The sequence below is a fragment of the Notamacropus eugenii genome, chromosome X (genome assembly GCF_028372415.1).
Source record: "Notamacropus eugenii isolate mMacEug1 chromosome X, mMacEug1.pri_v2, whole genome shotgun sequence".
NCBI classification, from domain to species: domain Eukaryota; kingdom Metazoa; phylum Chordata; class Mammalia; order Diprotodontia; family Macropodidae; genus Notamacropus; species Notamacropus eugenii.
Genome location: NC_092879.1, coordinates 69,125,985 through 69,256,594, shown reverse-complemented (window position 1 = coordinate 69,256,594; position 130,610 = coordinate 69,125,985). Strand labels below are relative to the sequence as shown.

Below are 130,610 nucleotides of genomic sequence, written 5' to 3'. Positions count from 1 at the left end.
CCTCTACTTGTTTCCTTTTCATCAGTTGGTCTCTTGTATGGATATCATTTAATAGATTATGGTTGTTGGAGTACAACATTCCTTTTTTGAAGCACAAGAGAAGATAGATACTCTTCTATGAAGAAGGTTTCCCATATCCTGCTCCACAACCACCCTAAGGATTGATTGTTGAAACTTTACTTCAAGAAATCCAGTGAAGAGAAGGCTGTATCTTTAATCAACCTCTTCTTCTTCTGAATAGCTTTAAAGATAAGGAAGTATTGTTAATGCTTAAAGTTTATACTAGTAATTGAACATTTGAAGTAATATAGTATGTCATTCCCTGAGATCCTAACTGGTATAGTTGCATTTTGTAAATAAACTCATGCAGATGTGACTACCTTCTTCTATAGCTGATTGACTCAGAAGGAATAGCACAACCAGCATATTCTCCTGAGCTCTCTGGTGCGTTCCTCCACTAGCCATCTTTTGCATCAGAAGCTCTGTTGTCTGGATATCATCAGATAGATCATCTGGTACAAAGGAGCTTGTTGGGGTACAACACTCCATTCTTGGAGTGCAAGAGAAGAGAGAGACTTTTGTATGAAGAAAGTTATGCCCGTAAGGATTGACTGTTGTTACTTCAAGGCATCTAGTGAAGAGAAGGCTGTTTCCCTAAACAGCCTGTTCTACTTCTGAATGGATTTAAAAATAAGGAATATTTTTGAATACTTAAAGTTTGTACTCCTGAAAGTATAGATGAGGTCTTAGAATATCTTATTCCCTGAGGTCCTATGTAGTATAAATCGTTTGTTTTTTTTTTTTTTTATTTTAGATGATTTTTTTTATGGCTATTTCATTTTTTTTTTTTAACATTTATTTTCACAAAATTTTGGGTTACAAATTTTCTCCCCTTTTATCCCCTCCCCCCCCAATCCCAAGCATTCTAATTGCCCCTGTGACCAATCTGCTCTCCCCTCTATCCTCCCTCCCTGCCCTTGTCTCCGTCTTCTCTTTTGTCCTGTAGGGCCGGATAGCTTTCTTGACCCCTTAACCTGTATTTCTTATTTCCCCAGTGGTAAGAACATTACATTTGATCCTAACACTTTGAGTTCCAACATCTTTAGCTCCCTCCCTCTCCACCCCTTCCCCTTGGAAGACAAGCAATTCAATATAGGCCAAATCTGTGTAGTTTTGCAAATGATTTCCATACTAGTTGTATTGTATAGGAACTAACTATATTTCCCTCCATCCTATCCTGTCCCCCATTACTTCTATTCTCTTATGATCCTTTCCTTCCTCATGAGTGTCGACCTCGTATTGCATTCTCCTCCCCATGCCCCTCCCCTCCATCCTCCCCCCCCACCCTGCTTGTGCCCCTGTCCCCCCACTCTCCTGTATTATGAGATAGGTTTTCCTATCAAAATGAGTGTGCATTTTATTCTTTCCTTTGGTGGAATGTGATGAGAGTAGACCTCATGTTTTTCTCTTTCCTCCCCTCTTTATCCCTCAACTAATAAGTCTTTTGCTTGCCTCTTTTATGAGAGATAATTTGCCCCATTCAACTTCTTCCTTTCTCCTCCCAATATTTCTCTCTCACTGCTTGATTTCATTTTTTTTTTTGAGATATGATCCCATCCTCTTCAGTTCCCTCTGTGCACTCTGTCTCTATGTATGTGTGTGTGTGTGCATGTGTGTGTGTGTGTACTCCCACCCAGTGCCCAGATACTGAAATGTTTCAAGAGTTACAAATATTGTCTTTCCATGTAGGAATGTAAACAGTTCAACTTTAGTAAGTCCCTTATGACTTCTCTTTGCTGTTCACCTTTTCATGGTTCTCTTCATTCTTGTGTTAGAAAGTCAAATTTTCTTTTCAGCTCTGGTCTTTTCATCAAGAAAATTTGAAAATCCTCTATTTCATTGAAAGACCATTTTTTCTCCTGAAGTACTATACTCAGTTTTGCTGGATAGGTGATTCTTGGTTTTAGTCCTAGTTCCTTTGACTTCTGGAATATCCTATTGCATTCCCTTCGATCCCTTAATGTAGAGGGTGCTAGATCTTGTGTTATCCTGATTGTATTTCCACAATACTTGAATTGTTTCTTTCTAGCTGCTTGCAATATTTTCTCTTTCACCTGGGAATTCTGGAATTTGGCCACAATGCTCCTAGGAGTTTCTCTTTTTGGATCTCTTTCAGGTGGTGTTCTGTGGATTCCTTGAATATTTATTTTGCCCTCTGGTTCTAGAATCTCAGGGCAGTTTTCCTTGATAATTTCATGGAAGATGATGTCTAGGCTCTTCTTTTGATCATGGTTTTCAGGTAGTCCCAGAATTTTTACATTGTCTCTCCTGATTCTATTTTCCAGGTCAGTTGTTTTTCCAATAAGATATTTCACATTATCTTCCATTTTTCGAATCTTCACGCTATGTTCTGTGATATCTGTCTTTCTCATAAAGTCCTTAGCGTCCATCTGTGCCATTCCAGTTTTGAAAGATCTATTTTCTTCAGTGAGCTTTTGCATCTCCTTTTCCATTTGGTTGATTCTGCTTTTGAAAGCATTCTTCTCCTCATTGGCCTTTTGAACCTCTTTTGCCAACTGAGTTAGGCTAGTTTTCAAGGTGTTAATTTCTTCAACATTTTTTTGGTTCTCCTTTAGCAGGGAGCTCATCTGCGTTTCATGCTTCTCTTTCATCCCTCTCATTTCTCTTCCTAGTTTTTCCTCCACCTCTCTAACTTGATTTTCAAAATTCTTTTTGAGCTCTTCCATGGCCTGAGCCCATTGGGTGGGCTGGGACACAGAATCCTTGATTTCTGTGTCTTTGCCTGATGGTAAGCATTGTTCTTCCTCGTCAGAAAGGAAGGGAGGAAGTGTCTTTTCTTCGAGAAAGTACCCTTCAATAGTTTTATTTCTTTTGCCTTTTCTGGGCATTCTCTCCAGCCCGTGGCTTGACCTCTGAATATTCTCCTCACACCCACCTCGCCTCCTGGTCCTCCCAGCCAGCATTTGGGGACTGAGATTCAAATGCTGCTTCCCACCTTAGGGCTTTTGGAGGGGGCAGGGCTGCTATTCAGTGTGAGAATTAAGTTCAGATGGTCAGGTTGGGGCAGGGCCGCCTCTCAGGCTCTGTTCCCTCAGGGGGTTTATGCACAGACCTTCCACAATGGATCCAGGCTCCCGCCCGCTTGGGGAGCCCCTGTCTGCAGCCGCCTCTCAGCTTCTATCTCCCGGGGGGCCCGAGCCATGGGGGCACCCCACTCCCCTCTCGACCCGCCAAAGAGACTCTCTCACCTACCCTTGTCACCTGTGAGTGGGGGGGGCTTGTGCCGCTGCTGGAGATCCTGTCTCTGAAGCCTGCTCGAATCTGTACCTCTCGGAGCCGTGGCTGCCCCAGGTCCGGGCTGGGCTCCGCGTCCGTAGCGCGAGGGACCTTTTGCGAGAGGCTTGCAGGGCCCTCTGTGGGTGGAGGGACCTGCGTGGCCGCTGGAGGTCCCGTCCCCGAAGCCCGCTTGGATCTTTTCCTCACGGTATTGTGGCCACTGCAGGGCTGCACTCAGCTCCCAGTCCCGGCGCCCAGTCCGCAGCGCGAAGGACCCCCCGCGAGAGGTTTGCAGGTCTCTCCGGAACAGAAATCTCCCTCGCTCCAATATTCCGTGGCCTCTGGGTGCAGAATTCATGGTGGGTTGGTCCCCTCTCGCCGTTCTGTGAGTTGTGGGTTCGGAGCTATGTGTATGTGCGTCCTTCTACTCTGCCATCTTGGCTCCGCCCCCTTAGATCGTTTTTATAATTAAATTCATGCAGACATTCATGGTGACATGAATACATTTTTTTCTGTAGCTTACTCTTTCTTGCTGTATCCTCTACTTGTCCCCTTTTCCTCCAATGGTCTCTTGTGTGGATATCATCAAATAGTTCATCGGGTACAGGGGAGCTTTTTGGGGTATGACATTCCCTTCTAGAAGCACAAGAGAATATAGAAACTCTATTATGAAGAAGGTTTTCCATAGCTGACTCCACAACCACCCTAGGGATTGATCCTTGAGACTACTTCAAAACATCAAGTGAAGAGAAGGGCGCATCTGTAAGCAACATGTTCTTCTTCTGAATAGCCTTAAAGGTAAGGAAGTTTTGTTGTTAATCTTAAAGTTTATGCTCTTAATTGAATAGATGAGGTGATATAATATCTCATTTCCTGTGATCCTAAATGGTATAGGTGATTTTAGTAAATGAATTCATGCAGATGTGAATACATTCTTCTGTAGCCGATTGACTGAGAAGGAATAGGAGAACGAGCATATATTCCTCCACTCTTAGGCTCATTCTTCCACCAGCTACCTTTGCACCAGAAGTTTTCTTGTCTGGATTTCATTAAATAGATCATCTGGTACAAAAGAGGTTTTTGGAGTGTAACACTCCCCCTTCTTGAAGTACAAGAGAAAATAGAGACTCTACTGTGAAGGTTTGCCATGGGCTGCTCTCCAGCCACCCTAAGGTTCGATTGTTCAGACTTTATTTCAAGCCATCTTCTGATGAGACTACATTCCTAAGCAGTCTGTTTTTCTTCTGAATAGCTTTAATTGTAATGAAGCATTGTTAATGCTTAAAGTTTATACTCTTAATCGAGTAGATGAGGTAATATAATGTCTCATTCCCTGAGATCCTAAATAGTTTTGATGATTTTTATAATTACATTCATGTAGACATTCATGCAGATGTGAATACATTCGTCTATATCTGATACTCTCTGCCTCTCTTCTCCACTTGTATCTTTTGCATCACATATTCTTTTGTGTAGGTATCATAAAATAGAGCATCTGGTGCAAAGGAGGTTGTTGGGGTACAACACTCCTTTCTTGAAGTGCAAGGGAAGGTGGAGACTCTGCTATGAAGAAGGTTTCCCATAGCCTGCTCCACAACCACCCTAAGGATTGATCGTTGAGATTTCAAGATATCCAGTGAAGAAAAGTTTACATCCTTGAGCAGCCTATTTTTCTGAATAGTTCGAAAGTTATTAAATTTTTTTAGTGCTTAACTCCTGAAAGTCTAGAGGAGGTATTAGAATATCTCATTCCATGAGCTCCTATATGGTATACATGATTTTTATACCTAAATTCATGCAGGCATGAATGGAGACGTGAGTACATTCTTCTATGGGTGATTGACTCAGAAGGAATAGCACAACTGCCATATATTCTTCTACTCTCTAGCTCTGTCCTTCACTTGACCCCTTTGCATCAGATGATCTCTTGTCTGGATACCATCTGAGAGAACACATTGTATAAAGGAGATTGTTGGGGTACAATACTGTATTCTTGAAGGACAAGAGAAGATGGAGGCTCTTTTATGAAGGTTTCGCAAAGCCTTCTTCACAACCACTCTAAGGATTGATTGTTGAGAGTTTACTTCAAGACTTCCAGTGCATCTCTAAGCAGTCTTAGTCTGCTGAACAGTTTTAAAGGTAAGGATATTTTTTTAATGCTTAAAGTTTATACTTTTAATTGAAAAGATCAGGTAATATAATATGTCATACCCTGAGATCTAAATTGTATACATGATTTTTATAATTAAACTCATGCAGATGTGACTACATTTTCCTTTTTTAAATGTTTTTTTCTATTTTTAATTTATTTTTAGTTTTCAACATTCATTTCCTCAAAATTATGACTTCCAAATTTTCTCCCCATCTCTCCCCTCCCCCTGCCCCCAAATGCCCTGCATTCTGATTCCCCCTTCCCACAAACTGCCCTCCCTTCTATCACATCCCTCCCTTCCCTTATCCTCATCTTCTCTCTTTTTGTAGGGCAAGACAGATTTCTATACCCCATTGCCTGTATGTCTTATTTCCAGGTTGTATGCAGAAACAGTTCTCAACCTTCGTTCCTAAAACTTTGAATTCAAACTTCTCTCCCATCCTCCATTCCCATCCATCCCCACTGAGAAGGCATGCAATTCAATATAGGCTATATGTGTGCAGTTTTGCAAAAGACTTCCGTAATAGTCATGTTGTGTTAGACTAACTATATTTTCCTCCATCCTATCCTGCCCCTCATTTATTCTGTTCTGTCTTTTGACCTTGTCCCTTCCCAAAAGTGTTCACTTCTAATTACTCCCTCCTCCCATTTGCCCTCCCTTCTATCATCCTCCTCATCCCACTTATCCCCTTCTCCCCTACTTTCCTGCAGTGTGAGATAAATTTTCATACCAAATTGAGTAAGCATGTTATACCCTCCTTAAGCCAAATGTGATGAGAGCAAGCTTCACTTTTTCCCTCTCGCTTCCACCCTTTTCCCCTCTATTGAAAAAGCTTTTTCTTGCCTCTTTCATGAGAGATAACCTGCCCCATTCCATTTCTCTTTCTTCTCCCAATATATTCCTCTCTCACCCCTTGATTTTATTTTTTTAGATATCATCTCTTCCTATTCAACTCACCCTATGCTCTGTCTATATGTGTATATGTATGTATATATATATATATACATATTTTATACATACATATATATATAAAATATGTGTGTGTACGTGTGTGTGTATAATCCCTCCAACTACCCAAATACTGAGAAAAGTTTCAAGAGTTAAAAATATTACCTTTCCATGTAGGAATGTAAACAGTTCAACTGTAGTACATCCCTTATGATTTTTCTTTCCTGTTTACCTTTTCATGCTTCTCCTGATTCTTATGTTTATAAGTCAAATTTTCTTTTCAACTCTGGTCTTTTCATCAAGAATGCTTGAAAGTCCTCTATTTTATTGAATGACCATTTCCCCCCTGAATTATTATACTCGGTTTTGCTGGGTAGGTGATTCTTGGGTTTAATTCTAGTTCCTTTTGACTTCGGGAATATCATATTCCAAGCCCTTCGATCCTTTAATGTAGAAGCTGCTAGATCCTGTGTTATCCTGATTTTATTTCCACAGTACTCAAATTGTTTCTTTCTGGCTGCTTGCAATATTTTCTCCTTGACCTGGGAACTCTGGAATTTGGCTACAATATTCCTAGGAGTTTCTCTTTTCGAATCTCTTTCAGGAGGTGATTGGTGGATTCTTTCAATATTTATTTTACCCTCTGGTTCTATAATATCAGGGCAGTTATCCTTAATAATTTCATGAAAGATGATGTCTAGGGTCTTTTTTTGATCATGGCTTTCAGGTAGTTCCCTAATTTTTAAATTGTCTCTCCTGGATCTGTTTTCTAGGTCAGTTGTTTTTCCAATGAGATATTTCACATTATCTTCCATTTTTTCATTCTTATGGTTTTGTTTTATAATTTCTTGGTTTCTCATAAAGTCATTAGCTTCCATCTGCTCCATTCTCATTTTTAAAGAACTGTTTTCTTCATTGAGCTTTTGAACCTCCTTTTCCATTTGACTAATTCTACTTATTAAAGCATTCTTTTCCTCATTGGCTTTTTGGACCTCTTTTGCCATTTGAGTTAGCCTATTTTTTTAAAAATTTATTTATTTAACTTTGAACATTCATTTTCACAAAATTTTGGGTTGCAAATTTTCTCCCCATATCTCCCCTCCCCCAACCCCCAAACGCCGAGCATTCTAATTGCCCCATCACTGATCTGCCCTCTCTTCTAACATCCCTCCCTTCCCTTGTCCCCATCTTCTCTTTTGTCCTGTAGGGCCAGATAACTTTCTATACCCCATTACCTGTATTTCTTATTTCCTAGTAGTAAGAACAATACTTGACAGTTGTTCCTAAAACTTTGACTTCCAAATTCTTTTCATCCCTCCCTCCCCACCCATTCCTTTTAGGAAGTAAGCAATTCAATATAGGCAATATCTGTGTAGTTTTGCAAATGACTTCCATAATAGTCTTGTTGTGTAAGACTGAGTTAGCCTATTTTTAAAGGTGTTTTTTTCTTCATCATTTTTTGAGTCTCCTTTAGCAAGCTGTTGACCCACTTTTCATGATTTTCTTGCATCGCTCTCATTTCTCTTCCCAATTTTTCCTCCACCTCTCTTACTTGATTTTCAAAATCCTTTTTGAACCCTTCCATGGCCTGAGACCATTACATATTTATTTTGGAGGTTTTGGATACAGAAGTCTTGACTTTTATGTCTTCCTCTGATGGTACGCATTGTTCTTCCTCATCTGAAAGAATGGAAGAAAATCCCTGTCCACCAGGAAAGTAGTATCGTATAGTCTTATTTTTTCCCCTTTTTTGGACACTTTTCCAGCCCATTACTTGACTTTTGAGTCCTTTATCAAGAGGAGGCTATACTCTGGGGACCTGGCACAATCAAGGGAGAAGAGTTTACTCCTCTCCTGGCCTGTGCTCTTGTCTGTTAGGAACCACAAGCACTCTATTCTGCCCAGGATCTGTGAGTACAATTCCCTTTCTACAACTGCCTCCACTTCCATCACACCTGCACTCTTCCTCAACCTAGGAGTGCCACTCAGGGCTGAGATTCAGATCAGCCACTCAATTCCCCCAGGGACTTTAGGCCAAGGGCTTTAAAAATGGATGCTGCCACTGCAGTTGCTGTTGCCAGCAGGGCCAGACCTTGTTCCTTCTCTCCCAGGTGAAAGAGCTTTCTTACTGACCTTTGAAGCTGCCTTTGACATTTGTGAACTGAGGGATTTGGCAACCACAGCTGCTGCCGGGTATTCCTCTACCTGAAGCCTGTTCTGGTCCTGTCCCTGCCATGCTGAGGCCAAGGCCAGGCTGTTCTGTGCTTCGTGCCAGGTGCAATAGACCTTTCCAGTCGGCCTTCCAGGCTGTTTTTGGCTGGAAATCTCTTTTACTCTGTCGTTTTGTGGCTTCTGCTGCTCTAGATTTTGTTTAGATCCATTTTTACAGGTATTTTACGGGCTATGGAGGGGAGCTTCTACAGATCCGTCCTTTTACTCCACCATCTTGGCTCTGCCCTGGGCCAAATGTTTGAATACATTTTTCTATAGCTCGTTAATTCAGAAGGAACAGCACAGCTACCATATTCTCCTCCACTCTCTTTCTATTTCCTCCATTTACACCTTTTTGCATCAGATGTTCTCCTCTGTGGATCTTATCAAATAGAGCTTGTACAAAGGAGGTTTTTGGGGTAGAACACTCAATCATTATTTTTTCAAATTTATTTATTTATTTGTTTTCAGTTTTCAAAAATCTCTTCTATAAGTTTTAATTTTCCTCCTCCCCCCTCCCACCTACTTCCTCAAGACTACATGCATTCTTATATGTGTTCTATACATGCATTTTTATTAAACACTTTTTCACATTAATCATGTTACATAGAAGAATTAAAATGAATGGGAGAAAACACGAGTAAAACTAAACAAAACTAAACATAACAAAAGAGAAAATAGTCTTCTATATTCTGTGTTCTGACTCCATAGTTTTTTCTCTGAATATGGATGGCATTTTGCATCATAACTCCTTTGGAAATGTTTTAGGTCCTTGTTTTTCTGTAGATGACTAAGTCTATCAAAAGCATTCTTCACACACTGGCTGTTACTGTGTACAATGTTCTCCTGTTTCTGTTCACTTCACTCATCATCAATTCACATAGGTCTATCCTGGTATTTCTCTAGCCCACATGTTCGTCATTTCTTATAGCACAGTAATATTGCATTATATTCATATACTACAACTTGTTTACCCATTCCTCAATTGATGTGCATCTCCTTGATTTCTGGTTCTTGGCCCCCCCAAAAAGAGTTGCTATAAATGTTTTTGTACTTGTGTCTTCTTTTCCCTTTTTTATGATCTCTTTGTGATACAGTCCTAGAAATGGTATTATTGGGTCAAAGGGTATGCTCATTTTTGTAGCTCTTTGGGCGTAGTTCCAAATTGCTCTCCAGAATGGTTGGATCAGCTCCCAGCTCCACCAACAATGAATTAGTGTTCCAACTCCCCCACATCTTCTCCAACATTTATCATTATCTTGTTTTGTCATGTTAGCCAATCTGATAGGTGTGATGTGGGACCTCAGAGTTATTTTGATTTGCATCTCTCTAATCAGTAATTATTTAGAGAATTTTTTCATATGTCTTTAAATAGCTTTAATTTCTTCCTCTAAAAACTGCATGTTCATATCCTTTGGCCATTTATCAATTGGGGATTGACTTGTATTCTTGTAAATTTGACTCACTTCTCTATATATTTTAGAAAGGAGGCCTTTATCACCAAAACTCTTTGTAAAAATTTCTTCCCAGTTTACTGCTTCTATCCTGATCTTGATTGTATTGTCTTTATTTCCACAAAAACTTTTCAATTTAAGGTAACCAAAATTATCTATTTGGCATTTCACAATGTTCTCTATTTCTTTTTTGGTCATAAATTCCCCCATTCTCCCCAAATCTGAGAAACAAACTATTCCTTGCTCCTCTTATCTGTTTATAGTATCAGCTTTTATATTTTAGATTGTGTCCCCATTTGGACTTTATTCTGGTATGCAGTGTCAGCCATTGGTCTTGGCCTAGCTTCTGGACACTATTTTCTTGTTTTCCTAGCAGTTTTTGTCAAACAGGGAGTTCTTATCCCAGAAGCTGAGTTTATCAAACAGTAGATTGCTATAGTCATTGACTACTGTGTCATGTAAAACACTCCATCATGAAGCACAACACAGTGCAGAGACTCTGCTATGAAGGTGGTTGCCTATAGCCTGTTCTACAACCACACTAAAGATTGATCATTAAGACTTTGCTTCAAGACATCCAGTGAAGAGAAGTCTACATCCCTAAGCAGGGATGTTCTACTTCTGAATAGCTTTGAACATAAGGTTGTTTTTTAGTGCTTAGAATTTATTCTCCTAAATAAATGTTGTAGTGAATTAAATTAACAATCTATTTCTGAACTGTTATGAATGAATTTCATTCTTCAGCTATTGGAATGTACTCATATTACTTTTCATTACCTCTTACATTCTGTCAAGAGTGGTCTCTTATATGGTGTGATAGATTGGATGATGGATCTGAGGGATCTTATAAGTGAGAGGTCCTTTAATAGTTTATTTTGAATATTTTCCAGTGAACTTCATTCAATCATGGTCCATGATGGTGTAAACTGAAACTAAGTGCTCTCAATAGAATGAGCTTAACTAGTATTCAGCCCTGCATGTTCCCACCATACATCCCATCTGCTCCATTTGTATCCAATGCTCCGTTTGTGAATTTTCTCAAAAAGAATGCCATGTGCAAATGAAGTTGTTGGAACAGAAACTAACAGTTCAGTGACCAAGACTATGCAGAGAGTTTGCTGGAATGAGATCCCATATTCAGTTCACAAACAGCCAAGTAGAATGGGCCTCCATATTTTAATGAGTTGTAACTGGTTCTGAGGAACATCTTAGATTTGTTGGCACCCACTTCCATTTTAGAATTGCTCTAAATATTGGCAAGTTATTTGTTTGCTTGATTTTTTACCTTAAATAATGCTTTAAGTTGACACTTAAATGAAGGTAGAAAGGAGTTGAATTGATAAGGCATTCAATTTCTGAACTATGTTATAGTTGGGCTTTACTTCTCACATATTAGGTTGGACTTACTGACCTCCTTGGTCAGTATGTTATCAGCCAGTCCTCCTATGCTGTATGATAGTTTGGACTGGGCAAAGTAAACAGAATCTTAAAAGTGAGAGGTACTTTAATGGTACATTACCTTTTCTTTAATATCTTCATTTAGATCCTCTCTAAAGTGCTACAACTGATTTTCCTGTAAAAATAAACCCAACTATCCTGTATCTGCCTTATTTGTACCAGAAGCTCCTTTTGTATTTTCTAGATGAAAGCTTGTTCTTCATATGACTGTGGATTAGTTAAGCTTCTGAGTTGACTTTCTGTTCTTATATGTTAAATCATGGAAAGGACTTTGGTGTTGATTTATAGGCTAGATGAGATAATATCTGAAGGATCTCAAGTCCCCAACATCTCCCCTGATAGTATGATTAATTTTTAGTCAACTTCATCCATACATACACCATTGCAGTTTCTTAAAAATTGCATAAAATTTACACTCCTGAATGGATGGTGAAGTGAATTAAATTAACTGTAAATTTCTGAACTATGTTATAGGTGGATTTATTCACATACTGGAATGGATTCACATTCCATTCACATTGTTGACTACAATTGGTTCACTCAGGATTAGCAAAACAAATATATACTACTCCACTCTCCTACTATCTATTCCACTTGTCCCCTTTTTATAAGATACTCTTTGTGTAAATACCATCAAATCAAGCATTTTGTACAAAGGAGGTTGTTGGGGGTACAACACTCCACCTTGAAGTACAAGAAAAAGCAGAAACCTCTCCATGAAGGAAGTGTCCCATACCCTGCTCCACATTCATGCTAAGAATTGATCATTGAGACTTTGAGATGTCTGGTGAAGAGAAGTCTGCATGCCTAAGCAGCCCATTTTACTTTTGAATAGCTCTGTAAGGAAGTTGCTTTTTTTTCTTTAGTGATGCTTAAAGTTTACACTCCTAAATGAATGTTGAAGTGAACTAAATTTATTAACCATTTTTGTTACAGATAGGCCTCTTTCGCATACTGAAATGGACTCACATTCCTGTTAGATGCCTTTCATGGCTTACATTCTGTATCATAGCTTAGTCTTTTGTATTGTGTGATAGGTTGGGTGGCAGAAACTCTGAGGGATTTTATAAGCAAGATTTTAACACGTCTTAATAGTACATTTCCTTAACCAACAAACTTCATTCAGACATAGCTGATAGTGCCTAAGACTAGGGTTCTCAGAAGATTGAGCCTAACTGTATTGACATATGTCTTCCTGCCACATGGTCCACCTGCCCCATTTGTACCAGATGGTCCATTTGTGAGTTGTATCAAAAACAGCATCTTGTACAAATGAACTTGTTGGAGTGGAAGCTAACAGTTAAATTATCAAGAGTAAGCAGAGATCCTGCTGGCATGAGGACCTATATTTATCTTGAAAACATCTGGTTGAGTGGTCTTCCATACTTTGCTGAATTGTGACTAGTCCTGAGGTGCCTCCTATATCTCTTGGCAGTTGATTCCAATTTGGAATAGCTCTAAATATTGTTGGGTTTTGTTTTGCTTTATATAATGCCTGAAGTTGATACATCCTCATGCAGGTCAGTGTAAATTAAATTGATTAAGCATTGATTTCTGAACTATTTTGTAGTTGTGTTTCTTTTTTCATATCTAGGGATGGTCTTATTGACTTCATATGTAGGTATATGGTACAGTGGTCTCCTTTCCCATGTGATAGTTTGGAAGAGAGTAATATAGAGATATTATAAGTGAGAGGACCCTTAATTTTGTTTAATTTGTTTTGTTTTCCCTACTAACCTCATTCAGATGTGCTTTGAAGTACTATAGACTACACCTGATTCTCCTGGAAGGATAAGTATAACAAGTATTTATACAACCAGCCTCCTCCACCTGCCCTATTTGTACTGAATTCTCCTTTTGGTGTACTCTCAGAAAGAGCACCTTGTGCAATAATAGTTTGGGGGGAAGAATACCACACCCAGAAGAACAAGAGGAGGCAAACACTCTGGTAATATGAGAGTTACATAATCTACTACTCTGTGACATCTTTGTTGGTGGATCATTGTGGGTTTGTTTAGATATTTCTTGACATTGGATAGCTCTAAACACAAGAAAGTTAGTATTGCAAAACAAATTTAAATTTGTTAATAGTGCATATTATACTGGTAAATGCCTCTTCAAGTCAATTTTGTTGAATTAGCAGTTCATTTCTGAACTGTTTGGTTTATGGGATATTTCTTCAGATATGGCTGTGGACTAGTTGACTTCTAGATCACTCTAGGTCCTTATATTTTACATCATGGAGAAAACACCTACACTGCCTAATACATTAGATGAGATAATATTTGAGGAAATCCAAATCTCCGAGACTTGTTCATGGTATGACTGGCTTTTATAACTAGCATTGTCCAGACATACACCAGTACAATCTGCTATATCTACTTTTCTCAGAAGGATTAGCACCACTAACACCAACTCCTCCACTTGCTTCGTTTGTACTAGATGCACTTTTGTGTAAATATCATCAAATAGAGCATTTTGTACAAAGGAAGTTTTTGGAGACATAACACTCTACCTTGAGACACAAGAGAAGTCAGAGACCCTGCTATGAAGGTGACCTGTAGCCTGCTCTATAGCCACCCCAAGATTTGATCACTGAAACTTTACTTCAGGACACCCAGTGAAAAGAAGTTTGCATGCCTAAGCAAGCCTGATCTACTTCTGAATAGCTTTAAATATAAGAAAGTTTCTTCCTACCTAAATAATGCCTAAATTGGTACACTTGAATCAATATTGAAGTGAATTAAATTAGTTAACCATTTATTTATTATTAGTTTTATTATTATTTTATTATTATTGATTTCTGAATTCTGATGGTTTCCTTCCTTTTAAGCAACCATTGCCCCTGACATTCTGTGTCACAGAGTGTTCCCTTGTTCTGTATAATAGGTTGGATGAAGGATCCTTTCAGTAATCTTATACGCAGTTAGCCACACTCAGATATGGTCTGTGGTGCTTATAGACTAAGACTAGTGCTCTCAGAGGGAAGAGTCTAACTAGTATATAGACTTCCATCCTCCTGCCATGTACTCCACCTGCCCCATTTGTATCAGATGCTTCATTTGTGAATTCTGTCAAAAAGAGCATCTTGTACAAATGAGGTTGATGGAGCAGAATCTAACAGCTGAACACCCAAGAGTAAGCAGAGACCTTGGTGGGATGAAGACCCACATTTAACTCAAAAACAGCTTGGTTGAGTGGTATTCCATACTTTGCTGAGCTGTGATTTGTCCTGAGGAGCCTGCTCTATTACTTGGCAGCCAATTCCACTTTGGAATAGCCCTACATATTGGCAAGGGTTTTTGGTTTTTTAACTTTAAGTAATCCCCACTGTTGATATACCTAAGTGCATGTTGAAGTGAATTATATCAGTTTAGCATTGATTTCTGAATTGTTTTGTAATTGTGCTATATTTTTTACACATTAGTAAAAAAATACGGTAAATCCATCGATTTACTGACCTCATAGATCAATATATCATAGAGCAGTCATTTGTACTGTGTGACAGTTTAAGGAAAATTCTGAAGGATCTTATAAGCAGCAAGACCTTTAATATTATATTTCATTTTTCTTATCAACTTCATTTAGACTCTCAGGGAAGTGCTTATAGCCTACAATTGATTCTCCTAAAAGGATGAACATATACCCAGCCATCTGCTACCTATGCTGATTGTCCCAGATGTCCCATTTGTGTTTTCTGTCAAAACAACATCTTTTATAAACTACACGGCTAGTGGGAGTAGAAAAACACACCAAGAAGAGCAATGGGAAACCAGAGACTATTTAAGATAAGATTTTATGATTCAATCTGTGATATTCTTTTTTTTTAATGTTTACTTATTTTTAGTTTTCAACATTCATTTCCACAAAATTTTGAGTTCCAAACTTTCTCCCCATCTCTCTCCTCCCCGACCCCATAATGCCTTGCATTCTGATTACCCCTTCCCTCAATATGCCCTCCCTTCTATCACACCTCTCCCTTCCCTTATCCCCATCTTCTCTCTTTTCTTGTAGGACAAGATGGATTTCTATACTTCATTACCTGTATTTCTTATTTCCCAGTTGTATGCAAAAACAATTCTCAACATTCGTTTCTAATACTTTGAATTCCAACTTCTCTCCCTTCCTTCCTCCCCACCCATCCCCAGTGAGAAGGCAAGCAATTTAATATAGGCTATATATGTGTAGTTTTGCAAAAGACTTCTGTAATAGTCATGTTGTATAAGACTAATTATATTTCCCTCTATCCTGTCCTGTCCCCTATTTATTCTATTCTGTTTTTTGACCTTGTCCCTCCCCAAAAGTGTTCACTTCTAATTACTCCCTCCTCCCATTTGCTGTGCCTTCTATCATCCCCCTTATCCCACTTATCCCCTTCTCCCCTACTTTCCTGTAGTGTAAGATAGATTTTCATACCAAATTGAGTGAGCATGTTATTCCCTCCTTAAGCCAATTGTGAAGAGAGTAAGCTTCACTTTTTCTCTCTTCCCCACTTCCTTTTCTCCTCCATTGAAAAAGCTTTTTCTTGCCTCTTTTACGAGTGATAATTTGCCCCATTCCATTTGTCCCTTTCTCCTCCCAGTATATTTCTCTCGCACCCCTTGACTTTATTTTTTTTAGATATCACTCCTTCTTATCCAACTCACCCTGTGCTCTCTCTCTGTATATGTGTGTGTGTGTGTGTGTGTGTGTGTGTGTGTGTATAGTCCCTCCAACTACCCAAATACTGAGAAAAGTCTCAAGAGTTACAAATATTATCTTTCCATGTAGGAATGTAAAGAGTTCAACTTTAGAAAGTCCTTTATGAGTTCTCTTTTCTGTTTACCTTTTCATGCTTCTCTTGATTCTTGTGTTTGAAACTCAAATTTTCTATTCGGTTCTGGCCTTTTCATCAAGAATGCTTGAAAGTTCTGTATTTCATTGAATGACCATTTTCCCCCTGAAGTATTATACTCAGTTTTGCTAGATAGGAGATTCTTGGCTTTAATCTTTGTTCCTTTTGACTTCTGGAGTATCATATTCCAAGCCCTTCGATCCCTTAATATAGAAGCTGCCAGAGCCTGTGTTATCCTGATTGTATTTCCACAGTACTTGAATTGTTTCTTTCTAGCTGCTTGCAATATTTTCTCCTTGACCTGGGAACTCTGGAATTTGGCTACAATATTTCTAGGAGTTTCTCTTTTCGAATCTCTTTCAGGAGGTGATCAGTGGATTCTTTCAATATTTATTTTACCCTCTGGTTCCAGAATATCAGGGCAGTTTTCCTTGATAATTTCATGAAAGTTGATGTCTAGGCTCTTTTTTTGATTATGGCTTTCAGGTAGTCCCATAATTTTAAAATTGTCTTTCCTGGGTTTATTTTCCAGGTCAGTTGTTTTTCCAATGAGATATTTCACATTATCTTCCATTTTTTCATCTTTTTGGTTTTGTTTTGTAATTTCTTGGTTTCTCATAAACTCATTAGCTTGCATGTGCTCCATTCTCATTTTTAAAAAACTATTTTCTTCAGTGAGCTTTTGAACCTCCTTTTCATTTGGCTAATTCTGCTTTTTAAAGCATTCTTCTCCTCATTGGCTTTTTGGACCTCTTTTGCCATTTGAGTTAGCCTATTTTTAAAGATGTTATTTTCTTCATCATTTTTTGAGTCTCCTTTAGCAAGCTGTTGACGCACTTTTCATGATTTTCTTGCATCCCTCTCATTTCTCTTCCCAATTTTTCCTCCACCTCTCTTACTTGATTTTCAAAATCCTTTTTGAGCTCTTCCATGACCTGAGACCATTGCATATTCATTTTGGAGGCCTCTGATGGTAATCATTGTTCTTTTTCCTCTGAAAAGATGGAAGAATATACCTGTTCACAAGAAAGTAACCTTCTATAGTCTTATTTTTTTTCCCTTTCTTGGGCATTTTCCAGCTGGTTACTTGATGTTTGAGTCATTTGTCAAGAGTGGGGGTATACTCTGGGCACTTGTAAGTTCTCAGTTCCTCCACGGTGACTCAATCTAGGGAGAGGAGTTTACTCCTCTCCTGACCTGCGCTCTGGTCTGGGAGGTACCAAAGCTTTTCTACCTAGGATCTGAAAGTAGAATTTCCTTTCCCGAGCTTCCATCAGCTCCACCACGCCATCCAGCACTCTTCCTCACCCCCGGATTGCCACTCAGGACTGAGATCCAGATCAGTGGTTCAGTTCCCCCAGGGGCTTTAGGCTGGGGGTTCCAAAAATGAATGCTGCTGCTGCTGCCACTACTGCCTGAGGCCAGGGTTACAGGAGGACCCTACTCCCTTCTCACTCAGGAGAAAAAACTTTTTCACTGACCTTTGAAGTGTCTTTCGCATTTGTGGGTAGAGGGATCTGAGAACTGCTGCTGCTGCTGAGGATTCACCCCAGAGGCCTGTTTTGGTGCTATCCCTACTGCGCTACGTGGCCAAGGCTGGGCTGGACTCCATGGGCTGCGCTCTGCTCCATGCTCCATGTGACAGACCTTTCCTATTGGCCTTCCAGGCTACCTTGGGCTGGAAATCTCTTTCACTCTGTCGTTTTGTGGCTTCTGCTGCTCTAGAATTTGTTGAGAGTCATTTTTTACATGTATTTTATGGGAATAAAATGTGGGGGAAGAGCTAGAGTATGTGCATCTTTCTACTCCACCATCTTGGCTCCATCCCTGTTCTGTGATATTCTTGCTGGTTGATCATCACAATGTTTTTCGTCCATTACTCAATGTTAAACAGCTCAGAAAATGAGGAAGTTTGTATTGCATATCTGGCTTAAATTTGATATTAGTAAATGCATGTTTTACTGGCAAATGCCTGTTCAAGTCAATTTAATTGAATTGACTATTCATTTCTGAGCTGTTTGATTGATAGGATCTTCAGATATAGATATGTAGTTTTTGACCACTAAAGTCACTTTCTGTTCTTAAATGTTACATTGTGGAGTGGACTCTTGTATTTATTGACTTATAAGCTAGATGAGATAATATCTGAGGGATCACAAATTCCTGGGATCCACTGACAGTATGGTTGGTTTTTTACAGCCATCCTCATCCAGACATGCCACTACAATCTGCTATAATTGGTTCACTCAGAAGGATTAGCACAACTAATATATGCTACTCCACTCTCTTCCATCTCTTCCACTTGCTCCCTTTGTATGAGATGTTCTGCTGTATAAATACCATCACATAGAGCATTTTATTGAAGGAAGTTGGTGGGGTCTTAGAAGGATGAATTAGATTAGTATATTGACTTATTTCTGCCACATCCTATGCATGTTCCATTTGTATCAGATGCTCCATTTGTGAATCTCATCTAACACAGCATCTTTTAAAAATGAGTTTGTAGAGGCAGAAGCTAACAGCTGAGTTTATCAAGAGTAAGGAGAGAGCCTGCTAGACTTATTCAACTCTAAAATAACCTCATTGAGTTGCTCCCCTTTTTTGTGGGTACTGTAAAATAGAGTATCTTGTGTAAAAGTCTCTTTGGAGTCAAAATGTTTCCCACTTTGAATTACAAGAGTAGGTAAAGACTATGCTATAAAGAAGGTCCCATAGTCTACAACCATCCTAATGATTGATCTTTGATAGTTTACTTTGTGACATCTAATGTAGATATGAGCTCTCTACTTACCTAGGCTGCCAACTCTGCTTTTAAAGAATATTATGGAAGTTTTCCTTAAAAATGTGTAAAGTTGTTAATCCTAAATACATGTTGAAGTAAAGTAATCATTTTACTCTGTATTCTACACGAACTTTTTAGTATGGATTCGTTTTATTCATGAGTTGACTCTTGTAAGATTCTATGTTGTAGAGTGGTATTTTGTACTGTCATAGGTTGGAAATAGATCTTACAATTTACCAATCTTTTAATGGTACACTTTGTTTTCCAATCAGTCCCATTCAGACACACCCTATGTTGCTATAGTCTGCAAATGGTGCATTAGAGGGATGAGGATAAGTAGTATAGGCTTCTCTGTCCTTCTGTATGCTCTACTTGCCCCATTTGTACTAACTGCTTCATTTGTGAATTTTGTCAAAAAAAAAGCATCTTGTGCAAATGAACTTGTTGGAGCAAAACATTATACCTTAAATACTCAGAGTAGTCAGGGACCCTTCTGGGCATAATATCCCAGTGGAGTTGTGTTCCATGCTTTGCACAGAAACTTTCACTGACTACCTCCCTTTTCAGTATTTTTAAATATTATGAAGTTGTTTATAAAAAGCTTAATTTTGACTCAAAATGACTATTCAATTGATTTTAATTGACATTACTTTTCTGTACTTTGCTGTTCATATGCAAGTTTGTTCTTCTGATATGGAGATGAAATATTTGTTCTCTAATATCACTTTTACTTCTGAAATTCTACATCACAGAATGCACTGTTATCACTTTGTAATAGATTAGATGAGGCATTTTCTTTAGGGTATCATAACTGTGAAATCTCTTAATTTCATTGCTGGTTTACCCACCTGCCTCATATGGACTCACATCAATGTTGGCCTACCAAGATGTTCATAAATAGTATATATTCTTCCATTATGCCCTCCATTGAAGTATATTCCAACTGGCTGGATTAGTGCAGCTAATACATACACCTCTGTCTTTCTTCTGTTATCTCCATTTACCTTCTTTGTGCCCAAATGATCCATTTTGTAGATGATAACAATAATTGATTGTGGGAAGATGACTCCATTTGCTAATACCATAGTAGACTGAGATCTTGCTCGGATAAAGATCTTGTAGTTTACTGCCACCCACTCTAGTTGAAAGTGACTTGACTAGGATCAGAATGTCATAATCTACTCTGCTATATCCATAATATTGGTCATTCAGACTTTGCCAGAATATCTCTAAATGCCTGTAAGTCTCACAATTCTCTAACAGTCCACTAAACTGTTGTATAGCTCTAATTCTTGGGGAGTTTTTCCTTTTTAAATTTTTTAAAAATTATTACCAAAAACTTACAGAGTTAGAAAAAATAATAAAATTCATCTGAAAGAACAAAAGGTTGAGAATGTCAAGGGGATTAATGAAAAGAAATGTAAGGAAAGGTGGCCTAGCCATAACAAATCTTAAATTGTATTATAAAGCAGCAAAATCACAACTACTTGGTACTGGTTAAGAAGCAGAGTGGTGGATCAGTGGAATAGGTTAGGTAGATAAGACACAGTACTTGATGACTATAGTAATTGACTATTTGATAAATCCAAAGACTCCAGCTTCTGGGATAAGAACTCACTATTTAACAAAAATTTCTGGGAAAATTTGAAAATAGTATGGCAGACTATATAGGCATAGACCAACATCTTATACTGTATACCAAGATAAAGTCAAAATGGATACACAATTTAGATATAAAGGCTGATATTATCAACAAACTAGGAGAGCAAGCCATAGTTTACCTGTCAGATTTATGGAGAATGGAAGAATTTATGACCAAACAAGATAAAAAACATTATGAAATGCAAAATGTATAATTTTGATTACATTAAATTGAAAAATTTTTGCACAAAGCCAATGCAACCAAAATTAGAAGGGATACAGAAAGCTGGGAAACAATTTTATAGCCAGTGTCTCTGATAAATACCTCATTTCTCAAGTATGTAGAGAACTGAGCCAAATTTATAAGAATACAAGTCAATCCCCAATTGATAAATGGTCAAAGAATATGAACAGGCAGTTTTCAGAGGGAGAAATTAAAGCTACCTATAGTCATATGAAAAATGCTCTAAATCACTGTTGATTAGAGAGATGCAAATCAAAGCAACTCTGAGGTATCACATCACACATATCAGCTTGGCTAACATGACAAAACAGGAAGATAATAAATGTTGGAGAAGATGTGGGAGAGTTGGAACACTAATGCATTGTTGGTGGAGTTGTGAAGTGATCCAACCATTCTGAAGAGCCATTTTGAACTATGACTAAAGGGCTATAAAACTGTGCATATCCTTTGACCCAGTAATACCACTTCTAAGTCTGTATCCCAAAGAGATAAAAAATGGGAAAAGGACCTACATGTACAAAAATATTTATAGCAGCTCTTTTTGTGGTGGCTAAGAATTGGACATTGAAGTGATGCCCATCAATTGGGGAATGGTCGAGCAAGTTGTGGTACATAAATGTAATGGAATAGTATTGTTCCATAAGAAATGATGAGCAAGTGGACTAAAGAAATACCTGGAAAGACTTACATGAACTGATGCTGAGTGAAGTGAACAGAACCAGGAGAACATTGTATACAACATTGTACACAACAGCAACATTGTACACAACAGCAACATTGTGCGATGCCTAACTTTGATAGACTTAACTCTTCTTAGCAATGCAAGGATTTAAAACATTTCCAAAAGACTCATGATGGAAAATGCTATCCACATCCAGAAAAAGAAGTATGGAGTCTGAATGCAGATCGAAGCATACTATTTGCTTTTTTTTTTGGTTGTTTCTTTTTTCTCATGGTTCCTCCCATTGGTTCTAATTCTTCTTTACAACATGACTAATGTGAAAATACTTTTAATGTGAATTTATATGTATAGACTATATCAGATTGTATGCCATCTTGGAGTGGAGGAAGGATAGGGAGGGGGAGAAAATTTGGAACTCAAAATCTTATGGAAGTGAATTTTGAAAACTAAAAATAATTTATATTTCAAATGTTTAAAAATTTTCCAATTTTAAAAATTAATTTTATTCTGAACTTTAGAAGTAAAGCAAGCATTTCTATAACAAAGTAGGATGAAAAAACAGAATTGCACCTGAAATTACAGATCTATTATGTACAGCTTGATATTCCTTTCAAATATATGACAAAATTATATGAATTTTTTCTCTTTCTCCCATGAATCTATATGTGTGCATGTACACATGAGCATGTGCATGCATGCACACACACACATACACACATCCCAGTTCTTTTTCTGGATTCAAACAGCATCTCACTCCATGGGATCTTTGCAGTTAATTTGAGTAGTTATAATGGAATGACTTAGTTGCTCAAAGTTGTTCTTAAAACAATACTGCTTTTAATGTATACAGTGTTCTGTTGTTTTTGATTTTTTGCTCTTCATTATTTCATGAAAGTCTCTCCATGCTCTTTTAAAATCATTGAGCTCATGATAATAGAGTAATATTCCATCAAGAGCATATACCACAATTTGTTTAGACATTCCTCAATTGATGGGCATCCCTGCAATTTCCAGTTCTTTGTCGTCACAAAGAGAGCTGCTATAAATATTTTAGGATGTATAGAAGCAATTTAATTTTCTGGCATGGTACTGGTAGACTGTTGAGGTTTTATAGACATAAAACAATGAAATCAGCACAACAGCTCTGTACTCCTTCAGTTTGGTAATACTTCTCTCTTACACTTTCTTTCATAGCCTCCCAAACTCTGAGGTAGCTCTGGCAGAGCTTGCATCAATCTCATTATCTATGTGGACATCTCTGGAAAGTGTATGGCCAAGGTAAGTGAATTTAGCCACAGTGTTCAAAATTTCTCCATTTGTTATAACCAGTGGCTCCACACATAGATGGTGCAGTCCTGGCTGGTAGAGAACCTGTTTTCTTGCTGTTGATTATCAGGTCAAAATTATCACACATGACAGAGAATCGATCCATACTCTTTTGCATCTTAGCCTCAGAGGCTTCACTGAATGCACAGTCATATGTGAACAAAAAGCTGTGCACCAACTCTTCATCCCTTTTAGTCTTAGCTTGTAACCTTTTAAAGTTAAATAGTTCACCATCAGCATAATAGCTGAACTTGCTGCCATTTTTGTCCTTGTTGACAGCATCTGACAGTATCACAGAAATGTGTTAAAAAGCATAAGCAAGTACACAGCCCGGCTTCACTCTATTGGTGACTGGGAAAGCATGACAGCATCATCCTTTGCTTTGATTGAATGTGAATGTCCACACGTGGCCTTCGTCACTCACATCCTGTGTTTCTTCTCCTTATGATGATATAGTCTATTAAATGCCAGTGCTTGCTGCAAGGATGAATCCACAATGTTTTGTTACCTTTAGGTAAATGGAAGTGTTGATGATGAGAAGGTCATGAGTTACACAAGTCTTTTGTATTAAGTGACTCTTGGTATTGCTTTTTTTTTACTCTGTTCCTCCTATGGATTCCCTGCCATTTTTGATAGTCTCTGCCTGCTCTGGTGTTAAAGTCACCCAGAATTACAAGCTTGTCCCATTTCAAAACATTGATGGCAAGAGTTTCCAGGTCTTCATAAAGTTTTTTTTTTTTTTTTTACCTCATTAGAGTTGGTCAGAGTGGGAGCATATGCATTGATGATGGTGGTGTGGCGCTTTCTTGCAAGTGACAGTCACGTTATCATGAGCCTGTCATTTACTTGCTGACTAGATCTGATTGCAAAAACCTGTGACAGCACTCCTCATCACAGTGGCTGCTCCAGAAAATATGTGTACTCAGATCCTACTTCAATAGGCTGGCCTTCATTTATCAGCCTTGTTTTGCTCAGGGCTTCAATTTTGATGCTGTACCTACGGAATTCTCTTTTAACAAGAACTGTTTGTCTTTCATGTCTACTGGATTTCATGTTGTCCATGATCATATGCACATTCCATGCAAAAATGTACATTTTTTGTTTCGACTGCAGGGTGAGATCCCTGTTTGCCACAGCAAGCAGTTCAGGGTTGGATGAAGCAGACAATTTTTAGGACACCAGGTTCACTGGGATGTGGACAGCAAGTGCAGTCCTTTAAAAAGTCTGCTTAGACACCCAGGAGGCTATTGAATCCCACTGTTGCTTCAGTTCAATGAGATGATGACCTTTTGGCCTGGGCTGCCTTTGTGAAGGCTTATGACTATAGCTCCCAGTGTATCTGCACCTACTGCTTTATCACTTGCCCATTTCCACAGGAATTCAGGATAGGCAAAAATGGTAAAATAATAACATGATAAAATGATAAAGTAGAAAAATAGTGGATGATAGGTGATATCTTGACTTGCACATGAATTGGATTTAAGTGAGGCAGAGTTGTGTAGTCACCAGCTTCATTCTTCCAGAGTTAATGAAGTCCATTGGCAAGACAAAAATCAAGACAACTGGCAATGGCCCAGGATACAGTGGATGACGTTGGTGTCTTGATGTCTGACCAAACTATAAGTGCTTCACAACACCTGATTCCCCCACCTTAATGCTTCATTGGAACAAAATACTCTCATCCACCCATTCAAGTGGGGGAAGTCTTCACATGTTTGTGGTAGATATCCTCCTAATTCAGTGATGGCTTTGAGATCCATTGATTGCCCTCAACCTAGTTTAGCCAGTTTGTTGAGATGGCTTTATTTGGGTGTGGTTGCTGCACTTGCTACAGCTTCTTGGAGCCACGGATGAGAGTTGAGTGATAGGTGAACACTAAGGGTAGATGATCAGCCCTGAAAAGGGCTCAACAAGCCCTCACACTGTAACACTGAAGTAATACAAACCAAAGTAAGTAACCCATTCTACTCTCTCATTTCTCTAGTTGTTACAAAGCTTTTCCTTAAATAAAGTCCAAATTTGCCTTTACTGTTAGTATATCGAGATGGATGAAATTCAATTTATCCATTTTAGAGGTATGTCGTAGAGGAGATTCATTCTTTAGTGAGGGGGATGGACAAAAAAATCTGAGGTCATTTTAGACTCTCAGATTCTGTATCATATAGGGAACGTCTATAAAAGCAGACAGGTTAGATGAGGTGAACTGAAGGATGTTAAAAGATCTGATATCCTTTGTTGCTTTTCTAAGCAACCTCATCTGGAATGAACTAGAACTACAGGGAAAAATTGTTTGGCTTAGAAGAATAGGCATTACTAATTCAAATCCATCCTTCCTCTCATCATCATCCCCTGCACACACTCCCTTTGTGTCAGATGTTTTCTTTTGTACATTTTGTCATGAATATGATTCTTTGGGGGTAGAGTTGTAATAGAGTAGCAGGAAAAAGTACAGTGAACTTCCCCGTACACCTTAATTCCAAATAGATCTAAAAAATGCTGCAGACAATCCCATTTGTGAAATCTAAGAAAAAAATCACAGTGGACCATTTTGTCTATCCATGGTTGTCATGGTGAGACAGGTCAGTGGACACTCAAAAAACCTTCTCTTGCTCCATCTTTCCCTGTTGGCTCTTGTATCTCTCCTCACTATCATGGCTAAAGCCCTTGAGAAGGTTGTCTGTAATTGTATGCTTCCACTTCCCTTCTCTGTCTTCTTAACTCTCAGTAGTCTAGCTTCTGACCTCATCTTTCAACTAAAACTGCTCTCTCCAAAGTTACCAGTGATCTCTTTAACATACATTTTTACTGATATCTTTTTTTTTTTTGGAGGGGGAGGTAAGGCAATTGGGGTTAAGTGACTTGCCCAAGTTCATACAGCTAGTGAGTGTCAAGTTTCTGAGGCCCAATTTGAATGCAGGTCCTCCTGGCTCCAGGGCCAGTGCTCTATTCACTGAGCCACCTCGCTTCCCCTTTATTGATGTCTTTTAAGGAAGGTCACCAACTTTATGCAATATACCTGCCCTTCCCCTTCCCAAAGAATGGTATCATCTTTTTTTTCAAGATAAAGAGGAGAAAAAATCAGCATAACTGATGAATACATTGAAGAAATCTAAAAATAATGTGCAGTGTGTAACACTTGTGGACTCCCTACCTCTGCAAAGTGGTGAGTTGGGTTCTCATATCTCTTCTTTTGAGACATGCTTATTTTTCATAACTTTGCAGTATTCGTTTAGATTGTGTTAATATTTTCTGTTTACATCTTTGTAGTCATTGTCTTAATGTTTTTTTGGCATTGCTTTCTTCCCTCTTCATCAGTTCATGTAGAACTGTGCATATTACTGTTTATTCATCACATTCATAATTTACTGCACAGTGCTATTCCATTACATTCATACACCAAAATGTGTTTAGTCATTCCTCGATTGATAGACGTATTTTCTGTTTCCAATTCTTCGCTTTCACAAAAAATGCTACCATAAATATTTTGCTGGATATGGGGACTTTGTTATCATTGGCTTCCTTGGGGTATAACGTGCCCAATAATGGAAACTGTACATCAAATGGTATGGACATTTTAGTCCCTTTATTTGCATATTTTCAAATTGCTTTCTGAAATGTTTATACTGTTTCACAGCTCCACTGACAGTGCAGCAATGTGCCTATCTTCTCACCACCCCTTCAGCATAGACTATTGCCATCTTTTTTTATCTTTGCCAGTTTGCAGGTTGTGAAATGAAACCTCAGAGCTGTTTTGATTTGCATTTTTATTAGTAATTAGAAGCATTGGGAATAAAGACAGAGACTCGCTTGAGCTCTCCCAAATTCCCCTCTAAACAACATTAAAATAATGCCTTGAAATGAATTCTGTTGTGACAGAACCAACAAAAGGATAGAGTGAAACAATTTTCTATTCCAACACAACTTAGAAGATTGTCAAGAAAGGTTTGTGTCACGTGGGGTGAAAATAGAGCTGGCAAGCCAACTGCAGGCCTTGGGAGTGAAAGAATCAGTGGGCAGCTTCCAGAGTTCTCAGCCCACAGACAATAAAGTGGTCAGATAATTGGTCAGAAGGAAATTAAATTGGAGAGGACGTTTTACTGGAACTGGGAGCAGGACTCTGTTGCATTGGCCATATGTAGTTCAGGTTCCCAGATCCAGGGCAAGGAGGAGCACTAACAGGAGCAGAGACTCTGGTCACAGTTCCAGAGTATAAAATAGTGTTGTGGTCACTTACAGACCAGCACACAGACAAGAAGAGCAGTGACCACAAATCACCGTAAAGCTTACCACCTTGGAAGAACTGAAAACTTACAGACCTCCAGAATGAGCTCTGAAAACTTTTGTATGAGAAACTTGAAGCTTGGAACAGTGTCTTCTCTACCCCAGGAGCAAAACCCAACTTTAACATAAAGTTCAAAGTCAAGAAATCGGCTGGGAAAATGAGCAAACAACACAAAAAAGAATCTGAACATAGAAAGTTACTATGGTAACAGGGAAGATCAAAACACAAATACAGAAGACAATAATGTCAAAATAGCAACATGCAAAGCCTCAAAGAAAAATGTGAATTGGTCTCAGGTCCCAACAGAATTCCTAGAAGAGCTCAAAAAGGATTACAAAAATTTCAAAGAGTGGTAGAAAAAAATAGGGAAAAGAAATAACAGTGATGTAAGAAAATCATAAAAAAAAGAGTCAACAGTTTGCTAAAGGAGATGCAAAAAATGCTGAAGAAAAGAACACCTTAAAAAACAAATGGTAAAAGAGGCACAAAAATCCATTGAAGAGAAGAACTCCCTAAAAAGCAGAGTTGGCCGATGGAATAAAACATACAAAAATTCACTGAAGAGAAGAACTCCTTAAAAAAAAGGAGAACTGGTAAAATGGAAAAGGAGGTACAAAAGCTCACTAAAAAAATGGTTCCTTAAAAATTAGAATTGAGCAAGTAGAAGCTAGTGACTCTATGAGCCATCAAGAAAGAATAAAACAAAATCGAAAGAATGAAAAAAACAGAAGAAAATGTGAAATATTTCACTGGAAAAACATCTGAACTGGAAGAGAGAATTTAAGAATTACTGGACTACATAAAAGCCATCATCAAAAAACAGAGCCTAGACATCATATTCCAAAAAATTATCAAGTAAAATTGTCCTGATATCCTAGAAATAAAGGGTAAAATCTAAATTGAAATAATCCATTGATCATTTACTGAAAGAGATCCCAGTATGAAAATTTCCAAGAACAATATAGACAAATTTCTGAGCACCCTCTTTAAGGAGAAAATGTTACAAGCAGCAAGAAAGAAAGAAAAATTAAATATAGTAGAGCCACAATCAGAATAACATAAAGATTTAGTAGCTTCTATATTAAAGGAACAGAGGGCTTGGGATATGATATTTCAGAGGACAAAGTAGCTAGGATTACCACCAAGAATTACCTCCTCAGCAAAACTGAGTATAATCTTTAGGAGGGAAAATGGATTTTTAATGAAATAGAGGACTCTCAAGAATTCCTGGTGAAAAGAGCAGAGCTGAATAGGAAATCTGACTTTTGAATATAAGACTCAAGAGAAGAGTAAAAAAGGGAAACATGAAAGGGAAACTGTTAAGGGAATTAAGAAGGTTAAACTGCTTGTATTCCTACGTGGAAAGATGATACTTGTAACTCCTAAGAACTGATTATTATTAGGATATTATTATTATCATCATTATTATGACAGATCACTATTGGGGCAGTTAGAAGGAGTTTACATAGACAGAGGGAATAGAATGATATCCCAAAAAAATTAAAGGGTGAGTAAAAGAGATGCACAGAGAAAAGGAGGAAGGGAGAGGTAGAATGGGGCATATTATCTCACATAAAAGATGCCTGAAAGAGCTTTTGTAGTGGAAGGGAAAATGGGAGTGGATGCCAGGCAATGCTTGAACCTTACTCTCATAAGACTTGGCTCAATGAGGGGATAACATACACACTCAGCTGAGTATAGAAATCTATCTTAGCCTACAGTGAAGTTGGAAGGCAGGGGGGTGGGAGGAGCTAATAGAAGGGAGGGAGGATTGGGGAGGCAGTGGTCAGAAGCAAAATACTTTTTAGGAGGGACAGAGTGAAAAGAGAGAGAAGGACAAATGGGGGAAAAGAAGGATGGAGGAAAATACACAGTAATTATAACTGTGAATGTGAATGAGATGAACTCACCCATAAAATGGAAATAGATAGAGTAGATTATAAACTAGAATCCTATAATATGTTGTTTACAAGAAACACATTTGAAGCAGAGAGACATAAAAACAGTAAAGGTAAGGGGTTGAAACAAAATCTGTTATGCTTAAGGTGAAGTAAAAAAAAAATCCGAGCAATCATGATCTCAGACAAAGCAAAACAAAAATAGATCTAATTAGAAGAGATAAGTAGAAAAATGACATTATGCTAAACAGTACTACAAACAAATGAAGTAATATCAGTACTAAACATACATGCATGGAATAGCATTTAAATTCCTAAAGGAAAAGTTAAAAGACTTATAGGAGAAAGTAGTAGAACTATACTAGTAGGGGACCTCTACTTTCCCCTCTCAGAACAAGATAAATCTAAGCAAAAAAAATAAGCAAGAGAGTTAAGAAGATGAATAGAATTTTAGAAAAGTTAGACATAATAGACCTCTAGAGAAAACTGAATGAGAATAGAAAGGAATATACTTTCTTTTCAGTGGCACATGGCATATACATAAGATGTCCATATATTAGCATGCAAAAACTTCACAATCAAATGCAAAAAAAGCAGAAATATTAAATGCATCCTTTTCAGATCATAATGCAATAAAAATTATATTCAGTAAAGGGCCTTGGAAACTTAGATTAAAAATTAATTGGAAACTAATCTAATCCTAAAGAATAAGTGGGTCAAAAAATCACAGAAACAATAACTTCATTAAAGAGGATGACAGCAATGAGAGAACATACCAAAACTTGTGGGTTGTAGCCAAAGCATTAATTAGGGGAAATTTTATATCTCTAAATGTTTACATCAACGTAATAGAGAAAAAACAGATCAACGAATTGGACATGCAACTAAAACTGGAAGAGCAAATTTGAAATTCTCATTTAAACCCCAAATTGGAAAGCCTGAAAATCAAAGGAGAGATTAGTAAACTTGAAAATTAGAAAAATCAATGAAATAACAAAATTAGGAGTTGGTTTTATGGGGAGGGGGGAACCAATAAAATAAATGAGTGCTTAATTCAATTCTTTTAAAATCTTTTTTTAAATTAAAAAAAATAAGGGTGAATTCATCATCAATGAAGATGAAATTTAAAAAATTATATTAACTATTTTACCCAGCTGTATGCCAATAAATCTAGCAATCTAAGTGAATTGGATGAATATTTGCAAAAATATAAATTGCCAAAATTAAGAAAAGATGAAATAGAATACTTAAATAACCCTATCTTGGAAAAAAGAAATTGAACAAGCCATCAATGAACTCCCTAAGAAAAATTCCCTAGGGCCAGATGGATTCACAAATGAATCCTATCAAACATTAAAAAAAAACCAATTCTGACACTATTAAATTATTTAGAAAAATAAACAAAGGAGTCCTACCACATTCCTTTTATGATACAACTATGGTGTTGATATCTAAACAAGAAAGAACCAAAACAGAGGAAGAAAAGTATAGACCAATTTCCTTAATGAATATTGATGCAAAAATTTTACAATTTTAGCAAGGAGATTACAGCAATATATCACAAAAATCAAGAATGCAGGACTAGTTCAATATTAGGAAAACTATCAGCATAATTGGCCATATCGATAATAAAACCAACAGAAATCATATGACTATCTCAACAGATGCAGAAAAAGCTTTTGACAAGGCTTTATAACATTCATTCATATTTAAAAACATTAGAAAAGAATCAATGGAGCTTTCCTTAAGATGATAGATAATGTATCATTATCTGTAACAGGGATAAACCTTCCCAACAAGATCCGGGTTGAAGCAAGGATGCCCATTACCTTCACTATTATTCAATAATTTAGTAGAAATGCTAGCTATAGTAATAAAAGAAGAAGAAATTGAAGGATTTACCAGAGGCAATGAGGAAACAAAACTTTCTTTGCAGATGATATGATGATATATTTAGAGAAACTTAGAGAATCAACTAAAAAACTAGTTGAAATATTGAACTTCACCAAACTTGCAGGATATAACATAAACCCATATAAATCATCACCATTTTTATATATTATTAACAAAGTCCAGCAGCAAGAGATAAGAGGAATTCCCTTTAAAATAACTGTAGACAGTATAAGATACTTGGGGAGTCTATCTGCCAAGACAAATCCAGGAACTATATGGAAACAATTACCAAACAATTTTTACAGAAATAAAGTCAGATCTAAACAACTGGAGGAACATTAGTTGCTCATGGGTAGGCCAAGCTAATATAATAAAAATGACAATTCTACCTAGACTAATTTACTCATTTAGTGTCATACCAATTAAACTACCAAAAATTATTTTATGGAGCTAGTAAAAAATCATAAAAGTTCATTTGGAAGAACAAAAGATCAAGAATGTCAAAGTAATCAGTGTGGTTGTTGCTGTGTACAAAGTTCTGGTTCTGGTGCTTTCACTCAGCATCAGTTCATATAAGTCTTTCCAGGCTTCTCTTAAGTCCTCCTGTTCTTCATTCCTCATAGCATAATAGCATTCCATTACATTCATGTACCACAACTTGTTCAGCCATTCCCCAATGGATGGCCATCCTCTTGATTTCCACTTTTTGGCCACCGCGAAGAGAGCTGCTATAAATATTTTTGTACATGTGGGACCCTTTCCCATTTCTGTGATCTCTTTGGGATAGAGTCCCAGAAGTGATATTGCTGGGTCAAAGGGTATACACATTTTTGTAGCCCTTTGGGCATAGTTTCAAATTGCTCTCCAGAATGGTTGGATCAGCTCCCAGCTCCACCAACAATGAATTAGTATTCCAACTCTCCCACATCTTCTCCAGCATTCATCATCTTCCTGTTTTGTCGTGTTAGCCAATCTGATAGGTGTGATGTGGTACCTCAGAGTTGTTTTGATTTGCATCTCTCTAAGCAATAGTGATTTAGAGCATTTTTATATTATTATAGATAGCTTTAATTTCTTCCTCTGAAAATTTCCTGTTCATATCCTTTGACCACTTATCAATTGGGGAATGACTTGTATTCTTGTACAATTGACTCAGTTCTCTATATATTTTATAAATGAGGCCTTTATCACAGACACTAGTTGCAACAATTCTTTCCCAGTTTTCTGCTTCCCTCCTAATCTTTATTGCATTGGGTTTGTTTGTGCAAAAACTTTTCAATTTAATGTAATCAAAATTATCCATTTTGGACTTCATAAGGTTCTCTGTTTCTTGTTGGGTCATAAATTTCTCCATTCCCCATAAATCTGAGAAATACAGTATTCCTTGCTCCCCTAATTTGTTTATAGTATCAATCTTTATACCTAGATCATGAATCCATTTGAACTTTATTCTTGTGTATGGTGTCAGGCATTGGTCTATGCCCAGTTTCCACCACACTGGTAGTCAGTTTTCCCAGCAATTTTTGCCAAACAGTAAGTTCTTATTTCAGAAGCTGGGGTCCCTGGGTTTTTCAAACAGTAGATTACTGTATTCTTTAACTACTGAGACTTGAGTACCTAACCTATTCCACTGGCCTACCCCGCTGTTTCTTAGCCAGTACCAAATGGTTTTGATGTCTGCTGCTTTATAACACAATTTGAGATCTGGTAGGTCTAGGTCACCTTCCCTAGCATTTTTTTTTCATTAGTTCCCTTGATATTCTGAACCTTTTGTTCTTCCAGATGAATTTTTATATTTTTTCTAGCTGTAGAAGACAATTATCTGGTACTTTGATTGGTATGGCACTGAATAAGTAAATTAATTTAGGTAGAATTATCATTTTTATTATATTAGCTAGGCTTACCCATGAGCAATTGATGTTTTTCCACTTACTTGGATCTGATTTCATTTGTGCAAAAAGTGTTTTGTAATTGTGTTCATATAGTCCTTGGGTTTGTTTTGGTAGGTAGACTCCTAGATATTTTATAGTGCCTACCATAGCTTTAAATGGAATTTCTCTTTCTATCTCTTGCTGTTGGGCTTTGTTAGTGTATATAGAAATGCAGATGATTTATGTGAGTTTTTTTGTTGTTGGGGATGGAAGCTCAATTCCATGTGGACAGTCTCGGGCGGGTAAAGGTGGGAACTTCTAAATCTTAGAGTTCTCATGAGGCCCCCCATGAAACACCAGGGAATCGAGGAGTGAGACCGAGCTATCTCGTGTATTTCCGCCTCTTCCCGTGAGAAACATGATGAGAGGAGCATCCCCACCCTCGAGACTGTCCCGGATCTGGGTACACCTATTGTTACCTAACAGGCACGGTATTCAGGTGCAAACTACACGGCTGGAGAGCTTAATTAGGGTCAGGAAAGCCTGAAGGCGCTCTTAGCGTGGAGGGGCCCTGACAGGACAGAAGGCTCCGTTTTTCCTCTCTTCGCTCTCCCCTCCCCTTCTCTCCCCACTTACACTTCTACTTCCAATCTCTTACCGGAAGATCTTTGCCTCCTTGGGAGATTTCTCTCTCCCTCCTAAGGAAGAGCTCCCCCTGCACATGTAACCAGGACCCTGAATAAAGCCTAACCCTTGTTCGACTCTGGAAAGTCTCTTCTCTCATACGTTTATCTGGTTTGGCCAACCGAAGACCTGGGACAGGTAAGGTAAGACTCGGGTAGCCCTCAGGCCTCTAGGCCTGGCATTTTGTAACCTGCAACTTTGCCAAAATTGTTTATTATTTCAAGTAGTTTTTTACTTGATTCGCTGGGATTCCCTAAGTATATCATCATATCATCTGCAAAGAGTGACAACTTAGTTTCTTCTTTGCCTATTCTAATTCCTTCAGTTTCTTTTTCTTCTCTTATAACTACAGCTAGCATTTCTAATACCATATTGAATAGCAGTGGTGATAATGAACATCCTTGTTTCATCCCTGATCTTACTGGAAATGCATCTAGCTTGTCCCCATTGCATATAGTGCTTGTTGATGGTTTTAGGTAGATATTGCTTTTTATTTTATGGAAAGTTCCATTTATTCCTATGCTTTCCAGTGTTTTCAATAGGAATGGATGTTAGCATTTTTTTTCCTGACTATACCTTTGATTTCTTCATCTGAAAACTTCATATTCTTTGATCATTTAGCAACTGGGAAATTACTTGTGTTCTTATAAATTTGACTCAGTTCTCTACAAATTTGAGAAATGAAGACTTTATCAGACATACTGTAATTTTTTCCTCCAGTTTTCTGCTTTCCTTCTTGGCTGCATTGGTTTTGTTTATACAAAATTTTTAAATTTAATCAAAATTGTCCATTTTATATCCCATAATGCTCTCTGTCTCATTTGGTCATAAATTTTTCCCTTATCCGTAGATCTGACAGGTAAATTATTCCACGTTCCCTCAACTTGCTTATGGTATCACCCTTTATGTCTAAGTCATGTACCCATTTTGACCTTATCTTGGCATATGGTATGAGATATTGGTCTATACCTAGTTTCTGCCAAACCGCCTTCCAGTTTTCCTAGAAGTTGCTGTCAAATAGGTGAGTTTTTGTCCCCAAAGCTTGGATCTTTAGATTTATCAAACACGATATTGTGTACCCAGCCTATTCTAGTGATCTGCCATTCTACTGATTACCATTTTGTAATATAATTTGAGAGCTGGCACTGCTAGGCCACCTTCTTTTACAGAATTCTTTAAATGAATGTTAAAACTTTTTACATGTAATTGGAAAAGATAAAATTTTTAAAATTAGAAGCATTCTATCATGTGGTTCTTTATACTTTCCAATTCTTTTAGAACTGTTTGTGCTTATTCTTTGACCAATTATCTATTGGGGAATGACTTTTGGGGTATGTACATGCACATACACATTAAATATACACACACTTTTTTGTTTATGTATTTTGGGTACCAATCTCTTGCCAGAAATTCGATACCCTTCAACTGCTTCCCTTCTTATTCTAGGTACATTAATTTTGTCTGTGCTGGAAAAATAGTAAGCTCTTAATAAATTCTCTCTCCCCCAATTTGTGCAGCTATATGTACACATACATACCACTTTAAATACATGATCACATTTGACTCTCACAATAACTATGAGTTTAGTATGACAATTTCATCATTTTATACCTTGATCTGTGATCTCCATATGGGTCCTCCCTCCATTAGTGTACTTAGCAACTTCTCTAGTTCTTATTTTATTGTTCATATCTTTCTGTAAAACCCTTCACAAAAATCATAACTATTTTACAAATGAGGATATTTGAGTCCTGGATGGGAAAAATCATAGCATTTTGCAGATGAGGAAATTTGACTCCTGGTTAGGTTAAGTGATTTGTGGAAAGTCACGTACTAGTCAGTGGTACAGCTGGGATTCCTGACTTTAAGTCCAGTCTTTCCACATGGCTTTCTGAGAGGGTGAGTTACACAGAAGAAATCAAAATAAACAAAAGCAGATAAGATGTCAAAATGATGAATAAAGAAATGTAACAGCAGCTGAAGACAAAAGAAAAAAAGTATATGTGACCGAGCATATTCAAAGATCATCATTTTTATAATTTCATAATTTAAAATCATATCAAAGTAGAAATAACCCTGAAGTATCCAAAAGAAACATCTATACCCCATCCTCCCCATCCCACCTCTAGTCACTGGCCAGCAAGATGTTTTTAGCTGTCAGAGGGAAAGAAAGGGAAAGATTATTTGGATTATATAGCCCCCATTTTCATGTTTGACAGTTATATTTTTTGACATTTTTATTTGTAAAATGCCATTTTTCTCTCCCATAAGAATACAAATTAGCTGCTACTGTAGTTGTAGAGAGCTAGAAAGCATGATTTCTTTATTTTCTTTCTTTCTTCAGTTGTAAAACCAAGCAGGAGTGAAAAGAAAATCAAGAACAGAGCTTTTTTAACAGAAACAAAAGGATTAACCCTCCTTTTTAGTCCTCCCTCTCCTGTGTCAATCCCCCCCAGGCCTTTAAAGAATACTTCACCCTTTCACCATCTTTACTCATAAAAGTCTTGTCCTTCTATTTGAGGCCTAACTGAGAGGTCTGTCCTTACCTCCAGGAAACCCTGACGATTGTCATCTCTCCTTTGTCCCATTTCCCCCAGTACTTTTTATGGATCTTTACACTTATCTCACTCTCATGTCACAGCTATTTGATCATGAGCTCCTTAAGAACAAAGTCTGGACATATATCTAATGTCCTTCCAGACATGAACTAGCATGGTGCCATGTACACACACTGGGGGCTAAATAAATGTTGAATGAAACATCTACCAGGTTCAGTTATGAGATTTTGCCAGATCCCACCTTACTCTTAGTTATGATTAAGAATGGCTTACATCTTTTTCAAGATAAGTAAAAGAGGAATGATAGTACAGAACACTTGTTTGAAAGCAGGATCTCCAAAAGAAGGCAGTGTGGTATAGTGGGAAGAGCCCTAGATCTGGAGTCCAGACCTAGATTCAAACCAAACTGTTACATACTTGATACCTGTATGACCTTAGATAGGTCACTTTTCTTAATTTGTTCCTCAGCAAAATAAGGACTCTAATTGATCTCTAAGGTCTTTTCCAGTTCTAAATCCTATAAATTCTTTCTATTCCCCCTTTTTTACATTTAAAGATAAATAAGTTGAACAAAAAGCAATCTTCATTAGCTTTTGTATCTGTTGAAATGTTTCCCAAGGTTCTAATGACAGCTTTTTATCCTGAGAGGGATATTCATAGTGAGATGAATGTGGATCATAGTTTTTAAGGCATTTTGGATTACAAAGCACTTTCACAACCTGTTTCTTATTTGATCTTCCCACAATCCCATGAGGTAGGTAGTGCAAGCATTTTTATCTTCCTTTTACAAATGTGGAAAGTCTCAGAAGTGAACAAAAGGAGAACAGAAGTCCAAGCTTTCACAGCTTTTAATTGATGGAGACTGGCTGTTGAACCCAAGTCTTTTGATTCATAGACTTATTGACTCAAAATGTTAGGGCTTGAAGGGACCTTAAAGAGCTAATAGGACACACTCATTTTTAAAGATGAAGAATCTCCCAAGTCTAAGACTCTCTAGGTCTGCTATATGAGCTGCAGAGGAAAAAAGAAAGAGAAAGAGCTCTGGATCACTACCCCCACCACATTATAGACAGGATCTCGGCACTATTAACTGGGGAATCAGGAAGGGCTTTTTGTGGGAGATGGCCCCAGAGCTGGGCCTTGAAGGAAGGGAGAGATTCCAAGGGCGGAGGTGAGGGGGGAGTTGCATTCCAAGCATGGGAAAGATCTGGAGGACGGGGGCGGCAGGAAAGCAAAAAGACATGTTCCAGACTGGCCCGAGAGAAATCAGTTTGGCTGGAACATTGAGTGCATGGGGAAGGGGGGAGCTCTCTGGGGAGGGGGATGCCTTAGACACCCCCCGCCGAGCTGGGCACTGCGCAGACGCTCCGAGGAGGGAGGCGGGCTTTTTCCAGCAACTATTTAAGTTTCCCCCAAGTCTAAGCAGTCGGATCTTGGGCTTGGATGAGGGCTGGTGGTGTCACGCACACCTCCCCTTTTTCCTCCTCCCCACTCCCTGGTGACCTCGTCTCATCTGGGCCATGCAGTCCGTAGTGTCCCCTGTGACCAAGGCCATCTTCGTGGCTTTGTTCCTCTTTGCCATCCTGCTCATCCTCTACGTGATCCTGTGGTACATCTGCAGAGACGTGGACAACGACTACATCTGAGGTACGCAGGCTGGATGTCTGCTATCTCCACCACGAGCAGGTAGGGGGACAGCTTATCGCCTCATCCAGGTACCGTAGCACACCCCCTGCCCCCTCGCCCTTTGACCCTCTCCTGACCTCCATGGTAGTGCCCTTTCCCCAGCCCCTGGCCGTGCCCCTCCCCTTGGAGCAGAGGTTCTCACCTGTTCCTCTCCCCATACACCACCCTGAACCTGCCACCTTATACTTCCCTTTCTATTTTTCTTCCCCACCTGCAACACTTCCTCCCCCGCCCCACCCCACTCCCCAGTTTACTGTCGGGGGAGTTGACAGCTCATTCATTCCTGTTGGTGTGGAAGGGTTTTCCCCTGGCCACGGGCATCAACTGCTCCTCTCCTTCTCCGGACGTGGACACCTGGTTGTGGGCTACTCCTGCGGCTGCTGGCCCGAAAGAGACTGCGTTGGAAGCTGAACAAATGGGGCTTGAAGCAGCGCGGACTGCATCGGCAATCAGGACCTAGGGCTCAATTCGGTGTCTGTCACTTACCCCCTTTGCCACCTAAGACAAGTCACTTCTCTCTGGGCCTCAGTTTCCTCATATGCAAAATGTGAGGATTAGACTAGATCTTATCTGTGAGATCACTGACCCCTGCCTGCAACTAGAAGGCTTATCTTGAAAGCTGACTACTGTTTCTTCCTTGCCCTTCCCCCACAAATCCCCTAGAGCAGTCTGTTCAAATGTTATGATAGGCAGGCAAATCCACTTTACAGAACATACAGTAGTAATTCATGTCCATTTTATAACCGGCCTGGATTTCTTTCCTTTTCAGTGCCCTTTAAAAAGGCTCAGAAAGAAGGTGGCACTGAAAGTGTGTGTGTGTGTGTGTGTGTGTGTGTGTGTGTGTGTGTGTGTGTGTGTGGTTTAATTTATTTAGGGGGAGGGCAAGGGGGGGGGGAATGTTCCAAACCTGTGACTTCATCTTTATGGGAAACTCCCTCTACTAACTGGCAAGATTGACGATACCTCCGTAACTTAGTCTTAAAGAATTGTCTGGAACATTGAGAAGTGAAGAGATCTGACATGGTTACATAGCCAGTATTTGTGAGAGGCAGGACATGAACCCAGATCTTACTGAGCTTAAGGCAAGACCTCAATCCAATGGACATTGCTGCTTGCCCTATCAGTATATATATATCTAGATATACAGAGACATCTCAAAACCACACATTAACATTTTCTTTAACTTTTTCTCTAAAGCTTATTCTACTAAGAAAAGGAGAAAATCAGTGATTAAAAATCTAATACAACATAGACATTTCCTTTTCTCCACGATTAGGTTCCTGTTTTCTGTGTCCTATCCATCCACTGGAGGAGTAGCATTCTGATCCAGTAAGTACTTCCGCAGCTCAGATGTTCATAGTTGTCATTGTTTTTCAGTCATTTCAGTTATGTCTGACTCTCTGTGACCCCATTTGGGATTTTCTTGGCAAAGATCTTGGAGTGGCTCATTTGACAGATGAGGAAACTGAGACAAACAGGGTGAAGTGACTTGCCCAGGGTCACACAGTTAGTAAGTGTTAGAGGCTTGTTGAGACCTATTCATTCTAAGCCCCGTGTTCTATCCACTGTGCCACCTATTTGTAATACTTTGTCATATGCTGATGAAGAAATAGAAAATTTTATATATCTCTAATCATGAGCATAATAATTGGTGGCTCATCTGAATGCTGACAGTGAAGGATAGGTGCTAGACTTCTGGCTAGAAAAAAAATAATAGAACATATACCTGGAGATTATCAAGTAAAGCCCATTCAAAAGTGGTAGCAAGGGAGACAGTACAAATTGAGGGCTGGAAATGTTAAGTTTGACAGTTTCTTAAGAATTTTTCCCATGTAGAATTTCTCTGCATTCTTGGGAATTGTTTCTGTACAGAAATCCTTTCTGGGATTCAGGGGCAGAAAGAATGATAGAACTACCTCTTATCTTTTGGAGGCTATCCAGAATAATGCTAAAGGTGACCAGTATTTGATTATATATGACTTTGGGCCAGTCCTTTCCTTTCTCTGGACTGCACTTTTCCCTTTGTTAAAATGATGAGATTGGACTCTTTCATCTAATGCACCTTTCTACCTCTTTTCCCAATCCCAACTCATCACTTTCAGTAAGCACTGTCTACTTTGGAAAGAGGTCAGAACTTAATTGTGTTTCAGGAGTGTTGTAAAGATTATATGTTTTGAGATCCTCTTAATAAAGGTGCTATAAGAAGTGCAAAGATATTCTAAAATTTCTAGCAGAAAGTACCATGTGTATGCACAGGAGAAGGTGTGCCTTAGAAGGTAAGAGGCTGCAGTTCCTGGGTGTCCCATTTCTTTCCTTGACATTCCACAGAGTGCCAATGATGCACCCTCCAGAGGTACAGAGCAGAAGAAACCTTCCCTCTATGTGGATGCTTGCTCTCTCCTGGTGCTGTGCACCCCACCATTCTGACTGCTTAATTAGAGTTATCTTGAGGCCCAGCACCACCACTACATCACAGCGCTCCAAATGTGAGTTTCTTTAGTAGGTTTTCACAGCACCAGAGGGAAGCTGAAAGCTGCTCTGTCCCTTCATCTGAGTCTAACTCCATAGTGCCTTAAATATTTCAACAAAACAGAGCAAAATCGAATGTATTTATTCAGACACACAGCTTGATTTGTTAAAACATTTATTAATGAAATTGCAACGGGCTTGCTAAAATATGCTAAATTTAATAAGTGTAATATAGTAATCTCTAGATAACTTGAGGTGCTAGATGAAAGGTCTCTGGTTACAGCATGGTGCTAATTAGGCCCCAGCAGGGTCTCTCCTCATGTGTCCCAATTAGCTTTATTCTAGCCCAAACAAAAATTGACTATAACATTTCCCTCAAACATGAAAGGCAGACTCTAAAAAAAAAACACAACAAAAAAACAACCCCCCCCCCAAAAAAACCCCCAAACTTCTATTTTGGACAGCTATCCACAGTATCACTGTTTGTTTGAGACACTTCCCCCCCCCCCCCAACCCCTACCACTTTTCCAAGCCCCAGTTATTTAGGGAATAGCACCAGAAAAATAGCATCACAATAAACTGTGAGACTCTTATGTTGCCCTGAAATGGAATATATAACAATTTCACCTCCTAATTGATATCATTCACTGAGAAGAATGAAGTCATGTTTTGTCACTTTGAACAAGGAAACTTCATTCCACAGTGGGACAGTGTGAATCAGTGGTTGTCTGACCTTGGACAACCAACTTGATTATTCGCATGCAAATTACTCACTTTGTGGATTTCCTTTGGCCATCAGTGGGTGTGTGCTCAGAGAATGTAAATGGATTTGAATCTTTGCCCCAGTGAGATGCATTTATAATTGAGATGCTTAAAAAAGATCTGTGATTTAACCAGTCTGAGAGTTCTGTCCACCAATGCAAATTTTAATCCCTTCACACCATAATATACAGTTTCATGCTTCTCTGTGGCCAAAAAACAAAAATTCACCTAGAGTCATACTTACTGAGGATGAAGTCCCAGATTTCTGAAGGCAAATTGATTGCTGCTACTACTAAAGTCATGTAATGTATTTGTAAACTCAGTATGTGTGAGTACTGGAATGGAAAAGCAAGAGATTTTCTAGAATTAAAACCAAAAGGTCCAATTGATCACACAAGATGTTGGGGGTAGAGGGCTGAGAGAGAGGTTTCAAAGATGACTCCAGTGTTTCATGGAACCAATGACATCAGTTACAAATCTAATAGAAACCTTATTAAGAATCTGCTTTATGGTGTACTCAACAAGTGGTCATCCAGATTTTGCTTGGAAATCTCTAGTACAGGAAATTTTGCTGTTTCTTCAGGAAGCCCATTGCACTCTGGAATAGTTCTCTTGATTAGGAAGTGTTTTTCTCACATCAAGCTGAAATCTGCCTCCTTTTCAACTTCTACACCTTGTTCATAGTTCTAATCTCTGGGGCCAAAGCAGATCAAGTGTAATCCATCTACATGACAGACCTGCCATTACTTGAAGACACTCACTGAGTCAGCAAGGTACAGTGGAAGGAACTATGGATTTGGAGAAGGAGGAAGGCAGGCTATGGGCTGGATGGTTTGTGAAGATCCTTTCTAGCTCTTGTCTTGCCTTAAATCTCTCTCTACTCTAATCCATCCTCTGTATAGCTGTCACAATGCCTTTCCTAAATCACAAGTCTGACAGCCTTCTACCTTTTCAGCCTTTTTATACATCACTCCTCCCATGTGCTCTGTGATCCCTTGATATTGACCTCCTTGCTCTTCCTTGGGCAAGATTCTCTATCTTCTGCCTTCAGGCATTTTTTCTAGCTGATCCCTCTGCCTGGAATGTTCTCTCTCCTCATCTCTGTTTCTGTCTTCCCTGGCTGCTCTAAAGTTCTGTATCCCATTTGTGTGTAATTATTTTCATGTCTCCCCCATTAAACTGTGGGCTCCTTAAAAACAAGCACTGTCTTTTGCCTTTCTTCGTATCTGTAGCATTAGGATTGTGCCTAGTGTATTCATTGGTCATTTGTTTCAGTTGTGTCCTACTTTTTGGGACCTCATTTGCGGTTTTCTTAACAAAGATGCTGAGTGGTTTTCCCTTTTCTTCTCCAGTTCATTTTACAGATGAGGAAACATAGGCAAATGACTTCCCCAAGGTCACACAGCTAGTAGTGTCTGAGGCTGAATTTGAACTCACATAGCAGGTGCATGATAAAACCTTGTTATCATACCGATTACATGCACGCACACACACACATCTTCCACGTGCTCTATAATTGGTCTATTTGCTGTTCCTCACAATTGACAATTCATCTCATAATTATATTCCCTTTAGTACTCTCTCACTTCTCGCTCTTAATGTCTCTGAAGCCTCAGCTTAAATGACAATTTTTTGCATTCCCAATTCTTCCCATCCCTCTACTTCCTCACTTTCTAGAGCTTTCCCCACTATGATTACCTTGCCTCCACTTTGTGGATATCTTGTATAGATTTACTTATTTACATGTTGTCTCCCCATTAGAATCTAAGCTCCCTGATGTCAAGTTCCTGATCTTTTCACCTTTCTTTGTGTGTATAGAACTTAGCACAGCTACTGGCATATAGTAAGCATTTAATAAATGCTCATTGATTGTCATTTATAGAGAACTCCAAATATGGAGGTTGCACTTGAATATGATATAATAGCTATGAATTAGGAAATTGGTCATACACCCTATCCACTTCGTCATGCTGCATCTCTTATAGTATAGTGACTTTCAAACCATTCCTTGGAGTATCTTTAAGGAATTGCTTGTCATGATTATCATATTGAATCCATGTCTGTTTCATCAGCCCTTGGCTCCACCCCTTCATGAAATTAATATTCTTCAAAGTAGTATTTGGTAAAGGATTATTATTCTTATACCTGGATTTCTACCTAATATCATTGATTTTGCAGGAAATGATATGAAAATTTGTCATCCAAAATAATGTAATCTTGGCTGCATTGTTGGAATTTTGCTTTTTTTTCTAGAATGGAAATTTCCCATCACACTCCTTTCCAGTCCTTTGTGGTGACTTTGAAACAACACTGGAGGGATATGTGGAAGAATCTTGTCGATGTCTTTAACTCAATGCTGGCAGAGAGCCACATAAAGTCTTTTTTGAGGGGAACAAATCAGGAAGGGAAAACAACAGTCAAAAATGAAGAGGTGAGAGAACCCTCTCAAAATTGTTCCTTGTCTAGAATGCTTCTCACTACCAGGGACAAACTGGTTGCTGGGATGGAAATGATGGGAACCCTAGAGGGAGGCAACAACTCTATCTTAGAGTTTGTAATAGAGCAAAGGATAACTGGGCACATAGTCTGTCTTGCATCCTAGATTTTGAAAAAGAAGATTGTGAAGGTTTCAGAGGAAAGATAGGTAGGACCTCATGGAGTAAAATGCCTCAGGGAAAGCCAACTTCCAGGGTTGGGAAATGCTTAAGAATGAAATTCCAAAAATACAAAGGTAAACAATTCTAATGAGGAGGAAGAATGAAATTTGTCTAAATAGATTAATTTGGAGATGCATGGAACTCACCAACCAACTTAGATTTCACAAAACAAATGAACAGAAGATGGAAACAGGGCCAAGTAACAGAAGATGACTTAAAGCAGCATGGTACTGTAAAATACTGTCAGTAATGCTAAAGCTTAGAATGAGCTGAGGCTGATGAGTAAAGCTAAGGATAACATAAAGAGTTTTGTTTTTATTTGTTTGAGTTGTATTGGGAGAAAAATAAGGATCAACAGAGGTATATAGGACTTTAGCTTAGGCTGGATGAGACGCTGAGAACTGACAACAGAGAAAACACAGAGCTACTTCATTCTCATTTTGTTTCCATTTTCTCTGCAAAGGAGTATGACCTTTATCTTAGAAATGAGAGAATAAAAATGACTAACAGAGAGTTGATACCTAAGATAAGTAAGGAGAGGATATAATAAGAGAGCACCTAGTTGTTCTTAATGAATTCAGGCCGCCTAGGCCAGGAGAATGCCATCCTGAGGTCCTGAAAGATTTGGCAGATTTAAGTGATGAGTCACTGACAGGGATAGTTGAAAAACTATGGAAAACAGGAAAGGTTCCACAAGATAAGAAAAGGGCAAATATTCCAATTAAAAAACCCCCAAAGCCTCCCAAAGTCTTCAAACTATAGACCAGTGAACTTGATTTTGATTCCTGGGAGCATTCTAAAGTGGATCATTAAAGAGTTAGTTGGTGAATGTCTATAGAGGGAAGCAATCATGACAAAGGGCCAGCATGGCGGCTTCATCAACAGCAGATCATGCCAGACAAACCTCATTTCCTTTTTTTTGACAAGATAACTAAACATGTAGATGGGAAAATACAATGGCTTAGTTTTTCTAGATTTCAACAATGTTTTTGATAAAATATCTCATCCCATTCTTGTAGAAAAAAATGAGATGTGGATTACATGATTATACAAACAAATGGATTCAGAACTGGTTAGATGGGCAGACTCAAAGCATATTTGTGAATGGGTCAATGTGGCAAGAGGTTTACAGAGGAGTACCCTTGAAATATGCCCTTCACTCTGTGCTGTTGAACATTTTTATCATTGATTTTTGTGAAGACATAGATTGTATGCTCATCAGGTTTGTGGGTGGCACAAAACTGGGAAGGATAACTAATAACATGGAGTGATAGAGTCAGTATCCAAAAAGATCTTAACAGGCTAAAGTATTTGATGAGAATCCAATATGATTAAATTCAATAAGGGTAAATATAGCTTTGTACTTGGGGACCAAAAAAATCAACTTTACAACTATAAGAAAAAAGAAGCATGGATGGATAGCAATTGTGCTGAAAAAAAAATCTGGGGGGAGGCGGTTTGTGACTTTGAAGCTTATATTACAAGTTCAGTATGAGTCATCAGTGTGATGGGGCAGCAAGAAAATAAAAAAATAAAACCTTACTGTGATTTTGGAATGAACTAATACAGGTATCACTTCTAGGAAGGGGGAGGTGATAGTGCCACTCTCCTCTGCCCTCATCAGATCTCATCTGAATTGTGTTCAGTTCCAAGCAACACCATTTAAGAAGGACATTTCTAACCTGGGACAATTGAAGCTCCTTGAATCCAGGACATATGAGGATCATTTGAAGGAACTGGGCAGGGCTAGCCTGGAGAAGGGAAGACTCAGGAGAGGACAGAATATCTATCTTCAAATTTTTGAAAGGATATCACATTGGGAAGGGATTAGGTCTCGTTCTATTTGTCCCCAGAGGACAAAACCAGGAGCAATGGGAGAATGTACAAAGGGGTGGGCTTGACTTCAGAAAAGCCTTCCTCAGCATTAGAACTGTTCAAATGTAGAATAACCTTTCTCAAGAGGGTTTTTTGGTGGAAGCAAAACAACCACTTGTCCAATAAATTACAGTGGGAATTCCTTCTGTATGGGGGTTGATTGAGATGGCTTCTGAAATCCCTGCTACCTCTCAGATTTGATTTGTGCTTATGTGAAGAGAGGTACAGGGTGGAGTGAGGGTCAAAGAGCCAAGTCATAATGTTAGCTTGCTGGTGTTAGGTCATGAGCTGTGAAAGTGATAGTTTAATGTGATGACACCTTCTGTAATTTTGTTAATTAGATGGGGAGGGAAGAATACTACTTTCAGCTTCCTTTTGAACTTGTTTGTTCCCTTTTTATGAAATAAGTATGTCATGGTATTAAGAAATGCTTGAATATTTTAAAATAAGTACTACACAAATACTAGTCATATTTCTTATGATATTGAGAACTTTCATATATTTTCTTTAATTGTCCATCAATTATCTGTCAGTAAGCATTTACTGTACACCCAAAAAAGAGGACCCAGAAGAGCAGTACAGTGTCTGGCATTTGGGAGGCATATAATGTTTATGGACTGAGAAGCTTTTGAAAAACTTCAGGCACTAATTTTCACTAATATTCTAGTCACAGGAACTCGAGGCACTTATATTAGTAGAAGTTCATAACTTTTCACATGGAAGTGGAGTCAGGAGACTTAAGCTGTGCACTCCTAGATCTCCTAGCAAGTCTCTTAACTGCTCTGAGCTTCACTTTCCTCAGTTGTAAAATGGTGATAATATCTCTTGTGATGATCAAGAGTGTTGCAAATTATAAAAAGCTGTATAAAAGTCAGTTTTTGTTTTTATTGTTTATTTCCTAGGTTATTTGTGAAGCATTATATTATGATAAGGACAGCTAGGTGGTGCTTCAGTGGACAGAGCTCTGTGCCTGAAGACAGGGAGACTCATTTTCCTGTGTTCATATTCAGCCTCAGTCACTTGTTGTGTGACTTTAGGCAAGTCACTCAACTCTGTTTGCCTTAGTTTCCTCATCTGTAAAATGAGTTGGAGAAGGAAATGGCATACCACTCCAGTATCTTTGCCAAGAAAACCCCAAACACGCTCACGGAGAGTCGGACATGACTGAAATGACTCAACAACAAATACTGAGAGAAGCAGGAGTCTTCCACTAAAGATGTGCTCAAGGCCTGATGTGGGGAAGAAGGGAATTCACTTATTTCTGTTTTCTCTTCAACCCTGATCATACTCATAACTTTTGATACCCTTTCCCACTGCTTTGAGATTTTGGAGACTAAGAAAGAAGGAAAAAAAGTAAGGAGGGATAAGTAGGACCCATTCAGTCGAAAGAGTAAATAGAAAATGAAAATAGGATCAGCAGAAGAAGTGATTAGGAAAGGAAAATAGGAAGAGTTCTCTGAAGAAGTTTGTACTAGCTCTGAAAAAAAATGAAATCACTTACCTTTTTATAAACTGATGGAGAGCAGAGTAAGTTTGACTGCATCACTCAGTCCTGTGCTCAAGAAGCTTCAGTGGTTCTCAATATTGCCTCTAGGATAAAATGCAGTCTCCCCTGGTACTGAAAGCCCTTCGCACAATGATTCTAACTTTTCCTTCTTGACTGATAGCACATTACTTTTTTTTCACATACTTTACATTCCAGCCAAATTGTTCTAGGTATGTGACATTCATCTCATATACAAGGTGTTGCTCACATGTGAAATACTCTCCTGCCTCATTTCCACCTCTTGGAATCCCTAGCTTCTTTCAAGGCACAGCTCAAGTGCTACCTCCTAGACAGGCAAATTGATACGGATCTCCTCAGTTATTAGTGTCTTCTCACCAATTACTTGGTATTTTATGTATATATGGATATGATTTAAATATTTCATTAAAAGCTTAACATTGGATAAGAGTACATGCAACTAAACTGGACTATTTACACTGAAATTAATGACTATAACATATGAAGTATCTTAAGAAATTTTTAGTTACTCTAAGGCCTTATCAGGATTGTTAGTCCATTCTTTCTAATTTGCTTTTCCTCTTATAGTTTATAATGTGTGCCCTGTTCTTCTGGATCTGTTCTTATCACTTCACTTTTTATGTAAGTCTTTCTAGATTTCTTTGTATACCTCATACTTGGCAGTCTTAATGGCAATACATTATTTCATTACATCCATGTGCCATATTTCGTTTAACTATTTCTCTATTATTCAACATCTAGTTTTCAGGTTTTTTTTCCCCAGTAACATGTAGTATTCTCATGAAAATCTTGGAACAGTAGATTTTTAAAAATGCTTTCAGGGTATATCTCAACAGTAGAATTATTGAGTCAAAGAATTTTATTATTTTTGTGAATTTTACTGTGGAATTGTACTCTAAAATTACTACAAGTTTGCAGTTTTGGCAGATGAATCTGTATTTTTCACAATTCTACCAGCTTTGAGTTTGGTTACCTTCATTTTCTTTTTGCCAATTTGTTGGCAAATAAATTGAGGTGGGACTTCAAAGTTCTTACAGATTGTGTCTTCTTGATTTTTAATGAAGTTGAGCATTTCCATAAGTAATTATTAATTTGTGATGTTTCTTGAAAGCTGCCTGTTCATATCCTTTGACCATTTATGCACTGTGGACTAGGAATTACTCCTGTAACTTTTTTAACAGTTTGATATGTTTTAGATGTTTAGCTTTTATCTGTCATATTTGCTGTAGATATATTTACCAATCTATGATTATTTTTCCTTTTAATTATATTGCTTTTGGTTGAAGAGAAATTTTTAAATTTTATATTAAGTCAATTCTTTTATTCCTAATAATTCCCTCTGTTTTTCAATTAAATAAATTAATCTCCTTTCCAAAATTATTACAAATACCTTATTTTGCTTTCTTCCATATTATTCTAGTTTTTATATTTGTCCCATCTAGTTAGCATTTTACTAGTCTGTGCATTGTAAAAAGTGGCTCTACATTCCGTTTCCAACTCATTGCCAAGCAACTTTCCTTAATCCATATATTAAAGAACAAATTTTTTCCAGTTTTTATTTTGTATAGGCTTATCAAACACTAATTTTTTGTGTCTATTGAGTTGCATGTCTGTTGTACCTATTCTATTCATTGGCATATTTTCCTGTAATGCTTTTTTTCCTCTAATGCTAGTTTTCATAATTAGTTTCTGCAGCTTCTCTCTCCAGTGTGACCCTTAATATTCGTGCCTACTTGATTATATAAATTTCCTTATGATTTTGTCTGGTTTTATAAAGAAGCATTTTGATATTTTTATTGTTCCATTAAATATGAAAATTTATTTAGGGAGGGTTATTTTTACTATCTTAATCAGGTCCATCTATGGACATCACCAATCCCTCTGGTTATTTAGGTCCTCCTTTATTTTAGTCATTATAGTTGTACAGCTGCCCTTCTACAGGTCCTGTGTGTTCCTAGGTAGGTGGATTTCTATGTATTTGATACTTTGTGTTATTGTAAGAAGAATTTCTTTTTATTATGTTTTCTTAATCTCTATTATTAATAAATAAGAATGCAGACTTTGTGGATTAATCTTGTATTTTTCAGCTTTGCTGAACTCCTTTATTGTTTCCATTACCTTTTTGACTGAAGGGGTTTATTTGATTTTTCTAGACATATTATCATGTTATCTGCACATGATGATATTTTGATCTTTTCATTCTCAATGCTAATCCTTCTAGTTATATTATTTTCTCTCTTGTTATAGTTGCTAGACTTTTTAGTACCATTGCAATAATGTTTTATATTTTATTGTTTTGATAGCTTTCCTTAGGTTAAGCCAGCCCTTCATGCCTAGTCTCAACTTTCTTGGTCATGATGAATAGGGTGTTTAATGAATTGCTGTAGTCTTGTGACTAATATTTTATTCAGTATTTTTATATCTATATTCATTAGGAAAATTGGCCTATAATTGTCTTTTTAGATGTTATCTTTACCTGGTTTTAAAATTGATACTGTATTTGCCTCATGAAAGGAGTTTAATAATGTTCTTTGTCTATATTTATGAATAAGTTATGTAGCGTAGCTATTATTTGTCCTTGGGATGTTAGACAGAATTCTGCTGTGAATCTGTCTGGGCATTTCATTGCAAGCTAACTTTTTAATATCTTACCTTATTTTTTTTTTATCCAAGAATGGTTTTCTTAAATTATTCATTTCCTATTTTGCCAGTTTCAGCAGTTTTTATCTTTGTAGGTATTAATTTGTTACAGTGTAACTGTGTATAGTATATCTAAAAGTACTTTTGATTTCATTTGTATTTTTATCATCCCTCCTTTGTCATTTGTAATTTTGCTCATTTGTATTTTCTCTCTCTTATTTAAAATTAGGTTTTCTAATGGTTTTTAAATTTTGTTGATTTTTTTAAAAAAAGTTCTTGGTTTTAGTTATCAATTAAATTGTCATTCTTTTATATTTCTGATCTTTTATAATTCCTTTTTTAAAATTTTGTTCTTTTCTTAGGGTCTTTAGGAACAAGTATATACACACACAAATATACAGACACACCATACACAGACACACTGCACACACACACACACACACACTTATATATAATATTTTCCTTTTTCTTTATTGATACCAATTGGCTGATTCCTCTAGGTTTTGATATGTAGTATTGTTGTCCTTGTCTTTTTAATATTCTTTTATTTTTTCTAATTTCTTCTTTAACCCAATCATTGTTTATTATGTTATTTGTCAATTTCCGTATAGTTTTGTAGCTCTTACTCTTGCTTTGCATCAGTAGGATGTAAGAAGCTTGAGGGCAGAAACTCTTGGTTATGCCCTCTTATCATTGGCACAGTACTTAAAACCCTTGTCTGACTGTATTATTTCTCTTTCAGTGTGCTCATATATCTTCTTATTGCCCCTTGGGCATTTAACCCTTTCCACTCTGCTCCCACCTGCCTTTCTGGGTTTATTATTCTTCTTCATGCACTCTGCATTCAAGCTATTTAGCTAACATTACTTATAGACAACATCTCACCTCATATTTCTGTGTTTTTGCACAGTACTCAATGCCCAGAATGCACTTGTTCTCCATAGAATCCCTAGCCCCTCCCAAGGTTCAGTTCATGAGCCACCTCCTACAGAAGTTGCATCCTGATCCCTTAGTTGTTAGTGCCCTCCCCCATCCCAATTACTTGGTATTTACTTTATAAATATGTTGTATTATTTATCCGTATATATTTTTCTACCCAATATAATGTAATCTCCTTGAACACAGGGACTGTGTTATTTTTGCTTTTGTATCTCCAGTGCCTACCATATATTAGGCACTTACTATTGAAGTGCTAAATAAATACTTAACAAATGAAATGCTGTAGTTATTTAATTCTATTTATTGCATTATGATCTGAAAATACAGTATGTATAATTCCAGCCTTTTGAAATTTTGCAGGGCTAGTTTGTAAGCCATCCTGTGAGCATTTGATAATATACTTAAAGGAATGTATATCCATCTTTACTCCTCCCCCTGTCCTCCACGGCCCCCCCCCCCCCATTGGTAAGGATCTCCCAGGATAAAAGCTCTCTGTACCAGTGCAGAATGCAGATTGGCAACTGTTCTACAAATTTAAAGTCTTAGGAAATTGCCTCAAGCATGAGAGAGTAAGTGACTTGCCCAGGGCCACACAGCAAATATATGTAAGAAGTGGAACATGAATTCACAGTATCCTGACAATGAAGCTAGCTCTCTAACCACTATGAAACCCTGCCTCTCACCTTTTCTCTAAATATCTATTAATGCCATATTATGTAAACAGTTCAAATATGTGATTTATTTATTCTTCCTTTATATGTATTTTGTATATCTGTTTAGAATTTCTGCCCAATAGAATGTAAACTGCTATAGGACAGAGACTATTTGATTTTTGCTTTGGTATCTCCAGCCCTAGCAAAATGCCTTACACATGGTAGGCTCTTAATAAATGTTTGTTGTTAAGTTCAATTGATTGAACTGAGTATTCATTTCTTGGGTATGCTATGACGGGGAGTCATTCTTGAGGTATGGGGATAGACTACATGACCTCTGAGGCAACTTTCAGTTGACTTTCTACATCATAGAGGAGATTCCTGCGTGTTGTGGAAGATGGGATAAGGCAATATCTGGGGTCCTTTCAAGGCCCTGGATTCTGTGATTGATTTTCTAACCAACCTTCTCCAGATGCACAGTGGTCCTCAAGGACACAATTGCTTGGCTCAGAAGAATAAGAATAACGAATGCAAACTCCTCAGTCTTTCTTCTCTCCCTTCCAGTTGCCCCATTCACACCAGATGCTCCCTTTTTTGAATTCTATCAAAAGGGATATCCTGTGTGAAAGGGGTTGCTGGAGCTGAATCCCTGAGCAGCAAAACTAAAAAGAGGCAATGACCCCTATTGGGAGGAGAATCCAAGATTTTTTTTCACAGCTTTACCAATGAGTAGTCACAACATCCTGACAATATCATCAAGCCTATGCTTGAAGACTTTCAATGAGAGTTGGCTCCTTACACTGTTAGAAATGTCTATCAACCTCAGCAACTTAGAGTCAACGTTGGCTGTTGTATTTCTGCTAAATTCTATTACACTTTAATATTGTATTAAATTCCATTATTGTGATCATTGTGTATATTCTTTTGATTTTGCTTACTTCAATTTGTAATGGGTCCTGTATTTCTTTTAATTATTGATACTTATCATCCTTATAATACAACACTGTTTCATTACATTTATTTGCCACAATTTGTTCAGCTATTTCCCAAGTAACAAGCTTGTAATTTGTTTCCCAATTTTCTTATTACAAATAGTGATGCTTTGAATATTTTGGTACACAAATCCTTTCTAGATCTCTTAGTAATGGAACCTCTGGTTCTAAGGTTATGACCAGTTTAGTAACTTTTCTTTCATATTTCCAAATTGTTTTCCAGAATGGTTAAAGTCATTCCTATTTCTACTGAGAGTGAATTAATGTGTCCATCTTTCCATAGTCTCTCCAGCCCTGACGTTTTCTTTTTTAAATATTTTTTAAAACAAATATCTGCCTTCACTTGCTTCCATCCTCCACCTCTAGCAAGGAACAAGAAAAATAAAACCCCCCTCTTACAAACATGTAGAGTCAAGCAATGCAACTTCCCTCATTAGCCATGTTCTGAAAATACATGTTTCATTCTGCTCTCTAAGTCCACCATCTTTATTTCAGGATGTGGATAGTCTGTTTCATCATGCATACTCTGGAACTATAATTAGTTATTGTGTTGATCAGAGGTCCTAAGATTTACAAGTTGATTACCTTTACAATGTTTTTGTTATAGTATAAATTGTTCTCCTAGTTCTGTTCGCTATTAGTTGATATGAGTCTTCCCAGTTTTCTCCGAAACCATCTCTGTCATCACTTCTCATAATCATATACCACAACTTGTTCAGCCATTCCTCAACTGATGGGCACCCTCTCAGTTTCCAATTCTTTGCCATCACAAAGAGAGGTGCTATAAATATATTTGTACATATGGGTCCTTTTTCTCCTTCCTTGATCACTGGGTCAAAGGCAGAACTATGTTGGTAAATATTTAACAATTGATTCTCAAAAATATGCATTCACTACACACTTCGAAGTTTTCTCTATCACTTTTTAAAGTCTAGACAATTTGAGAGACAATCAAGCCCCGGTTTGTAACATTTGCTGATTTCTGAGGTGTAAATGCTCACTCTGAAAATTGCTGGTTTGATCTGACTCTAGTACACTACAGATGAATGTTATGCACAGTTTAATAGCTTTTGGGGCATAGTTCCAAATTGCTTTGCAGAATGGCTGGATCAGTTTGCAGCTCTACCAATGATGCATTACTCTGTTTTCCCAAAGCTCCTCCATTTGTCATTTTCCTTTTTATTTTTTGCAACTTTGCCAATCTCAGGGTGTAAGGTGGTACTCCATAGTTGTTTAAATGTGTTTCTCTAGTTACTAGTGATTTAGAGCATTTTATTCATATGACTATTAAAAGCTTAAATTTCTCCCTCTGAAAATCACCTGTTCATATCCTTTGACCATTTATCAGTTGGGGAATGCTTTTGCTCCCTATATAGGGAACATTGCAGTTCTCTGTATAGCTTAGAAATGATACTTTTTTCAGAGAAGCCTGCTACAAAGATTTTTCCTTCCATTTACTTGCTTCCTGTAATTTTAGCTGCATTGGTTTTGTTTAGCACTGACTTTTTCCATCTTTATCCATTTTTCCAAATTTGATAAGGAAAAGATACTACTTCAGAGTTTTCTTTTTTTTATTTGTTTATTTTTTATTTAACTTTTAACATTCATTTTCACAAAATTTGGGGTTCCAAATTTTCTCCCCTTTTGTCCCCTCCCCCCAACCCAAAACACCGAGCATTCTAATTGCCCCTATCACCAGTCTGCCCTCTCTTCTATCGTCCCTCTCTGCCCTTGTCTCCATCTTCTCTTTTGTCCTGTAGGGCCAAATAACTTTCTATACCCCTTTACCTGTATTTCTTGTTTCCTAGTAGCAAGAACAGTGCTCGACAGTTGTTCCTAAAACTTTGAGTTCCAACTTTTCTTCCTCCCTCTCCACCCCTTCCCTTTGGAAGGCAAGCGATTCAATATAGGGCATATCTGTGTAGTTTTGCAAATGACTTCCATAATAGTTGTGTTGTATAAGACTAACTATATTTCCCTCCATCCTATCCTGTCCCCCATTACTTCTATTCTCTCTTTTGATCCTATCCCTCCCCATGAGTGTTGACCTCAAATTGCTCCCTCCTCCCCATGCCCTCCCTTCCATCATTCCCCCCACCCTGCTTATCCCCTTGTCCCCCACTTTCCTGTATTGTAAGATAGGTTTTCATACCAAAATGACTGTGCATTTTATTCCTTCCTTTAGTGGAATGTGATGAGAGTAAACTTCATGTTTTTCTCTCAGCTCCCCTCTTTTTCCCTCCACTAAAAAGTCTTTTGCTTGCCTCTTTTATGAGAGATAATTTGCCCCATTCCATTTCTCCCTTTCTCCTCCCATATATTTCTCTCTCACTGCTTGATTTCATTTTTTTAAGATATGATCCCATCCTCTTCAATTCACTCTGTGCACTCTGTCTCTATGTGTGTGTGCATGTGCATGTGTGTGTGTGTAATCCCACCCACTACCCAGATACTGAAAAGTTTCAAGAGTTACAAATATTGTCTTTCTGTGTAGGAATGTAAATAGTTCAACTTTAGTAAGTCCCTTAAGACTTCTCTTTGCTGTTTACCTTTTCATGCTTCTCTTCATTCTTGTGCTTGAAAGTGAAATTTTCTTTTCAGCTCTGGTCTTTTCATCAAGAATGCTTGAAAGTCCTCTATTTCATTGAAAGACCAATTTTTCCCCTGAAGTATTATACTCAGTTTTGCTGGGTAGGTGATTCTTGGTTTTAGTCCTAGTTCCTTTGACTTCTGGAATATCCTATTCCATGCCCTTTGATCCCTTAATGTAGAAGCTGCTAGATCTTGTGTCATCCTGATTTTATTTCCACAATACTTGAATTGTTTCTTTCTAGCTGCTTGCAATATTTTCTCCTTGACCTGGGAACTCTGGAATTTGGCCACAATGTTCCTAGGAGTTTCTCTTTTTGGATCTCTTTCAGGCGGTGATCTGTGGATTCCTTGAATACTTATTTTGCCCTCTGGTTCTAAAATCTCAGGGCAGTTTTCCTTGATAATTTCATGAAAGATGATGTCTAGACTCTTTTTTTGATCATGGCTTTCAGGTAGTCCCATAATTTTTAAATTGTCCCTCCTGGATCTATTTTCCAGGTCAGTTGTTTTTCCAATGAGATATTTCACATTATCTTCCATTTTTTCATTCTTTTGGTTTTGTTTTGTGATTTCTTGGTTTCTCATAAAATCGTTAGCCTCCATCTGTTCCATTCTAATTTTGAAAGAACTATTTTCTTCAGTGAGCGTTTGAACCTTCTTTTCCATTTGGCTAATTCTGCTTTTGAAAGCATTCTTCTCATTGGCTTTTTGAACCTCTTTTGCCAGTTGAGTTAGCCTATTTTTCAAGATGTTATTTTCTTCAGCATTTTTTGGGGTCTCCTTTAGCAGGGTGTTGACCTGCTTTTCATGCTTTTCTTTCTTCTCTCTCATTTCTCTTCCCAGTTTTTCCTCCACCTCTCTAACTTGATTTTCAAAATCCTTTTTGAGCTCTTCCATGGCCTGAGCCCATTGGGTGGGCTGGGATACAGAAGCCTTGACTTCTGTGTCTTTCCCTGATGGTAAGCATTGTTTTTCCTCATCAGAAAGGAAGGGAGGAAATATCTGTTCACCAAGAAAGTAACCTTCTATAGTCTTATTTTTTTTTCCCTTTTCTGGGCATTTTTCCAGCCAGTGACTTGACTTCTGAGCATCCTCTTCACACCCACTTGGCCTCCAGATCCTCCCAGCCAGGGCTTGGGGTCTGAGATTCAAATGCTGCTTCCCAGCCTCAGGGCTTTGGGTGGGGGCAGGGCTGCTATTCAGTGTGAGATTAAGTTCAGCTGCTCAGGTGGGAGCAGGGCCACCACATGGGGCTCAATTCCCTCAGGGGGTTTATGCAGAGACCTTCAACAATGGATCTGAGCTCCTGCCTGCTTGGGGAGCCCTGGTCTGCTCCTGCCTCCATTGCTGCCTCCCAAGGGTGCCTGATTTATGGGGGCACCCCACTCCCCTCTCAGCAAGCCTAGAAGACCCTCTCACCAACCTTTGGGGCCCGTGGGTGGAGGGACGCGCGCGGCTGCTGGAGATTCTGTCCCTGAAGCCTGCTCAGATCTGTTCCTCTCGGTGCTGTGTGGCCAAGGCAGGGCTGGGCTCGGCTCTGGGTCTGGGGCGCGACGGACTTTTTGCGTCAGGTTTTCAGGTCCCTCTTGAACAGAAATCTCCTCTGCTCCATTGTTCTGTGGAACAAATTGTTCTGCTGTTCCAGAATTTGTTGGGAGTTCTTTTTTACAGATATTTTTATGGGCTGTGTGTTTGGAGCTAGCGTATGTGCGTCTTTCTACTCTGCCATCTTGGCTCCACCCCCCAGAGTTTTCTTAATGTGCATTTTTCTTATGAGTGATTTGGAACATTTTTATGTGTTTTGATATATTTATACATTTTTATATGTATATAAATATATATGTATACGTATATATATACAATATATTCATTTTTCTTTTTTATATGGTTGTTGACAGCTTACAGTTTTTCTTTTAAAAACTATTCTTGACCCAACCATTCTGGAGAGCAATTTGAAACTGTGTCCAAAGGGCTATAAAAATGTGCATACCCTTTGATCCAGCAATAACAATTCTAGGGCTGTATCCCAAAGGATCATACAAATGGGAAAAGTACCCATATGTGCAAAAATATTTATAGCAGCTCTTTTTGTGGTGGTCAAGAACTGGAAATCGATGGGATACCCATCAATTGGGGAGTGGCTGAACAAGTTGTGAATGTAATAGAATACCATTGTGCTAAAAGAAATGCTGTACGGGTGTACTTCAGAAAAACCTAGAAAGACTTATATAAACTGATGCTGAGGGAAGTGAGCAGAACCAGGAGAACATTATACACAGTAAAAGCCATAGTGTGCAAAGACTTAGCCCTTCACAGCAATGCAGGGACCCAAAACGTTTCCAAAGGATTCATGATGCAAAATGCCATCTACATCCAGGGAGAGAACTATGGAGTCACAATGCAGAATGAAGCAGACTATTTTCTCTTTTGTTATGTTATGTTTTGTTTTGTTTTCTCATAGTTTCTCCTATTTGTTTTAATTCTTCTATAAAACATGGCTAATGAAAATGTGTTTAGTAGGAATGTATGTGTAGAGGTCATATAAGATAGTATATCATCTTGAGGAGGGAGGCAGGAGAGAGGGAGAGAAAATTTGGAACTTATGGAAGTGATTGTCAAAGACTGAAAGCAAATAAATTAATAAATTGGCGGGAGAGAAAACTATTCTTATGTCTTGATCACTTAGTTGAGGAATGTCATAGTCTGAGATTTCTGTCAATTCCCTATAGATTTGGACTTCAGACTTCTATCAGGGGTGTTTTATGCAAAGATTCCCTTCCCCCACCCCCTTAATTCGTAGCTCTTCTTTTTTTAGCACTGAATTTTGTTCAGGCAAGTGTTTATGTGTATATGTGTATGCCTGTATGTAATACAAATGCATATATTACACACACACACACACACACACATACACACACACACACACACACACACACACACATATATATATATATATGTATATATATATATATATATATATATATATATATATATATACATGCCCATATGTGTACATATGTGTATGTATATTTTACTAGAATTCTCATTTTATTGGTACAGGGTAAGGAACTTCCTCTACCAATGTTAATATGTACCTTCTTTGTAATTTATAGTCTTAGTTGCCTGGGTCATTAAGAACTTGTGTTCTTCCCAGGGTCATTGAGCCAATATGTGTCCCAGACAAGACTCAGGTTTTTCTGACTCTGAGCAGTTTCATTTTTTGTAAAAATTCCCTCTATCCCTTTTCTAGTTATAAAGTTTCCCCTAATCACAATTGTGAAATATATTATTATATACTCAGATTATCTATTTAGAATATATTATGGGTTATGCTGCAATCTGTTGATAGCCAATTTACTTTTTTGGTCCTTTCTTGTTTTCCCACCAGCTCTTGTCTTATTAAGAGTACTTCTCCCAGTAATTTGCCTTCTTGAGTTTATTTCACAGGAGACTGCTCTGTGAGTTTGCTTCTAGGTCTTGCTTTTCTCCAGTCTATTCCACTGGTATATTTCTTATAGAATGTAGGTTCCTTGAGAACAAGGACAATTTCACTTTTTATATTTGTATTTCCACCTTTTACCACAGTGCCTAGGATAGAGTAGGAACTTAATAGATGCTTATTGATTTATATGTTATTCTATTTTTAACTAGTACCCAATAGTTCTAATAATTACTATTTTCTGATATAATTTGACATCTGATAATGCTAACCTTCTGTCTTTCATATTTGTTTTTGTTATTGCCTCTCAAATTATTGGCCTTTTGTTTCTACGTATGCATTTTTTATTGTTTTGTCTAATTCTATGGAGTATTCCCTTGGGATCTTAGTATAGCTCTAAATCTGTAGATTAATTTAGGTTGCATCATTTTTATTATAATGGAGTTTATTAGCTATGAATAATGTGTGTGTATATATACACATAATATCTATATATAATATTATATATGTATACACACATATACACACACAATTATTTAGGACTTTTATTTCTGTTAATATTTTCATTTGTGTATTTATAGAAGTCTTTTGACTTGTTTTAACTCTTTTAGTTATTTTAAATGGAATTTCTCTTTTTGTCATTTCCTCATGGTTTCTGTTCTATATAGATATGTTGAAAATTTCATTTACTTTTTTTTCATTTGCATGGCCCTTTTACTTGGCTTAATTTAAATTTTTTTAAAAAAAATCTGTTGATTCTTTAGGGTTTTCTAAGTAAATCACTGTATTGTCTGCAAATAGGGATAATTTTGTTTTAGCTAATGTTTATTCCTTTATTTTTTCCTGTCTTATTGCTATAGTAAATATTTCTGGTACTATGTCAAATAGCAGCACAGACAGGATATCCTTGCTTCACCACAGTGTTATTGATTAAGCCTGTAGTATTTCTTCATTACAAACAATGCACCTTATTGTTTTAGATGACTGTTTTTGATAATATTAAGAAAAGATCTTTTCATTGCTATGCTGTCTTTTAAAAAACAGCATTAACATAAAAAGTACAATATCTTGTTGGTTTCTTCTGTATCTATTGATAAGCTCATATGTTTTTGTTGCAAGCACAGCACAACAATTCAAAGTCTACCATATATTTTATGTAGAAGAAAAAAATCAGAATAAAAAGAATGTAAAGCATAGTGAAGAAACATTTCAGAAGTGGACCAGGTAGTGCCCAGTTAGGCAGAGTGAGGGGAGAATTGAAAAGAGAGAAAACTTGATCTTACTTGGCTCCTTCGGAAAGGGTCTTTCACTTCCCGAAAGTGAGTTCCTTTTTTCTCTGCAGAGCCCAAGGCTGACTGCCAAAGCAATATTCTATGCCCAGTCACTTGTCCTGGACTATACACTTGAAGTTGTTCTCAGGAACCAAATTGTTATAGCTGCCATTTGAGGCCTAACTGCCCAGTCATGTCCATCAAGTCACAAAATGCTCAGGCTGAAGAGGCTACTCTTTTATACGCTGAATTACAAATCTTAGCAGTCTATGAAGCTAGGCACTGGAGACTTCCTTTGCCTGCAGATCTGTCTCCAATGGGCACTATGTTCTAATTCTTTTGTTGAGTTTCCAAATCACTCTGGAAATGCTAGCAGTTGTCCCATTATTTATGTGGGTCTCATTATTATTGCATTATCATTCTTCTAGGATTTTTGCATCCCTTTTACTCCATAATATTTATTCATTTGCAGTATGGCCTCACTGGGGCTTTTGACTCGTTTGGGAAGCCACTCCTGATAGTTTTTCAGTCAGGTTTTTCTTTCCCTTCTTTATTTCTTGTTGATATTTTTTACTTGGCACACTTCATACTGCTTTAAAATGATGAGGGGGAACTAGGTTTAGATATGACCTCTCATTCAGTCATCTTGTTGAAAGTTCGAACTTAGACTTTAAGAAAGGCATTTACAAGAGATGGACAGTCTATGTGCTTTACTGATAGTCACTCAGTGTTAAGAGTTATAAAGGAAAGCCCTTGTCACTCTGGGTGAATTTCAACTCCTGACCCCTTAAGATTTACAGGAGAAAATTGACAGGTAGCACATAATGAGAAGGCATATATAGATTATGATCTGCACTGCTGGAATGAATACACATGACATCACATAAACTATATGTAGAAGATAGAAGCAAGGGCCAGTGGTAATGAAAAATGATGACAAAATCTAGCATGGTCATGCGAGAATACTATGACTAGGAGTACTAAAATTTAGAATGAAGATTCTGAAAAAAGCTATAAAGAACAGTCATAGTCTTATCTATATGCAGGAAAAGAAGAGCTATAAAGAAATGTTAGTACTGCTTGTGGTGGAAGGGATAATGAAAACTGACAGCAGAGAAAACCTAGAACCAACCAACCTTGATTTTATTTCTGTTTTCTATGTCAAGGGGAGTTTTTTTTTGGACTGGAAAGGACAGAACAAAAATGACTAAAGGGAATTCAGCACCAAAATAATGTGGAATACAGTGAGAACATAGAGTGGCCTTCAATGATTTCAAGTTACCAAGCTCAGATGCACTATATTGAAAGAACTAGTGGATATGTGCATAGTAGGTAGTTTAATAAATGTTTGTTGAAGCAAACATGATTACTAAATCACTATGAGTGGACTTTGAAAGAACATGGAGATTAAGAAAAATGATCCAGGCTACCTTCAGAAGAAAGATTTAAGCTTCTTTAGGACAGAGAATTTTGCTATTTGAATCCTCAATGCCTTGCATCAAAGGTGCTTTATCAATTCTTGTTCATTGAATGATTGATTGCAAAAGGGCAGGTGATTTTCTGCTTTTCAAACCAAGAAAGAGAATAGAGTCTGCAAACTATAGGTCTGTAAAAAGACTTGACTGGCAAAATTTTTGAGCATTTTTTTTATTCTTTGACAAATTTACCATCCTTTTATCCCAATTAATTTAATAAAGGAGATAACCTATCTTATTCTGACAAGAAAGTAAAAGTGATAAGTCTATCCATTTGAATTTTATATTCCAAAACAGTTTGATATTTAACAACTTCCAATAAATCACCAACTCAAACATGACTTTATTCTTTTCCCAATTTAAAATGGTTCATATTTCATATTATTCAGTATCAGAGCACTGCGCTGTAAGTCAAAATGGCATGGTTCTAGTAAATACCTTTGTGACCTAGGGCAAGTTTAGAAAGTACTAAAGGATGGTTAGTAATCCTATAGAAAAGGAAGCAGTGATCATAAAGGGCCAGTATGGCTTCATCAAGAACAGCTCATGCCAGACTAACTTCATTTCCTTTTTTGACACTGGTAGTTCAGAGTAATACTGAATAAAAAAGGAATTTACCCAGATTTTAGCAAAGTCCCTCCTCCTATTCCTGTGGACAAAGGGAAAGATGTAGACTAGCTCAGGGCTTCTTAAACTTTTTCCACTCCCAACCTCTTCAGCACTTCTTAAACTGTGAGACCCCATATGGGGTTACCACCCACAGTTTAAGAATTTCTGCACTAGACAGTAGTATAGTTCTGAATTCCTTGAATGGCTGGAGAGTTGTCATTAATGGCTCTTACGATGATTTAGGAGATCCATAATGGAGAGCCCCAGGCATATGTACTTGGCTCTGTGATATTTAACATGTTATAGGTCAGATTTAGAAGGCCCTTAGAGATCATTTTGTCCAACCTCCCTCATTTTATGGAAGAAACTGAGTCCCAGACAGGTTGCCACTTGCCTAAGGTTATACAGGTAACAGGATTAGAGATTAGAGCCATCTAGTCTAATCTCCTTCTTTTTGAAGATGAGGGAACTGAGGCCCAGTGAGTTTGTCAGTTGCTTAAGGTCATATGAGTAGTAAATGGCAGAGCTGAAGTTTGAACCCAAATCCTCTGATTCCAAATCTCTTTTCACTATACCTTGCTGTAAGTAAGAAGGAGCAGAGCTGGATTCAAACCCAGGTTCCCTTTCTCCAGATCATAATGCTCGTTCTACTATATGATCATTTTTATTAGTGACTTAGGGGAAGGCACAAATGGCACGCTTCTCAGATTTGCAGATGATACAAAGCTAAAAGGGATTGCTAACATGCTAGGTTATTTATCTAGAAACTAGAACAAATCTGATAAGATGAAAATCAATACAACTAATGTAAAGTTATATATACACTGGGGCTTTAAAAATAAGCTGAACAAGTATGGGATCAGGGAAATATGTCTGTTTAAAAACCCCAAATGACTCCGAGAGTGATTGATCCAGATCAGTCATTTATCCCGGAGGAAGTATGTTAGCATTGTAAGTTGTTATGTGAATGTCTTATAAATAGACACTTAAGCATTTTTTTAAAACTAGGATTTCCCTGAGACCTTCCTCCTAGTACACTAATAACGGGAGTGATAGGAATGAGGACCATTTGTATTACATGTAATTTACACAAATGTGTACATTTTAGCTGTGCTCTCAGACAATTGTCAAGTGAAAATTTGGTCATTTCTTTATGCTTGCTGTGCCTTATGAAGCTAGGGCAGTTTGCAAAGTTCCTGAAGCAGCCAGGAAATGAGCAACTGACTATTGAAGCACATTTTCTAAGGTTACCCAATTCAGTCACTTCTGTCCTCTCATCTTGTGCATCTTTTCCCTGTAGTTGACTGATAAAATAAGATTTAGCTTTACCCCTTCCCTGAGACAGTTGTTGCCTCTGCTCTTTGGAACACATTATTCCATTCCTTCCTGCTATTTACAGTGGGTGTCAAACAGTCTTGTGTTCTTCAAATTTCCTTTATATTTAAATTTTTTTCTTGTGGTTGCTTGTAGAATTTGTTGTTTGTGAATGGAATTGTTAAATTTAACTACTATGTATCTTGGAGTTTATAGCAAGGGTTGGTTGTTTTGTTTTGTTTTTTGGAGTGAATGCAGATTTTTTTTCAATTGGTACTTTGTCTTCTATGTTCAGAAGTTATGTGCCATTTTCTTGTATTATTCCTCTCACTGTGGTGTTCAGTTCTTTGATTTGTCATGTTCTTTTGGCAGCCCTATAATCCTTAAATTGTCTATGTATCCTGTATTTGAGATCAATATATTTTGCATATGTGGAGGTCATGCTTTCTTTTGATATTACTGGTTTGTTTTTTTAATTTTCCTTTGTCCATATTGTCCTCCAAGTCTCTATATTTGTATTCCTCACAAGTTATCCTGTCTTTGTATTTTTTTTTTTTGGTGACACTTGCCACCATGGATTCAAGATTTTCTATTCTCCCAATTCCTTGGTTGATGGTCTTAAATAGCTACTATGGTTAAAAACATTTGTCTCCCTCTGGTCAACCTGTTGATCAGCCTCTTCAACTTATTTTAGGCTTGTTCTTGGACAGTACATACACTGCCCATCAATGAGTTATGGAAGCTCTTCCTGCTTGGTAGAAACTGCCAGAGATTGTGTCCAACTACCAGAGCCTTTGAGAACTTAAGATCATCTCCATGCTATCATGAGGCAGTGGAGGAAAGCTATTAATAGCATGGTTTTTTACATGTATAATAAATACACTTGACTTTGTTTCTCTATGAAATGGAAGGAGGCAAGATAGGTAAATGCCCAAATCTAAAATGATCTTTAGCTTCACTTCTCTCATTATAACAGTCTTATAGTGAAAGAGACCTTATGTTCTATAAACTGAGCCACTGTTTGTAAAACTCTGTTATAGGATTTTAGGTTTTAGGAGTTTTCTAGCTTTCCTTTCAATCCTAACACTAATTTTAATTGACCTATGTGATAAGCTACTTCTCAGCAGTTTTATAGTTACACCATTACTGTAAATGCAGGTATATCTTATGCAAACATGTTCTCAATAGTGTGCTTTTAAGATAAGATGGCTAACAAAAACATTCTCTGCATCCATCTGTTTACTTCATTGTTTGATGGCTGAAAACTGGAGGAACAATTATTTTTAAATGGTGTTCCCTCCTGGGAGAAATGCATCTTTCTAAATATGCCCAGGAGATATTTTTCAGATGTTATCAAGGTTTCAGAATTTATTGACAGTGTTTCAAGGTATTTCCCAGTTACTAGCAACTCTTCTTGTGAGGCTTTCCTGTACTTAATTCTGATAGTGTTATTGGATTTATTTCCCAGCCTATGAAGACAAAACCTGCTTGCTTTTAAATACTGACATTCTTCCAGCAAAGTAATGTCTGTATGTTTGATCATCTCTCAGACATGAAAAAAAAACCTAGCAAAAGGTATCCTCTGAAAGTGCACAAGTGGGCATTTTCTCCATTCTGGGAACATGAAATTTGCCACACTTAGCATATGCACTGAGATTGACACAAAGAATCACACTGGGACTTATGTAGCCATGGAACCACACTAATCTTGCTGCTTGCGAAGGATGTTTTGATGCAACAGACTTCCCTCATTTCTGATTTTCCAGGTCTGAAGCTAAGTCTCTTCTGATAGATTCACTAAACTTTGCTGCCCAACCCACCAGCCCTACTTCTGGATCAGCCCTTCAGCTGTCAAGGGGAACAACATTTGTGTAGAAGGAGCCTGCCATCCCCATCAACACCAAGACCAAAGGCAGGTAAGCCCAAGAGTCTCAAGAATAGTAGCGTCCCATGGACCACTAGCCTTACTTCAAGCATAGTCTCTGAAGCCATCATCATCAAGGGAAACAGCCCTTGTGGAGATGTCATGTGACAACTAGCTCTGTCCATGCTACAGCTACTAAAAACTCAAAAAAGTTTTTTTTTCAACTCAAGTCCTTTACATCATCAAATGGTTCAACATCATAAATGGACACGGTTTAATGGGTGAAAATGAGTTTAAATCTTAAAAAAAAAGATGCATTAACATCTGCTTTGCCATAGTACCTTTTCAGCTAATCCTTCATATATGTTGTCTTTCCTATTAGAATGTGAGTTCTCTGAGAGTGCTTCTTACTCTTCTATTTGTATCCCCAGCACTTATCACCATGCTTTAGTAAGTGATTAGTATATTTTTTCATATTCCTTGTGACTCATCAATTTGATAGACATTTATTTATTAAAATAAATTTTATTGATATCTTTTATTTTACATTGCCTAAGTACTCCCTGTATCACTTTCCTCTTTTCTACCAGAGATACTTTCTATGTAATAAAGAATATTTTAAAAAGATAAACATTAACAAGAGAAAAAAATCATCAAAAAACTATCATTGCATCACCCCCACTCCCCAAAATACCGTATGCGATGTTTCACATCTATGTTCTCTCACTTTTGCAAAGGAAGAAGGGAGTTATCTTCTCATATTTCTTCTTTTTTTGTTTTTTAAATTAATCAATTTTTAGTTTTCAACTTTTGCCTTTATAAGATTTTGAGTTCTAAAATTTGCCCTCTCCCTTTACTCCTCCTCCCCAAGGCAGCATGCAATCTGATATAGGCTATAGATGTATGATCATATTAAATATATTTCCACCTTGGTCATGTTGTGAAAGAGGAATCAGAACAAAAGGGAAAAACCATGAGAAAGAACAAAACAAAAAAACCTCAAAAGAAAGAGAAAGGAGTATGCTTAGTTGCTAGACACTTATTAAGTGCCTACTATAGGCAAGACACACTCTAAGTAGTGAATAAAATGCTTGGAGATAGAAAGGCCTGAGATCAAACACTGGCCTCTAACATTTTCTAGCCCTGTGACCCAGTACAATTTAGGCAACTCTTTGTGCCTCAGGTGTCTCCCTAGGACTCATATCCTAAGTCATTTGTGTGCTATCTTCTGTATTACTGAAAAGATTTCACACACCAGGAGTATTCTACACTGGTGAAATCACAGAGCCTTTGTGTATTTCTTTGCCCCAGGAATACAAAGATGAAAAGTGAAATGTCTCTTCCCTGAAAGAGTTTCCATTCAGATTACATAAATTATGAAAGGATTTTAAGGGCATAATCCAGCTTTTTCTGTTTCTTAAGTAACTATGCTGACCTGAAAGAAATAATCTTATTCTCACACTTTCTCTTTAGGTCTTTTTCCTGACATGTTTGGCTTATTTTATATGATGGTTTTGTAGGCTCCTCTACTAGTTTGTGGTCCTGTAGAAGTAGCCTTTTGCTTTTGCATCACATTAATCTCTAAATGAGGCAGCTAAGTGACTCAGTGGTTAGAGCACCAGGACTGGAGTCAGGAAGTCTCACTCCCTGAGTTCAAATCTGGCCTCAGACATGTGTTAGCTGTGTGACCTTGGGCAAGTCACTTCACCCTGTTTGCCTCAGTTTCCTTATCTGTCAAATGAGCTGGAGAAGGAAATGGCAACCCATTACAGTATCTTTGCCAAGAAAACCCTAAGTGGGTCACAGAGAGCCACGGACACGACTGAAATGATGACTCAACAACAATTTCTAAATAGACTTCTGCCCCCTTCCCAGCCCAGTGAACCATTCTGTAAAAAAATAAATAAACAAAGGGGGTGGCGGGGGGGGAGCAGTCTAGGAAAACTGACCAGCATATCATCTGAGTCTGACAGGATATGAATATTTCATTACCACAAGTCTCTAGCATTTGCAAAGTAGGAAGAAAGATAATTTTTTTCAACTCTTCTTGAGGCAAACTTTCTCAATACACAGTGTTCAGTTTCTTTTCTTCTGTGCTTTCTCCACATGTATTGTTTTCTTGTTTCTACTTCTTTATTCTGCATCAATGTATATGTTTACACTTCTTCATATTTGTTGCTTCTTATGGCATAGTAATAATTCATTACATTCATATACAACAATTTGCTTGACTATTCCTTAATCAATGGGCATTTGTCTCCATTTCCTTCTTATCACAAGAAGTGTGGCTCCCTGTATATGGGACTTTCTGTCTTTGATCTTTTTGGGTTTTGAAGGGTGGGATCTCTAGGTCAAAGCTATGGACTTTTGCTTTACAGATCTCATCTTTCCCCTCAAACCCATTCCTCTCTAATTTACATACTTCTGTCAAGGATGCCTCCAATCTCAGTGTAATCCCTGACTTTTCACAGAACTTATATTTTTCACATTAACCGATGATCAACCGATGATTGACAGATCTGATGTCCTTCTCCCAATTGTCATCCATCTTGACTTCTCTGCTGCATTTGGCAGTGTTGACTATATACTCATCCTGGATACTCTTTTTCTCTGGGTGATTGTGACACTGCTCTCTTGGTTCTCCTCCTACCTGTTTGACCATTTCTTTTTATTCTCCTTTTCAAGATCTTCATCAGTATTATACCCCCTAAAAATGAGTGTCCCACAAGGTTCTGTACTAGGTCCTCTTTTCTCTCCCAGTGTTCTCCCTTGGTTTCATTAATTCCCATGGATTCAATTATCATCTCTATTCAGATGACTCCCAGTTCTATATATCCAGCCTCAGTATCTCCCCTGAACTCTAGTCCCACATCATCTACTGGACATTTCAAACTGAATGTCCCAGATTCATCTCAAATTCAATGTCCAAAACTAAACTCATCATCTTTCCCCCGCCAAAACCTTCCCCTCTTTAAAACTTGCCATCTTCTGTCAAAGATATCACCATTCTTTTAGTCACCTAGATTTTCAATATTAGAGTCATTCTTGACTCCCAACTCTCATTTATAACACATATTTTATCAGTGGCCAAATCTTTTTATTCTACCTCCACGACCCTTACATCTGACTCCTTTTCAATTCATACAGCTGTCACTTAAGTTTAGACTCTCATTAATGCTACTCTAGATTACTGCTAGACTAATTACTCTCCCTACTTCAAATCTCTCCCCCTTCCAAACCATCATGCCAACTGTTGCCAAAGTGATTTTCTTAAAGTACAGATCTGACTATCTCAACAGACTCCAGTGAATCCCCATTGACTCTATGGATCAAATATAAACAAGTTAGATTTGCATTTAAAACTCTTTACACCCTGTCCCTGACCTACCTTTTCAGCTTCCTTACCGGCATGTTCTGGTTTAGCCAAGCTGGCCCTCTTGCTCTTCTTTATGTACAACACTACATTTTCCATCTTTGCTTTAGCACTAGCTATCTCCATTCCTGGAATGTACTGCCTTCTTATCTCTGTACCGTAGAATTCCTTCTTTTCTTCAGCACTCAGTTCAAGCACTACTTTCTATATCAAACTTTTCCTATTCCCCTTAAATTCTAGTGCCCTACCAAAATTACTTTATATTTATTGGTATATATTCCATAAGTACTTATTAATGTACATATTGTTTCTTTTTTTAAAAATTTTTATTTGAGTGAGTTCCAATTCTCTCCCTCCCTCCAGCCTCTCCCCCACCCACTGAGAAGGCAAGTAATATGATGCCCATTGTATACATTATTTCTGCTGACAGAATATAAGCTCTTTGAAGGTAGGGATTGTTTCCCTTTTGTCTTTGAATCATCAGAGCCTGGCACAGTGCCTGACATAGAGTAGACAGTTAATGAATGATTGTTGATCAATTCTGAAGGGAACTTAAAACTTTACTGAGTATTAGAGATATTCCTTCAGTTGGTTTCAGTAGCTACAAACTTAGCTCAATTTCCGCAATAAGATGTTGTTGTGTTTGCCCTTCATTCTCGAAGAGGACCATGACATCAAGATGATGACATAACTTGCAGTTGACTTTGATTTGAGTGAGGGAGGGCTGTGCAAGGTCACCAACCTCACTTTCTTCTCTTGAGCCATCTGGGTCCAGTGGCCTGATATTCATCAGGACAACTGGAGATAGCTCAGGATGCAATGTGAGACCCTGGCCTTTTCAGGCTAAAATCTTAATACATTCTCACATTGAGAAAACACCCATTCATTGAATAGGTTTCTTTAAGTTACTCAAGGGATGGCCCCTTTAATAAAAAAAAATCAAACTGTGATGGGGAAGACCCTCAGGGTTCCTGGGTAAAAGAGAAACAATTACTATTCAGTTATTACATTCACCCTGTGCTAGGTGGGTGGGGACTTGTCTAGTCTATAAGATCCATAGTGAATTGGGTGTAACGCTTGATCTTTGAACAAGAAACATAGCCAGTAAACCCAAAGGAGAAAAGGCAGCTTTTGGCCATGGAGTATACATTCCCCTGGCTAGGACACCAGAGGAAAGGAGAGGAGAGGAGCTGCTACTCACTCACAGGTTGTGTTTGTCCTTTGTTCTCAAAGAGGACCATGACATCTAGATGATGACAGGACTTGCAGCTGACTTTGATTTGAGTGAAGGAGGGCTGTGCAAGGTCACCTCTTCTTCTCCAGCACCTAACTAGGTCCTAGCACAATGAACTGCACAAGGTGGTTAATGAAGGTTTATCTATATCTTTTAGCCAACCCTGCTCCTTCTTCTGAGTTTCAGTCCCAAATCACCAATGTCATTCTTGAATATTTTAAACTGCATGTCAAAAAGCATCTCAAACCCAATATACACAAACTGGACTAATTTTTTTCCCTGTTCAGAATTTCCCCATTTTGGTCAAAAGCCCCAAACACCCTTCTGGTCATTTAGGTTTGCCACCTTAGAACAATCTTCAAGTCTTCATTACCCTTCATCCTACACATCCAATTATTTGCCAAGTCTTGTCAATTCTATTTCTATATCACCTGTCACATTCTCCTGTCAGGCACTCACCACCTCTTCCCTGAACAAATGCAACTTCCAATTAGGAACTTATTAATTAATTCAAATTGAAGACTAATGAAGTCCCCTCCCTCAAGCCTCTCCCTTCTCAAAATCACCATGCACACAACTGCCAAAGTGATTTTCCTAAAGCACAGATCTGACTACTCCACTCCATCATTCAATAAGCATCAGTTTCTCCCTACTACCCCTGGTATCAAATATTAATTCCTCTGTTTGGAATTTAAAGCCCTTTGCAACCTGAATCTGACCTGTCTTTCTAGGCTTATACATCACTCTCCTTCACGCATGCTACAATTCAGTCAAACTAGCATTCATCCTCTTTCTTATGTACAATGTCCTATCTGCTTTTACCATACATTATCAGTAGCTGTCCCCCATTTCTGGAATGCACTACCTCCTCGCTCCTACTTCTGAGAATCCTGAGCCCTTTAAAACAAATCAGAAACACCGCCATCTACATGAAATTACCTTGTATTTATTTTGTATGTACTCATATGTGAGCATATGCTTTCCCTGAGACGGCTGGAAAATCCATGAGGCCAAGAACCTAATTTTGCCTTGATTTTGTGTCCCCAAGAGCCTAGCAGAGTGCCTCAGCTGCAATAAGATAGAGGCTTGAGAAAAGATACGAGAAAAGATATGCAATTCATACACTGCAAAACATTTGCCAAATATTTGTCCCAAGTATCAGAAAAAGTGCCAGTACTTCTCCATAAACTATTTATTTAACAAGCACTATGGAAACAAAGAAAAAAATCTCCAAAAACCTTTACTCTCATAAAAATTACATATCTTTACATTTTTTCCCCCACAGAGGTTTCCTGGTTATCTCTGGGCAAGCCATTTTTTAAAATGGTTTGCATTTTTCTTTTACAAAAAGACAAGCTTTCCAAATCTGTTGACCTTTTCTGTGATGACAAGCAGCTATCTGTAGTATGCTACCTCACATATATATTTTAAAAAGAAGATAACCACAAATGCATTTAATCTATCCCTTCAAGGTAAAGATGGCATTTAGAAATTTATAGATATATTTTGTTTTTGTGTTACCTTCATTTTCCAATATGTCCCTACCCCAAAACCATCCCTTGTAACCAAAAATAAAAAGGGGGAAAAACAGCTCACCAAAGCTAGTCAACACCTCAACCAAGTCTGACAGTACAGGGTGTCCCAAAAGTCTTGATGCAGCTTTTAGCTATTAAAGCTTAAGAGTGCACCCAGACTTTTAGGGCATCCCATATATGCAGTATTCTGCATCTGTAGTCCCTTTACCTCTTCAATGAAGAGATATCTCCTCTTTGGGATCACGATTGGTCATTGTAATTTCACATTGCTCTGTTTTAATTTTTGGTACTTTTGCTGTTGCTGCTTTCCATTTATGTTGTAGTCTATGTATATTGTTTTTCCTGGTTCTGCTAACTTTATTCTACATCAGTTTATGTAAGTCTTCTATGAATTCTTTATATTAATTGATTCTTAGGGCACAGTAGTACTTCATTGCATTCATGTATCATAATTTGTTTAGCCATCCCCCAATCAATAGGCATCTGCTTTGTTTCCAACTTTTTTGTTACTACCAAAAGTGCTGCTGTGAATATTTTAGCATATATGAGACATCTCTTTCTTTGACCTCCTTCATTGTATATGCCTAGCAATGGGCTCTCTGGATCAAAGACCATTAATATTTTAGTCACTTTCTTAGCATAATTCCAAATTGTTTCCAAATGATTGGAACAATTCATAGCTCCATAGTGAATTAGTTTGCATATCTTTTCACAACCCTTCCACTGTTGACTATTTTCATCTTTTCTCAACTGAGCTGATTTTCGGGGGGTGGGGTGAAAACTCAGAGCTATTTCGATTTGTAATTCTTTTATTATTAGTGATAAGGAGAAATGTTTCATAGACATAGTCATGGACTTTTAATTTGGTTGGTAGGGGGAACTCATACATGCAGAAACTGCCTCTACCAGTTCAGGTTGGCATATGATGCGTTGCTGCTTTATAATTTATAGTGTTAGAATTTCCCAGAGTACTAAAAAAGTTTAGTGACTTACCCAGGGCCATACAGCCAGTAAGTTTCAGAGGTGGGATTTCAATTTAAGTCTTCCTGGCTCCAATGCCAGCTCTCTCTATGCTATACCGTGCTACCTCTATGGTCATTTATGGTCTGAAATTTTTCTTTTTTGAGCAGTTTGCTCATATCCTTTGACCACTTATCCACTGGCTTTTGGTGTTATATATTTGCTTTACTTCCCTATATATTTTGGATATCAAAGGAAATGTCTTAACAACGAATGAAATCATATAAGGCAACAATTCTCAAAAGAAGAATTACAGACTAACAACCATATGAAAAAATGCTCCAAATCATTAATAATAAGAAATATATAAATCAAAACAACACTAAAATTTTACTTCACACCTTACAAATTTGTAAAGTTTTTTATTTTTAAATTTATTTAAGTTTTCAACATTCATTTCCACAAAATTTTGGGTTCCAAATTTTCTCCCCATTTCTCCCCTCCCCCACCCCAAGACGTCAAGCATTCTAATTACCCCTATCACCAATCTGTCCTCCCTCCTAACATCCCTCCCTTCCCTTATCCCCATCTTCTCTTTTGTCCTGTGGGGCAAGATAATTTTCTATACCCCATTACCTGTATTTCTTATTTTCTAGTTGCAAGAACAATACTCTACAGTTGTTCCTAAAACTTTGAGTTCCAGCTTCTCTTCATCCCTCCCTCCCCACCTACTCCCTTTGAGATGGCAAGCAATTCAATATAGGCCATATCTGTGTAATTTTGCAAATAACTTCCATAAGAGTTGTGTTGTGTAAGACTAACTATACTTCCCTCCATCCTATCCTACCCCCTATTTCTTCTATTCTCTCTTTTGATCCTATCCCTCCCCAAGAGTGTTGACTTCTAATTGCTCCCTTCTCCCACTGCCCTCCCTTCCATCATCCCCCCCCATCCTGCTTATCCCCTTCTCCCCCACTTTCCTGTATTGTAACATAGGTTTTCATACCAAAATGAGTGTGCATTTTATTCTTTCCTTGAGTCAAATGTCATGAGAGTAAGCTTCACGGTTTCCCTCTCACCTCCCCCCTTTTCCCCTCCATTGAAAAGTCTTTTACTTGCGTCTTTTATGAGAGGTAATTTACCCTATTCCATTTCTCCCTTTCTCCTCCCAATATATTTCTCTCTCACTACTTAATTTCATTTTTTAAGATATGATCCCATCCTATTCAATTCACCCTGTGCGCTCTCTCTCTCTCTCTCTCTCTCTCTCTCTCTCTCTCTCTCTCTCTCTCTGTGTGTGTGTGTGTGTGTAATTGCATCAACTACCCAGATACTGAAAAAAGTTTCAAGAGTTACAAATATTGTCTTTCCATGTAGGAATGTAAATAGTTCAACTTTAGTAAGTGCCTTATGATTTCTTTTTGCTGTTTACCTTTTCATGCTTCTCTTCATTCTTGTGTTTGAAACTCAAATTTTCTTTTAAACTCTGGTCTTTTGATCAAGAATGCTTGAAAGTCCTCTGTTTCATTGAAAGACCATTTTTTCCCCTGAAGTATTATACTCAGTTTTGTTGGGTAAGTGATTCTTGGTTTTAGTCCTAGTTCCTTTGACTTCTGGAATATCCTATTCCACGCCCTTCAATCCCTTAATGTAGAAGCTGCCAGATCCTGTGTTATCCTGATTGTATTTCCACAATACTCAAATTATTTCTTTCTAGCTGCTTGCAATATTTTCTCCTTGACCTGGGAACTCTGGAATTTGGCTACAATGTTCCTAGGAGTTTCTCTTTTTGGATCTCTTTCAGGAGGTGATCAGTGGATTCTTTCAATATTTATTTTACCCTCTGGTTCTAGAATATCAGGGCAGTTTTGCCTGATAATTTCATGAAAGATGATATCTAGGCTCTTTTTTTGGTCATGGCTTTCAGGTAGTCCCATAATTTACAAATTTTCTCTCCTGGATCTTCCAGGTCAGTTGTTTTTCCAATGAGATATTTCACATTAACTTCCATTTTTTCATTCTTTTGGTTTTGTTTTGTGATTTCTTGGTTTCTCATAAAGTCATTGGCCTCCATCTGTTCCACTCTAATTTTGAAAGAACTATTTTCTTCAGTGAGCTTTTGAACCTCCTTTTCCATTTGGCCAATTCTGCTTTTGAAAGTATTCTTCACCTCATTGGCTTTTTGAACCTCTTTTGCCACTTGAGTTATCTATTTTTAAAGGTGTTATTTTCTTCAGCATTTTTTGAGTCTCCTTTAGCAAGTTGTTGACTCACTTTTCATGCTTTTCTTTCATCTCTCTCATTTCTCTTCCCAATTTTTCCTCCACCTCTCTTACTTGATTTTCAAAATCCTTTTTGAGCTCTTCCATGGCCTGAGACCATTGAATATTTATTTTGGATATTTGGGATACAGAAGCCTTGAGTTTTATGTCTTTCCCTGATGGTAAGCATTGTTCTTCCTCATTCAAAAGGATGGGAGAAGATATCTGTTCACCAAGAAAGTAACCTTCTATAGTCTTATTTTTTTCCCCTTTTGGGGGCATTTTTCCAACCAGTTACTTGACTTTTGGGTCCTTTGTCAAGAGTAGGGTATACTCTGGGAATCTGTGAGATCTCAGTTCCTCCAAGGTGGCACAATCAAACGTGTACACTGGTCTGGGAGGAGGGAGAGATTTTTGTGCCCAGAATCTTAGCAGTTTCCTCTCTACAGCCACCTGGCCTCCAGTTCCATGGCCATTCAGTGTGAGATAAAGATCAGCTCCCTCAGGGCCTCTATACAGGGCTTTGGTAATATTCAGCTCCTCAGTGCCCCCAGGTGTTTTACGATCCAACAATGGATGTGGGCTGCTGTAGGGGCTGCAGTGGGAACTGCTGCTGCCTGCCTGATGTGGCCTCTGCAGCTGCTGCCTGAGGCCGGAGCTATGAGAAAGCCCTTCTACCTTCCCAGCCAGCTGAAAAAACTCTGTCACTGACCTTTGGCGCCTGTGGGTTGAGGGATCTGCGAATCCACTGCTACTGGGACTGGGGATTCTGCCCCCAAGGGCTGTTTATGAGCCATGCCTTTAAGGCTGGGCTGGGCTCTGTTCCATGTCCAGTGCAATAAACATTTCCTGTGGGCCTTTCAGGTCACCCTGGGCTGGAAGTCTTCTCCACTCTGTTGTTCTCCACATCTGCTGCTCCAAATTTATTGAGAGCCCCCTCTCTACAGGTGTTTTATGGGCTGCGTGGGGAGAGCCTGCATATGTGTGTCTTTCTACTCTGCCATCTTAGCTCCACCAAATTACTAAAGTTGAGAAAAGATGGGAATAGTTAATGTTGAAGAGGTTGCAGAAAGATGGGAATGCTAGAGCATTGTTGGTGGCACTGCCAACCAGTACAACCATTTTGGAAAGCAATTAGAATTATGCCAATTAAGTGACTAAAATGTACATACACTTTGACCTAGAGATTCCATTACTAGGCTTATACCCCAAGGAGGTCATTGATAAGTAGAAATTCCTCATATATACCAAAATATTCATAGCAGCACTTTTTGTGGTAACAAAGAACTGGAAACAAAGTAGATGTCCATCAATAGGGGAAGGGCTAAACAAATAAATCATGGTACATTCATGTAATGGAATATCACTGTGCTACAAGAAAGTGAGTAGATGAATTCATAGAAGCATGGAAAGAGTTACCCAGAATGTTGCAGAATGAGGTAGTGAAGAAAACAACATATGCAGTCACTATGAAAAGATAAATGGATAAAACAGCTATAAAACAATCAAACACAAATGTTGTGAGCACAAAGAACAAGCTTGTCCCCAAATAAGAAAAATAAGAAAACGCTCCCTCTGTACTCATTTGCAGAGGTAGGAAATTCATGGGTGCAAATATTTTCAGACGTTTTCAATGAATTGATTTGGCTTTTCTGATTTTTTTTTCTGTCTTCCTCTTTTTCTTAAATTTTCTTTTCATTATATGGAATGGCTCTCTAGGGGAGGAATGGGAAGGGAAGGATCCTAGAGAAATTCTGGTGATGTAAAAGTAAGAGACAGCAATAAAAATTGAAAAACAAAACCAAAAAAACAGTGAATGAGAAAATAACTGCCTTTTTAAAGAATCTTGTGATATGGGGAGATCATTTTGAAAACAGATGTTTGGAAATGTTTCCTTTGTTAAGTGAGTTCATTGCCAAAAATGATGTGCATAACCTATAAAAACTTTCATATCTACATACTTTAATAATGTGGAAACAGAATTTTCTAACCTATTTAAAAATCTCACAAATAGTTCAGTGGATTCAGTGGATCCGTTTGTTAAAAATATAATAATTCAAGAATAATTGATTAATATTATGGAAAAGGAAAATTTCTAGCCAAATTACAACGAAAACTTGGTATGACTGGTAGATGGCATTGCGAAAATATGAATATTGTGTAAGCACAGCCATTGAGGCCCTATTTCCATTTGAAGCTATATAACTTTTTGAGGGTCTTTTTTTCAGCTACAGCATCCATTAAAACTGTATATCCAAGTAAAGTGAACTTAGAACTTCATATATGTGTATAAGTTACAAATAAATAAATAAACATATGTGACATACTCTCTAGGCTCACCCCCCTCCTCAACTCACATTTACATTCACAAGTTGGAGTCCCTAGAGGATGATCAATAATGCCCTCACAGTTTTAGTTGCCACCCTGAATGGCTATGCTTCTAATACTTTTGATTGTAAACCAGTGCACTCCTCAGTGATGATCATCCAGTAGACCTGATTAGCTTTTAGAAAATATATTTTGCAAGATAATGTAGTAAGAATAGAGGGCATAAAACATCCCCTCCCAACAAAACAAAACAAAACATGGGACACTCTCCCTGAAATACACACAGGCCCATAGAAGAGTGGTCTCAAACTTAGAGCACAGGGGTAGTGAGGTACACATGTAGGATACATATGTGACAAAGCAGCAACTGACACCTTATGCTTTATGCCCTGGATATCTTTTTGTGTGTGTGTCTACAGCTAGTATTCTTCTCAGGTGCAAGGAATCATTCTCCATGAAGCTGACTCCATACTTGGGTGACTGTCTTTCTTTTTCCATTTGTCATTGGTATATTTCTTTGCCCCTAGCTAGAAATATTGCCTCCTACTCATCTGGTCTCTCTAATCCCAACTGTTAAATACTGATCTAGTCTCTCTGATTCCAACTGTTTATACTGTCTCCTACTGGCCTAGTCTCTCTGATGATATGGTTAATGAGTTGGGGGAGGGGTGTTATTCCTTCTTAGATGCCTGGCTCAAACTTTGTAATCCTTAATTCCTGAAGTTGCAGTTTTCTACTACTGAATTGATCCACTGCTGGGCTAATTAATAGTTTTATACATATACCCATATCACAGGATTGTGTGGCATCATCTGCCTTCATCCAATTGTCAAAAACCTCTATAATACTCTCCACTTGAATAATGACTCATTCACATGTTACGATGGTGCTGGTCAATACCTAGTTTACACTGTTTGATTACTTGATCTAAGGTATTTTGGCCTTCTTTAGCTACGTTGATTTGGGAGTAACACCTCTACCCTTGCACATATATTGGGGGTATGTGTTCAGAAATTTTTACTGATGGGTATATGACCAAAAAAATTTAGAGACCACTGACTTAGACTATTATGCCATTGCTGAATGGTCTGCCATAAAGCTACAGCAGACCAAAGGTGGTTGTTCCAATATAGACATGGTCGCACAATTAAATTTTTCTGTTGTCAATGAAAGCTTTGAAAATAAAAACTTCCATGATTTTTTTAAATTTTAATTAATTTATTTATTTCACTTTTAACATTCATTTTCACAGAATTTTTGGGCTCCAAATTTTCTCCCCCCTTGTCCTCTCCCCCCACCCCAAAACACCGAACATTCCAATTGCCCCCATCACCACTCCGCTCTCTCCTCCATCATTCCTCTCTGCCCTTGTCTCCATCCTCTCCTCTGTCCTGTTGGGCCAAACAACTTTCTATACCCCTTTACCTGTATTTCTTATTTCCTAGCGGCAAGAACAGTACTTGACAGTTATTCCTAAAATTTTGAGTTCCAACTTCTTTTCCTCCCTCCCTCCCCAGCCCCTCCCTTTGGAAGGCAAGCAATTCAATATAGGCCAAATCTGTGTAGTTTTGCAAATGACTTCCATAATAGTTGTGTTGTATAAGACTAACTATATTTCCCTCCATCCTATCCTGCCTCCAATTACTTCTATTCTCTCTTTTGATCCTGTCCCTCCCCGTGAGTGTCGACCTCAAATTGTACCCTCCTCCCCATGCTCTCCCTTCCATCGTCCCCCCCACCCTGTTTATCCCCTTGTCCCCCACCTTCCTGTATTGTAAGATAGGTTTTCATACCAAAATGAGTGTGCTTTTTATTCCTTCCTTTAGTGGAATGTGATGAGAGTAAACTTCATGTTTTTCTCTCACCTCCCCTCTTTTTCCCCAAACTAAAAAAGTCTTTTGCTTGCCTCTTTTATGAGAGATAATTTGCCCCATTCCATTTCTCCCTTTCTCCTCCCAATATATTTCTCTCTCGCTGCTTCATTTCATTTTTTTTTAAGATATGATCCCATCCTCTTCAATTCTCTCTGTGCACTCTGTCTCTATGTATGTGTGCATGTGTGCATGTGTGTGTGTGTAATCTCACCCACTACCCAGATACTAAAATGTTTCAAGAGTTACAAATATTGTCTTTCCATGTAGGAATGTAAACAGTTCAACTTTAGTAAGTCCCTTATGACTTCTCTTTGCTGTTCACCTTTTCATGGTTCTCTTTATTCTTGTGTTTGAAAGTCAAATTTTCTTTTCAGCTCTGGTCTTTTCATCAAGAACGCTTGAAAATCCTCTATTTCATTGAAAGACCAATTTTTCCCCTGAAGTATTATACTCAGTTTTGCTGGGTAGGTGATTCTTGGTTTTAGTCCTAGTTCCTTTGACTTCTGGAATATCCTATTCCATGCCCTTCGATCCCTTAATGTAGAGGCTGCTAGATCTTGTGTTATCCTGATTGTATTTCCACAATACTTGAATTGTTTCTTTCTAGCTGCTTGCAATATTTTCTCCTTGACCTGGGAACTCTGGAATTTGGCCACAGATCTTTTTGGATCTTTTTTAGGTGGTGATCGGTGGATTCTTTCAATATTTATTTTGCCCTCTGGTTCTAGAATCTCAGGGCAGTTTTCCTTGTTAATTTCATGAAAGATGATGTCTAGGCTCTTTTTTTGATCATGGCTTTCAGGTAGGCCCATAATTTTTAAATTGTCCCTCCTGGATCTATTTTCCAGGTCAGTTGTTTTTCCAATGAGATATTTCACATTATCTTCCATTTTTTCATTCTTTTGGTTTTGTTTTGTGATTTCTTGGTTTCTCATAAAATCGTTAGCCTCCATCTGTTCCATTCTAATTTTGAAAGAACTATTCTCTTCAGTGAGCTTTTGAATCTCCTTTTCCATTTGGCTAATTCTGCTTTTTTAAAGCATTCTTCTCCTCATTGGCTTCTTGAACCTCCTTTGCCAATTGAGTTAGCCTATTTTTCAGGGTGTTATTTTCTTCCGCATTTTTTGGGTCTCCTTTAGCAGGGTGCTGATCTCTTGTTCATACTTTGCTTGCAAGTCTTTTATTGCTCTTCCCAGTTTTTCCTCCACCTCTCTAACATAATTTTGAAAATTTTTTGAGCTCTTTATGAGCTTTTCCCAGGTCTGATCCCATTAAGTGGGCTGGGATGTAGAAGCACTGACTTCCGTGTCTTCCCCTGATGGTGAGCACTGCTCTTCCTCATCAGAAAGGAGGGGAGGAGAAACCTGCTCACCAAGAAAGTAACCCTCTATAGTCTTGGTTTTTTTCCCTTTTCTGGGCATTTTCCCAGCCAGTGACTTGACCTCTGATTATTCTCCTCACACCCACCTCGCCTCTGGATCCTCCCAACCAGCTCTTGGGGTCTGAGGGCTCAAATGCTGCTTCCCAGCCTCAGGGCTTTGGGCGGGGGCAGGGCTGCTATTCAGTGTGAGATCAAGTTCAGCTGCCCTGGTGGGAGCAGGGCCACCTCACGGGCTCAGTTCCCTCAGGGGGTTTATGCAGAGACCTTCAACAATGGATTTGGGCTCCTGCCTGCTTGGGGAGCCCCGGTCTGCTCCCGCCTCCGCTGTTGCCTCCCAAGGGGGCCTGAGTCATGGGGGCTCCCCACTCCCCTCTCGACCTGCTGAAGAGACCCTCTCACCAACCCTTGTCACCTGTAGGTGGAGGGACCCGTGAACTGCTGGAGATTCTGTCCCTGAAGCCTGCTCGGATCTGCTCCCCGCTCAGATCTTCTCCTCTCGGCCCCGGGCAGCTGCGGCAGGGCTGTTCTCGGCTCCCAGTCTGCTGCGTGAAGAACCTTTTGCGAGAGGTTTTCAGGCTCTCTGGAACAGAAATATTATCCACTCGGTTGTTATGTAGCTTCTCCTGCTCCCGAATTTATTGGCAGCTCTTTACTACAGATATTTCATGGGCTGTGGGTTCAGAGCTAGTGTATTTGTGTGTTTCTACTCTGCCATCTTGGCTCTGCCCCCCTTCCATAATTTTTAGAAATGCCCAACCAATGTCATCGTTTTCCAAAGAAATGTACTCTAGTATTTAATATACCCCTTACTGAATAAGCTACAGTGAAGTATAGGAGATCTTGCCTTCTGCTTTGCTCAAAAGAGTTTAGAGGCAGCATTCTGCAGTAAAGATAACACAAGCACTAGAACTCAAACCCAGTCTAGTCTCAGCTCTGCTGTTTCTCAAATGTATGACCTTGGACAAGTCCTTTCCTCACTCTCTAGGTCTCATTTCCATGTGTAAAATGCAAGAGTTGGACTAGATAACCTCTAAGGTTCTTTCCTTTCCCCAGATCAAAATCACTATTCCTATGACTGGGTCTAGTCCCAGTTCTGCTAATAGTTAGCTATGCATCTCTGGGTAACTCACTTTTTACCTCAGTTTCCCATGCAAAATGAGGCTGAAGAGTCCTTTTCAATTCTGTCATTCTTTGACTGTATTTTGACAAGAAAGTCTGTTGTTTGCATTCAAAATGAATGTAATTGTTGCTTTGTGAACTCAATTGATAAGAAGAAAGTATGAAATGGGAATTAGCATGGTCTACCACCAGCATTCAGTTTTTAGAATGATTAAAAGAAACCTTAAAGGGATTTGATTGATTGTCAGGTAACAAATTATACCACTGCAGTTCAAAGCAGCTTATATTACTATGTCAAAATCTAGGAAGTATTTTTCTTTTTGAAAACCACTGTTGGAAATAAAAAAGAAGAAAAAAAATTTCCACACAAATATTCAATTTAGGTCAAACTATCTTCCCAAGTGACTTCAAATGGAGTTTTATTTGAGAAAGGGATAAACTATAGTTAGAATCAGTAGAAGCCCATAGAAATGATTGCCTAGTGCCACAAATGGACCTAGGTTCTTGATTCTGCTGTGGGGGGAGGGAACAGGATTAAAGAATGGATGGGAATGGAGGTTCATTGATTGAGGTATGCAGAGGCTAGTCACGATCTGTTGGCCTCCCAGACACCTTTTATTGCACCCAGTCCATTAGGTCAGTGAGGTGACACTGTTGCTCCTATTACCACAATCATCTCTATCACCATAGGAAGATTAATTTCATGGGCAGTAGGCTCTTACTCATAGTTGGAAATTGGTGGCAGGAGAATGTTCTACTCACTTTTCAGAGGAATAATCATTCCTTCAGATCAGCAGAGAGTCACTTGATGACCAATAGAAGGAACTGAATTTTTTTGAGAGGGGACCTAGACCTGTGATTTTATTGGTATAGGGAACTCTCAGGTGAGAAAGTTCCTTTTAATGACAGGTCAGCACCTGTTGCATAACTTATATTGCATAACTTACATAGAGAACCCCTTGAGTCACTGAGAAGTTATTGAATTGCCAAGGGTCATACAGTTAGTACTGGGGAAGAAAGGTGGTGCTGCAATGGATAGAGCGTTGGGCCCGGAGTCAGAAAGACTCATCTTCCTGAGTTCAAATCTGGCCCCAGATATCTACTAGCTGTGTGACCCTGGGCAAGCTAAGTCACTTAATCCTGTTTGCCTCAGTTTCTTCATCTGTAAAACAAGCTAGAGAAGGAAATGGCAAACTGCTCTAGTATCTCTGCCAAGAAAACCCCAAATGGGATCATGAAGAGTCTGAAACAACTGAACAATGAATAAAAATGCAGTCAGTATGTGTCTGAGGTAAGATTTGAACTTAGGCCTTTTTGACTCTGAAGACAACCCTCTATCCATTCACCAAAATGCCTTGAATTGAATGTATTTATAATTATATATATTATATGCATATTATATTATATACAATATGCTTATAATAATAATGTCTAATTTATAGAGATCTTTTAAAAGTGGTATTCTCATAACAACCCTTTGAGCTGATAGTACCTCTGGTATTACTACTTCAAAGAGGAAAAATCTGAGATTTCCAGGGGTGAAATTCTGTTATTTCCTTGTGTTGGAAAATATCACAGATCACTGAAGGATGGTAAGTACTTCATATAAACTTCAGTGAGAAAAATCATCCCTATTCTCTTGGAAGTAAAGTTTTTAAAGTTTTAGTCTGACCTCTGCAGTCTAGCAAGTTGATTGCCTTAGTTCGCTGGTATGGGTGATGTATTTTGATTCGTGCATAAATTAGATTGAAGTGGACCAGAGTTGCTTGCAGTCTTTGGCCTCACTCTCTCTTCCAGAGTCGTCAAAGTGATTCCAGTGACATACAGTGACAAGATAAAATTCAGGATGACTGCTCATTACCAGGGATTCAGAGGATGACCTTGGAGTCTTTGATGTCTGACCAAGTGCCTGCTTCAGCCACCTTCATGACTGTTGGAATAAATTGTTCTCATCTACCCATTCTGCCAGGGGAAGTATGCTTGGAGTAGACACTGCTCTAATTCTCCAACAGGTTTGAGACTCCTTAGCTTCAAGCTGCTTTAGCCCTTCTTCTGAAACAAGGGAGATTTGGGTCAATCAAGTAGATGCCAAAGGTGGATAAGCAGCTCTGGAAAGGGCTCAGCAAGCACTCACACCAGAGGGGCTCGTCTTCCTGAACACCCCATACACTCTCTGGTCCTTTGATAAAAGGCAGTCAGGGAAGTTAGTTGAATATCTGAACTCCAAGGTTCCAGCTCTAATCAATTCCCCTTCTTCTTCTCTGGGCTACACCAGGACTCAGTACTTTTCATTTTGTGACCCCTCCTACTGCAGACAGTAGATTTTTGTTTATGACAAACAGTGACCAAATGCATTCGAGTCATTATTTCTAGTGAGATATTAGAGTAGAGGGTTAGAAGATTCTGGAGAAAAACGGTGTAAGCTCTTTTCCCAGAGCACACTACTGCTTATTCCACAGCTGACAATCTCAGCAGTTCATATGGTGACCTGGTTTGTCAGGCTTCCATATCCCAGGTATGTGAATGTGTGCAGTCTTGTGTCTGTGAAAAGAACACTGAGAAACTTTCCTTGTCCAATGTTCGGCTGCCCAGGAAGGAAGCATAATATTGTTAGAACTGTTGTATTCTAAAATAATACATTAACCAGAAAGAAATGTGATCCTTTTTCAGCATGGTGGTACATTAGAAAGAGCCCTGAATCTCATGTCAGGACTTGAGTTGGAATCCTGATTCTGCTACTTTGCCTGTGTGACCTTGGATAAGTCAAGTGTAGAATCTGAAAATATACTTTATAATAAAGAATTTGCTTGCCAGAGGACCTTCAACATGGCCTAGAAAACATTCTGTCTTTTTCATTTGTTTTCACTTAAAACCAAGCACTGGCCTTATGACCTCTTTGTAAATATTTTTCCACATCTGGCTTTCATTTTTACTCACATTATAACAATAGTTACATTTTTATAGCACTTTAAGGTTTGTAAAACACTTTACATACATTGTTTAATTAGAATATAAGCTCCTTGAAGGCAGGGACCGTCTTTGCTTGTTTGTATTTGTATCCCAGGCTTAGCACAGTGCTATCTGTCTGTCGGTCTGTCTGTCTCTCTCTTTGTCCGTCTCTCCCTCCCTCCCTCCCTCCCTCTCTCTCTCTCTCTCTCTCTCTCTCTCTCTCTCTCTCTCTTTCTCTCTCTCTGTTTTTCTCCTTACATATGTATGTAAGCGTATGTGTGCATATGTTATCTACAGCTCTGTGAGACAGGCACTAAAAGCATTATTATCCCCATTTTATGGAGAAGGAAGCTGAGAACAGAAAGATTAATAGACCTACCCACTGATGCTTTGTTGGTGAGAACAACACTTCTACTTTCTGTAAAAAGAACAAGTGCCAACATGTCTAGTGGCTAGAGAACTTGTATTGAAGCCAGGGAGGCCTTAGTTCAAAGTCAGTACTGGACACAGACACTGGGTTACACTGGACAAGGTAGCAAGATTCTAAGTTGCAAAGATGGTGACAATCTGCTTTGATAGAAGGAGTTTCCTCACTGGGGAGCTGATGATACAAAGGAAATCACATGACCAGTCTATACCCCCAAGAAAATAATTACTCAGCTTAAAGTCTGTCTTTTGGGATTGCTAGAATGACCTGGGATTTTCATGTGGTAGTGTCCTTGCTGCAAGTACTCTTGTACATTGGATTACAAGTCCTTCATGCATTCTCTTGCTATGACTCATTTACATTTTTGTACACATCAAAGAGTTCTTATCTGACCTAGTCCATAATAAGAGTGGCCTTTGATATACATTATAAAAAAATGTATTTTATTGTCTATAACCCCTGCTATGAGGTAAGGGTTTAAGAAAGTGATTGTGACCTGTCAGCTAGGAATCCTGAGTAGATCCTTGAGTTCTCATCTATGGATGAGCATCCATATTTACACGAATAGTTTTTAATCTGTATTTTTAATGAGAGAATTATGACCAGCGTTCTCATAACAATCAAATGGTCCCTTATTAAAAGGAGATGTGCAATATACTGGATACACCTGTAAAGGATTACCTTGAGCCTTAGCATAACCAAATTGGAGTTGGCTAATGTAGCAAGGGGCAGCAAGGTGGCACAGTGGATAGAGTGCTGGGCTTGGCGTTAGGAAGACTCATCTTCCTGCGTTCAAATCTGGCCTCAGATACTTACTAGCTGGGTGATCCTAGGCAAGTCACTTCACCCTGTTTGCATCAGTTTCCTCATATGCAAAATGAGCTGGAGAAGAAAATGGTAAACCATTCTAGTATCTTTGCTAAGAAAATCCCAAATGGGGTGACAAAGAGCCTGAACAACAATAACACCAAAGTGTAGCAAGGTATACTTGTCTCTACTCGTTGAAGCAAAAAGATTCTTAGGTTGAAACCACAAAGATTATTCAAGATACAGTTTGAAAGCAGTGTTCTTGATAGAGTTTCTAATGGTCTAGTAGAAGAATGATAGAATGGCATTTGGAAGTCCTTTAGCAACTGATGAAAACCTACAAAGGGATAAAGAAAATTGCTATTGTTTAGTATAGATTTAGAAGTCCACTTGATGTGCTTTTTATTCTCTTACAAATTAATTGCTAAAATTAATTAGTCAAGTATGACCAATCCAGTAGAAAACATCATGCCACCGCAGAATGCAGCATCTTTGCTACTCATCATTTGTATTGTGACAACCCTTCCCCCCCCCCCCCCACCTTGATGTTCCCTAGGGCTCTGTCCTGGGTCTTCTCTTCTCTCTTTACATTTTCTCTCAATGATCTTGTCAGTTCCCATGGGTTTAACTAGCATCTGTATACAGATGACTCCCAGATATATGTTTATACCTAGCCCCATATTTATACCTAGTCCCAGTTTTCACACTGAGCCTCAGTCCTGCATTGTTGTTCATTTATTCAATCGTATCTGACTGTGTGACCCCTTGGACCTTGGGCATGCCAGGTTTGTCTTTCTTTCTTTCTTTCTTTCTTTCTTTCTTTCTTTCTTTCTTTCTTTCTTTCCTTCTTTCTTTCTTTCTTTCTTTCTTTCTTTCTTTCTTTCTTTCTTTCTTTCTTTCTTTCTTCCTTCCTTCCTTCCTTCCTTCCTTCCTTCCTTCCTTCCTTCCTTCCTTTCTTTCTTTCTTTCTTTCTTCCTGTCTTTCTTCCTTCCTTCCTTCCTTCCTTCCTTCCTTCCTTCCTTCCTTCCTTCCTTCCTTCCTTCCTTCCTTCCTCCTTCTTCACTAACTCCAGAAGTCTGTCTAAGCTACTCCTGCATCACCTATTGGACATTTCAAACTGGATGTCCCAGAAACATCTCAAACTCAACATGTTCATAACAAAATTCATTATCTTTCCTCCACCAAACCCTCTTCTGTTTCTGTTGAAGACACCATCATTTTTCCAACCTCCTTGGCTTGTAACCTTGGCATCACCTCGAACTTCTCACCTGCCATGTCCAATCAGTTACCAAACCTTGACATTGCTTCCTCCATGATATCTCTCACGTGTGACCCTCTTTCTCTACCCATACAACTACCACCTTAGTTCAGGCTCTCCTTTCCTCTCGTCTAAATAATTGCTATGGCCTCCTAATTTGTCTTTCTGCCTCAAGTCTTTCCCAATCTAATGCATCCTCCCATGACTGCCAAAGTTATTTTCTTTAAATGTAGATCTCACTATGTCACTGTCCCCACTCAATTAACTCCAGCAGCCTCCTATTGCTTCTGAGATACAAACTCCTCTGATTAGCTGTGAAAGCCCTTCACAACCTGGTCCCAGCCTGTCATTACAGCTTCATCTCTCTGCTGTGATCCAGGCAAACTGGTCTTGTCTTTGTTCTTCTCATGTGACCCTATATTTCCTATCTTCATTCATTTGCACTGGCTATCCTCCAGGCTTGTAATCCCCTTCCTTTCCTCTCCCCACCTCCATTTCACAGAATTTCTCTCTTCTAGCACCACCTTCTCCATAAAGCCTTTCCTCATCCCCTCAACTGCCAGAACCCTCCCTCCCAAACTACTTTGTATTTCAGTACTCCACACTCTTTCGCACTTAGTCACTTTCTCTCTATATTGTCTGTACTTATCTGTTATCTGTCCTATTTGAATCTAAGTACCGAGTATTGATTGGTTCATTCATTGTATTTGCACCTCCAGCACCTAGCCCTGTGCCTGGCAAGTGAATGTTTGTTGATTGGTTGATTGATCTTAACTGTTACAAATTAGGTCTGTGGCCTCTTTGTCACAAACTGCTGGGAGTCCGTAATTTTTCCAATGACACTTGTTTTGTAGAAAAGAAAGTAACCTCCTAGTTAATTCCTCGCATAGCACTGAGTTTATTCACTGCTCCCCTGAGACCTCTAAACAAGTACAATATGTGTATATAGATGCTATTGTGTTCTCATTCAGCAACATACTGATTCCTAATTCAGCCTGGAGCCGTGGCTCAAGGGATTGATATATGAACAGCCTCTTCCAGTTCCAGCATCCACACATTGAACAGGAAAAAGAGAAGTTGTGGAACTTTCTCATTACCAATATAGATTATCCACGTATTAAAAAATTCTGATATGTGACTGAGTTTACAAAACACTTACTGACAAAGAATACCTGGGAAGTTACTTCACTTCTCTAAAAAAAGTTTCATAAATATTTGTAAAATAAGTCTGAATTTCTTCTGTAAAATAAGACATGTGGATTAGATGACTCTGGATCCAGAAGAAAGAAGGTGAAGGTCCCACCTCTAGCATCAGAGACTCTTCAATTTGCAACTAGAAGAATGGGATAGTGACCCAGGGCTGGGGAACCTGCAGTCTGGAGGCCACATGTAGCCTTCTAGGGCTTTAGGTGCGGCCCTTTGACTGAGTCCAAACTTTACAGAACAAATCCATTTATTAAGGGGATTTGTTCCTGTGAAGTTTGGATTCAGTGAAAGGGTCACAGTTGAGGACCTAGAGGGTCACATGTGGCCTCGAAGCCGCAGGTTCCCCACCCCTGGGTTAGTTTCAGCTCAGTGACCTGGACAGAATGCAAGGTGGAGAGGAAGAAGCACTATGTAATCTGAATCATCAAACTTGCCTGCTCTAAACAGGTCCCAAAGACCACCACAGCACATCAGATGTCTGCTGGTAAAATCTACGAGTGTGCAGAAGCTCTCACGTGAGAAGACGGGGAAGGGGACTTTGTAATACCTTGAAGGCTTGTTTGCTTTAGTTTCTCTTTTCTGAGTGAAGTCAGTTTTGCTCAAAGGCAAGAGGGTTGGGTCCTGACATATCCATAGGCCATAGGCCCTGCTTTTCCTTCTCATTAACCACTCTGCCTAAAAATGGGAAGGCCTGGATATTTACTCTCAATGAAGTCAGTCTGCTTTCTGGGGTATTTCTGCTAGCTTTCCTTTGTGATGGTAGCAATGTTGACATAGACTGTCCTGGCCAGACCACATGGGGACACATTTTAGGAAGAACAGAAGAGGGTGATGGGACTGGGGGCCACGCCATGCAGAGATCTGATGGTGAAACTGGAGTTTTTAGCTCATAGAAATGAAAATGTGTGTGACATGATGACTATCTTCAGGTAATTTGAAGGCCTGTCATTGTGTATAACAGAAAAAGCCCTGGGTTTGGAGTTTGGAAACCTAAGTTTGAATAACAGCTTTAACTTTTATTAGCTGTGCAACCTTAGGCAAGTTGCTTACCCTCTCTGACACTAGTTTCCTCATCTGTAAAATATGGATAATAATACTTGTATTTTGTTTTGTATTTGTTGTTTTGTTGTTCAATCATTTTTCAGTCATATCTGATTCTTCATGACCCCATGTGAGGTTTTCTTTTCTTTTTGATTAATTAATTAAGTTTTAGTTTTCAATATTCACTTCCATAAGCTTTTGAGTTTTCAATTTTCTCCCCTTTCCTCCTCTCTCCCCTCCCCTCCTCTCTCCCCTCCCCTCCTCTCTCCCTTCCCCTCCTCTCTCCCCTTCCCCAGATGACATGCAATCTGATATAGGCTCTACATGTACATTCATATTAAACACATTTTCACATTAGTCATGTTGTAGAGAAGTATTAGAACAAATGGGAGGAACCACAAGAAAGAACAACAAAAAAAGAGAGAGCAAATATTCTGCTTTGATCTGCATTCAGACTCCAAAGTTTCTCTGTATGTGGATAGCATTTTCCATTGTGAGCCTTGTGGAGTTGTCTTAGAACCTCACAATGACGAGAAAAGCCAAGTCTATGAAAGTTAGTCATTGCATACTATGGCTATTACTGTGTACATTGTTATCCTGGTTCTGCTGACTTCACTCAGCATCAGTTCATCTAAGTCTTTCCAGGTTTTTCAGAAGTCTGCCTGCTCACCATTTCTTATAGCACAGTAATATTTCATTATATTCATATACCACAATTTGTTCAGCCATTCCCCAATTGATGGGCATCCTGTGTAGGTTTTTTTGGCAAAGATACTGGAGTGGCTTACCGTTTCCTTCTCCAGCTCATTTTACTTATAAGGAAACTGAGGCAAACACAGTAAAATAACTTGCCCAGGGTCACACAGCTAGTAAGCATCTGAAACCAGATTTGAACTCAGGAAGATGAATCTTCCTGACTCCAGGGCTGGTGCTGTATTCACAGTGCCACCCAGTTGCCCTTGTATTTGTAACACCTGCCTCATAGGGTTTGTTTGAGGAAATTGGGTTTTTAAACCTTAATATATTGAGGGGCTATGAAATAATAGGCATGAGAATTCCCTCTACTAACACAGATCACAACCAGTCTACAAGTTAGTAGGTAAGCCTTGGAGCAGGAGTTCTTAGCCTGACGTCCCTGGGCCCCTTTGGATATGTCTTTTAAGAAGTCTGGAAGGGAAAAAAAATTACATCTTTAATCTCACTAACCTCTAGTCAAAATTCAGCATTTCCTTTGATTATGAAAGTAGACAACACATCATTCTGAAAAGACATTCTTTGGCTTCACCAGACTGCTAAAGGAGCCCATGACATAAAAAAGGTTAATAACCCTTGTCTCCGAGGATTGTCTAAGGCTCTGAGATGATCCATCTACTAGATAGATAGAGATGGTTAAGGCTCAGAGATGACAAATCTAATACATCTCAGAGAGATACATGTAATAAACTTCAGAGGCAGTATTTCAACCTAGATTTTCCTGATTCCAAGTCCTAAGCTCTATCCATTAAACCATGTTGCTATATAAATATGAAATATTATTATTTCTTCAGGGGGAAGATGAAAGTTTCAGAGATTGATTTAAGTTTGGTGCAAGGAAAATCTTGCTGATGGTTAGACATTGAATGAGCACCCACTGTGGGAGGTAGTGAGTCTCCCCTCCCTGGAGGTTTCTAAGCAAAGACTGTATGATGACTTGTCAGGTGTGTCATAGAGAGGATATTCGTTCAGGTTGGTTGAGTTTGTCTCTGAGCTTCCTTCCATCTCTGAGAGTCTGTGATTCTAATGAACATGTTTCTAACTTTCTGCATGTGTAGAAAGAAGTTTTTTGGTTCTCTTTTATCTATTCATAACCTTTGCTGCCCCTCAGGCAAGAAATTTCAAAAGATGAATTGGAGCAACACATCCTATGGATGATGTTCCAATTACGTTTTGTGTAATTTTCTGTCAATCTTTTTATTACTAGTGCCTTTTCTCTCTCCTAATTTGTCTTTTTCCTTTTGTTTTATCATCAGATTATTATTTCATATTTCTCCTTGCTAGCTCTCTCAGTTACATTCTGTCAGCTCTCTATCCTAAGATTCCCTTCAGATTCTTATTTTTGCTGTTATGACTAGGGATAGGGAATGGATCTGTTATTTCATTGATATAGGGAACACTGAGGTAAGGGTGCTCCCTCTGCAAATGCAAGCTGGCATCTTCTCTGCCACTTAGAATCTTAAATCAGAGCACTGAGGGGTTAACACACTTGTCAGGATTACATAGCCAATGTGTGCCAGGGGTAGGTTGTGGATTGTGTCTTCCTATTCACTGCACAATATTGCCTCTCCAAGACAGATACTATAATCTCCTCCATCTCCATTTTTCCTGAAGATAACTATTGACCAAGTGAACACATCTTATACACATAAAACAATTTGATGGTATTTCGGAAGTCATTGGGAGGTTTGACAATTCATATCAACAAGAGTAAGCATTTGAAATAGTCTCTGAACAAATTTTTTTCAATTTATTTATTTGTTTTCAACTATCATTTCTACAAAATTTTGAGTTCCAAATTTTCTCCCCATCTCTCCCCTCTCCCCACACCAAAACGCTGAGCATTTTAATTACCCCTACCACCAATCCACCCTCCCTTCTAACATCCCTCCCTTCCCTTATTCCCATCTTCTCTTTTCTATACCCCATTGCCTGTATTTCTTATTTCCCAGTTGTATACAAGAACAATACTCAGCAGTTGTTCCTAAAACTTTGAGTTCCAATTCTCTTCCTTTCTCCCTCCCCACACATCCCCATTGGGAAGGCAAGCAATTCAATATAGGCTATATCTGTGTAGTTTTGCAAATGACTTCCATAATAGTCATGTTGTGTAAGACTAACTATATTTCCCTCCATCCTATCCTGCTCCCCCCATTTCTTCTATTCTCTCTTTTGACTTTGTCCCTCCCCAAGACTGTTGACTTCTAATTGCTCCCTCCTCCCATTGCCTTCCCTTTCATCATCCCCCCCACCCTGATTATCCCCTTCTCCCCCACTTTCCTGTATTGTAAGATAGGTTTTCATACCAAAATGAGTGTGCATTTTATTCCTTCCTTGAGTCAAATGTCATGAGAGTAAGCTTCACGGTTTCCCTCTCACCTCCCCCTTTTCCCCTCCATTGAAAAGTCTTTTTCTTGCCTCTTTTATGAGAGATGATTTGTCCCATTCCATTTCTCCCTTTCTCCTCCCAATATATTCCTCTCTCACTCCTTAGTTTTATGTTTTTAGATATGATCCCTTCCTATTCAACTCACCCTGTGCTGTTTCTCTCTCTCTCTCTCTCTCTCTCTCTCTCTCTCTCTCTCTCTCTCTCTCTCTCTGTGTGTGTGTGTCTGTGTGTGTCTATGTGTCTGTGTGTATAATCCTACCAACTACTCAGATACTGAAAAAAGTTTCAAGTTACAAATATTGTCTTTCCATGTAGAAATGTAAACAGTTCAACTTTAGTAAGTCCCTTATGATTTCTCTTTCCTGTTTACCTTTTCATGCTTCTCTTGATTCTTGTGTTTGAAAGTCAGATTTTCTTTTCAGCTCTGGTTTTTTCATCAAGAATCCTTGAAAGTCCTCTATTGAGGATCATTTTTGATCCTCATTGAAAAATCATTTTTTTACCCTGAGGTATTATACTCAGTTTTGCTAGGTAGGTGATTCTTGGTTTCAGTCCTACTTCCTTTGACTTCTGGAATATCCTATTCCACGCCCTTCAATCCCTTAATGTAGAAGCTGCCAGATCCTGTGTTATCCTGATTGTATTTCCACAATACTCAAATTATTTCTTTCTAGCTGCTTGCAATATTTTCTCCTTGACCTGGGAACTCTGGAATTTGGCTACAATGTTCCTAGGAGTTTCTCTTTTTGGATCTCTTTCAGGAGGTGATCAGTGGATTCTTTCAATATTTATTTTACCCTCTGGTTCTAGAATATCAGGGCAGCTTTGCCTGATAATTTCATGAAAGATGATATCTAGGTTCTTTTTTTGGTCATGGCTTTCAGGTAGTCCCATAATTTACAAATTTTCTCTCCTGGATCTTCCAGGTCAGTTGTTTTTCCAATGAGATATTTCACATTAACTTCCATTTTTTCATTCTTTTGGTTTTGTTTTGTGATTTCTTGGTTTCTCATAAAGTCATTGGCCTCCATCTGGTCCACTCTAATTTTGAAAGAACTATTTTCTTCAATGAGCTTTTGAACCTCCTTTTCCATTTGGCTAATTCTGCTTTTGAAAGCATTCTTCACCTCATTGGCTTTTTGAACCTCTTTTGCCATTTGAGTTATCTATTTTAAAGGTGTTATTTTCTTCAGCATGTTTTGAGTCTCCTTTAGCAAGTTGTTGACTCACTTTTCATGCTTTTCTTTCATCTCTCTCATTTCTCTTCCCAATTTTTCCTCCACCTCTCTTACTTGATTTTCAAAATCCTTTTTGAGCTCTTCCATGGCCTGAAACCATTGAATATTTATTTTGGATGTTTGGGATATAGAAGCCTTGAATTTTATGTCTTTCCCTGATGGTAAGCATTGTTCTTCCTCATTCAAAAGGATGGGAGAAGATATCTATTCACCAAGAAAGTAACCCTCTATGGTCTTATTTTTTCCCTCTTTTTGAGCATTTTCCCAACCAGTTACTTGACTTTTGAGTCCTTTGTCAAGAGTAGGCTATACTCTGGGAATCTGTGAGATCTCAGTTCCTCCAAGGTGGCACAATCAAGCATGTACACTGGTCTGGGAGCATCCAGGAACTTTTGTGCCCAGAATCTGTGAGTAGTATTTTCCTCTCCACAACCACCTGGCCTCCAGTTTTGCTAAGCAGGCACTGGGGGCTGAGATTGAGATAAGCTGCTCATTTCCCCTAGAGGCTTTAGGTGGGGGCAGAGCCACCACACAGGGCTGAGGTATGGATCAGCTGCTCAGATCCCCTTGGGGTTTTACGATCCAACAATGGATGCAGGCTGCTATGGGAGCCGATGTGGCTTGATGTGGTCTCTACCGCCACCTCCTGAGGCTGGAGCTATGGGAAGACCCTGCTCCCTTCTTGGCCAGTTGAAAAAACCCTCTCACTAACCTTTGGCACCTGTGGATTGAGGGATCTGCAAACCTCTGCTACTGTTGCTGGGGATTCTGCCCTGAGGCCTGCTTAGGTCCTCCTCTCGACTCCATGCAGCACAGCCAAGGCTGGGCTGGGCTCTGCTCCACATCTGACATGACAGACCTTTCCCATTGGCCTTTCAGGTCATCCTGGGTTGGAAATCTCCTCCACTCTGTTGTTCTGTGGCTTCTGCTGCTCTTGAATTTGTTGAGAATCTTTCTTTACAGGTATTTTATGGGCTGTGTTGGAAGAGCTAGTGTATGTGCATCTTTCTAGTCCATCATCTTGGCTCCACCCCGCTCTGAACAAATATTTACCTGATGAAACCTCCTTTTCTGTATTGCTGAAGGCCAGTCAAAAATTGTCTCCAAAGTAGCCATTATACTGTACTATCCTGGATTTTGTAGCTTCTAGCTCTGCTGAGCTTATCTTTATCTAACAGTTTTCCCATCCTCCCCTCAGTTTCTTGGTGCCTCGTATTGTCTGACTTATCTCTTTCATTTCTTGGTCCCATGGGGTTGATGGAGTCACAATGTAACTAGGCCTTTGCTGCTATCTCTGGGCTCAAAGCTTTATGAACCATTCTTCTCTGACTAACATGTTTTCTAATTAGAACAGATCAGAATTTTAGAGCTAGAAGGGATCTCAGAGCTCATCTTGTTCAGAATTCTCATTCTGCAAACCAGATCCAGAGAGGTGGTAGAATTTGGGTCTCATAGATTGTATCGACAGAGATAAAACCAGGAGTCATTTGCTTCAAGTGACCAAACTGCATTTTGCTCCTCTTTCTTCCTCTGATAGTGGTAATAAAGTTGCACTGAGTTTGTGAAATGGCCAAAATTCCATCCTCTGGGACGAAGAGAGGGAGAAAAATTGGCCCTAGTTAATTCACAAATTCTAGATCATCAGCTTATCTCCATACTTTGGAAACCACTGGAAACTGATGACATCTAATTTGTCACCTTGTACACAACCTTCTTATAATGTAACAGAGAGCTTCCCTCAGAGCATTTGTGGCCCGAGTACATGTGAGAGGAGGAGGCCAGAGTTAGGATGATTTAGCTGAAGTTGCAAATCAAAAAGGAATTTTCTTTATCCTTTCAATGATTTCCCATCACCTAACCTTTCCTTCAAATTGAGTTTGGTTGTTGAACTGATTTCCTTGGCCATTACCTACCTGGTTGAGATGAGTACCCTCATGCCTGTCTACTAGCTCCTGAAATAGAAGGGCCGTTTCAATGCATATTCAAAGATAGAGTTTTTTCTTCCTTTTTAAAAGATCACAATAGTTACGGCAATACCTGAATCCATTTTACCTTTCTCTCAAGTCTCAGCAGTTGTTCATCTCTCTTGGAGAAGACCAACTCTAATCCCCAATAATCCTGGAACCAGAAAAAAGATGATGTTAATATTTAATTCTGAATTTTCTAGCATGTGTTTATGACTGATACTTGTATCTCCATCTGGTTTTGGGTCACAGCATTTTTGGGAAGTCTCCTTATATGACTTGAATGCCTACTGTGTAGAAGACAGTGGCATTCTAATTGCGCAGTCTAGGTCCCTTCTCATGAAAGGGAAATTGTGACAATTCATCAGCCTCACTCATTGAGGAATAGAAATTTCATTCACTCCTCTTTCATTACAGTGGGAATCCGAAAACTACTGCTTGGGCAATCCAAGCACTTACTCCCCATATATGGTAGGCAAGGAAAACGAAATCTCTCCATCCTATTTGACCCAATGATCCTGTCATTTGATTTGACAAAGGAGGTTTATAAGGAGGCTTTATTCTAAAGTCCTGAAATACTATAGTCACTGAATAATAAGTTCTTCATATGGTATTAATGGTTTGTTCCTAAAAGATAAAGGCACCCTTCAAAGTACTAAACGTTGAATGGTGAACATACGTAACAAATGTGGAGTAATCCACCCACTACCTTGCTGTCTCATAATGGGGTTCTTAATTAACTTAATTGAAGATGTAACTTTTTACAATTGTACATAGAATAGATATGTTCTATCTTTGTTGTCTGGACATTAAACCATCTTTCTTATAAATATATATAGACATGTCACATGTATGATTTTGTTTGTGGTTATGGCTGACCAAATAAAGTTATTTAGATCAGGGTTACTGGTTTTAGGTGAAATAGTATCTGGAATGATTTTGTGCTTCATGGAGTAACTAGAACATTGTAGATCATGAATTATTGCAACCTTTGAAAATATGTGGGGAACATCAGGCCTCACTCCTGGGTGGTCCTGAGTGATTCTCACATCCCCTTGGACCTCTAGGCATTTCCAAGATGAACGAGTCCTTAGCATTGGACCTGGAATTTACTCTTTTGGTTTCTTGGCATCCTCCAATGGCTGGTCCTGGTAAGGCAGCTTTTGATTTCTTCAACTCAGTGACTCTACAGTATATCCCCAAAGTCTTACTGCAGTTTAAGTTTGAATAGCTTTTAAGCTTTGATAGTAAAATTTGGGGGTCACCCTGTTTAAAGAGGGCCAAGTAACCTTAGGATCCATGCTTGGCCTATTGCTTCTTTTCCCCCCCAATTTCTTCTTTTTCTACCTTCTTCCATGTTTTCTCTCCCCTAGCCTTCACCAGCACAAATGACAGGAAGCAACAAGCCTTGTTCCAATTCAAGAGTTATTTAGGGTTCCAGGAAGTTGACATTTCGCATTTGGATTTGAGTGCCCTCTTCCCCATACCCTTGTCTTAAGGTTCAACTCACTCCACTTAAGTCGTGACCCTAGTTACCTTCTCTTATGAATATGGTTTTAATGCTATTTCATTGAATAGTGACAAAAATCACATTGAGTCTCAGACAGAGATCATTTTGCCCAAGGGTAGTTCTTATTTTGATATTAATCTGGTTCAATGTCCTGTCAAAAAGCCCACTGCATTGGCTGTACCCCTTGTCTATCCTTCAGAGTTACCTCCCTAAGCATTCTACCATATTCCTATAGCAAACATGCAGGGCAGGAGATGAGCATTTTTGTACCCATTGAACACTTTCCTGGTATTTCTGAAGTTATTGGGAGGTCTGGCTTTAACATTCAAAGTAACAGAAGTAAGCGTTTAGAATGCAGTCTCTGAACAAATGTTTACCTAATGAAACCTTCTTTTCTCCGTGGCTGAAGTCCAGTCCAAAACTATCTCCAAAGTCAGTGTCCTTGACATTTCAAGACACGCATTGCTTCAGGCCATTAGCAGCCCAAACAATAATACAGAATCAAAAGCCAGCCCAACATTTTATCGGCCTGGAGAAGCCTCAGTGCAAACAGCAAGGGAGACAACAAATGACAAATGGAGATGCTGGGATAGCCAGGTGTTTCTTGTCATGGAAGTTTGGTTTCAGAGACCACAAACCAATTATTTTTAAATTATTTATGAATAAATTATGATTTGTTTTAAGTCCAATGGGGCAATTAAAAAAATATTGGCTGTTTATTTAAAGGAGAAAGATAGGGAAACTACAATATATATCAGTCATATTATTCAATATTGTTTCAGATCATTTAAAATAACTAGATAGTATAAAATATTTGAGAGTATGCCTGCCAAAACAGACACAGGAACTATACAAACATAAAACACTTTTTATACAAATAAAATCGGATCTAAATAAATGAAATAATATTTATTGTTCATGGACAGGTAAAGTTAATGTAATTTTCAAATTGACAATTTTACCTAACTAATCCATTTATATAATGCAATCCCAATTAAATTATTAAAAAAATTATCTTACAGACTTAGAAAAAATAATAACGAAGTTCATTTGGAAGAACAAAAGGTCAGGAACTTTAAGGAAACCAGGGAAAAAAGATGTAAAGGAAGTAGATAGATTCATTGGTATCAGACCTTAAAGAAGTATAAAATGGATAATTTGATTATTTTAAATTAAAATTTTCTTGTATAAATAAAACCTATGTAGCCAAGAACAGAAGGAATGCAGAAAGTTGAGATAAAAAACTTCCATAGATAATCTCTCAGATAGAATATGATTGGGTTGGAATACTGCTACAGTGTAGGAAATGATGAGCTGGTTGACTTAGAAAAACATGGAAAGATTTGGACTTATGGAGGAAGATGCTATCCACCTTCAAAGAAACAGATAACAGGTAGAAATAAGCATAGTGATGTCTTATATATGTGTATGAATGTATATATATGTGTGTGTGTGTGTTTATAGATATCTATGTGTGTATACATACATACATATAGATAGATATAAATATCTATATATAGATATCTGTGTGTGTATATGCTTAATTGTAGCCTCCTTTGAGTGGTGGTGGTGGGGAAAATAAAAGAAAAAGTGCACAGCAGAGAACAAAAGAAAATCAGCAAGAAAGGAAAGCTTTGAAAACAATGTATAATTTTTATCATATAGGTTTTCTTGAAATGAAAATTTATTGTTTTATAATGAATCTTCTCTTATGGTCTGCTGTGTAGAAGGCAATGTTTTTTCTTTTCTTATTTTGTATTTACATTTAAAATTCATTTTAAAACTTTAGAAAAAACATTGGCTGCACAGACTTTGATGTTTATGATCCTCTGAGAAGCATCTTTCCTGATGAGAACAGGAAAGGGTGCAAATTTGATCTTTCTAGGGAAAACCTCTCACCTTATGATTACTTTCCCTGCTCATTTACTGGTGTTCTCCCTCTTCTTCTGGCAGTGCACTAGGAAATACTGTAGATTTGGACTCATGGGATCATATAGTTTGAGTTCAAATACTGCATCTACTACTTACTGTATGACCTTGGTCAAGTCATTTCAACTCTTTAAGCCTTAGTTTTCTCCTCTATAAAGGTAAGGATAAAGACTGGTCCTGTGATTTCATCACTATAGGGAGCTCCCAGATAAGAAGACTCCTCTTTGCTATTTTAGGTTGGTGCCTTCTCAGTAATAATTCTACTCAAGAAAGTTTCTTAAATACATATTATATATAAGACCCTGTGCTAGGGTTACAAAGATAACAATGACTGTCTTTTCCCTCAAAGAGCTAATAATCTCAAAAAACACTAGTAATTATGGGGCAGGCCTCTGTCAGTTTTGCAATCAGTAAGAGTTTTTGTATGTGGCCTATCAGCCAAATTCCCCTAGTGGAAAGCTTAGAAAATGGGTCCATTGTTACTTCTTTTTAGCTGATGGAACCCACTGAGCATTATTTACAGGGACTTAGAACTCATCTGCTCTAGTCCTCTCACTTGAGGGATGGAGAAGCTGACACCTGAAGAAATGAAATGATTTATCTAATATCACACAATGACAAGTGTTGAGACTAGATCCCAATTGTCCTTGCTCCCAGTTCTTTTCCTCATCCCTCATTTTTTTCCATAGTTCAGTGACAAATAGTAACATCCAACAGTTGTCCAAGTAGTGCCAGGGAAAGAAAATCAGCTCTATCAACAATTAGCTATGTAACTTTGGACAAGTCACTTCCCTGCTCTGCATTCCTGTAAAATGAGGAGATTGGACGAGATAACTTGTATGGTCCCTTCCAGCTCTAAATCAATGATCCTGTTGAACTTCCACTGTGTGCAAAGCTCAGTATTGCACATCCAAGATAGTGTCTGCTGTCAAAGAGCTTATTATATTCTGAGTTCATTACAAAAATAGTTTCTTAGCCTGCTAAAAGTTACTCTGCTAATTCCTGTCTGAATTGATCATACTGCTCAAGGTCTTGCTCTGAGTACTGTTTGGGAAACCATGATGCCATTAGACCCATAACTCACTATGCTTGGGGCTTTTGTTCAGTAAGGTAAGCTCTTGTTCCATTTTATAATATGCTTGAAAGTATCCAATTTAATGTATGCATAATAATGAAAATGAGTGCTAAATTATAATATTGACTTACTAGAGTATCCAAATGAATTGCAGTATCAATAATAACTTTCACTCAGTAGAAATGGAAAACAAAACACCAAGTTAAGAATAAAATATATACTTCTCAGCAGGCTCTTAGGTTCAACAACAGGAGCTTCTATGGGCCAGGCATTTTTCATTATGTGAGGCTTTGCAAGTTGAAAAAGGAATCTTCCCATGGAATTGTGCTCTAGAAAATTCATAGCCCTGAATGGCCACCCAGTGCAACAGAAAGCTCTTTGATACAAGTATGGAATAAGGCTTTGTGCATTTTGTTTAATTATCTCTGGTTTGGAAATTTTATACTCAATGTGCAAAGCACAGTGTTCTTAGCTCTCACAACCACAGCTTTAATAAAAGCTTCTCATCAAGTACTGAACAGGAGATATGGTGGAAGGGACTGGGTCCAAAGGACATCTTCTCAGATGCAGTACATGAATGAGTCAAAACTATAGAATGCTTCATTAGCATAAGGCACTTCATGTCTCAGGTGCCTAGTCTGCTTTAGAAGTTGAGAATGACTGGGGACAAGAAAGGGGCCTTGAAGAAGGTCTGGTTAGAAAAGTCTTTAATAACTAATGATTTCCTAGCAAGACTTGTCTACTGCAGGGAGTGTGAAAACAGGCTCTATCAGCCTTCCCATTTACCCAAAATCACCCTAAAAAAGCCAAGGTCAGGTGCTCATGGAAAAATTTCTGAGACCAAGAAAATCCACTGTCTCTCCCTCAAAGCCCACTGACCTAGGTAAAAATTCTTGTCCTTCTCCAGAAAACATTGGAGAATGTTGGTAAGAGGTCTGAAGACACCTACTAGGTTTATGAGAATGTTCTAGTAGAGAGGGAATTGGAAGAACTGCAAAACAAATTTTGCTGATGAGTGAAGTCAAGGTCTCCCTTCAGCCCATTCCTCTCGTAAACTCCCTCGCCACACATTTCCCAAGCACTGTTTGGGCAGGGATTGTGACTACAGAAGATGCCCTTTGTAGAGCTGCTAACAGAACTAAAGTAGGCCCTTCAATGGACACAGAGTAGAGCAAGAGTAGCCAAAATATTGGAACTTTACAGCTTTGCACTTCTTACTCAGTATGCCTTTGGTTAAAGCATATAAACAGTTGAGTCACTTTCCTTGTGTAACTCCAGGTTACTTTCCCAAAGAGTTGGACTAATCTATAGCTCCACTTCCAATACTTTTTTAGCTTCCCCTACTTCCTCCAACAACAATTCTTCCACATTCATCACCTTCACCAATTTGCAAGATGTGAAGTGAAATCTCAGTTGTTTTCATTTGCATTTCTCTCTTTATTTGAGCTGGTTTTCATAGGATCTTCCTATAGTTTGCAACTCTTTTGAAAAGTCACCTTTCAAATGGCGCAAATATGCCCAAGAGGAGATGAGTTTTGATGGCTTGGATATCCTCTTTGATTAATGGGGCCCAAACACTACATCAGTAATTTGAACACTCTCTTTTTAGACATGAACATGAGTTGCCAAGTGCTTGATCATCCATCATCTCATAAATTGATAGAATATATGAGCCAGATGGGCCCTCAGAGATAATCTAAACTCCCTCATTTTAAAAAAGGGAACTGAGACTTGGAGAGGGAAAATGGGAAGCCATGTGGTATAGCAGTTAGAATGCTTGACTTAGAGGCTGGAAGACCCCTAGGAAGTACTTCAAGTATTTCCTGTGACCCTGGACAAGTCACTTAACTTTTGTTTGTCTCATTTTCTTCATCTGTAAGAATGGTGACATCTACTTCATAGAGTTATTGTGAGACTCCAATGAAATCATACCAGTAAATCCCTTTGAAAACTTAAAAGTGTTACATAAATATCAATTAAAGTGACTTGCCTGAAGTCATAGGGCTAGGGCTGGGGACAGCCATACTCTACTGTCCATTTCTCTTCAGTGACCAGACTAGCACAGCAACTTATGTTTGACAGTTCCCATTGTACCCTGACAATGTCCTCTTTTCACTGATTGCTCTGGGAGATTACCCATTAAATATCTTGGTACTGATAGAAGAAAAGCACATTTTGGGGTTTTTTTGGGAACCAGAAGAGGACAGAATTACACCCTGGTAGTAATAGAAGGTGTGTTATAATAAATTCACTTTTCTAGAGCTCTTATTCTCTTGAGAATATCAAGCAATTCTATAATAATGATACTAGGAATAATGGCTAACATTTATATGACACTTAATATATGCCAGGCACTGTGCCAAAGTGCTTCATAAATACTATCTCATTTGATCATCACAACGACACTAGAAAGTAGGTGTTCCATTTCACAGCTGGGAAAACTGAGGCAAGCAGGGGTTAAGTGGCTTGCCCAAGGGTACCCAGCTAGTAAGTGTCTGAGGCTAAAATTGAACTCAAATGTTTCTGAATTCAGATACACCTCTCCATCCACTGAACAACTTTACTGCCTTGAGGACAATCACCTCAGAGCATAACCATCACATACCTTAAATTTAATACATCAAAGAGCTGTGATTTTGTCAGTGGGAGTGCCCCTCTGCTTATGGAGATTGCAACCCCTCTGTGACCTAGTTGATGGTCTTCTGGCCTTCAGGTAGCCAAAAAATCCATCCCTCTTTGCCTTTCTGAACATAATAACAAGGTTAGTCCTTGGACAACACAGTCAGGCTCTATCACCCCCAAACTTTTCCAGCTTGGTAGGATCTGTCAAAGTTTGTGTTCTATTGTGCCTTTAAGAGCCCAAGATCGCCCAAATACCCCAATAATGCCTCAGAAGAGAACTTCAGTGGGGGTGGGGCATTGTTATAATAAGTAGGAACATTTTGTGGGCTCCACTACTATCCCTCTAAAGCTCACAAGGACAGAGACATGAGTTTCCATGTAGGTCTTGGAAGGATACGTTGACTATTACATTTTGTTTTTACATCATAGTAATTTCTGGAAACATTCCCCTCCTACTCCTTGGAATTGAATCCTCTCTTGTAACAAAGAAAAACAATTAAGCAAAAACACTGACAACAGTGGCCTTGGCTGACATTATGCAATATTGTATTCCAACAGTCTCTTGCCTCTCTCGTGATGACACAGGATGTTTTCTGGGACCATTACTCCTTTTTCGGTTAGCTAAGAATTGATTCTGTGCCTTGGCCCTAATTGTCTCTGCCCCCCATCCTCTGGCTTAGAATATACTCCCTTGTCACCTCTACTTCATAGAGACCCTCTCTTCTTTTAAGATGCTGCCTTTCTTGGTCCACCCAACTAGTGCTTTTCCTCCAAAACTACCTTGTCTTTATTTTGTATACATTTGCATGTATTAACTTTATATTTATGCTATACATATTTCTCTTTTTTGTAAATTAATTTATTTGTTTTCAGTTTTCAATAATCACTTCCATAAATTTTAAATTTTTCTCCCCTTTCCTCCTTTCTCCTTCCACAAGAAGGCATGCAATCTTATATGGGTTCTAGACAACTATTCTTATTAAACACATTATCACATTAGTCATGATGCAAAGAAGAATTAAAATGAATGGGAGAAATCATAAGAAAAAAATAAAACAAAACATAACAAAAGAGAAAACAGTCTGCTTCATTCTACGTTCCAATTTCACAGTTATATCACTGGATGTGAATGGCATTTTGTACCAAGAGTCTTTTGGAAGTGTTTTAGGTCCTTGCATTGCTGTGAAGGGCTAAGTCTTTTAGAAATGGTCCTTGCACACTATGGCTGTTACTGTGTATAAAGTTCTCTGGGTTCTGCTCATTTCACCCAGCATTAGTTCATATAAGTCTTTCCAGGTTTTTCTGAAGTTTACTTATTCATCATTTCTTAAAGCAAAATAGTATTCCATTACATTCATATACCACAACTTGTTCAGCCATTCCCCAATTGATGGACATCTCCTTGATTTCCAGTTCTTGATTACCACAGAAAGAGCTACTATAAATATTTTTGTACATGTGGGTCCTTTTCCCTTTTTTATGATTTCTTTGGGATACAGTCCTAGAAGTGACATTGCTGGGTCAAAGGATATACACATTTTATAGCCCTTAGGGCATAATTCCAAATGGCTCTCCAGAATGTTTAGATCAGCTCACAGCTCCACCAGCAATGAGTTAGTGTTCCAAGTCTCCCACATCTTGTCTAACATTTATCATCTTCCTGTTTTGTCATGTTAACCAATCTGATAGGTGTGGTGTGGTACCTCAGAGTTGTTTTGATTAGCACATCTCTAATAAATAGTGATTCAGAGCACTTTTTTCATATGACTACATATAGCTTTAATTTCTTCCTCTGAAAACTACTTGTTCATATCATTTGACCATTTATCAGTTTATCAATAACTCATATTCTTGTACATTTGACTCAGTTCTCTCTTTATTTTAGAAATGAGGCCTTTTTCACAGACACTAGTTGCAAAAATTCTTTCCCAGTTTTCTTCTTCTCTCCTAATCTTGGTTGCACTGTATTTGTTTATGTAAAACCTTTTCAATTTAATGTAATCAAAATGATCAATTTTGCATTTCATAATGTTCTCTATCTCTTGTTTAGTCATAAATTTTCTCCATTCTCCATAAAGCTGACAAATAAACTATTCCTTGCTCCCCTAATTTGTTTATAATATCAGCCTTTATACCTAGATTATGTACCCATTTGGACTTTATTCTTGTGTATGGTGTCAGGCATTGGTCTGTGCCTGGTTTCTGCTGTACTATTTTCCAGTTTTCCCAGAAGTTTTTGTCAAACAGTGAGTTCTTATCCCAGAAACTGGGGTCCTTGGGTTTATCAAAGAGGAGACTGCTATAATCATTGACTAATGTGTCTTGTGTACCTAACCTATTCTACTGATCTACCTCTCTATTTCTTAGCCAGTATCAAGTAGTTTTGATGATTGCTGCTTTATAATACAATTTGAGATCCGGTGTGGCTAGGCTACCTTCTCTAACATTTCTTTTCATTAATTCCCTTGATATTCTGAAACTTTTGTTCTTCTAGATAAATTTTAATATTATTTTTTCTAGTTCTAGAAAAGAGTTTTTGGTAGTTTCATTGATATGACACTGAATAAGTAAATTAAGTTAGGGAGAATTGTCATTTTTATTATATTAGCTCAGCCTACCCACGAGCAACTGATATTTTTTCCAGTTATTTAGATCTGACTTTATTTGTATGAAAAGTGTTTTGTAAGTCCCTGGATTTGTTTTGGCAGGTAGATGTCCAAATATTTCATAGTGTCTACTGTAACTTTAAATGGAATTTCTCTTTTTATCTCTTGCTTTTGGGTTTTGTTAGTAACATATAGAAATGCAGATGACTTGTGTGGATTTATTTTGTATCCTGCAACTTTGCCAAAATTGTTTATTATTTCAAGTAGTTTTTTACTTGATTCTGTAGGATTCTCTAAGTATATCATCATATTGTTTACAAAGAGTGATAACTTAGTTTCTTCTTTGCCTATTCTAATTCCTTCTGTTTCTTTTTCTTCTCTTATTGCTAAAGCCAACATTTCTAGTACCATATTGAATAATAGTTGTGATAATGGACATCCTTGTTTCACCCCTGATCTTATTGGAAATGTATCTAGCTTGTCCCTATTACACATAATGCTTGCTGATGGTTTTAGGTAGATACCGCTTATTATTTTATGGAAAGTTCCATGTATTCCTATGCTTTCCAGTGTTTTCAACAGGAATGGGTGTTATATTTTGTGAAAGGCTTTTTCTGCATCTATTGAGATAATCATATGATTTCTGTTAGTTTTGTTACTGATATGATCAATATCTGCTGATAGTTTTCCTAGTATTGAACCAGCCCTATATTCCTGGTATGAATCCTACCTGATCATAGTGTATTATTCTTGTGATAAGTTGCTGTAATCTTTTTGCTAGTATCTTATTTAAAACTTTTGCATCTGTATTCATGAGGGAAATTGGTCTATAATTTTCTTTCTCTGTTTTGGCTCTTCCAACTTTAAATTACAGAACCATATTTGTATCATAAAAAGAATTTGGTAGGACTCTTTCTTCTCCAATTTTTACAAATAGTTCATATAGTACTAGAATTAACTATTCTTGTGTGTGTATTCATCCTTCATTGCCAAAGAAGACCATGCCATCAGAGAAATGATGACATGACTTGCACTTGACTTTGTTTTGAGTGAGTGAGGGCTGTGCAGGTCACCAGCCTCACTTCTCCTCCAGAGCCATCTGAATCCAGTGACCAGATATTCATGAGGAGATGACCCAGGATGAGGCAATTGGGGTTAAGTGACTTGCCCAAGGTCACACAGCTAGTGAGTGTCAAGTGTCTGAGGTGAGATTTGAACTCAGGTCCTCCTGACTCCTGCACTGGTGCTCTATCTGCTGCACACCTAGCTGCTCCCAACTATTCTTATAATGTTTGATAGAATTCACTTGTAAATTCATCTGGTCCTGGAGACTTTTTCCTAGGGAGTTGATGACTTGTTCAATTTTTTTTTTCTGAGATGGAGTTATTTAAGTATTTTACTTCATCTTCTTTTAATCTGGGCAGTTTATATTTTTGTAAATATTCATCCATTTCAGTAAGAGTGTCAAATTTATGGGTATACAACTGGGTAAAGTAATTTCTAATTATTGTTTTAATTTCTTCTTCATTAGAGGTGAATTCACCTTTTCCATTTTTGATACTTGTAATTTGGTCCTCTTCTTTTTTTAAATCAAATTGACCAAAGGTTTATCAATTTTGTTGGTTTTTTCATAAATCCAGCTCTTAGTTTTATTTATTAGTTCAGTAGTTTTCTTAATTTCAGTTTTATTAACCTCTCCTTTGATTTTCAGTATTTTTAATTTGGTATTTAATTGGGGATTTTCAATTTGTTCTTTTTCCAGTTTTTGCAGTTGCATGCCCAATTCATTGATCTCCTCTTTCTTTATTCTATTCATGTAAGCATTCAAAGATACAAAACTTCCCCTAAGAACTACTTTCATTGCATCCCATAGGTTTTTGTTGGTTGTCTTGTTGTCACTCTTGAATGAAGTTATTTTTTGTTTCTATGATTTGTTGGTTGACCCCACTCATCCTTTAGGATTAGATTATTTTGTTTCCAATTAATTTTTGGTCTGCCTTTCTATGGCCCTTTATTACATATAATTTTTATTGTGTCATGATATGAAAAGGATGCATTGACTATCTCTGCCTTTCTGCACTAGACTGTGAGGTTTTTGTGCCCTAGTAAATGGTCAGTTTTTGTGTATGTGCCATGTACCACTGAGAAAAAGATATATTCTTCTATTCCTATTCATTTTTTCTCCAGAGGTCTATCATATCTACCTTATCCAGAATTCCGTTCACCTCCTTAATTTCTTTTTGTTTATTTTGAGCTTAGATTCATCAAGTTCAGAGAGGGGGAGGTTGAGGTCCCTCACTAGTATAGTTTTGCCATCTATTTCTTTCTGTATCTCCTTTAACTTCTCTTAGAATCTGGATGCCATACCACTTGGAGCATATATGTTTAGTAATGATATTGCTTCATTATCTATGGAGCCTTTTAGTAGGATATAGTTTCCTTCCTTATCTCTTTTGATTAGATCTATTTTTGCTTTTGCTTTGTCTGAGATTAGGATCACAACCCTTCATTTTTTACATCAGCTGAAGCATAATGTATTCTACTCTAACCTTTTACCTTTACCCTGTGTGTAACCCCCTGTTTCAAATGTGTTTCTTGTAAATGATATATTGTAAGATTATGGTTTTTAATCCATTCTGCTATCTGACTCCTTTTCATGGGAGAGTTCATCCCATTCACATTCACAATTTATTACTATCTGTGTTTTTCTCTCCATCCTATTTCCCCCTCTGTTTATGCTTTTATTTCTCCCTTTCCATTCCCCTCCTCAAAAGTTTTACTTTTGACCACCACCTCCCTCACTCTTCCCCCCTTCTATCAGCCTCCCTCCCTTTTCTTTCCCTTTCCCTTACTTCTTCTTCCCTCCCTTTTAACCTCCCCCTCCCTTTTCTTTCCTTTTCCCCTCCTATTGCCTGTAGGGCAAGTTATATTTCTATACTTAACTGAGTATGTTGTGCCCTCCTTGAACCAAATCCTATGAGAGTAAAACTCAAACAGTGCTTATCTCTTTCCCTTCTTTCCCTTTACTATGTTTTTTTGCCTCTTCCTGCGGTGTAATTTACTTTTTTCTGCCTCCTCCTTTCCTCTTCTACAGTTATAATCCCTTCATACCCTTTAATTATGTTTTTTATCATCACATCAGTTAATTTATACCCACTCCCTCTATGCATATCCCTTTTAAATGTCATAATAAATATACTGTTCTCAAGACTAACAAGTATCACCCTCCCATATATGGATGTAAACAATGTGCCCATATTGAATAACAAGTTTTTTTTCTTTTTCCATCCTGTTTATCTTTTTATGCCTCTCTTGAGGCATAAATATTTGAAGATATTTGACCATTTGAGCAATTTTACTTTTTAAAGAGCTCTTCAGTGAATTCTTTTTTCATTTTGTCAGTTGTATTTGTTAAATCATTGGTCAGTTTTTCTTTTATCTCTCTAATTTGGCTTTTAAAATCCTTTTTGAGTTCTTCTAAGAAGCTTTTTGGGCTTGAGACCAGTTTATATTCCCTTTTCAGGTTTCAGATATGGGTATATTGTCAGGGCTGTCCTCTTCTGAATTCATATTTTGAGCTTCCCTTTCCCCGTAGAATGATTCTATGGTCTTTGCTTTTCTGATTTGCTTCTTGCTCGTAGTGATTGCCTTTTTCCTGGCTTTTAAAGTAGCTCTCTGCTTCTGGGGCACAGAGGACTCTGTCCCACATTTCTTGTGCTGGGAACTTGAGGCCTGTTTACTGGCTTTGTGTGTTGTAGCTTCTGGTTCTTTCAGTTAGAAGCTATATAATGCTGCAGCTTACCTGGTGATTAGCTGACTGGTTTGTGCCAAAGTCAAGGTCAGGTTAAGTCTTTCTGAGTTTACCCAAGGTTCCACTGAAGCTCAAGTTGTGAGGTGTGGGGGAAGGATAGTCTGGCCGCAGGAAATCTCCTCCTCCTCCAGCGCTGAGCAGCTGGTGAACCCCCACCTGTGCTGGTGTCTGTCTAATTTCCCTGGCTGTGCTAAGGCACACCTGGGGTCCTGGTGTTGGCACTTACCAGCTCTACCATGCAGGGGCTCAGGATCTCCTCCTGGTCCACTGAGTTGAGGCTTGCTGGGTCACCTCTGGTCCTGCACTGGTCCCCTTTAGCAACAGCAAGAGGTACTCTTCCTGTTGATCTCCCAAGTTGAAAGACTGATGTTACCCTTGTGCTGGCTCCACTATTCCAGGATTTTTCCTGGGGAAATATTCTCTGGGTTTTTCAAGGTCAACAAGAGAAAGGTGAGAGCACTTACAGTTTACTCTGCCATCTTGGCTCCCAGAAGTTCCTATACATATTTCTAATATATACCTCTCTCCCCTATTAAAATATAAGCTTCTCATGAGAAAAGATTGGCTCATTCTTTGTACTTGTATCCCCAGAGCCTAGCACTGAGCCTGGCACGCAGTAGGCATCTGAGAAATACTTGTTGGTTGATAGATTGGTTTTCTTTAGCAATCTTTTTATTTGCCTGGTTGGAGCTGTTGAGGTTGTTAAGAGAAAGCATTTTTGAAACATGATGTTGATGTTCTTCTGCCAAGTCTTCCCACAATGCCTCATTCTGGGGTGGAGGTGGTCCTGAGGTTTTAAGGCTATGTCAGTGGGACAGGAGTTCTGGTAGGTTTGTCATATTAGAAAGACACTGATTATAGCCCTGGAAAAGGACAGATTCTGTTTTTTGAGGATCAACCCCATTGTGTACAGAGAGGCTTATCCCCAGTAACTTGGCCACTTGTGGATGAATTCTTTGGCCATGGGGATCCATAAAATAAAGGAAAAGATCAAATAGCTTTCAATCCTTTGTGCTCCCCCATAGGGTGATGGAAAAGGGGCAGAAGATGCAAATCAGCACATAGTTTTTACACAACGTAGAAGATTGTTGGCTCATTAAATGTGAGATTCTTATCCATTGACTGATGAGCTGACATAGTAGTAAAGGAGCTGGATCATGTCAATTTTGACATTCTTGCTATAAATGAAAGCAGGAGAGAGAAGGAAGTTCAAGCTACATGAAAGAATGACTGATAGGAACTGCTTGGAGAGGCAAAGAAATACGTTGGTGGAGTTGGTTTTATATAACATCCAAAGGCAACTAAAAAGTATTAATTCATGGGATTTTTGATCATCTTATATTACAGTGCTCATGTGTATTTGCAAAAAGACTACCTTAGAAGTACCTGAAGTTTATGTAGCAACATTGATTACAAATTATGAAGAGGTAGAGAAATATTAGAAAGAACTCAAACCCTTCCAATTAATAATAATAACAATAACATTTATACAGCAGCTACTGTGTATAAGGAGACAGCTAGGTGGTACAGTGGATAAAACACCAGTGCAAGAGTCAGGAGAACCTGAGTTCAAATCTCACCTCAGACACTTGACACTCACTATCTGTGTGACCTTGAGCAAGTCACTTAACCCCAATTGCCTCATCCTGGGTCATCTCCAGTCATTCTCCTGAATATCTGGTCACTGAATTCAGCTGGCTTTGGAGGAGAAGTGAGGCTTATGACCTGCACAGCCCTCCCTCACTCAAAACAAAGTCAAGTGCAAGTCATGTCATCATTTCTCTGATGGCATGGTCTTCTTTGGCAATGAAGGATGAACACACACACACTGTGTACAAGGCACTGTGCTATGTGCTTTACAATTATTATGTCTTTTGATCTTTATCATAATCCTGGGAGGCAGGTACTATTATCCTCTCACTTTATAGGTGAGGAAACTGAGGCAAATAAAGGTTAAGTAACTTGCCCAGGGTCACACAGTTAGTAAGTATCTGAAACTAGGTTTGAACTTTAATACTTTGATACTTAGAAAATGAAAAGGTGAGGATGGCAAAAAATTACACATATATAGGAAAAAGGAATGAGAGAGATAGAAGACTACACAAAAGTGTTATACCTTTACCTCATGAGCTTTCATACAGAAATTCAAGAGTTGTAAATCAGTGGCTATAAAAATGTCCAGGAAGTACCTTAGTCAGTCATCACTTGACTTACTTGCCAAGCAGACAGAAATGGTGGTCAAACACAACACTAGTTTAAAATATAAACTCAGTTGTAAGGATGATTGATGATTGTGAGCAATATTGCCTCCGGAAATGCAGAGAAGCAGTGGAGGGTGAAACTACTTTAGAGAGCTCTCACTAAGCAAAGTCATCCCAATGGTACTTAAGAACCAATATGGAAACAGCACAACAAATCAAGGAAAAAATGGAAAAGACTTGCAGAGATGATTATAGGAAACAGTGTGTTTTCCCTCAAGGACAGTGGAACCCCTACAATTGGACTGTAAGATGTGCTTACAGGAGAAGTAGAGAAAAAGTAAAGAGAAGAAGGGTAAGGAAAGCAGTTAGATCAGACCAATGGCATATTAGGGAGAAATATGCTAGAGATTACACAATTGTGAGGGTACTGAGGGATCAGTTCACAAGCTATCCAAAGGAGGGGGACATTCCAAAGACATGGAATTTTTTATCTCAGACTGATAAATCTCATACTGAAAAAAGTGTTAGAAAGAACATCAAGAACTACCAATCTAAAAACTCATGGTCCCATTTACACAAAATCACTATGAGACCCATCCATAAATGAACTGAGGAATGAGAAGAGAATGGGAGGGCTTTTGCAAGTGATAATCAAGTCATGGATTACATCTTTCTCTTTTTTGCAACTGACAAAAATTGTAGAAAATATAGGATCCCACTGCATTTATGTTTATTTTGCCAAAACATTAACACAGTAGAGCAAAAAAAGAAGATTCTTAACAAGGTATTTCTCACCCACAACCACGCTAAAGAGGTTGGCTTGACTATCTGCCCAGGAAAGACCAAGTGGATGATGCCTTGGCTAGACAAGACATAAAGCTTGTCCATCAGTATGTATATCTGGAATAGACAGTACAAATGGACAAGGAATTGGGCTGAGTCAGAAGGAGCAAGAGAGTAAGCTAGATTACCTTCAGAAAATTGCAAAGCTCCTTTAATAACTCCAAATGTCTTTTGGAAACAAAGGTCCACCATTTAAAATAATATTCAGTCATTGCTGCTCTATGGCAACAATATATGGAACACAGGAATCCCTGAAGAATTAAAAATAAGTGTCACATTCAATATAGAACCCCTGAGGAACTTTGAAGAAGAGTAGGAATAAAACGTCATCGGGGAAATATATGATGGGAAGAATAGATAGACAGGTGATGTGGTGAAGGTGAGGGATGGCAGGCAAACAGCCAGGGTGTTCTACAGGAGAAAGTTGGGAAGGTCTCCCCACACTGGGAAGACATCTTGTGGTAAATTCATGGATGAGAATTGCACACGATGTGGGTTTGTTGCAATCTGCATTGTTAGAGGGAACATTCTAGTTGGTATAATCACATATCCATTTGAGTATTGAGTATTCATGTTATTCTGAGGTTATGATTCTGTTACAAATATAAATGTGTTTGTACTTTTTCAAGATTCAAAAGCAACCAATTGTGTTCTAAGTTTTGGGAGAAAGAAATCCTGGCTGCTAGCTTTGAAAACATATAAAAATGCACTTTCTGGGTAGATACACACATCCTTTAGCGAGAATTCTCCCTTTAACATTCTACCCCCACTCTTTCCAAGTGTTATTATAGTACCCTTGCTGATCTTAAGAGATTTTCTTGTACTGATAGACATTTTAGAGATGTTACAGAAATCTCACATATCACATCAATTCCATAAGGGGCCAGATCTGCTGCTTTTCAAATTCTTCAACATAAAAAGCACACAACAGAATGTAACATACAGGGAATTAATATCTTGGTAGAGACACAGTGAAAATTCTCAAAAAAAGGATGTCAGCTCTTTTAATAACTAGTCTTATATCACAGAACATGAATGCCGATTATCCTAACTCAGTCAAGACATAGATACTCTCCTCTTTATTCTCCCTCTCTATAGCTTAGTGTAAGATGTAATGCACCAATCTGACACTGCACAAAGCTATTTTGTGTGCTATAGGGTTTCAGCTTAACTTTGCCATCAAATTGCTTCCTTCAGTGTGTCATATTTCAGTATCATCGTAGATACCAATTCTATGCATAAATGGTTCTGGAGGCAGCCCAACTGTAATTGGCATCCTGCCCTAACTGCCCAGTTGCTGAGGCTGGGCAGAGTATTAATGGGCTTCATAGGCAATTGATAATATGATTCCATTGGGTTTTTCCCATTCTTCAAAGCAGAAAGATGATGCGTATCACCATGGCCTGTGTGCCATATCAGTAGTGTTACCATGGTATGTAAAGACTTATCCTAGACTTCTGGACAAATAACTGTTTCATTTTTTTGTACTTGCATCCCCAGAATTTAGCACAGAACTTGACATAATAAATACTTATTAAATACATATTGATGGATCAATTGGCCACAGATCTACCACTGGTCCACCTTCCATTTTCTTTCTTTTGTTTTATTGTTGTTCTTTCTTTAAACATCCTTATCTCTTCTCATTGGCTCCCTCCTTCACCATCCCTCTCACCCCATAGATCTCTCCCTCACAATGAAGTCGAGCTAACACACTGGATATGTATGACAAATGTACACTTTACTATTACTACAGAGAGAAAAGAGACATTCTACCTTCCATTTTCCAGGCCACCTCACTAAACCATTGTTATTTGTCTTTTGTTTTTGAAGAGGACCAATGACATTATGGGGTGATGTATTAACTTACATATGAATTGGATTTAAGTGAGGCAGAGCTGCACAAAATCATCAGCCTCACTCTCTTCCAGAGTCTTCAAAGTTCAGTGACAAGACAAAAGTCAAGACTGCTTAACGATGGCCCAGGATGCAGTGGATGACTTTGGCATCTTTGATGTCTGACCAGACTCTAAGCACTCCACAGAACCTGCTTCAACCACTTTCATGGCCTCTGGAACAAATTGTTCTCAGATGCCCTTCCACCAGGGGAAGTCTTCACATGCTTGGGGTAGACATCCTCATAGCTCACCAACAAGTTTGATGCCTGTCAGTTACCCTCAACCTGGTTTTACTGGGCATGCTAACAGCTTCCTGAAGGCACAGGTGATTGTTGAGCACCAGGTAAACACTAAAGGTAGATGAGCAGCCCTGGAAAGGGCTTGACAAACCCTCACAGCAGAGGTGCTAGTCCTCTGAACACCTCGTACACTCCATTAGCTATTGTCCAGAAGCCTTTATAAATATATCTTTCTTTTTAGCTGTGTTCCACTATTTACTCACAAGCATTTATATAGCACCTACTATGTGCCAGGCATTGTGCTAAGTGTTTTACAAAATTATCTCATTTGATCCTCATGACAATCCCCATTTTACAGTTATGGAAACTGAGGCAAGTAGAGGTTAAGTGATTTGCCCAAGGTCACACAATCAGTAAGTATCTGAAGCCAGATTTAAACTCAGGTTTTTCTGACTGAATGCCTAGCACTTTAGTTACCTGACCACCTAGCTACCCTTTCGGTTTTGTATTTGTATCCAAGGTGCCCAAGAAAGCACTTGGAACATAGCAGATACTTAATGAACACTTTATTCATCCATTTATAAAAAGGATAGGGAGAAAAGGAGTGAAAGTGAGGGACCCTACACCCACTAAGGAGGAAAACCCAGGGTTGGGTGCCCTGGTTCTGCTGAGGGACTGTGGAAGAAAAGGAGACAGATGTATAGTAGCTTTGAATTATCTGGTCAACCTCCCCCCAGGGTACTCTGAGGAATTCATTTTTCCATTGGATCTGGAAAGCTGAGGTGTGTTAATCGTGGCTGATGGTTGAAGGGAAGGTAGTGGAGGAGTGATTTGGATCCACATTGGATCCACATTGCACTGAGACTACATGATTTTATACAACAACAGTAAAGCTTGATTTGGGATGAGGGAGATCAGCTGGGGCACATGCTCATTCTCCCCCTGCCTTTAATTAGTGGACAAGAACAGGGAGTACAAGCACCTATTTTATGGGGAATCTAGAAAACGAAAGCATAAGGTCAGCCCCTGGGGAGAGGGTGGGAAGGTCCTAGCAGAAGAGCCAGAGAACACTAAGTACACAGTCATTCCTAGAGAGCACTGTTATCATCAATCCTAGACACCACCTGAAAACAAGGATGCAGTGCCTCCTTAGCAAGGCCACGCGCACATCTGTCCTGTGAGGAGTCACAGTGCCCCGTTCCCCTAGGATCCTGGTTGGCAACGTGTTGGATTACATTGTGTTGGGACCCTTTACCATCTGTGCAGACTCAGTGTTACAACTGTTATAGAGGTGCAGCTGGGTGGTGTAGTGAACAGAGCACTGGCCCAGGGGGCAAGAGTACCTGAGTTCAAGTCCAGCCTCAGACACTTGACACTTGCTAGCTTTGTACCATTGGGCAAGTCACTTATCCCCAATTGCCTTGCCTTCCCCCCTCCAAAAGAAATAATTGTTACGTAACTGTTATAAATGTTGGGTGTTTGTTTTAATTTCACTCTTTTTCTCCTGGTGGGAGAGCCCAGTGGGTTCCAATACAGCAGTTGAGTATTGAACATACAGAACAGCCTTGAATGCCAGACTTCAGTCTTAGCCTCCAGTAGGGGCAGTGATGTAGTACATGGCACTGCTTTTGAGGAGGATGGTTTTTAGTAACCAAAACACAACATTCATGCCAACAAGCTGCAGGTCAAATGTACACTTCAGCAACAGAACTTGACCTAGGAATTAGGGAGCAAGTCTCCAGGTTTTTCCCATGGAATGATATCCTTCAATAGACACATCAGGAGACAGTATGGGGTAATATGTCTCTATCTAAGTCCAACTTCTGACACTAGCTGTGTGACCCTGGGCCAGTCACGTAACCCTTTGGTGCTTGAGTTAATTTGCTAAGACTAGAGGACAGGTACTAGCTTGGGTGGTCCTGGAGAAGTCACTTAACCTTTTGATGCCCTAGATAACTCTTTAAGACAATGATTTATGAAGGAATTTCTGATCTGCACCAGTGGAGGTAGTTTCCATATGGTTTAGAATCTAGATTTATACTTTAAATCAGGGACTCAACCTGAGGTTTGTGAACTTAAAAAAATGTAGATTACTATATTTCAATATAATTGGCTTCCCTTATAATCCTATGAATTGTATTTTATGAATTTTAAAATGCTATTCTGAGAAGACTCCTAGTCTTCCCCCACTCACCAAAAGTACATTGTAGATATCACTCGGTGGCATTTTGTTATGTTGAACTCCTCAGTTCTTCAGTTTATGAAGCTATGGAAGATTAAGACAGTTTTGGAAATACCTGAATCAGTCTACCTATCCAAAAACACAGCCCTATCTCCTGTAGAAAATTGTGGCGAGGATTAAGAGTTCACCACATATTATTCATCGTTATTATTTCAGTAGCCAATGGCATGTCACATACTAAGCCAAATGTAAACCAGAGGTGTCAAACCAGATCCCTAGTATCATCTGTTGACTTAGAAAACCACAGATTAACATTATTATATCTATGTTGGAGTATATTTTTACTTTGTTAAACAGGTCACAATGACATTTTTATCTGGTTGCAGGTCACATTAGGGATTGCATTGGGAGTCTGACACCTCTGATGTAAACCATGGCTTTGAGAGAAGTGACAACAAAAAGGGGATATGTGGGGAACTATCTTGGGTGGAGTGGTTTAATGACATTTGTAGATTAAATAGCTTTGTCTAAAAAGACAAATAAATTGTCTAAAGCAGGGACTGCTAATGAATACATGTGGTTAGCAGAAGCACAAGTTACATGGACTTAAAAGATATTCCATTGGACCAGTGCAAAGTAGACACTCACCTGAGCAAGGTTCAGTGTTCTATCTGGAGTCAAGCTAAAAATGTGTTCAAATCTAGCCCAGTAGTGGGTTCTAGTCTTTCAGGGAGTCCACAGATAGCTGCAAAACAGAACCCATACCATGAGCTCTTTTTGTTAACTGAAATGTTATTGATAAGTTTTGGGTTTTTTTTTTTTAATATCACAATCATTTCTGGATGTTGCCACCAAAGCTACTCCTACCTACCCAGTAAGACTTCCCTTATGACCCCACCCCTCCAAAAGTTAAGCAAAAACCAGTTGACATAGAACAACCATATCAGGTGTGCAGTGGCCATTTCTGGCAACATATGCAGCATTTAGCACTTATAGTCCCCCACCTTTCCAAGGAAAGGAAAGACATCATCACATCTTGTGAAACATGGCCTTGAGTTTTAGTATGTCCCATGTTGCTGTTCGGTCATTTTCAGTCATGTTTGACTCTTTCTGATCCCATTTGAAGTTTTCTTGGCAAAGATACTGAAGCAGTTTGCCATTTCCTTCTCCAGATCATTTTACAGATGAGGAAACTGAGGTGAACAGAGTTAAGAGACTTGCCCAGGGTCACACAGGTAGTAAGTGTCTGGGGTTGTATTTGAACTCAGGAAGATGAGTCTTCCTGTCTCCAGACACAGCACTCTATGCACTATGGTGCAACCCAGCTGCCCTTGGTATGTCCCATGAGTAACCATTTTATGAACTCTATGTATGATCACGAACTAAGACGCTGTAAATGGGAAAGACAATAATTGAAAGAGACTCTAACTACTGATCTGAACATTTTAAGACCCTCTATATTTTCTCCCCATACTGTAAGTTGGAACAAAGATTTAGTCTCTCATCCTCCGATAGCAGAAAAGGTTGTAGCCATGACAGATCTTATCTTTCAAGAACCTGGAATCAGGGGCTCTGGGTTCAAATACTGAGTCTAGGATGTATTAACTCCTTAGAGTACCTTAGAAAAGTCATTTCCCTTCTCTGGACCTCATTTTTCTCATCTGTAAAATTATGGAATTAAGCTAAATGACCATGTCCCTTTCAGCTCTTGATCCACGAAATCTATCAAAACTGACACTGTATAATAGAAGTGAAGAAAACATTGCTACATCTTTGGTTTTCCTTTTCTGGGCCCCTCCATTGGAGTTATATCAAGTCCAACTTGAAAAGCTTGGGTTCCAGAGAAGAGAGCATTAGTGGCAGCTGAAATCTCTAAAGACCATTATACATGCAGGAGGGCATTCTTGCACAAAAAAGGAACACATTCTCATTGCCCAGGTAGAATCTGACTAACCAACCATGTCACTGGTGAGAGACTTTTAAGCCCTGGGACCACAGAAGGCCAATGCTGGATAGGACACTTTATTATCTTACCACAAGCCATTTGCAATATGTTACTTGTGTAATTTGTTGATACAATCAAGTGAAAAGACTTAATGATGAAGATACTGATTCTAAGGCTGAGGCCCATAACAAAGAAAGTTACCAACATCTGGAGCATAGAGAGTTAAAACCTTCGCTACAATATAGAAGAAAATCAACAGAAGAACATCTTGGGATATTCCTAGAACACATTCAGGGACAAGCCATACATAACAGGAGGCCATAAAGTTAACCATGTATCACATCTTGCAAGTCAATATCTTAAGTTAAAAGCAAAAAAACATTCCACTGCATCTGGACAGTAGCCACCATGTGCTCTAAGTTAGATATTTAATATTATATAATGCTTGACTAGCAGCCAGTTTTGTTCTGAAAGAGTAGAAATTGGGTATGTCCCCTGAAGACAAGGGACCCCTCATGTTTAGTGTTAGATGTTACTGGGATGCCTATCCAGACACTAAAATCCAGAGATTTGGGAAACAAGGGAGCAGTACATAATGCTGCTTAATGGCAATTGTTATGGTCTCATCCAGGGATGGGGAACATATGGCCTTGAGGCTGTAGGTTCTGGATTCTAATCAAAATCCTTTCCTTAAAAACCTTCTCTTTTTAAAATTATCACTAAGAATATACGAAAAAAAGGCAGTGTGATATAGTGGATGGAAAAGTGATGTTAGGAGTCAAGAAGCCCTGAGTTCAAATCCTGCCTCTGACACATACTGCCTGCATGACTATGAGCAAGTCATTCAGCCTCTTAGAGTTCTAAGCCTGTAAGTTGCAGAAAAAAGAGGTTGACTTGCACTGGTAGAGGGAATCTGCTCACAGGGAAGCTCCCTACACCAATGAAGTCACAGATCTATTACTATTTCTCTCCCTATTACTATATGCTAAGTTCCTTTTCCATTTAACTGAGCTTATGTTTGTTTCTTGATTCTTGCAAATCTCAAGAAACCCACTGACAACAGGCACGTAAGATTTACTGTCTGATTATTCCCAAGACAGAAATACTCCGGGAGGAGATCTATAACATTAGGTTAAAGATAAGCAGCTTGAGGACAAGGACTATTGTGTGTCTGTCTTCATATCCCCTGCACCTAACACCTAATAGGGCCTGGTACATAGAAGGAACTTAATAAATGCCTACTAAATTGCTGAAGCCTTTGTGACTCTATCCATCCCTCTTCTCTATGTGCTCCTCAAGTACCAAGAGGATACCAAGGCCTCATGGTCAGTAGGGAATCTCCTTTGGGCTATTTTGCTGGGAGTGAGCTGGATTTGCCTTGGGTGATCTGCATTCTTGCACATACTTAGGAAACATTTGCTGGAATCCAAGGTGTAGTCTGTGACCACAAAATGGAGTTAACTAGCCTTCTGGGGACCAAACCTTTGACCTTAGGCCTGTTAACACCATGATCAGCCATGATGAGATGGTCAGCCAGAACCTACTCTCTATTTTCAAATATCTATTTCTAGCATAGTGAAAAGACCATTGGCTTTGGAGTCAGAAGACTTGAATTTTTAGACCCAGTTCAATTCAATCAATTAGTTAAACTATATCTTAAGAACTTACCATGGGCATGACACTGTATTAACTGTAACCTTAGGTGAGTTGCTCAATTTTTCTAAGCTTCTGTTTCCTTATCTGTAAAACAATACTGATCCAGCCTGCCCACAGAGCTGTTGTGGGCATCAAAGAAGATAATGACTAAACAATGAAGTTTTATATGAGTATTGGATAGCATCATTGCTGTTGGGTTCTTGCTGAAAAGCCTATTCAAGGGTAAGAAACCAATTCGTGATTTTAAAAGTAGGAGTAGATTTACACAAGCAAAAGGAAATGATGTGTTCAGAAAAAAAAAATCAGTTTATTAACTATTACATTACCATTATCAGGAAGGCTAAGTAGTTGAGTCATGGAGGAAGTTGGTGAAGGAAGCAGCTGTTAGCAGAGGCCTTGAAAAGGGTGCCAACCTTTCTCCTACCCTGGAGCAACCACCAATCGGCAGTGACTTGCTATTATAATTCTGTATCTTGTTGACAAATTTTGTGTGAGAATAATGAGGACAGGAAACAGGTGAGGCTTGATGTCTGGCTATGAATAGTGGTTGTCTTGGTGAGGACTGTCAGGAAAGTTGATTTGGTATGTAATATTTGTGTGCTCTCTCTCTCCCTCCCTTCCCCTCTCCCATCTCTGTCTCCTTGTATGTGTATCTGAAGTGTCATGTTTGGTTTTGACTCTGCAGGTTCCCATGTGGCATATTTTCACTTTAGGTATGAAAAATGTACCTAGAGTCAGTAGAAGCTATATCCCTGGGAATATACTTTCTGAGTCAGTTGTTCATTCATTCATTCTTTCATTTGACAAGCTTTTCTTTAAAATACCATACTTGTGCCAGAGGATGCTGGACCCTGATAGTCAGAGTCTTTGGGACTCTGACAATTCCAATCCCTGTCTCTACACATGGAGGGAAAGAGGTAGTTTCTAGTAATGGAAAGAAATGAGTTAACTGGAGCCACTAATTAGCTGTGTGACATTGGACAAGTCACTTTCTCTCTATAGACAAGTTCCTCATCTAGGAAATGAAAGACTGTGACTTTGAGCAAACCGTCTCTCCGGGTTTCCAGATGACTCCTCTGGAGGATGAGGGAATTGGACTTGCTGGCCTCTGAGGTCGCTTCCAGCTCTAAGTCTGTAATCCAATGACTCTATGACTAGAAGACCTCTCCAGTTCTTTTTAATTTTGTATCTTGCCATCCTATGAAAATTTAGGATGGGTTGGATGCTCCCTCTTCGATCCTCTTAATCTAGTAAACACTTATCCAAGCTGGAACATGTATGCAGTCGCCTTGGTCAGAGGTAATCATCTAGCTTGATTAGAAATTGGTTCCAAGTGCTATTGCATTTATTGGTTTTTCTAGGGAGTCAAGCCTCCTATAAACCAACCATTGGGCCACTGGAGTAGAAATAAATGCACCTTTTGTATTCCCATGGCTCCTCCCTCCCTACCACCCCTAATGTTCCTCCGTGACTCCTTCTTTTCAAATCTTTCTCTTCTTTTAGGTTCAGTTCAGGTACCACCTGCTCCCTAAAGTTCTTGCTTACCTTCCCCTGGTGAAAGTATTCTCTCCTTCAAATTTTCATAGAGCCCTTTGTGTCTTTTCTTTGTCTCATCATATTTTATCTTGTATTATACCCATTTATGGACTTGTCATATCCCCTATATTAGACTATAAACGTTTTAAGAGCAGGGATTGTGTCATTTTTCATCTTAGTATCCTCATGAGTTACCTTACTTCCTCTACCAATTTAGGTTGGCACCTCCTCTGCAACCTCTAGTCTTCAAATGTTGTCTGAAGCCCTGAGAGGTTGAGGAGTTTGAGTCAGGGGTCACACTTGAATCTAGGTCTTCTGACACTAAAGTTAGCCCTCTCTCCACTATGCCAAGCTACCTCTCACAATGAGCCCTTAATGATCATTTGTTGATGACGCATTTAAGTAGGTTTCTAATTCTTCCCCTCTCCACTCTTCCCCCTCTAGTATCACAGAGACATCCATTGTCATGCTCCTACACTGTAGCCCCTGGGAATCTTCTGCCGGCCCCCACCATGCCATACAGCCTCCTAGGATGTGAGCCTTCTTCCTGTTACCTCCTCTTTGGGGGAGGAGAGTACCAGCTGTGCTTCAGGAGCTGGGGCTGGACTCTGAGAGATCCCTAGGCTCCAAATTTCCTGGTTCTGTTTTCCATATGGAGAGACATGTATAGACTAAAATCACAGATCCTTAAGTGTTGGTCACAGAGGACTTGTTTAATGTGTTGTTATTGGTGTTTTTAAAATCTTTAGGTTTCTCCTTCACATGATCTTTCCCTTGTTTCTAAGTTCTTGGGAAACCGATCAATTTTATTTAGAACCAAAGTCACCCAAATTTCATCATGTTATACTGCAATGCATCCCTTCTTAAAAACCTCATTTGTTTACTTCCTTTGCTAATTTATTCCAGGCTGTTCTGATCAGACCCAGGAATCACTGAAGACCAAGAAACACAAGAAACGACCCTCATAGCCTTGTCTGGACTATTGACAAATACTTCCTGAACTGTACCAGAGACGTTACATAAAGGAAGTCAAAACAACCAATGGAAATAAACTCTCCTGGTTGCTTGGCTGAAACCACCAATCACCTCCATCAAAGCATTTGCACTAGGAACTCTGTGATGCTCTTCATTTTGTTTCAGCAGGCCTCAAGTGAGTTACATATTTGAGCTCATCAAATTCATTACCGAGAAAAAACAATCAAGTTTGCTTTAAAAAAGATATCCATAAATTTAACACTTAGCTTACCAGGTTCATGCACATAACACAGAGTTCTGTGTAAATATGGCAGTTGTCCCAGATACGAAAATGTGGCCTTGAAATCAAAAGCCCTGGGTTCAAATCCTGACTCTGTCATTTACTATCTCTGTGACCCTGAACAAGTCATTTAACTTTGACATCTTTGAGCCTCAGTTGATTCACCTATAAAATGAAAAGGTGGTTTCTTTGGGGATGACCAACAATTCTCTTATTAACTGTTAAGTCAAAAGAAATGATGACTCAGTGGATCTTTAAAAGTGAGTTGACCCTGCCCTCTCTAATTGCTGAGAATCTTGTCAGGATTGTTTCTATCTATTTTTCCATGAAAGGTGTAAGAAGAGTGGCTCTCCCTGTCTCCTAACCTAGCCACCAAGCAACCATGAGAACATGGTAAGTAAAGCACACATCTTTAAGTCTGTCCTGGGTTTTGAGTGGCCTCCTTTGTGCTTTTTCTTTCCTGATCTTAGGTGTATGAGTATCTAACCTGAGGTAGATCTGCTTAGGCTTGGAGATCACCTCTATCCTTTGGATAGAGGTGAATGGTGACAGAGTCCCCTGAAAACATTTTCAGTGATCTTACAAAAGAGTACCGTTGGTTAGAGGTTGAGGCCAGTCCCTTGCCTGGTGCTCCAGAAGACATAGACTTGGAAAAAGACTGTGCAGAGCTGAGGTGAAATGTAAAATACCTAATCAACAGTCTTGTGAACTATTTTGGTATTTACATGGCTTTAAATGTCTGTCATTGCATAATGAATATAAGAATAGTTATGTTCTAAGTCATCCTGACTTGTTTTTCTGTTACAAGCCTTAAGTGTTTCTTTAATGTGTTGAAAATGCACATATAAAAAATGCTCTAAATCACTACTGATTAGAGACATGCAAATTAAGACGACTCTGAGGTACACCTCACACCCATCAGAAATAACAAATGCTGAAAGGGAGGAGGGAAAATAGGTAGACTAATAAATTGCTGGTGGAATTGTGAACTGGTTCAATCATTCTGGAAAACAATTTGGAACTATGCCCACAGGGCTATAAAAAGGTGTACTCTCTGACCAGGAAATATCACTACTTCAAAGACATCAAAGAAAAAGGAAGGGGACATATTTGTACAAAACTATTTTATATTAACTCTTTGTGGTGGCAAAGAATTGGAAATTGAAGGGATGCCTATCAATGGATGGAATGGCTGAACAAGCTGTGGCTTATGATTGTGATGAAATACTATTGTGCTACAAGAAATGATGAACAGTGCAGTTTCAGGAGAAACAAAAAACAAAATACGGCAATACCTGTAGGAACTGATGCAAAGTGAAGTGAGAAGAACCTGAACTTCACTGTGCTCAGTAGCAGCAATGCTGCAGTGATGATCCACTAGGAAAGACTTGACTACTCTGATCAATAAGATGATCCAAGACAATTCCAAAGGCCTTATGATAAAAAAAAATGTTATCTACCTCCAGAGAGAGAACTGAAGAACTCAGTGCAAATCAAAACATAATTTTCATTCTTTCTTTCTCTTACTTGCTTTTTTGTGATATGGCTAATATGGAAATATATTTTACATAATTTCATATGTAATTGATATCATTTTGCTTGTCTTCTCAGTGGGTGAGGGAGAGGTAGGAGGGAGGAATAAAATTTGGAACTCAAAATTAAAAAAAAAAAGAATGTCAAAAATAAATAAATAATAAATTAAAAACAAAACAAACAAAAAAAGAACAATAAAGGAGGCAGAAAAAAACTTAAAAAAAGAAAGAAAATGAAGAAATAGATGTGGGGAAAAACCAGAAATTCTTCCTTATGAATGCAAAGAAAAAGCCAAAGCATGATGCTTGTTAATAATAATTCTGTAATATAAATGACAAATGATCAAGATAATATTTTTAAAAAGGGATTGTTAACCTAGGGTTTGTGAGCTTTAAAAAAAATTTTGATAACTATATTTTAACATAGTTGTTTTATATTTATGTTTCAAAATAATTGTATGTATTTTATACATTTAAAAACATTATTCTGAGAAAGGGGTGTATAGGCTTCACCAGCTTGCCAAAGGGGGCCATGATACAAAAAAAAGGTGACTAGCTCCTGTCTCAAACAGATCATAGGTTTAGAATTGGAATGGATCATAGAGGTAATCAAGTCCACTCTGCTCCTTTTACAGATGGAAAAATTAAGGCCCTAGAGAGGTTAGGACGGTAATTTGCCCAAGTTCAGCCAGAGGCAGAATTTGAATCCAGGTCCTCTAAAACTAGTGGTCATTCCCTTGTACCAAGGCTGACTGTATGTCTTGAATCAAATAATTTGGAGGAAACATCAGCATAATGCTTTGAATCATCAATCCTTAAAATTGATAAAAATAATGGTTTGCAATTTTTAACCAAATCACTTCAACTAACTGGATAACAGGAATCAGCAGATGTGGACAGGAGTTCTGGCTGCTGGACTAACCAAATATAAGATCTTGGTTGAACTACATTATGTTTCTAAGCCTGTTTAATTTCTTCTGTGGAATGGATATAACAGGACACTGGAGATAGAGAGATGCACTTCCATTTCCATTTCACAGGCTGATAAAGAAGGTGGCTTGTACCCTTTAAAATACCACAGAAATCTTAGCTTTATTGTTCTCTCTAAGCCTTGTTCCAGTAATGCAGAGTTTTTGAAGAGCTGTTAGGAGAGCACCAGGATTCTAGCGCCCTCTTGTGACAATCTTCAGAAGTTCTGTCTTCCAGTTACTCTGCAGTCCTACTACTGTACTTTCAATTGACCAGTTCCCTGGTATTTGGGTCCTATATGACTACAAGCTGGGCTTTCTCATCAAAACATATGGCACAAAAGAAAAAGGTCCATTTTAAAGGATGAAGTGTCAGTTGCATGAGAAAGAACATACACTAGCAAAATGAGAGAACTGTCCTTCCTACTGTTGCTGCTAGGATACTCCATCTCCAGTCTCAATGCCTTTGTACTGGTCATACCCTCTGCCTGGAATGCACTCTCTCCTTATCTCCACTTCGTAGAGCACCTCTCTTTGATTCCACCAACTGTTAGAACCTTCCCGAACAAACTGCCTGGTATTTGATAACTTTGTATAGACTTATACTTATTCACCTTATAGTCATGCCATATTTTTTAATAGTACTTGTGGTCTCTCCCACTGGAATGTACATAAACTCATTGCAAGTAAGTATCTTATCATTGTTTGGGCTTATATTCCCTAGGGCCTGTGGAAGTCTGGAGTCTGGGTCTGGAGTCAGGGAGACCTGAGTTCCAATGCTACCTTCTGCTCTTACTAGCTGTGGGACCCTAGAAAATCTGTCTGTCTCAGTTTTCTCATCTGTAAAATGGGAATAATGACAGCACCTATGCCCTAGGGTTGTTATTGAGGATCAAATAAGATAATATTTGTAAAATACTCTGCAAAACCTTAAAACCTAAAAATAGGTCAAGGAGAGACAACTTAAGAATGAACTCCCTGAAAATCATAATTTGTAAAAATCCTGGACACTATATTTCAAGAAAAAAGGAAAACTGCCCAGATCTATTAAAACCAGAGGTCAAAGTGAGATAGAAAAAAAAATCTACCCATCACCTCCTGAAAGAAATCCCAAAAGGAAAAGTTCCAAGAATGTCAAATCCAGCCCAAATCCAGAGCTCCCTACATCAAAGGAAAAATACTACAGGCACTCAGAAAGAAGTGATTCAAGTAGCAATGAACCACATTCAGGATCACATAATACTTGCCTTCTATTATGAATGAGAAGAGATCTTTGAATATAATATTCCAAAAGACAAAAGAGATAGGCTTGCAACCAAAAAATAAGTTACTTTTCAAAGCTGAGCATAATCCTATAGGGGAAAAATAGATTTTTAATGGAATAGAGGACTTCGAAGCATTTTTGATGAAAAGGCCAGAGCTGAGTAGGAACTTTGAAAAATAAAATGCAACAGTCCACAGAAACCTAAAATGGTACATTTATTTGAGAAGTTGGGTGCATGGTGAGGTAGCTCTAACATTCAAATAGGGAGAGAAGAAACAAGTGTACTTTCAGAGCCTTAGTGTCTTCAACGGTCTTATTTCCCCCGCCCCGTTCATTTTCCCAGCCAATTACTTGACTTTTTAGCTTTTCGTCAAGGTAGGGCTCTGCTTCCAGTGTGGAGGGTACACAGTCCCAAGCTTCAGGGGTTTTGTGTAGCTCTTTTCAGAGATATTTCTAGGGACCTGTAAATTTTCAGTTCTTTTAAAGTGGTACAATCAAAGGAGAAGTATTTACTCCTTTCCTGGCCTGTGCTCTGGTCTATGAGTGACCACAAGCCTTGGAACTGTGAGGAGGATTCCCTCTCCACAGTTGTCACAAGGTCTGCCCCCCACCCTGCCAGTGCTCCTCCTCATCCCAGGACCACCACTCAGGACTGAGACCCAGATCCAAGCAGGGGCAAAGCAAGAGAATTCTGCCTCAGCACCAGCAAAGACATCCCTGCAATGCCCCTCTGATCAGCCCCTAGATCTTCCCACCATCTGTGGGTAGAGAGCTCCTGAAGCAGCTGCTACTGCTGCTGCCACCCCTGGGGATGGGTGGCTGAGGGACAGTGGTGGACAGCGCTCCCTTCTCATGCAGGTCTGACAGAATCCTTCCTACTGACCTTGTAAGTTGTCTTTGGCATTTGTGGGTTGAGAAATCTGGAAACCACCATAGTTGCCAGTGATTCAGTACCCTGAAGCCTCCTCCACCCCCACCCCCCCTGCTGTGCCAGAGCTGCCCACACTGGACTGCACTCCTTTCGCTTCCTGGTACAACAGACCTTTCCTGTTGGCTTTCCATGTTGTCTTGGGCTGGAAATTTGTTTCACTCTGTCATTTTGTTTGTTCTGCTGCTCTAGAATTTGTTTAGAGTCATTGTTTTCCAGGTATTTGGAGGGGTTTGGGGGAAAGCTCAAGCAAGTCTCTCAGGTTTTAATCCGCCATCTTGGCTCTATCACAGCCCCAATGTCTTCAAATGGTATTGAGGCAGTTAAATAAGAAAAATAGAGAAACTGAAGATGGATGGATTCTATTCTGAGGTTCTGAAGAGGAGAAAAAGAAGGATAAAAGGAACACATTACTGTAAAAAGGAGGAAGAAGGGAGGACAACTTGACTTTTAAAAAACTGAAATTCGTGAGAATCATACTTACATGGAAGAAGGGGTAGGGTAATGAGCAGCAGATATTTTATCTTCTCTCTCTCTCTCTCTCTCTCTTATCTGAAATGGACAAAGAGGGATTGAACATAGATACACATTATGGTGTAGAAATACATCAAACTCAACAGGGAAACAAGTGGAGATTGGGAGAGAAGTGTGGAGAGGTAGGATAATATTCGGGTGGAATAGTAAGAAGCAAAACAAACTTCCTAATACTGAAGGGGAAGATTAAAAAGGAAAAAAAGAGAAAAGGACTAGACTCTAAGAGGGAAGGTGTCCATCAGTTGTGTAACAGCTGAGCAAACTGTGGTGTGAATGTAAAGGAATATTATTGTACCTTGTGAAATGATTAAAGAGATAATTTCAGAGAATGCTGGGTAATATGAACTGATACAGAGTAAAATGAGCAGAAAAAGGAAAACAATTTCTAAAAGGACAACATCATTGGAAAGAAACTAACTTTGAAAAATATAAGGACTCTCATCAATGTAATGATTACCCATGTTTCCAGAGGAGCTATGATAAGTCATATCAACTACTTCCTGACAGAGGATGAACTCAAGGTTCAGAAACAAATACATTTTTATATAAGGCCATTATTTTGCTTGTCTAAGCTTATTTGATACAAAGACTTCTTCCCTTTCTTTCTCTCAGTTTTTAATTTTGGGAAGTGAGCTGGGAGAAAAGGCTGGTAATAGTGAGGACTACTGAAATATTATTTAAAATACACAGAAGGGAACCTAAGAAAGTTCAGGTAGAAGCAGAGCTAAGTAGAACAAAGAAACCAAAGGCTGTTTGACCTCTTGTAATGTGTATTCCAGTGATATACACACATATGTATATGGGTTGGACTGGACTACATGCTGACTGATAGTCTGTATAAGAGACAGTTTCAAATATAAAAAATGAAATGATCTTGTACAAGGAAAATTTCTGAGTGTCCATGCAAATGTATTTGCATGCTTGCTCTTAGTTCTCTGAATCCTTGAGGTAATAATTGTGTGTGTGTGTGTGTCTCAGTGTGTGTGTGTCTGAGTATGTGTATGTATGTGTGTGAATGTGTGTATGTGTGTTTGTGTGCGTGTCCATGTCCATGTGAGGGGATTATGGAACCCTAAGCAAATGTCATGATACTTTTTCTCCTTATTAACAATAGCTATGCATCAGTCCACTGGGACGTGTGTGCCCAGTGCAGAAGGGCTGGTTATTGCATCAGGTGTACAGCCTTCTAGAACCGCGTTCTTAATCTTCTTCTATGTCATGAACTTCTTTGGCAGTCTGAAGAAGTCTAGAGATCCTTTCTCAGAGTGATGTTTTTAAATGCAAAAAAGCAAATACATAGGATTACACAGGAAATCAATGTACTAGAATATAATTTTCAAAATTATTCTTGTAAGTGAATTTCCATTAAATGACAGCGACAAGTATTAGAAATGGAGAAACATAGACCTTTGTTTTGCCCACCCAAAGTCTCAGAGTTAGTTCTCAATGGAAGAAAAATGGAAAAACACAAACACCATAGTGAGGCTTCCCCACCTCCCTGCCCCCAGAAAAAGGAGTTAGGATGGGTTTACTCTTAGAATGTTGGCCAAGCTTGGAGGCCCATGAAGGGCAGCAGATCATGTGATGGGAAGAATCAATGGGCAATCTTTGAGAGAGATAGGATCATAGATCTAGAGCTAGAAGAGACCTCAGAGACCACTTAATCTAACCACTTAGTCTGGGTATGATCTCCTTGATTTCCTGTCAGTTGGTGAAGAATTCATGCAGGTAAACAATTCAGTTACATAGACTTCTACTTCATATCTTCTATGCATACCATGAGAGAGACAAATAAATGGAAGATCACCCTTGTCCTGATGAATGAATAATAATGACTTAGAATATTAGGAAGGGGCAAAGAACAGGATTTATAGTCAACTCTAGATTCATCGTAACAAAGAAAACCAGATTAGGTATAGATAACTGAGGTTTCCAGATTACCCCTTTTACCTCATCATCCAAAAATAATACAAAAGATAGTGAGGAAAATTCACAAAAACCCCCAAAGACCTCATATTCAGCAGGAAGGTAGATGAGATGGAACCTCCAAGAAAGTTCAATATAATGTCATTATCCCTTTAAGCAACCCTTCCAAATCTCCTCAGTCAGTCTGGAAACTGGAATGTTCCTTTGGACTTGTTAATGTGTTGGGTTTTGTCTGTGTGCATGATGCTTCTTCTCTGTTGGGCCCTACTCTCTTCCTCTGTGAATCCTTAGCAAACAAATCTCCCAGACTGTCTGTGCTACATATAGTAACAGGATGAAGACAGAGCTTGGCAATATTCTGAATCCACATTGCTCTTCTCTGTCCCCAAGCCTGTGGCTTGTCTGGGGCCTTTGAAAAGTGCAAGCATTGTGCTTTAGGGCTTTGCTGGACTCTAGATTTCAAGCTTTAGTATTAATGAACAATCATCAATGGCACTCTCAGTACAGATAGGATTGTCTTTTAAATTTGGTTCCCACAATTATAGGTTAGCTCAATTTTGAGCTGTTGCAGGATGGAAGATCTAACATATGGTGGTAATTAAAAGGCTTATGTGCTAGTTGGACATCATTTCTTAAACATCTGGACTAATGTTACACATTGAGAACCCGGATTTGACCTAACCTTGACTGGAATCTGTAAGTGGAAAAAGAGAACCAGCAATCTGGAAGGGAATGGAGAGAGAAGTTCATTCATAGGACACTTGGGGAGAAATTTCACTAGGAGCAGGGGGGATGCTATAGCCTTGTACTTCAGGAAGACGATATGGCCCCCAGTCTGTACTGATGTATTTATTTCTCATCTACACTGACAGTGTTTTGTGAGGTTGGGGTGCAGAAACACCTCTCTAGCCTTGGTCTCTTTCTTCCATCCCACTCAGTAAAAGCAGATGTTGCTTCATTTATTGTAGATAAAATAAAAGTGATTTCATAATCCAGGATGTGAGAAGAGACTAAGGAGAACATAGGAATTTAATTCGATTCACTAAACATTTATTCAACCATTACTCTGTGCTAG

The 130,610-nt window shown here is 38.5% G+C and overlaps 1 long non-coding RNA gene across 2 annotated transcripts; it reads left to right on the top strand.

Annotated features, from left to right (window-relative positions):
- Positions 1–37,644: 37,644 nt before the first annotated feature.
- LOC140516410 (uncharacterized) lies at positions 37,645–83,866 on the top strand. 2 transcript variants are annotated; one of them, XR_011971353.1, is made up of 5 exons: positions 37,645–37,902; positions 39,179–39,231; positions 43,387–43,564; positions 64,881–65,030; positions 82,841–83,866. It is a non-coding gene; the product is annotated as an uncharacterized lncRNA (long non-coding RNA). The 2 variants fall into 2 exon arrangements; XR_011971352.1 differs by lacking the exons at positions 64,881–65,030; positions 82,841–83,866 and adding an exon at positions 45,373–45,815.
- The last annotated feature ends 46,744 nt before the right edge of the window (positions 83,867–130,610 follow it).